This window comes from Sceloporus occidentalis, unplaced genomic scaffold (genome assembly GCF_023333645.1).
Source record: "Sceloporus occidentalis isolate IW3139 unplaced genomic scaffold, rSceOcc1.0.p SCAF_4, whole genome shotgun sequence".
NCBI lineage: Eukaryota > Metazoa > Chordata > Lepidosauria > Squamata > Phrynosomatidae > Sceloporus > Sceloporus occidentalis.
The window spans coordinates 189278115-189422293 of NW_028316984.1; the positions used below are offsets into that span (position 1 = coordinate 189278115).

Here is a 144179-nt window from a genome sequence, read left to right on the forward strand (position 1 = left end):
GTCTGGGAATTGTAGTCCCAAAGGTAGCTTTCTCAAGCCCTAACGCTCCACATAGAGCATTGTGGCCATTAGCAGTTGAAGGTGCTTCCAGTTAATATATCCAAAATCCCTTTATCATTTCCTCCCACAGGATCAAAAATAGTGTCATCACTACAAAGAGGTTTCCCATAGGAAATGAATGTGTCCTTTTTCTTTTCCTGTACATGCCAGTGACCCCACAAGCTAAGAATAGCTACAGCAGTGAGGCAGGCCTGGCTGAATTGTTTGTTTTGTGGGTCTTAGCTCAGATCATGCACATGCCAGATTATAAAAGCCATGTCCTTAAGCAAACTTCTGGCAAGAAGACTTTTTCAGGGCATTGCTTCTGTTGCTGGGGGGAAAATCTTTCTCTTTAGGGAATATTCCGATTTGCAGCTGGATGAGTGGGGAAAGGGGTAAATGCAAATGTACCTGCTCCTTGACGCATGGGAATCTTGTTAATCTGTAGCTGGCAAGGCAAATGCCACCCACTCTTCTCTGCAATAGTTAGTGAAAAGACTGAGTTTGATTAGAAAGGATTGCTAACTTATACATTCAGTAGAATTTTTTCCTGGATAAAATTATAGGGTTACCTTATGGTTGCCATAAGTTGTAAACAACTAGAAGGCACACAGCAGCAACAACAACAACAACAAAAAGAGGGGTAGTACATACATGCTTGGAAGCATTTGTTTTGGGACTTGTTGTTGTTGTTGTTGTTGTTGTTATGTACTTTCAAGTCATTTCCAACTTATGGTACCCCTAAGGCAACTCCGTCATGGGGTATTCTTGGCAAAGTTTGTTCAGAGGAGATTTGTCATTGCCTTCCCCTAAGGCTGAGAGCATGTGACTTGGCCAAAGTCACCCAGTGGGTGTCATGATCAAGTGGAGAATCAAACCCTGGTCTCCAGAGTTGTAGTCCAACACTCAAACCCCTATGCTATGGCTGTCTTCAGAATGCCCAGCTGCTGGGCAGGGATACTGGGAACGGTGGTCATAAAAGGCAACTTTTATGTGCACTAGTGCACATAGCATATAGCATGCACTGGCTCCCCTAACTGCCAGAGATCCTGAACTCAGATGTCTAAACTATTTTTGGCCCTCAATTATTTGTCTCTGGATAGCTGCTTAGCTTGCTTTTATTGCTGGCCCAAGCCTGCTCTGATTACAGACTTTATTAATGAGCCATCAAACATCCCAGTGCAAAGCTGATAGCTAGAAACAAGGACTTAGATTGTTTGGTCAAGTGTAAATCCAGAGTGCAAACAATGATGTGTCAGTGGTACCACCACAAGATTAGGGCCAGCGACGTCAGTGACTCACCAGATCCTTGAGTCATAGTTCCTCTTTGGTTTGGGGATAAGATGGGAATGGTTGCAATACAGCTTCCATGGAAATTCTCAGCAGAAGTGCTGCCTTTAATCAAGGGGCAGTTAAGTGACTGCAGAAATTTGACAACCCAATTATCTATATATTTACACAAAGGTAATCTCACATCAAACCCAGTATGGTGTGGTAGTTTGTTGGGATAGGCCTCAGGGAGACCAAGGTTCAAATCCTCACTCAGTCACAGAAACCCACTGGGTGACCTTTGCCAAGTCACACTCTCTCAGCCTCAGAGGAAAGTAGAAACCAACCGCCTCTGAAGAAATTTTGACATGTTGTAAATGACTTGGACAAACTTTCCATCTCATTGATGAGTAAATATTCATAAAAAATAACTCTTAAAAGTACAGTAGAGTCAGACAATGAGCCAACATGTGTAGTGTATGCTTTAGCGCAAAAATATTGGCCAATATCCTGCACAGTACTTGCACAGTGTAAACCTACACTCACGCAGTTATGAGATGGCTGTGCTACACCATCCTATTCATGAATGTCCAACCAACTGTGTATCTTCCAATGTACCTACTTATTGCCCCATTGTGAAGTAAGGGATTTGCAATGGCCTTTCTTCTCCCAGAGAATAAAGTGGTACCTTGAAGGCAATAACAAATTGTTATGCTTTGTCCAAGCAAGCACAATTAAATGTGCAAGAGTTACACTTGTGGAACTCTGCTTTGTTGTTATTGTATTCAAGTTATTTCTGACTTACATGACCCTAAAATGAACATATCGTGAGGTTTTCTTGCAATATTTGTTCAGAGAGGATTTGTGTTTGCCTTCCTCTGAAGCTGAGAGTGTGATTTGGCCAAGTTCACCCAGTGGGTTTCCATGGCTGAGCAGGTATCTGAAACCTGGTCTCCAAAATCATAGTGCAACACTGAAACTGCTACACTGTGCTGGCTGTCAGAACTCTGCTTACACAATGTTAAATGCTGATATGCAATGTTTTTGTGTTCTTCAAAAAGTTCTGCAAGAAAGTCCTGAAATGTAAAAATAGCATTGAAAAATGCACAATATTTCTCATAATCTCAGCCAGTGAAAAGATTTTTTTTCAAATTCCTACTGTGCATAAGATTATAATCATACAGTCACCTTTGGGTGCTCATCCTTGCAAATTAATATCTCAGTTTTGGACCCAAACTCATGTTTTGGATTCCTTAACCAAGATCCTGCATTGTGCTTGAGGAGAGTAAAATCTATGTTCATACAGCTGCGGAATTCTGCTTGCACAGCTACAAATGTAATAGAGTGAGCCCTTGGAATCCGTCAGGATTTGGTTCCAGGATCCCTATGGATACCAAAATCCATGGATGCTCAAGTTCTATTATATACAGTGGTGTAGTAAAATGTTGTCCCTTATATAAAATGGCAAAATAAAAGTTTTCTTTTTGGATTCAAAAGGAAAACCTTGATAAGGAATCTGTGGGCAGACTGTACAGACATTTCACCATGGCTGTGAAAGAACAGAGAATGTATCTGTGCATAAAACATCAACAGGATGCTAGCTTTTGTCAAATTATTTGAGTTGCCAGATGTGTCATTCATCATGAATCAGGTCTATCCCAGAGCTTTTAGAAACAGCAGCCAAAATCCTACATTGCTGGCTTAGTTACTAAGTATCATCTTCTGAACCAAGCTCTCCCAACCTACTTTAACAACCAACAGTCACAGTGAGTGATGGGGGTCTATTCCACTGGTGACTGGGGCACAGTAGGATGCTGTTTCTAGCCCCCTCCCATTGCAACAAGTGTGATAAGGAACTGCAACTCCTGCTTCCAATTGTTGCAGCCTCCCTTGCTGTCTGCAAGGAGCAGGAAACATCATCCTGTTGCCCCGGACCAACACCAAGAGAACAGACCTCCAACCCAATCCCTGGAGTGTAAAGAGGAACTCGGGGAGAATTTCTAATTGTGGCAACAGTGCCACGATCATAAATACATACTGTGACTGAATGCAGAGTAATTATAGATCTGTAACTGCAATATTGGATACCAGCCAATACTTCCAAATGGATGTGTGAATGTACCTTGTCTTTATTGCATATGCATATAAATATTTGCAGATTAAACACTGGCACCACACAGCACATATCTGTTTCCATACCTTGCAAATATTATTTGTGCCTCCTCCAAGTGATTTTTGACATATGGCGACCCTAAAGCATGTTTCTTCAGTGGGAATGTTCCATTGCTTTCCCCTGAGACTGAGACCGTGTGACTTGCCCAAGGTCACCCAGTGAGTTTCCACTGGCAAGCTGAGAATCAAACCCTGATCTCCAGAGTCACAGTCTAACACTCAAGCCACTACACCACACTGGCTCTGCAAAATATATTCTATTGAATGGCATTTCCCAGAATAACTCAGCCAGTATGGTCACCAACCATATTGGATGGTGATGTCCAAATAAAGCTAATTATTCCAAGTTCTATACATTTCATACATTGCAGAGACTCCCATGTGCATTGGATGTATGTGCAGACAAAAGAGTTCCTTCAACCAAAATAAATAAATAAATAACATGACAATCATTGTTTTGCTCTTAAATCATTGGAAGACCTGCCACTACAAGGTCCATGAATATATTGTGGAAAAATACAGTATAGCATAATGATTAGTGTTGGACTAGGACCTGAGAGATCCAAGTTCAAATTCCCACTGCTCTATCAAACCTAGTTGATGACTCTGTGTGTGTGTGTGCCTTTAAGTCCTCAGTTGACTTATGACAATCCCATAAATTTCATAGGGTTTCCCTAGAGAAGGAATACTCAGAGCTGGTTTTGCCAGCTCCTTCCTCTGAAATATAGTTACAGCATCTGGTATTCTATGGTTGGCAGTCTCCTATCCCATCCACCTGGTTGGCAGTATCCCATCCAAATACTAACCAGGACTGACCCTGTTTGGCTTCCAATCAAACATGATCTCATACTTTAGGGTATTTAGGACATTGGTGACTTTGTACCAGGAACTTTTTCTCATGGGAGGGAGGTGTATGGCAGAAAGAGTAGAGCCTGCAGTCGAGGATCTAATCTTTGGTATGAATATATGCTTGCTCTAAGCCTTTCTGATCTTATTTTTAAACACTAGACAGCATACAGTTGATAAATGAACCTTAAACATACTCATTTTTTTTTCCTTTTTAACAAGGCAATTCCGTTTCAGGTTTCTCTTCCATTTTGTACTGAATGACACAGCTACAGCATTCTGCTGCAATAACAGTCGTTTCTTTTTACCCCCCCCCCCCCAAATAGACGCATTTCCTTTGCTCATCTATGGAAATTGCCCTCTGTGCATCAGGCCGCATGTGCAGCCATGAGTCACAGGATTCTCGTACCCATGCCAACAGCAACTGAAGGCAGACTTGAAATTATTATTGCACAAGTCTTGCCTAAGCTAGTCCTGTGAGATCATAGTTTCCAGCTAAAATTCCACAAAGTATCAGTTTTCCTTCTCTCAAATTTTCTTATTCCTTCTCCCTCTCTGTTCCCCACCTCACCTGCCTTAAACCTCCAAGTGCCCTGATTAATCCTCTGCTTGCCACTTTTTCATCTGCTTCTAAAATGTTCCAGTTTCTCTTTCTTCTTTTCCCTTCACCCTTTGTCCTCAGCTGACTTCAGTTGTTGCAGACTGAATTCAAAGTGCAAATGTTGTATGCAGTCAGCGAGGAGAGGGCAAAACTTCATCCTTCCCAGTAGGTGCATGCAAAAGCAGACTGCTGCATCCTCTCTCTTAGCTTGTCTGTTCTTCCTCATTAATAACTTTTGCCATCTTGGCCACACTGTGATATTGCTTGGCCACATATTTTGAAATGTTGGAGGGTATAGCATAGGAGAACAGAAACCATTGTGTACTACTATGACAATGAACCACAACACACTGATTTTTCCAACGCTGGCTAAACATTCTTCCTGTTATTATTGTTTTTGTAACTTATCATTTTCAGATCTTGAATAGACTAAGTATCAAAATGCAGAAACATCCTCTTTTTCCAAGATACACCAATTGTCTCCTCCTTTTTCTCTTCATCGCCCAAGGTTTTGCGTCTTTGTTTACCATTAAGCATGACATCTCTCTTTCCAGAATGGGTATATTTACAACAAGCCTTCTGCCCTTTTGTTCACTCTCTCTCTCGATGACGAAAGGCAGCCCTTTGTAAAAACAATAACAACAAAGAAAAAACCTTGAAGGCCAAATGCATAAAATGTGTTGCTTTTTATGCAACAGAGGCCTGCTGCTGGCCTCTTGTTCCAGCTGAAAATCTGAGCCGCATCTGAGAGATGTTATTCATGACTTTCCCACTGCCCCCTCCCTGACTCTTGAGTCTCACTCACAAAGAGGATCTGTTTGATGCGCTCATACGAAACACTGACTGCATTTAGCAAACTCTGGCCTGGGACTGAAAAGACAGCAGTGGGCTGGCAGCTATAAAGTTCAGATCCCGTTGCTTCTGCCTTAAGCTTGGAGGGTTTATTCACACATTTTGTTTTACAAAGTGACTATGGAAATAATCTCACGTACACATTCCCGATTCCATATGAGAACCACATCTATGCTTATCTCTGCAAGTTCTGTTGTTCACACATGTTAGCACTGCAAATAAAGATAGAGTTGATCATGCAGATATATCCACATTGAGACATGCAAAGTTTGATCCTGGTTTATCCCAGATATATCTACATTGGTTATTGGATTAGCCGACAACGTGAATCTTTCAGGAAAACTAAAAACAACAACAGCCAAAACCAAGCCCAACATCAATTATCCCATGTTTTGAGGGGGTTTTGGCAGTCCCCCCAACTTAATCAGATGCATTCAAAATTCATATGAACAACACATTCAATCCACATTCTACCAGAATTGTTTACACCATCTGAATAACTCCTTAGAGATTGGAGAGAAAAGATAAAAGAAAATGAAAATAGCTTGCTCATTTGGGATGGGAAGTATCAGAAATGACCCAAACTGCTTTTTCAGAATCAATAAAATGCTCCAAAACTATGAAAGACTGTAGTGAAAATGGTCAAGATGGCCACGGTTATAAATGAGGAAGAACACACAAGCCAGGAAAGGCTGCGGCAGTTGGCTTTTGCCAAAGCCTGCCGAAAGGTGCAAGATTATGCTCCCTTTTCTGCCCCTTGCTGCATTCTTTGAACTTTGTTTGCAGCCATTTGAAGCAAAAAGAGGAAATGGGGTGGACAAAGAGAAACTGGGACATTTTAAACTGAACAATGGGACAACAGAGGACTAATCGGGGCTGTCCCTACCAAACTGAGACAGTTGGAATGTGAGACTTAAACCTGAATAAATCTTTTTGTTCCTACTGTTGTCGCAAAAAATTATTTACGGACCTCATGCATGACCAAAATCCACATTTTAGCAACTTCATTCCTGCCTCCAAGCCAGTTTACTGGCCTGTGGACAGTGGGGGAGCCAGCATGGCATAGTGGCTTGAACACTGGACTCAGGAGACCAGGGTTCAAATCCCAGCTTGGCCATGTAAACGCATTGGGTGACCTTAGGCAAATCATATGCTCTCAGTCTCAGAGGATGGCAATGAAGAAATGTGCCAAGAAAACTGTGTGATAGGTTCGCCTTAGGGTTGTCATATGTTGGAAACAACCAGAAGGCATGCAACAACAACAACCGGAGACCGGAGACTGGGGGATCACCATGGTTATCCAATTCTGAGAGACAGCAGCTGCTTCTGTACTGCAGAAATAATGCAGTTTGACACCATTTTTTAAATGCCACGACTCCACCCTGTGAAATCCTGGGATTTGTAGTTTATTGTGGCACCAGAGCTCTCTGACAGAGAAGGCTAAATATCTCACAAAAATCCCAGAATTTCATAGGATGGAGCCATGGCAGTTAAAGTGGTTTCAAACTGCATTACTTCTTCAGTGCAGATGCAGACAACATAGTGTAGTGATTTGTTTGTTGGACTGTGAATTTGGGAGACTGGAGTTTGAATCCCCATGAAAACCCATTGGGTGGCCTTAGGCAAGTCACACTTTCTCATCCTCAGAAGAAGCTAATGGCACCCCCTCCAAACAAATCTAGCCAAGAAAACTGTGTGATACAGTCGCCTTAGGATCACTATAAGTTGGTAACAATTTGAAGATATATAGTAACACCAACAACTCTAGGTTATTAATTTGCAACTGCAATCATGAATTCCAGCCAACAATCTTCATTCAGATGTTCCTGAAAATTATTTCAAGGGGTTCTCCTGGGTAAAAAGGTTGATAAAAAGAGTTCTAGGAATTGTTAGCTAAGCCTCAAAGTAACAGATTGCAAGTAATGGCTACCAAGTAGTAGTACTGTATTTTAGGATTCTGTTTAGACTGGTTTTAAAATGTTTAAAATATTTTATATTTTTAATATTTTAATTGCTTGTATTTGTGTATTGCTTCAAGAGCCCTTGTAGGCTGGAAGGTGATATAGAAATATCATAAATCAATTAATAAATAGTGTCCACACATTCCCTATGGGTTATGGGATTTGTGGCCCTTCAAATGTTGCTGAACTATGGCTCCCACTACCCTTGTCTATCCTGGTTGAGTCTAATGGAAGCCCCCCAAGTTCCCTATTCCTGGTTTATAACTAAAACCTACTGTTGCAAAAAATAATTTGTAATACACATTTGAAAAAAGCTTCATCACCATCACCTCCATTATAGAATGATTGTTGAAATGTTTAGACACTACTGATATGGATAAGGAATTTTGAATTATTGAGATGGATTATTTAGGAAATCCATCGGAATGATGGAAACTTTTATGTAGTTTCAACAGCCAACAAATGAGATCCCTTTATTAGATAAACAGATTAACTGTCTAACAAACTAAACAGAAGCTTCTTATTATGAATTCTGGTAGCTTTGTCTAAATATGTTATATGAGAATGTATTAGTAGTTTATCAGTTAGAATACACTCTAATGGAGCTGAACTGAACATACTTAGATGTATTGTTTCAGGAAAGCAAGAGGAAGATGCATATGCATATAAAAGCTACACACATTCTCAGTCTCTCTCTCTCTCACACACACACATGCCAATCTTGTGTATATTTGAGTGTGCATATCTTCTCAGATAATATTGACATGACTGACTGGCTACTGATATACCCACTTTGTCTTAATACATTATACTGAGGGTGTGTATCTTTTCAAATTATATTGATATGACTGACTGGCTACTGTAATTGCAAGCTTCTTCTTAAACACTATATTGAGTGTGTGTATCTTTTCAAATTATATTCACGCGACCAATTTACCTCTTGCTTTCCTAAAACAATTGAAATACCATTTTTGTCTTAATACACTATACTGAGTATGCATATTTTTTCAAATTATATTGATATAACTGGCAATTGAAATATCAACAGTCTTAGTATAGTTAGTATATTGATCTGTTGTAATATATTTGTATTATATTACATATTTTATGTATATTATTGTAATATATTAAAGCTGCAACGATACAGGATTGACCCTCAGCATGATTACTCAACAGCAAACCTCAGCAAATTCAGTGGGAAATTTTGAACAATCCATAACTAGGACTGCAGCCAAAATCTAATGCATGTTCACAGTTCACTTGGAAGGAGTGGGCCGAACATAGCTCAAGCTCTCCTGGTAGATCTCCATGTGGTTTTCATTTAATTTCTATCTCCTAATCTTTTATTTACAGCAATGAAGTAGAGGTAGAAATTTTAAAAAATTATAAATGTTTTATGCCATGGGATTTGTGTACTAATTGCTTATCACTTTCTCTGTGCATCCCCTGTAAAATATTATCATTAATTAGTTTGTCAATTCTTTATTTAATAGTGGACATTATGAAGATTAGGGCCATTAATGGCTATGGCTATATATTACGTCAGGAGCCAGCACAGCATAGTGGTTTGAACACTGGACTATAATTCTGGAAACCAGGGTTCAAATCCCTGCTTGACCATGGAAACCCACTACGTAACCTTGGGCAAGTCACACTCTCTGAGCTTCAGGAGATGGCCATGGAAAACCTTCTCTGAACAAATCTTACCAAGAAAACTCGGTGACAGGTTCACCTAAGGGTCACCATAATTCGAAAATGACTTGAAACGCACAACAACAATATATTTTGTCTCATATCAAAAGAAGTACATGTGTATATCAGTTGCTGGGGAAAGGAAGATGGAAGATGTAGTTGAGTTCAGGTTCTGCTACTGGGCTTCCCATAGACAACTCATTTGCTACTATGGGAACAAAATGTGGGACTAGATGCACATTTGGTCTGATCCAAAAGGATTCTTCTGAAGCTCTTAAGTTCTTCATTACATAGAATCATAGAATCATAGAGCTGAAAGAGTCCACAAAGGCCATCCAGCCCAACCACTGCCATGCAGGAATACACAATCAAAGCACCCCAACAGATGGCCGGCCAGCCTCCATTTAAAGACCTACAAAGAAGGAGACTCCACCACTTTCCAAGGCAACATATTTCACTATCAAACAGTTCTTACCATCAGGAAGTTCTTCCTAATGTTTAGGTGGAAACTCTTTTCCTGTAGCTTGAACCCACTGCTCTGTGTCCTAGTTTCTGGAACAGTCAAAAACAAGTTTGCTCTATCCTTAATATGACATTCCTGCAAACATTTGAACAGGTCTATCATGTCACCCCTTAACCTTCTCTTCTCCAGGCTAAACATAGTCAGCCCCCTAAGCTGCTCCTCATAGGGCATGGTTTCCAGACCTTTCCCCATTTTTGTTGCCCTTCTCTAGACATGATCCAGTTTGTCAATATCCCAGTTACAATATCCCATTACAGTTATATTCCATCTTCCCTTCAATAACCTCAGGTTGGTATGTGTGTCTGTCCTCCACACAACAACCCTGTTAGGTTGAGATAAAGTGAAAATTTGTCCTTTTGTTGGTTCTTTCTTTTTACACTAGACTTGGATTGAACAAGCCTCCAAAAAGGAGCACCTTCAAACAGAAGAGTAGTTGGTGGCAGCCCTTCAAATAGAGGAGTGTCCTCTATACAGTGCTTAGAAAAATTATATTTGTGGACTGCATGCAGTTCCCAGAATCTTCTGTGTCTAAGCAGGCTGGAAGATTCTGGGATTGTGGTCCGACAAAAGTATATTTTCCAAGTTCAGCCCTTGATGAAATAGGACAAAGTACTAAAGGAGGATGAAGATGTTCTTCTGGAAAGAAATCTCAGCAGATGATATCTGGATCTCTATTGCCTTTGGATTCTGTTTTCCAGGAAATGAAATCTTGGCAAGGACTTCACATCTCAAAGCAAAGAGGCATTTGCTCTGAGCTTTCTGACCTTCATGCTGACGAACATTTACAAGTGGATTATGCTCAAAACAAGCATTTTAGAAGCGTTATTGTAAAATTATTCGCCTCTTCACTTCAAAGGGGTCCGGGGGCTTGATGAATACTCCATAATGTTGTAATAGAAAACATGAAACATGAGTCATCGAGGGGACCTGGAGAGCACATTCCACAGTGTCAGGTGCTAAGTGGAGTGTCAGATCTTTGTCCAAATAGAAACTCATTAAGGAAGCCTAAAGTGTTCTAAGGCAAAGCCTTTGCAAGCTTGTGCTTCTGTTCTGAACTACCTTCAGGCCCGAGCTGCACAACCACATTATTTGTGGTTGTTGGCTGTGTCTGCACTGCAGAATTAATGCCATTTAATGCAACTTTAATTGCCGTGGCTCAATGCTGTGGAATTCTGAGTTTCATAGGTTCGTGAAGATATGTAGCCTTCTCTGTCAGAGAGCTCTGGTACCACAGCAGACTACAAATCCAAGGATTCCATAGCCATGAGAGTTAAAGTAATGTCAAACTTCATTAATTCTGCAGTGTGGCGGCTGCTATTGTGTGCCTTCAATTCATCTCCAACTTATGGTGACCCTAAGGTAAACATATCACAGGGTGTTCATGGCCAGATTTGTTCAGAGGGGACTTGCCACTATCTTTCTGTAAAGCTAAGATAGTATGACTTGACCAAGGTCACTTAATGGTTTCTGTGGTTGAGTGGCAATTCGAACCCTAGATTCCTAGAATCCTAGCCCAACACTCAAACCACTACACCACGCTGGCTTTAACTACATTTTCCAGAGGGCATTATTTTGAGGCTGGGATTCAACTCAATTTATATGTGCAGGAATATGACCAAATCACTCACTTCATAGTTTCGGATACCCACAGTATCCACGGATTCAACCATGCATGGCTTGAAAATATTTCAAAAAAACAGGCCAAAAAGCAAACCTTGATTTTGCCATTCTATATAAGGGACACATTTTACTACACCAGTCTATATAATAGGACTTGAGCATTCATGGATTTTGTTATCCTCAAGGGGTCCTGGAGCCAAACCACAGCAGATACCAAGGGCCTACTGTATTCAAGCCTTATTTAGGTATTTCTTTGAATGCACGAGGACAACAAGCAAGGAGAAAGCTGGAGTCATTGATGGCTTGTGACTCCCATGTCAATGGGGTAATGAGGGAAATATCAGCTGCCACTGGATTGAGCCATATATGCTTGCCTTGCCATTATGGGGTATAAGAACCTGGCTCTTTTTGGCTCTGTGTTAAAAGTGTTAGGAAAGTAACTTTTTCTGTTCCTTGCATCATGACTTGCTTGTTGCTTTTGCTGCTTTGTTAAAATTACCAGCTTGGTATATGAAGGGAATGCTGTGGATAGTATATTTTGATTTCAGTAAGTCTTTTGACAGGTTTCCTATGACATTCTTTCAAACAAGCTTAGTGAAATGTGGGCTAGACAACGGAACTGTTACAGAGATTTGTAACTGGTTGACTGGCCGAACCCAAAGGGTGCTCAACAATGGCTCCTTTTCATCCTGGAGAGAAATGACCAGTGGGGTCCCACAGGGCTCTGTCCTGGGCCCAGTGCTATTCAACATCTTTATTAATGACCTGGATGACAGAATTGGGAGCATACTTATCAAATTTGCAGATCACACCAAATTAGGAGGAATAGCTAATACTCCAGACGACAGGATCAAAATTCAAAATGACCTTAATAGATTAGAAAGCTGGGCCAAAGCTAACAAAATGAATTTCAACACAGAGAAAGGTAAGGTTCTGCACTTAGGGCAGAAAAATGAAATGCACAAATATAGGCTGGGCAACACCTGGTTGAACAAGACTACATGTGAAAGGGATATGGGAGTCCAAGCAGACCACAAATTGAACATGAGTCAACAGTGCGATGCGGCAGCTATAAAGACCAATGCAATTTTAGGCTGCATCAATAGAAATATAGTGTCTAGATCAAGGGAAGTAATAGTCCCACTCTATTCTGCACTGGTCAGGCCCCACCTGGAATATTGTGTCCAGTTCTGGGCACCACAATTTAAAAAGGATGTGGAGAAACTGGAGAGTGTCCAAAGGAGGGCGTCCAAAATCGTGAATGGTCTGGAAACCATGCCCTATGAGGAACGACTTTGGGAGCTGGGGATGTTTAGCCTGGAGAAGAGAAGGTTAAGGGGTGATATGATAGCCCTCTTTAAATACTTGAAGGGATGTCATATTGAGGAGGGAGCTAGCTTGTTTTCTGCTGCTCCAGAGACTAGGACCCGGAGCAATGGACCCGGAGCAATGGAGAGGGGTGGGCCAATCCCACCAGGCCTCCCCAAAGGAACTGAGCCCTTCCCAGAAGGCTTCTGGCTCCATCTTCCACTCCCTTCCCCTTTTGTGTCATGTCTTCTTAGATTGTAAGCCTGAGGGCAGGGAACCGTCTAATTAAAAGATTGTATGTACAGTGCTGTGTAAATTTTCAGCGCTATATAAATAAAGCTTAATAATAATAATGTAAGCTACAGGAAAAGGGATTCCACCTCAACATTAGGAGGAACTTTCTGACAATAAGGGCTGTTCTACAGTGGAACAAACTCCCTTGGAGTGTAGTGCAATCTCCTTCCTTGGAGCTTTTTAAACAGAGGCTGGATGACTTTCTGTCAAGGATGCTTTGATTTAGATTTCCTGCATGGCAGGGGGTTGGACTGGATGGCCCTTGCAGTTTCTTCCAACTCTATGATTCTATGATTCTGCTATTCTTTCCTCTGAAAATCTACTCTTTCTCTCTCATATAAAAGGTCAGGGGAGGAAAGGTATTTGTTCTGTTACTTGTCTCATTCCTTGCATGCTGGTTCTTTGTGATTTCCACTTATGTTGGTGATGGGGCAGGGTTTACAACTAATGAGGAAAATGGCATAAAACTGCCCCTAACAGGATACCAGCCTTGGGGTGTTTTCAGTCAGTTTTTAGTTCTGCATTTAATGTTTTAAATTTTTTTAGCCATTGTGCATTATCTTTGAGACCCTTGCAGTTTGAGAAGTGATAAACCAATGCCTTAAATAAAATTTTGAAATCATGGCCAAGATCTTGTATCAGAGGTTATGATGTGTAGCTTTATGATAATGTGGCTATATCATTAACATGGTATGCAACCATGTTAGTGAACTGTGAGGATACATAGGCGCACTTCACAAGATGTCTCACTGTACTACAGGGGCTCTCATGCACCACGTGTCCCAATGTGCAATGTGTCTCATTGTACATGCTTCAATGTAAGCGTTGAGACTGTTACACAACATTGGGATCATGTCAGTACCAATTAAAACCTGACTTGCTAATAAAATTTATTAAAGTTATGGTGACCCTAAGGTGAATCTATCATAGGGTTTTCTGGGGCTCAGAGAGTGTGACTCTGAGAGAATGAGTTTGGATGGCTGAGTGGGGAATCAAACCTTTCTCCAAGGATGTAGTCCCACACTCAAACCACTACGCAATACTAGCTCTCCACATTTTCTATACAGCAGGATTTATTGTCAATTTTTGGAATAAATGCAGGCCTACCAACCACAAAGTAGACTCTGACCCATTCTTAATGCCAGTTGTGTCAAAAGAATATAATCAGCTGCTGAGTACTTTGCAATCTTGTTATGCACTGTACTGAATAGAGTGCAACTTGTATTTGATATCCCTCATAAAGAGAATGGCATAAGGCTGATATGAGGTAAACACATCATGTTATTCAGGTGGAGCTACCAGTCTGAGAACCTCATTAAATGGAGGCAAAAGAGGGCACCACACCCTCTCAGTAATCAGAGGTGTGGAAAGAGATTTAAATTAAAACACAAGTCCTGCACATTTTGAGAAAGTAAATACAATGAAAAGATAAAGCGAAAAAGTGAAATTCAGAGGCTCAGGCATGGAACTGATTGTTCCAGTCCCTGTAGTGTATTTCAAAGTTCAGGTGACAACCTGGAAAAATTTCTTTTTAGGCAATAATACCCAGAATCACATGCTGGCATTGTGATTGATCAGGTTGGCTGGAGAATCCTGGGAGCTGTTGTTAATAATAATAATAACAACAACAACAACAACAGCAACAAAAAATAAATCCCCCAAGATCTGATTTCAATGGCTTTAGAAAAAAATTAAACAAGGTAATAATATTGAAAGTTTATACAGCACTCTTGAGTGCCCAAAGCATATTTATTTATTACAAACTAAAACTTGTCTCTTTTTTATTAAAACTTTTGAGGGCCTAATGTCCATATTCATGACATTAAACTCGTTTAACTAGCTAAATAATTTAGTATGGCTTTAGTCTGTTGAAATTATTTTTATTATTATTATTTGAAAGTCTGTATTGTTTTAAACTGTTAATATTGATTTTATCTGTATGTTACCCTGAGTTTCATGATAAAAGGGGCCCTTGGTATCTGCTGGGGTTTGGTTCCAGGATTCCTGGTGGATAACAAAATCTGTGGATGCTCAAGTCCCATTAAATACAATGGCATACTAAAATGGTGTCTCTTATATAAAACGGCAAAGCCAAGGTTTGTTTTTTTGGAATTTATGTATTTTTAATATATTTTCAAGCTGTGGATGCTTGGATCCGTGGATAAAGGATCAGCGGCTATGGAGGGTCGACAGTATAAGCCATCTTTGAAATAAATAAATGAATAAGGAAATAGCCATCATTCTAGATCAGATAGTTAGCTACATAACTACATTTCATAGCTCAGTAACATCTCTTGGCCTGACTCACAATCTGGATGTACTGTGCAGCAGCTGCTGCATGTAACAAGGTTCTGCTCTCTGAAGATGCCAGTCACAGATGCTGGCGAAATGTCAGGAAGAAAATCTTCTAGAACATGGCCACACAGCCCGAAAAACCCACAAAAACCTACAATCTGCTCTACTGTTGATTAGGATGCAGTTGACTGGTGTTTCCACCCTCGCTTCCCACAAGCGATTTCTGGTATAATAGTCAGAAGCAGGATCCCTCTCACAATTCATCCTCATACCAGAGATCATGTGTAGGAAGGGTTTGGAAGCACCCCTCTATGTCAACCCAGTCAACAGGAGAGCAGAATCCAGTCACTCACAGCAGTTGATGTCCAATAAGTCCAGACTGGGAGACTTTCACAATGCCTATTATACTTCCTACTGTATTGAATATGTAAGGATCATGTGTGTTCCTGCATGGCAGGGGGTTGGACTGGATAGTCCTTGGGGTCTCTTATAGCTTTATGCTACTATGATTCTATCTCCCAACTCTTGTCCAGGGAACTCGCATTGTTCTCCTTCTCACTTTAGTCTCATAGCAACGACACTGCAGTATTCAGCTGTAACTCTTAGAACAACCCGTAAGGTAAATCAGCATTATAATCTGCTGTATTTAGGATGCAGAGAGATTAGGCTGAGAGGAAACAGCTTGTCAAAAGCCACAAGGGGAGAAGTGACACTTGAAATAGGGAGTGCCTGGCTATCAGTTTAGTCTTTTCACTACAGTACTCTTCTACACCAAGGAAGATGGAATAATTAATGGTTATTAGCCATGATAGCCGTCTGCAGAATTCATTCTCCACTTAGGGACTACATGGAAACAAATTCCCCATGGAGCTTCATTGCTCTGATGTCAGTGGCACAGTGAATCTGCTCTGGGTTTTACTCCAAACATTAAAGGAGTCATCCAAGCTGCTGAAGCTATATTGGGGAGAGGGTTCAGCATCTTGGGGAAAAACCTGGATTATATTCATTGCTCCACTGACATGGTAGCCACTTGCCTCCACTGGTAGCCACCTTGTATTGGCAGAAACTAAACAAAAAAAATTGGAAAGTATATACAGTCACTCTTCCAAGTTTGCAGATTTGACATCTACGGACTTGGAAATCTGTGGAGGGGTGGCCGCCATTATCCTTAATGGGGCGTGTGCCCATGGCATGTTCCCACATGCACACACCCCATTCAAGCCTATGGCGCTTGAATATGCATGAGATTTGGAACTTGCAGGGGGGGTCTGGAACGGATCCCCTGCGAGTTCCAATGGACGACTGTATTCACAGTTAAGGGGTGAAAGGAGACAAAGTCCCACATGCTATGTGATGGTCAAAAATCTTTATTTTTAAAAAAAGCATAACACGTTTTGACTTTATCACCAGTTGGTCTCCTTCAGGGGCTATTTGATCCTCAGATATTTCTGGAGGTGCCATCTGCACAAGTGAACATTTGTTGGTGATAAGGCTTGAATGCATTAGGCTTTTTTAAAAATAAAAGTTTTTGACCATCACATAACACATGAGACTTTGTCTCTTCTTATTCTTCCACCTTCTACCAGCCCTAGAAGACGCTGAACTCTATAGAAGGACCTTTGATCGGATCCACCAGTGGAGAACTGAGCTTTCCTGATGATGTTGCATTAGCACAAGATTTGTTCAGAGAAGGTTTGCCCTGGAGGTGCTCCTAGATTCATCGCTTCATATGACAAAGCAGGTGAATGCAACAGTCAGGAGCGCCCATTATCAGCTTTGGCTGATACGCCAGCTACGCCCTTTCCTGGAAGTCAGGGACCTTGAGACTGTAGTACATGCACTGGTAACCTCACGCCTTGATTTCTGCAATGCACTCTACATGGGGCTACCCTCGTCCTTGCTCCAGAAACTTTAATTAGTTCAGAACATGGCAGCCAGATTGGTCTCCGGTACATCCAGAAGAGACCATATAACACCGATCTTAAGATCACTCCACTGGCGGCCCATCAGTTTCCGGGCCAAGAACAAGGTGTTGGTTATCACCTTTAAAGCCCTAAATGGTTTGGGTCCAACCTATCTTTGGGACTGCCTACTTCCATATAATCCTCCCCGCACACTTAGATCCTGAGGGAAAAATCTGTTACAACCTTGTAAAACAAGGCTGTCTATGACCTCCCAGAGGACCTTTTCAGCTGTAGCTCCCAGATTGTGGAATGGCCTGCCGGATGAGATCCATCATATTACCACTCTAAACAGGTTTAAAAAAAGCTATAAATACGGATCTCTTCTGGCAGGTCTTTCCTGAATAGTTCTCCGGCTATCAGGAGGAAAATCTAATTGCTGACCTCTGACTTCACCACAGTTATTGTATTGTTTTTAAGTATGTTTTATGTTTTAAATTCTACATTGTTTAATTGTATTTTAAGGGGGGTGGGTTGAGGGTTCGGATTGCATATTTGTAAGCCGCCCCAAGTGCATTTTGTAGAGAGGTGGGATATAAATTATTATTATTATTATTATTATTATTATTATTATTATTATTATGCCGTCCCCCGAGGCTGCGAGACTGTGACTTACCCAAGGTCACACAGTGGGTTTCATGGCCAAGCAAGGAATTGAACCCTGGTCTCCAGAGTCATAGTCCAACATTCAAAACACCATGCCATGCTGGCTTTCACTACTGCTTCCCCAAACTACAAATCCTATTATTCCACAGGATGCAGCCATGGAAGTTAAAGTGGAATCGTACTGCTATAATGGTGTAGTGTGAAAGGGCCCTCAAACTCATGATATCCGCCACATGATTCAAGGCCACAGAGATTAAATTACCTCACCGTAGCATTTTATGTCATTACAGAAGATGCAATCTTGCCCAGTTAAATTCAGATGGTGTGACCCACATCTCCTCTCCAAGGGCCTGGCTAACCACAGAGGACAGCAGTTGCGTTATGCAGAAATCTTGCAATAGCACTTTTTCACTTCAGCTTTTCTCCTTTCTCCCTGACTGCTCCTCCTTTGGGGTTGCCAAAATAGATGTGCATACATGGAGGAAATGTGATGATGATTTGTCAACCACAGAAACCTGATGACTCAAGTAGTGACTTTGGAAAGTCATCCAGCCGGCCTGGGAGAACACTGCATAGGAAAAAAAAAATACACAAAATCTTGTGGGTAGTTCATCTAAAGAGTGGAGGGAAACCCCTGAACAACAGAGTGAAGACTATGTGTTTTAGGGCCTCAGAATGCTGCCTGAGTGAATGTTGTGGAGGGCAGAAAACCAAGTAGGAGGTGAGTGGAATAGATTGGCCTAAGCATGACAGTTCAATGCTGCAACATTTTGTTGCAGGTCACAATTCAAATTCCAATTTGCAAAGTCACAACTATTACTGGTGCCATAAACTAGGCCAGAGTGAGAATTTGACTGTAGAAAAGAGAAAGCCAAATGAATGAGACACTGCCAAGGAAGCTGGAGATTTGCCAGTCCAGCGAGTTTTGTCAATAATAAATCCAAAATCCACATCCTTCCAAAACCTAGGAAATGCATGTTCAATTTCAAATGGTATGCATTTGTACATTAATTCTCACACGACACTTTTCTATCAAAGCATTTTCAATCTAAGCAGACAATGATAGCATTGGAATAACAGTCTCTGTAGCATTGGGCAGCTTCAGCCATTCATTTGGGTTTTTAGGGTGAAACTAGATGCTATGTTTAGCATGTGTTGAAAAGCAGTGCTTCCTTTGGGATGAAAAGTGTCTGTCAGAGCATGTGATTTCCCTCACCTGCATATCTTGCATGTAGCATGCTCTGCTTTGTGATTTGTTAATCTGAGTTAAAAGGGGGGTTTAATCTACACCTTTGATCATTGAGGGGCACAGCTCTGAGGAAACTGTTAGGAAAAATAAAATACCTTAACTCCAAGAAATTTGATCCTCAGAAATGTTAACCAGAATGGTGCATGAAATATAGACCTAAATACTATTGTTAGTCCTGATTAGATGTGACTCATAAAGTGAAAGATTACATTAGTGTTGATTTGTCAAATTCCCATTGATTTAGTGAATGTACCATAGCTTGGACTAACAAGATTTAGAGCCAAATTTCCTAGTAAGGTCCTACTGTGTTTGACCACTGAGCAGCAAAGCTGTCCATGACAGAGGCGAACTAGACAAGATGCCAATCATATAATTAGCAGTTGTAGGAATGGTGTTGTTTTTTTTAAGTAAACATACTCTAAATTACATGTATGAGAGTCTGATTCAGACTGGATCCTTGGCATGGTGGAAGGCAAGATGAACTCCTTGTCTCTCATTGTCATCTGAGGTTGTGCCTACAATGCAGAATTAAAAATATTTGCAAAACTGTTGGTGGTTGAATTCATGGATGAGAAATCTGTGGATATAAAGAGCTGACTATATTTAGCCTTTTCTGTGAGGGAGCACTAGTGGCACAACAAACTACAAATCCCAGGATTCCATAGGATCAATTGCCATGACCCCATCCTATGGAATCCTGGGATTTGTAGTTTGTTGTGGTCCCTGACAGAAAAGGCTACCGGTAAATACAGTCAGCCCTCCATATCCACAGATTTCTCATCCATGAATTCAACCATCAACAGTTTTGCAAATATTTTTAAAACATATAAATTCCAAACAGCAAACCTTGATTTTGCCATTTTATATAAGGGATGCTATATTATTATCTCATTGTTTTTAATGCGACTTGAGCACAGTTTTTGGTACCTGCAGGGGGTCCTGGAACCAAACCCCAGCAGATAGCAAGGGCCCACTGTATCTCACAAAACTACAACTCCCAGGATTCCATAGCATTGAGCCATGGCTGTTAAAGTGGTGTGAAACTGAAATAATTCTGCAGTGCAGATGCAACCTCAGTAAAAAGCAAATGGTGTCAGGAGTGTGTCTGATATTTTAACTGTAGGGCCAGAGTGCTTATTCACTCCAGTATTTCTGGACTTAAGTCTGAAGGCCAAGGTAGCAACATGACCTACTTTACAGAGGGCAGTTCTCCATTTGACTTGTCACATAATTGAAGGGCTGTCTGGCCAGAAGTTGTTGTTGTTGTTGTTGTTGTTGTTGTTGTTGTTTTAATCCTAAGAAATGAGCAGGGACCTTAAAGCGGAACATCAACCATGACACATATAATTGTATAGGCCTTCCTTCCCAAGCACCTTGTCTCCTAGATTCGCACTGGAAACTAGATCTTGGAGAAAGAGGCTACTCAAAGTTGGCAGACTTCGCCTGATAAAAAGCTTGATTTTTCCCCCTGTCTTCTTTCATAGCTGCTGCTACACTCAAATAAAAGTGCAGACATTTAAACTTATATAGCCCACGCACAGGATTCCAGCTGAAGTCACATCCATACATATAACTCAGCACTTGCCAATTTTGTGCCAATTTGTATCCTTATTTGTCTACCTTTTTGGCTGACATATTCTCTCCTTCTCGGCAAGGTGTCAGTGGACAACCGGCTAAATGTGAAGTGTCCTGACCTAGTGTCTCTCCGAATTCCAGTAGCTCATCCTGCAGCATGGGTCAAAACAGTCTTGGAAGTTGATATTGCATGGCAGGTGACAGTGCTAAAGAGAGTGCAGGAAGAGCTTTGCTGGAGGTGAAGAATATTGCTTCCTCCGCACAGTGTCCAAGCACAGACTTCTGAGAAATGCCCCATAAGTGGCAACTGGTAACTCCCACTCCAAACGTTAAATGCACTATTCAAGTTTGGTAAAGTTCTATTTTGGATTACCACTTATGGAGGTCAGCATTTTGGATAGCTCCTTTAAAATCCAACATAATATCCAGAGTAGATTCACAGTTCTGCTGATGTAGATGCCACCACCCGCCACTGCCATAAGTGTGTCAAGGGAACATCCCTAGCAACTGAGCATGCAGTGATATACCACCTCTACGTTCCAAGTACTTATTTGTTTATTGCATGTCTGTCCTTCCTTTCTTCCAAGAAACTCAAGAAGGTACACATAGCTCTCCCACTTGTTGCTTTATCCTCAAAACAACAGCACTATGAGTTAACAAAGGGATTTTGTAGCACCTTTGAGACTGAGCAAAATATGGTGTATCATAAGCTTTTGTAGACTTGGTCAACTTCCTCAGATGCATGGAATGAACTGGTCAGCAGTTCACTCCATTCATCTGTGGAAGTAGATGAAGTCTACAAAGGTGCACGCTACAATACCTTCCACTCAGTCCTAACCATGCTACAAGTTCTTTTTGTATACTAACATTCCAGACGGACATGGGTATCTCTCTGAATTCTAGCACTATGAGGTATATCGGGCTGAGAGAAAGTGACTAGCTGAAGGACACTCAGTGAATTTTGGGGCTATTGGGGACTAAAACCTAGTTCTAAATCTCAGTCCATCACTCAAACCACTATTCTGCATAGGCTCTAATTTGCCTTTTAAAGCCACCTAAGTATGTGCCCTTTTTCAGATGTTATGGCAGAGTGTTGCATAAGATCACATTTGGGAAGAAAATACAGAGAGAATTCTGGCTATACCAGAAGATAGGTATTACCATAGGAGATGGGAGGTGGGATCACTAGCAAGATGGTAATGATCACATCAGGTAAGCATGGGACACCCAGATCTTCATTGCACTCCCTACTGAGAACGTTTGGTCTGAGACAACTAAATGGTTCTCCCAAAACTTCCGTCTTCATGCTTAAGGGCTGCTTCAGGTTATTGAAGGGAAGAGAAAGGAATTCTGTGTGAGTTCTCAAATTCTTAGATCTTTCAAGACAGGGTTCCTCAGTGTGGGGCTCTCCAGATATGCTGGACTGTAACTGGCACTGCCCAGATCCTGTTTGCTATGTGTGATGAGAGCAGTACTCCAATACAGCTGGAACGTGCCAGATTGGGGGAGGCTGGCCCAAGCCAAGGCCTTGCTCTCTTTGAAACAAGCTCCAGGGCTAAATTCCAATGTAAATGAAAAACCTGAAATGGAAACCTACAGTGAGTCAGCCCAGATAGCTACTTGGACATCACAGAAGCTGTAAAACACTAATCCAAGCCAAATACAGTCACAGCGATAATATAAGGAACATGGCTCCCTTGCAAATACATTGTGTCTACAAGGCTTAAGCTCTGGAGTCAAAGAGGGGAACATATAGCCTCCCCAGCTGCTGTCAGACTCCCCCTTCTATCAGCCCCATCCAGCATGTTCAGGGGCGATGTACAACTTTCAGAGCTTGGAAATCTTCCCCTTTAACTACAACCCTCTGAATCCTCTAGACAGCATGGGCATAATAATTTCCAGAATCCTCCAGACAGCATGGTCAGTGGTTGAAAATTCTAATGTCTCAAACCTCTGCAACATCTTGAGGGCAATGTGCTCCTAACCTTATCTTTGGGCTGAAACTTTTTAGCTTTCGTTGGATGGCAAAGGATCCAGAGAGGTGTTGAAAAAGAAGAATGCACCTTATACCAAATTAGACTACGAATCCACTGTCAACATCAGGAGTGGGCAAAGGGCAATCCTGGGGCCCCAAGTCTATTTTGAGCTTTGATTTAAGTCTTCTGGGCAAGGTCCTCTTCTGCATTACACTACGGAGGTCAATAAGCCATGTGAAGATGTGGGAGAGGGCTTTCTCAGCTCTGGCACCCCAACCATACAATGCCCTCCCCTTGGGGGCCCATCTGGTACCAATACTAGTTTCATTTATGTATCAGGTAAAAACATGTCTATTTATTGAAGCCTTTAGAGCTCACTGGTTTATCTCAAAATACTAATGCACATGGCTTTAAAACTGTTTTAATCTGTTAAAATCTGATTTAATTTGTTAACTCTAGTTAATAAGTTTTTATCCTATTTAAATTATTTCTGTTATTTGAATCATTTTAACTTGTTTGCATTGATTTTACTCACATGGGATATAAGGTGGGATGGAAATATTTTAATAAACAACCTAAAAATACATTTTTTTATCAATATTTGAAAGGATATTGTGTTGAAGATGGAGCAAGCTTGTTTTCTGCTGCTCCAGAGAATAGGACATGGACCAATGGATTCAAACTACAGGAAAAGCAATTCCAGCTCAGTGTTAGGAAGAACCTCCTGACAAATGGACTTCATGTCACTACCAAAGAAGACAGGCGCATATGGCTATGCTCCCATCAATATTGCACAATAATGCTAAGATTTTCACACGTGTGCAAATCTTAGTGTTAAGCATGGTATTGATGGGAGCATAGCAATATGCTCCTGCCTTTGGGGGAATTATAATATAGTCCAATAAGAGCTGTTCAGCAGTGGAACACACTCCTTTGGAGAGTGGTGGAGTCTCCATCTTTGGAGGTCTTTAAACAGAGGCTGGATGGCCACCTGTTAGGTGTGCTTTGATGGTGAGTTCCTGCATGGCAGAATGGGGTTGGACTGGGTGGCCCTTGAGGTCTCTTCCCGCTCTAAGATTCCATGATCTTGTCCTCACTCTGATGTTGCTCTGTCACACTGGCCCAGTTTTCCTCTGTGCATCGTAGGGGAGTCTGGGCTTAGGACTCATACATATTCCTGGAACACCTGCCTTCTTCCTGCAAACACGCGTCTACCTACATTCTTCATCTGTGAAATGTTGAAAGGCAGGCAGCCGCATTCCCCAAGGTCTGAGGCAGATGACCTGGCTGTTTGGCAAGCAACACCTCCAAAGCCCCCTCTTCTCCAAAGGTACGTTTGTGTGCTCAGGTTTTCCATCTGGCAACCCTCCTGGAGAGACCGCCAGCATGATGTAGTGGTTTGATGAGGACTCTGGAGGACAGAGTTCCAGTTCCTGCTGGGATACAGGAACCCACTGGGTGACCTTGGGCAAGTCACACTCTCTCAGCCTCAGAGGAAGGCAAAGGCAAAGCCCTCTGAACAAATCTGGACAAGAGAACCGTGGGATAGGGTTGCCTTAGGGTTGCAATAAGTCAGAAATGACTTCAAGGCACAGAAGGACTTTCTGATTTGTTCTATGTTACATCAGAAGAAAGGGAAACATGATTATTTTTCTGAGGGGAGACTTGGGTCGGAGAGCCTTGGGAGCAAGAATTTTTAAAGAAGGGATTTAGAAAAGACAAGCGAGAGTTCTTCTTCTGCTGCTGCTGCTGCCGCCGTGTCTTCGGGGCTCCCCCCCAGAGGAGAGAGGCTTCTTCTCCAAAGGCCACCTTCCTTTCCAAGGGCTGCAAACCTTTCCTTTCACTCGGCCATGAAATTAACATTAACATTACATTACATTAAAATCAGGTCCTTCCTGGGGGGGGGGGCGAGGCAGAGGGCGGCTTCCCAAACCCTGCTCCAGGCCAAGAGCCGAGGGGCTTTGGAGCGTTGGGCTCATCGGTGACTCTGGAGACCAGGGTTCGAGTCCTGACTAGGGCCATGGAAACACTCTCTCAGCCTCGGAGGAGGGCCATGGCACCCCACCCTCACACACGCCCCACCAAAAAACCCCCTTTCCCGCGGCTTCCTTCCCTCTCCAAGCTCCGCCTGGCCCTCCGATCCCTCCCGGGCTGGGCTCCGCCCGTGGGGACCTCCTCCTCCTCCTCCTCCTGCCTCCCCTTCTCTTCTTCGGGGAGCCAGTGCGAGTTCTGCCGCCAGGAGAAAGAGAGGCGCAGAGACCCTGCCTTGGCTTCGGGCTCTTTCTGGGGCTGATCCGGGAGGATCCTGGGGAGAAGGAGGGAGCTGTGACCCGCCCTCGGAAGGAAGGCAGGCAGGGGAAGCCAGGTAAGCCGCTCTCTTGCATCCCCTCCGCAGGAAGCCTCCGCCGGGAGCCCTGCTGCTGCTGCTTCGGGGGAGGAGGGCTCCTCTCGCTGACAGCCCCGCAGCCTGGCCTGGCTCCGCAGCCTCCGCCGAAGGGCCCTGAGGAGGACTCCGGATGGTTGGGGGTTAGCGGGCATCGCTATTCGTCCTTAGCACCAGGAGGAAGAGGAGGAAGAGGAGGAAGAAGTTGGGCAAGTTTGGCACGGAGCCCACTTCATCAGGAATGTCCTTCTCCCTTTTCCTATCTCTCTCCTTCTCCTTCCTCTTCTTCATCTCCTCCTCCTCCCCTTCTTCCCTCTCCTTCTTCTCCGAAGGGATGTCAGATTGAGGAGGGAGCCAGCTTGTTTTCTGCTGCTCCAGAGACTAGGACCCAATGGAGCAATGGATGCAAGCTCCAGGAAAAGGGATTCCACCTCAACATTAGGAAGAACTTCCTGACAGTCAGGGCTGTTCGACTGTGGAACACTCTTTCTCGGAGTGTAGTGGAATCTCCTTCCTTGGAGGTCTTTAAGCAGAGGCTGGATGGCCATCTGTCAATGGGGATGCTTTGATTGTGACTTCCTGCATGGCAGAATGGGGTTGGACTGGATGGCCTTTGCGGTCTCTTCCAACTCTACGATTCTATGATTCGTCTCTTTCTTCTCCTTCTCCCGTTCCTCCCTCTCATTCTTATTCTTCTTTTCCTCTTCTTCTCTTCCTCCTGCTCTTCCCCTTCCCTCCCTTTCCTCTCCTCCCCTTCCTCTTCTTCTTTTTATCTTCCTCCTCTTCCTCCCTCTCCTCCTCCTTCCTTTCCTCCTCTTCTTCTTCTCCCCTTCCTCCTCCCCTTCCTTCCTTCCTCCCTCTCCTTCTTCTCTTTCTCTTCCTCCTCCTCCCCACCTCCCTTTTCCTATTTTTCTTCTCTTCCTCCTCCTCCTGCCCTTCCTCCCTCTTCCTCTCTTTCTTCTTCCTCTTCTTCATCATCATCTTCTTTCTTTCTTTCTTTCTTTCTTTCTTTCTTTTCCTTCTTCTTCCAAACATCAGTGGGTCTGTTGTTGTATGCCTTCAAATCATTTCGGACTTATGGCGACCCTGAGATGAACTGAGCAAAAGGTTTTCTTGCCAGGGTTTCTTCAGAGGGGCTTTGCCCTTGCTGTCCTCTGAGGCTGAGAGAGTGTGACTTGCCCAAGGTCACCCAGTGGGTTTCCAGGGCTGAGCCAGGATTCAAACCCTGGCCTCCAGAGCCATAATCTGACAATGCTCAAACCATTAGGCCACACTGGCTCCTCTTCAGTGGAGTAGCTTGGTTGTAAAACACTTTGGGTCTTGTTGAGAGAGAGAGAAAGACATCTAAGAAATTCTAAAAGTGGTGATAAGGAAGAGGAGAAGAAAAATCAGTTGAAGTTTTAGCCAGGTGGAGCCTGTCTCCTCAGTTGCATCCATCGCCTTTTGTGGCTGCTGTGTGTCTTCAAGTCATTTCCAACTGATTGAGACCCTAAGGCTCATGGGATTTTCTTGGCAAGATTTGTTCAGAGGGGGTTTGCCATGGCCATCCTCTGAAGCTGAGAGAGTGTGACTTGCCCAGGGTCCCCCAGTAGTTTACAACTCCTTCTCATCCCCTTATCTTCTTCATTTCCTTCTCCATAGTCCTCCACTTTCTCTTTAACTTGATCAGGACTCAGAAGAGTTTTTGTGAGTCCCACGGTGGGATGCAGTGACATATCAAATCAATCAATCAATCAGTCAATCAATCAATCAATAAAATAGTGAAAGGTCTGATTTCCTCTTGACAGGCAGAGTGACTCCCATTTCCCAAATGGGTTCAGAGGTGCCGCTGAAGTTCACTCCCTTTGGATTATAATGATGGCTCAACTAAAACCACCTCTGACACACCCTCGCAAGGGAGTGGAAAGGATGCGTTGCCGTCTCTCTCTTCCCTTGTATGTCTGTGAAAGGGGACTTGGCATTTGAAATAACAGTGAGTCTGTCTGTTAAGGGGCAGTGGGTGGTGTGGGCAGGCGCAGCAGTTATGTTTGTTACAGCGGGCACAAGCATGTAATGTTGTGGGCAAAGGACTATGCACAATGCACTCTCCATCCCCTCGACATGTACAAGCCGAATCTCTGCGTTGGTGTCATTATGTTGTGCTTTCCAGTCGTTTCTGACTTATGCCGACCCTAAGGTGAACCGGAGATCACAGGGTTTTCGTGGCACAGTTTGTTCAGAGGAGGTTTGCCATTGCTGTTCTCTGAGGCTGAAAGAGGAGCAAAATCGGAAGGCCCCTTGAGGGTTCCTTGGGGGTGAGGCATCTGAGGCTGCATCCACACTGCAGAAATAAACCAGTTTGACACCACTTTAAGCGATGGAATCTGGGAACTGTAGTTTGTTGTGGCACCAGAGCTCTCTGACAGAAAAGGCTCAGTGATTCACAAAACTACAGTGCCCAGAATTCTTTCACACTGATCCATGGCAGTTAAAGCAGTGTCAAACTGGATTACTGCATATAATCATGTTTAAGTCTAGAAATTTGGGTAAAAAAATTGATCCCAAAAACCCAAGTCGACTTATCCACAAAGTAAGTACTGCATCTGAACTCTTATTTAAAAGAAGGAACCATCCCCTGGTGAAAGGAAACAACAGAATTGGTCCTGGAAGCACCAACCCCCCTCCCCTGTACTCTCTCATCCATCCATCCATCCATCCATCCATCCATCCAGTCAGTCTTGAGAGTGATCACAAACATTGATGCCTGCTGGAATTTTTTAAGTTCCTTGATACTGTTTTGCTTTGCTTCATCCTTTAGATCCTTTGCTATATGCCCCTAAATTTTACTCTCAAATTATGGCCCCAAAACTTGCCCCCAACTTATATATGAGGTTGACTTATAGTCGAGTACAATGCCCCTGTACCTTACATGGGCGCCCTATACGCAGCTTCAAGTTTACGCTGAGAATAAATGATATGGTGTGTGTGCACCACTCGGTGCTGCAAACACACATCCCATTGTTTTCAGTGGGGCACAAGCATACATGGAATTCTACTTATGCGGGGGAGAGGGGGTCGGGAACGGATCCACTGTATAAGGGAAGGGCCCACTGTATATATGGTATTTTTGCAGTGTGGATGCAGCCTAAGAAAGATTTGTTAGGATGAGGAGGAGGATTTACCCAAGGTCACCCAATGCATTTTCCTGGCTGAGTGGGGATTTTTACCACTCCCTCTTGGAGTCCAAGAAATGGTGTCACTAATGTTGGTATCATCTTAGTGTGGTAACTCATGCAGTCAACCCGCTAGGCTGCCTGACAAACCCCGCATCTGTCCCCCTCCACCAACCAGACCAATTCTGTCATGGTGGCACCCCATCCTCACCAGCAGCCACAGCCAATGGGGGCAGTCAGGGGCAGTCAGGAGGGGTGTCTTGGGACCAGTGGGAGCAACCACCCCACGAAGTGTTCATCCCCCAATGAGGTGTCACCCAGTGCACTCCGTACTCCCCGCACCCCCCTAATGATGCCCCTGAATCCGAGCCTCAAACCACTACACCATGCTGGGTTTGTTTGTGTACTTAACTGGAAATAAGTTTCACTGAGATCACTGAGCCTACTGCTTCCTAGAATCGCAGCCTTCAAATTCTTTCCCACCCTTCCTCAAGGGCAGGTTGAGTAAATATGAAGATGAAGGTGGAGCAGAGAGTCATTATGTATATCCTTATGGGAGCGGTTTGATGCCAGACGCCATGCTTTGGTTGCTCCCAAACTGCTTCCATTGTTGACTACAAGCACTGCCCACTTGCTCAGGCCAAAATGTGCTATACCATACACGCCACCCTAGCGTGGTTCATATTCATGGTGGCATATAGCAAAAGATCTAAAGGATGTACCTCCATGGGAACCTCCCGAATCACATGGGCAGAAATTGCTGGCAGTAGCTGACTACCGTATATACTCAACTATACATTGACCTCATGTATAAGTCAAGGGATTTTGATATGACCTGTGGATAAGTCGAGGGTAAAACCTAGAGGCATGTAACAAAGGATATAAAGGATGATGCAAAGGAAAATGATGCCAAAGAACTTAGAAAATTCTGGCAGGCATAACTCATCTTAACGGCTGGATGCATGAGAAAGTAGAGGGGATTCATGCTTCTTTTTGGTGCTCCCAGGATGGACTAAGCTCTTGCCTTTTACTGCTCTGTTCAGAGAAAGGGGATGGCCCCTTTTTCATACATATAAGAGTTAAAGTGCAGTACAGTGGTCCCCCGGGTTACGAAATTAATTCGTTCCGCTGCCCTTTTCGTAACCCGGAAGACTTTCGCAAGCCGAATTGCCATAGGCGCTAATGGGGAAAGCCGCGATTTGGTGTGAAATCGCGCCGAAAAGCACCAAAAGTTTTTTCGCAACCCGAAAAAACTTTCGTAACGCGGAACAGTTTTTTTAAATTATTTTTTTTCGTAACCCGGGAATTTCGTAAGGCGGTGCTTTCGTATCCCGGGGTACCACTGTACTTACATTGACTCATGGATAAGTCAGCCCAGGTTTTCTGGGTCAATTTTTTGACTAAAATTTCTAGACTTATACATGAGTATATACAGTATTCACTTAACATATTCATCGCCTATATCCTAATCAAAATTGATTTGCAAAACAGCTAACAATTTTAAAAATCACAGTAGGGTAATAGAAACAATCGGCTGCTGAGTTATATTCATCAAGAGATTAAATTTGTGTCCTGTGGCTTTAACTCAAGTCAGGATAAAGGTGTTTTGTTTTTTTTAATTTAAAAAATCCTCAATATATGTTCACTGACTTATTGAATGGGGCCAGTCCTACTGTTAAGCAGAATGAAGTACAGTGCTCCCTCCACATTCACTGGCATTAGGGGTGAAAGACCCCCATGAATGCAGAAAAAAACATGAATAAAAAAACCACTATCCTTTTTACCTGAGAAAAAACCTGTCTAAGCATCTCCAGGTCCTCCAGTGCAACTCTGTGGTCAACCTCTGCCAGAGGTTGATCATAGAATCATGCTGGAGGACCTACAAATGCCTAGAAAAGTGTTTTCTTTGGGTTTTTCAGCACAATTCTATAGTCATCTTCTGGCAGAGTTGCATTGGAAGACTTAGAGATTCCTAGAGAGAACTTATTAATCAAAACCATAAATAATCAGATCCGCAAAAGTCAAAGCCATAGATGTGGCGGGCCAGCTGTACTTTAGACAACAGAGCCTGAAGGCCAGGGAGTGGCAGCAAAGTGTTAGAGGTGTCTGTACCATGCAAGCTGCCCTCTATGCCTTGACCAAGTCTGATGCCATCCAGTCTGGTAGAGGTCACTGTTCCATTTCTTTCATTACAGTGTGCTCTCACTGCCAATCCAGTTAGCTATTGTACAAAGAATGGAGAATGATACCATCTCCTTCTTTGCCTCGGGCAGAAGAATATCCTGATACTCAAGGCCAAGCTGTTTGAGTTGTCTGAGACAACTGGCCACTGCTCATAATGGGGTGGATACTGCCTTTTCTGTTTGTTTGTTTGTTTGTTTGTTTTTGACAGGTTGAGTCTCCCTTATTTGGAATACCAAAATCCAAAATATTCCAAAATAATTTATATTTGAATACAATTAAGAATCTATATTTAAAAGCAAATCTGTCTTTGCAATAAGAATAATGGGGATGAGTAAATTATTAGAGCAATTGATATACTGAAGTTATTAAAGATATAGTAGACTTATAGGGAAAGTATGTAATGTAACAAGAATAAGCAGACAAGATGAATGTTATACGAAGGAAGTAACTATTTTTTTTAAGAATAGCAATTGAAGAAAGGCTTGGAAAATGCAAATTATCTTAATTAGTTTAAGCTGTTGGGATATACTATAAAAATTTATATAACCAGATAAATGTAGACGGTTAACTGTCACATAGTACATGTTATGTTGACATCTACAATTGTTCTCTTTTTTAAAAAATTGCAATAAAATTGTTTATTTTTTAAATATTCCAAAATCCAAAATTGTCCACTTGGGGCATTGATAGTGACCCCTTTGCTTTCCGATGGTTCACAGTGTACACAAATCTTGTTTTGTGCACAAATTATTTTCAAATATTTTGTCTAAAATTACCTTCAAGCTGTGTGTATAAGGTGTATACGAAAGATAAATGAGATTCATGTTTAGATTTGGGTTCCATTGCCAAGATATTTCATTATGTATATGCAAACATTTCAAAATCTGAAAAACTCTGTAATTCAAAACGCTTCTGTTCCCAAGCATCCCAGATAAGGGAAACTTAACCTCTATACAGTTTCATAAGTCAGCATGGTGTAGTGGTTTGAATATTGGGCTATTAGACCAGGGTTCGTATCCATGTCCAGTCCTTGGACCTCATGGCTTATAATCTTTCCCCTGTCCCTACTCCACACCATCACGATTCAAGTAAAGTGGACCTTAGTCCATAGTCTTTAAGACAGCATAAGAGTCTTTTTTATTCTTTCTGTGCTCTGTCTAAATAAAAACAATGGCAGATAAATCTAACAGAATATGAAACCTAATTTTCTTTGCCTCCGCATCTCTTATGCTTAATGCTGTATTGCTGTGCTGCAGTGAATCTTTCTTTCAAAACAAAAAGCAATAATTCCACTCACTGCTTATTCGGTAGTAGATTATAGAATCATAAGGTCATTTTGAATTCGGATCCTGCCCTCTGGGGCATTCGCTACCCCTCTTAATTTGGTGTCATCTTCAAATTTGATAAGCATGCCTTCTATTCCATCTTGCAACAAACACTAACAAACATTAGCTTCAGGTAGTAGACACCCCGCTCTGGAATGTTGCCTGTCTCAAAGCATTGCTGCAATGTTGACAAAATGTTTTCTGAAGTTGCACAGATGTGATTAATAGTGCACCCTATCCAAAATAATGAGCAGCCTCAGCAGGTTTTCTCACCCCTGTCCTCTCTTCTTGATGGATGCAAATGTAATCTAAGAGTGTTATCTCTTCCTTCCAATTTTGGCTGACACATTTATTTTGTGCCCTAAATAAAAGCTCAGATCATCTTTCAGTTTGTTTCTCTATGAATCTGATCTGTGCTTACTACATGTCCCAAACTGCACTCATAACCTTTTAATTTAAGCCCAAAATATAATCCAAGATTTATCTCAGCGAGTGTAGGTTTTTCATGGTTGCTTTTTATTTCAGTTAGATAACTCCTTCTCCAAAAAATATACAACTGGAATCTTATGGGCTAAATCCTGTGTTAATCATTCCTAGAGTAGACCCATTGAATTCAGTGGCACTGCAGATAGCTGTGACCAACAAATTCTATTCATTTCAGCGGGACCTACACTAAGTAGGACAAACGTTGGAATTAGTCCATGGTGAGAGGTAGGAGCCAGGTGGTCCTCCAGGGGCTGGTGGTCCAGGGGCATTGCTAGGAGGGTGCGGGGTGGGGGGGCCTTCAGACCATACTAGGTGACACTCTAAGGGGGGGGAGGTGACACCATTGTTCTCCAGATACCTGCATGAAACAAACTGTGGCATTCTCCTGCATCCCTTTAAAACACTGAAGAGATTGTGTGAATGGGACAAGGCTCAGTGGCAGGAGAAAGGAGAGGCTCTATGGGTTTTATTTTTAAAAAATAATTTTAATGTTTTTTTAAAAGTAATTTTAAAAAATTAAAAATGATTCTTTTAAATTTTTCTTTAAAAGCATCACATCTTAGCAAACTTTCATCTTAACTACAGGAAACGTTTATATACTATAGGCACTTGGTATCCACTGGGGTTTGGTTCTAGGACCCCTGGGGATACCAAAATCTGTGGATGTGCAAGTCCCATGAAATGCAATGGAAGTAAAATGGTGTCTCTTATATAAAATGGCAAAATCAAACTTTGCTTCTTGGAATTGATATAATTTTTGAATATTTTCAAGCTGTCAATGCTTGAGTCAGTGGATTAAAAAAAACTGTGGATGAGTGTAAACTGTCATATGCATAGCCCAGATGTATTTACATGTAGCTAACCTTCTCTTCCTTACGTTAAACATATCTAGCTCCTTAAACTGCTCCTCATAGGGCATGGTTTCCAGAGCTTTTTTTTTTTTTTTTTTGGGTCACCCTCCTCTGAATATGTTCTAACTCGACAATATCCCTCTTGAACTGTGGGCCCAGAACTAGACAATGGCAGGTTATAAACCGCCATAAAGTACGCGCTCCGCGCATACTAGGGTTAAGAAGGGCCATATTAGGGTTAGGAAGGTTCTTACCTTCCTGACGGCCCTTCCTCCCAGTACGTGCAGAGCGCGGACTTTATAGTGGCGCCCATCCACATGGGCGCCGCCATTTTGACGTCTTGGACGCTGTGTGTCCAGACGTGTCGTGGCGGAAGTGACACCGCGAGGGCTCACTCCGCCCCTTGCAGCGCCACTTCCACGTTCCGAAAAGGAGCGCCATTTTGGCGCTCCTTTTTCGCTGCGTGGGGAAGCCTCACGGTCTGGCCGCTGGGGCTTCCCTACGCAGCGAATGGAAGAAAACTTTATTATAGCTTCTCTTTAAGGTCGCCATAATTTAGAAATGACTTGAAGGCACATAATAGCAACAAGCTATACTGCTGAGCATACAAGGACCAAAATTACCCTCCTCTACACAAATACATCTGAATCCCCCCCCCCAAGACTTTTAAATCCCATTTCTGCACTCGACTGCATAATTTGTGCACAGGATTTAAGCAATTTGCCTCCATGTGATAAATTCTTATATCATAAGGCTGGGGTCTCATCCACACTCCAGAATTACATGACACTCCTGTCATGGTTCTGTCCTATGAAATCCTACAGTTTAGGGATAGTTTATTCAGAATTCTCAGCCAGAGAGCTCCAGTTCCTCACCAAACTGCATATCCTAAGATTCCATAGGATGCAATCAATGCAGTTAAATTTATTCATCCATTTATTTATTTATTTAAAAGATTTATAAACTGGCTTTCTCCCACAATGGGATTCAAGGTGGGGTATAATATGCCTATAAAGAGGTAAAATGGTGCTATACCTGAGATGTGTGAAAGGGCCCATAGGTAAAGAGGCATAGGCTGAATCTACACTGTGTCCAGAGAACGGCAACTAAAATGCTGAAAGGTTTGGAAACCAAGCCTTATGAGGACCAGTTTAGGAAGCTGGGTATGTTTAACCTGGAGAAGAGAAATTTGAGTAGGGACATGATAGCCATGTTTAAATATTTGAAAGGGTGTCATGATGAAAAGAGCAAGCTTGTTTTCTGCTGCTCCAAAGAACAGGACACAGAACAGTGGATGCAAAATATAGGGAAAGAGAGTCCACCTCAACATTAGGAAGAATTTCCTGACAGTAAGAGGTGTTTGACAGTGAAATATGTTGCCTTGGAAAGTGGTGGAGTCTCCTTTGGAGGAGGTCTTTGAACAGAGGCTGGAGGACCATTTGTTGAGGATGCTTTGATTGTGTATTCCTGCATTGCAGGGGTTGGACTGGATGATCCTTATGGTCTCTTCCAACTCTATAATTCAGTGATTCTATACCAGTGGTTAAAGATTAGCTACAAATCAGGACTTGAAGTGGTTTACCAAAGATGGTAAAGCATTATAGCTGCTCCTAACAATTCTGGGCTTAAACAGTTCATCTCTCTAGCCTCTCTGTTTACCAAATGATAATCCAGTTTTATCTGTTTCTTCTCACACATGCCTTCCAGGGACACACCTCAGCTAGGCACATTAAACCATGGTTTAAATGTGTGTATATAATATTGCTCAGTTTAAGTCAACACATTATGGTTAATGGTAGGGTATATGGTCTGTTTATGGAAAGCCTCATATTCAGTTCTTTGCATTTCCAGTTGGATGAGGATCAGGTCACAGATGGTAAAACCCTTGCTGGGGCTCTAAAACAAGATTGAACTGCCGTGGCTCAGTGCTGTGAAATTCTGGGGGTAGTAGTTTATTGTAGAACCAGAGCTCTCTGACAAAGAAAGCTAAATGTCTCACAAAACACACAAATTCCCACAAGCCTATTAGCACTGAGCCATGGCAGTTCAAGTGGTGTCAAACTGGATTATTTTTGCAGTGTGGATGCAGCCTGGGTTTCCTAGGTGGCCATGTTCCTTCCCCTAATAATACTGCTGTTTGGTGGTTTCCAAGTTTTTGTAAGGGTTTCTCCCCATTTTAAAAGACTGAAATGCCTCTTTGAAGCCTTAGTTGCTTGGTTGCATTACAGGCTTTTAGTGAAAATGAAACCTTTGGAAACTTCCCTGAAATTGCACTCACTTTTGGGGTTAGAAGAGCTCTCCTCTCTAGCCCTGGAGAGATCTTGACATTCATAGAAGACATTTCTAGGCTAGGCGGACAAATAGTCTGCCCTAGTTTAAGAGAACTTCCCATACTATATCCTGAGAGCTAGTGTGCTATAGGCTGCTGTCATATTGCAAAAATCAAGCAGTTGGACGCCACTTCCATGGCTCAACACTATGGAAATCTGGGATTTTTAGTTTGGTGGAGCACCAGAACTGTCTGACAGGAAATGCTAAATATCTCACATATCTACAAATCCCAGAATTCCATAGCTTTGAGTCATGGCTGTTAAAGTGGTGTCAAACGATTGCATTGTGCAGAGGGGAGGGATAAAAATAATTTGTTGTTGTTGTTGTTGTTGTTGTTGTCCATTGAGCCATGAAACTCTCCCTGAGTGAATAAACAAACTGCTTGATAATGAAGTCTCCAAAATTATATCTCGATTCAACCAGTGATCATATACAGACAAAAGCTATTAACAAGCACTGCATAGTTAATATATTGTTGCTGTTGTTGTTGTTGTTGTTAACTGCCCTCAGGTTGACTTCGACTCATGGCAACCCTGCGAATGAGACATCTCCAATACTCCTGTCCTCAGGGGACTTGATCTATCCTAGGACCCACTTGTTTGTCTTTTTGGGTGTCCACGGTATACTCAGTACTTTTCTCCATCACCACATCTCAAATAAATTAATTTTCTTTCTGTCAGCCTTCTTTACTGTCCACCTCTCACATCCATACATGGTGATGGCTTGATCTGTCCCAAATTTAGTGTTCAGTTTTATGTCTTTGCACTTTCAGATCTTATCTAGTTTCTTCATAGCACCATCTTTTCTCCAGTGACCCAAAAGCCATATATATGGCTGTGCTTCACTGTTTATCCTCAAAATGACCTTATGAGGTAGGCCAGAGTGAAAGAAAATAATTGGTCTAGAGCACCTAATGCCTGTTATGACTAAGTGGAGAGCAGAAGATGGATATCTCAAACTCTCAACCAATACTTGAGACACCACTCTGTCTTACCCTTGATCTCAGAGCATTGGCTGGCTAGCATATGAGATATGTCCTTCTCAATAGTAGCAGCAATTTTGAAGAATGCTTTTTGTTAGAGATCCCAGTTAATCTATTCTCTTTTCATGGCAGAGCTTAGAGAAATTGTTTTGGACTACAATTCCCAAAATCCCTAGCCATCAAGGCCACTGGCCATGACAGCTAGAAGACTCTGGGTGTTGTAGTCTGGCCTTGCTGGCTGTGGGATTTGGGGTAGCTGTGGTCCAATTATGTAACTTTCCCAAGACGTGTTTGTGCCCTTCAGGTTGAGACATTTTAATTTTGCCTTTGAGTTGTTATAATTTTCTCCTTGCTGCTATGGGATGCTCAGGGTTTTTTTTTAGCACCGGTTAAATGCCAGTTGCTCTACATTTTTATGGCTGGATTTTAATTTCACGGCTTTGTATCTGTCTTCATTACCCTGCAAGCAGCCAGGGGGGAGGGTGCTGTCAATGAAAAATAGGCAATGAAATTGTAAATAGGTAAATAAAAAGAAGATTAGGAAGTGATGTACTTGCCATTGCTATGCTGCAGTTTACTAGCAGAACACCTGCATTGCAAGTAGAATGATTCCAGTGTCTCTGACACAGAAGAAATATCAAGTGGCAGGAGTGAGGAATGGTCTCTCTGCCTGAGACCCAGGAGAGCTCCTGTCAATCAGAACAGGCCACTGACCTGGAAGAAAGAATTATTTCACAGACTCAACTGGAATAAGCAATCTGATTTATAGTAAGGCACCCTCCTTTGTTAACAGCCTTGGCTCAATGCTGTCAAATTCTGGCAATTCTACAATAGCAATGGCATTTACATTTTTATACCACTTATCAGTGAACTCAGCACTCTGTAAGCGGTTTACAGTCTGTATGCCAATTGCCCCCAACAAGCTGTGTACTCATTTTACCGACCTACAAAAAAGATGGAAGGCTGAGTCAACGTTGGAGCCCTGGGATCCAACTTGCAACTTTTAGGCTGCAGTAAGGACATTTAACCACTGTGCCACCAGGGCTCCCTAACAAACAGAGTTTCCAGGATTCCATAGCACTGAGCTGTGGCAGTTAAAGTGGTGTCAAACTGGATTATTTCTGTAGTACAAATGCACCCTAAGTAACATCTCCTGACCTGACACCCCAAACCTGATGGAAACGTCATTCAACCATGCTCCATAACAGCAATGAAACAGTTATCTAGATTCATTCATCTGTAACTGTTTCTCAGAGTGCATCTAAACTGGAAAAAAATCTGCCTCATCTTGCATTTTTCTGATCTGCAAGAACTCTACAGGGACCCATTAAGTCCACACACACCAAGTACCTTGAAGTGACACTAACCACACACACACACACACACACACACACACACACACACACACCTGTGAACTTGCTTCTGTTCCCCTTCACAAGTCAAGACTGGTGTTGAATTGGCTCACTTGCAACTAAGGTAATCTTGGCCCAAGTCTTTAAAATTGAAGAGAGATTGTTGGTAATTTACTTCTTTTTTTAAAAAAATAATAATAATTAAATTTCCCCCATCCCTCCCTTTCCTATTCTACTTATCCGTTATCATATTTTCTAATACCTAAACATTAAACCAGCTCTTCTTGTTTACTTTTTAATCATTGTGCAGGGGGGAGTGAGTGGGAAAATGTACAGTAGTTGAAATTCTTTTCTCTTTGTATCTGCTAAAGGTGCATGGATCCTGTTCCCTTTTGCATCTGGCCACCCAAATATTTGGTCAGTTTAGATTTCCATGGATGTGAGGTGGCCTTTTCTAGTTTGTAAGCAAGAGGGCTTGCTGACATTCAATGGACTGAATCCAGTTTCTGCTCCCATCTACAGTATAATAGACCCAATAACTCAATAAGATTTATGTAAGTGTTTACTTACCTCTCAGTCCTTGATGTAATAGGTCTACTGTAGTTCAAACTACCATAATCTGTGCTGTCCATCAGAAGAGAAAAAAGACCAGATGGGCCATTTCATTCCCTTACAGGGCTAATTTTTGGCTGAATATTGCCCCCTGTGACCTCTGAATGTGTTCAGAGGAATTTGGGGGCTTATGAGAAAAAATCTGGGGACAATATAAGAGCCACAAAAAAGCTGCTAGGATCACATATATCCCATGGCATGAGATTTCATGGATTATAATCTATTTTTTTTCAGAAAAATTTAGGTGTAGCCATAAATGGTGTAATGGTTTGAGTGTTGGACCACAACTCGGGACATCAAGGTTCGATTCCCAGCTCAGCCATGAAACCCACTAGGTAACTTTGCACAAGTTGCATGCTGTCAGCCTCAGGGGAAGGCAATGGCAAATCTCCTCTGAATAAATCTTGCCAGAAAAACCCATAATAGGTTCACCTTAGGGTCGACTCAATGGCGCACAAGAATAACACAAGCATCTAAATATGCAATGTGTGAAGAAGCTTGGAAGGTTCCAAATAGCTTGTTTGCCGTGCTGGCTAGACTCCTTTTCGATTTGCTGCTGTTGCTGCTACTGCATGTAGAAGCTTATGAAACAGGATTAGAATTGCAAACATCTTTGAAATTGTTTGTAAATTCTCATGCAGTGCAATGCCAGAGGGCATGAAAGCATAGAGAGAAGATGGATGATTAGCTTAGAAGATAAAAGCTAGGTCAGAGCTAACCCGTCTCCCAAACTTTTAGCATTCTTTCTTTCCTTTCACTTAATTAATCTGGTCTGCTCCTTAGCCTTAATGCTGCAAATTTGGGTGTGTCTTTTTGACACCCCATTCTTGTTGTTCGAGTTTGGTGTTCAGATGTTAACACTGCAGGAATGTTAATGAAGAGCAGCAGTTTCAAGTTGTTTTGCAAGTGGAGGGCACAGTAGGACTTGGGTGATTGAACCTGCTGACGATGGACTAAAAACCATAAAGAACAACTTCCTGAGGAAGGGAAAGAACAATATAACACAACAGACTTTCTCAGTAATTGTTTCCAGATGCCAACTATGGCAGATGAGGACCAATTTGATGGTGCCAGCTATAGAAACAGGAATAAAAGAGGGTGTTGTTTGTCTCTCCTTTCGCCTACTGTTGAGTCATCCTAGCATACGCAAGTATAAGAGTTATTGCTGCTGAATGTAACTGCAAATCTGGTTGAGGTGCCTGTGCCTGTGCAGCAATTTCTCAGTCTCCCCCCCCCCCCCCACTTCTTCTGTAGAAAGATTTAAAGCAGGCAAGGTTCTTGGCTGATTGTGAGAACAGTAGATTGATTGTGAGATCCGCATTGTCAAACAGCTCCTACAACCTATTAAAATACTTTCTGAAGTATCAAAGACTCAAACAGCTAGAGAGTTAAATGCAAAAACAAAACAACAACCACCCTTGCCTCCTGAAAAGATCAGTAGTATCTGGAGCTGCATGTATTCTGCTCTAGAAAGGAAAAAAAAAAGAAAATCTGGATTTCTTAGCGAAGCAGTGGTGACTTGGTTTTTTTCCACATCACTGAGGTGGTAAATCCACTCTAGATTTTAGTTTGAACTTTAAGGTAACATGTCCAAGATACTGGACCTATTTTGAGGATAGCGTCAGCACCTTGAATAGTTCAAACCAAAACCTGGAGCTAATTGATTGCCCCACTAGCATGGAAGACACCAGCCCCCACAATGAAGAAATTCTGCACTTGATTTACAATGTAAAATGAAATTCTGTGCATTACAGATTGAGCATTATTTCCTCCAGAAGTCCTTCAGTGGTATAAGACATAAAATAAGGCTCTCTGCATGTGTGGCCAGGCTTTCCCAGCCATTTGGCAATACCATGTATATTTCTATACTGCTTATCAGTGAACTCAGCACTCTCTAAGTGGTTTACCATCTGTAAGTCAATTGCCCCCAAGCCCCAACAAGCTGGGTACTCATTTTACCGACCTACTAAAGGATGGAAGGCTGAGTCAACCTTGGAACCCTGGGATCGAACTCACAATCTTGTGACTGCAGTACTGGCATTTAATCACTGTGCCACCAGGGCTCCTGGTACATGTGCAAAACTCTTTAATGTTGACTCTTATTTTGGATGAAATTCCTGGATTGTTGAGAAAGATGTGACCAAACCACCCAAATAGTAGCCTTTTGGGGCATGGAGGGGTGAATACATTCTTAATTTAGTTCATTCCAAATGTATGTGGTTGTTCTCCCATCCAGATCTAAAGCAAAGATCTCATGTTTGTTGGCGAGCATGTTGGTTTCAGTTGTGGTAAGCAGTTAAATTTCCAAGTAATCCAGCCACAGCTGGTTCTCTGAACCACAATTCCTAGAAGAAAAGACACATGTGTGTAACATTGTTACTAGGGGAAGAGAAAAATCAGAAACAAATTCGCTTTTTTCAGGAAGTTCCTTAACCTTCAGAATACTAAGCAGATTTTGAATGAAATAGGAAAAATTGCATATCACCAATTCTGTATCAAGAAAGCCCAATTCTGCAACTGATATAAATTAAATAATCTATGGTGGGGGGGGGGGGGAGCTGTTGACACAAGCCAAAAAGAGCGGCAATGAATTCTAAAGTGGAACAATACTGATCCCCAGCTATATTTGCAATTTCCGTTTAAGGCTAGGTAAAGTTTTGCTTTTGGCCAGGGCTCTGGGAGGTCTCTCATTCATAGCATTGTCATAAGTCAAGTTCCAGTTGACAGCAAATAATAACATTTTAAATATTATTGAGAAATACCCATGAAGCTACTGAATGCAGCTAGAGAACCACTGGCTAACATATTTGAAGCCCATTTCCACATTTTGAAGAGCTAAGAAATGTTTTGTTTTGTTTTTTAAATTAAATAAATAAATAAACCCTTCTAAAAATGGTTGGGTTACTAAATTTTATCAAATTCTATGAATGCCTGATAATCTTGTGGATCTTTGCCATTTTAAAGCATCCTCAATTGATTTTCTAATTTTCTTACAATTTTCTTCTCAAACACATGGTTTGGTATTCATGTGATGCAGAATTTGTAATACTTAAGCACTGTGTTTCCTTTAGAGAGAGAGAAATGAGCATGCTTCTGCTGTCAGCCTTATGGTTTGTGTAGAGAATACATGGTGGATATTGGCATTATTCCAAACACTTGTCCAATTCAATCATTCAGATTTCTTACAAGGCTATATCTAGCTTTTCCATTTCTCTTTACATTCTCCCACACACTCCTCTTACATATAGGCTTGCAAGTGGGAGCCAGATATAACACAAACATTGCTCCTTGCTTATCCTTTCTATAAGCTGACATGTAGTGATCTGATGATCTTGCATGTAGATTGCTTTGCTATTTCACCTGGGCAGGGAGAGAGATTGGTGTAAATCTTAGCATGGCACAGCAGAACAAAATATTTCAAACAGGGTAGGGAAAACTCGCTACAATGTGATTTATTATTGAATGGTGAAATAGCAATCTGATCTTTGTTGCTGTTGTTGTGTGCCTTCAAGTCATTTCCAACTTATGGTGACCCTAAGGCAAACCTATCATAGTGTTTTCTTGGTAAGTTTTTTCAGAGCAGGTTTGCCATTGCCATGTCACTTGCCCATGGTCACCTACTGGGCTTCACAGCTGAGCAGGGAACCGAATCCTGGTCTCCAGAATCGTAGCCAAACCACTACGCCATGCTCATTCTCAGTTCTTTTACGCTAAACCTTTAATACAGTATGTGTTTCCAAGAACTGTCCTGTTTCTAATGCACATATATTTTAATGTCCCCTGGTGTACACAAATGCTAAAGACTGCTCACAATAAGTCAGCACACATTTTTTGTTGGCTCAGCTGGGTCTGTTTGTTATGATAGTCAGAAATAACCAGGTTGCTGTCAGTTACAATGAATTATTTTTAACAAGCAAGGCAACTCTCTTTCTTCCACTAAGGTTCTTGTTTGGAATCACATTGTAGTCTATTTCCTACAATGCTTATCTCTCTTCTGCTAAGTCATGCACAACCAACCCAGGAAAACATGTGTTCTTCTGTTCCCCCACCCCACCAGCCTAGCAATTTTTAACTCCTCTGATAGTTCACCCAATTGGAAGAAGTCTCTGCTCTATACAGTGGGCTGAGCAAATAATACATCTGCAGCTGGCACTGTTCCTAATCTAGTCCCAAGAGAAAGCATCTCAATTTGCCTTGCACTGTGCTCACCCCATCCCAGCCTGCTGCTGCTTTGTTCCTTGCCCCTGTCTGATCTTGGAAGCTAAGCAGAGTTAGCTCTGGTTAATACAGTTGGCCCACCCCATACGTGGGCTTCCCATACATGGATCTGAGGTCACTTGGACGGAAGCCCTATTTAGATGAATGGCACACATACCACGATGCACATGGGAGCATGCCCCATTCATTTAAATGGGGCTTGAGCATGCGTGGAATTCATTTTTACATGGGAGGAGGTCTGGAACAGATCCTCCATGTAAAGCAAGGGTCCACTGTACTTAGGGTTGCCATAATTCTGGACCTCCAAACTGGGACAAATGTAGGACAAAAGTAGGACAAAATTTTCAAATGTAGGACACATTTTTAAAAAACGGAGGACACGCAAAAAATTGATGATTTTTTTTAAAAATGTTAATATAAATGCATGTTTCTTAGGCATGATCAAAATGGAGGACATTTTGGCATTGTTCCTAGACAGATGGCAGAAATGGACTTCCCTTTCTGGCTAACCTCCCCCCCCCCCCCCCCATTCCAAACAGCATATTTGGGCATTGAAGAGGAGGAAGAGTGGAAAAGGCAGAGGAGGAGGAAGAGGAGGAGAAGAAGAGGAGGAGGAAGAAGGGGAGGAAGAGGAGGAGGAGAAGAAGAGATGGAGAAGAAGAGGAGGAGAAACAAGATGAAGAAGAGGAGGAAAGGGAGGAAGAAGGAAGAGGAAGAAGGGGAGGAAGAAGGGGAGGAAGAGGAGGAGGAGAAGGAGAGATGGAGAGGAAGAGGAGGAGGAAGAAGAAGATGAAGAAGAGGAGGAAAAGGAGGAAGAAGGAAGAGGAAGAAGGGGAGGAAGAAGAGGAGGAGGAGGAGAAGAAGAGATGGAGAAGAAGAGGAGGAGAAAGAAGATGAAGAAGAGGAGGAAAGGGAGGAAGAAGGAAGAGGAAGAAGGGGAGGAGGAGGAGGAGGAGGAGAAGAAGAGATGGAGAAGAAGAGGAGGAGGAAGAAGATGAAGAAGAGGAGGAAAAGGAGGAAGAAGGAAGAGGAAGAAGGGGAGGAAAAAGAGGAGGAGGAGGAGAGGAGGAAGAAGAAGAGGAGGAAAAAGATGAAGAAGAAGGGGAGGAAGAGGAGGAGAAAGAAGAAGAAGAGGAGGAGGAAGAAGGGGAGGAAGAAAAGGAGGCAGAAGAAGAGGAGGAGGAGAAAGAGGAAAGGCTCTTTCCCCTGCCTGGCTGCCTCCGTCGCCAACGGAGGAAGCCAGGCAAGGGAATGGGGCCTCGCTGAAGCCAAGCCCCAAACCCCTGCCTGGCTGCCTCCGTCGCCGTTTTGCCCCCACCCCCGGGATTCCCCCCCCCCCCAGAGATGGAGGCAGCCAGGCAGAGGTTTGGGGCTTGGCTTCAGCCATCCTCCAAGCCCCAGCCAAGCCTGGAGGACTCCGCGATCGCGGAGGAGCCCCCAGGGCATGGCTGGGGCTTGGAAGACAGCCGTCCTCCAAGCCCCAGCCAAGCCTGCAGGACTCGCTGGGGGGGGGGGGAGTCCCGGGGGCGAGGCCAAACCGGGGCGGGACCGTGTGGACCCGCCCCAAATCGGGAAAGTCCCGCCCCCAGGCGGGATATGAGAAGCCTAACTGTACTTCAATATTTCAGTGGCAGACCACCAACAAAAACCAGGCTATATTTCAGAGGAAGGAACTGGCAAAACCACCTCTGGGTGTTCCTTGCCTAAGAAAATAGCATTTTAGCAATAGCATTTACATTTCTATACTGTTTCATAGTAAGCTCAGCACTCTCTAAGCGGTTTACAATCAGTAAGCCAATTGCCCCCAACAAGCTGGTGCACACAATGCTGAACTACAGAGACCATTGGTTCAAATAGATATAAAGTAGTTTCCTGTGTTGGTAATAATTGTAATGGATCATCATTGTTAATATTATTTTTGTATGTAATGAAGGCTGCTAAATTATCTTGGACTAGATTGTATGTGTTATTTGTATCAATAATGTGCCACGTATATCCCCATCAAATGCAGCGATGAAAGGAAACCTGCTGGCTTCCAGTGATTCATCCCAGTTCTCTCTCATAATGGAGTTTGAAGTATCACCATTCTTTCCTGAGCATCCTTTTGTGCTGTTGCTCACAGATAGTGTACTGAATAGACTTTTTTTTTTTGTTCTAAGCATTTGCTCAGCAGCTCACTTTCTATGAGGATTTATGGATTACACCGGCAAAATAAGCCTAACATTAAAATGTGGTTACTGATGCGAAATCCATAATGTATTATTACACCTCCTGTGTAACAAAAATAGCTCCCCAGCCTCCATCTTCCTTTATTGATGGGCGGAGGAAGGGGGAAGAAGGGAAAGGAAAGGGGAGAAGTACTTTCTGCCAACTCATTTCCCAGAACAATGAACACAGCAGTCGGTCAAAATGAAGCTTTGACTTTTATTGAAAAAGTCCATGGGGAAAACTCTTTGCTCAAGTACTTTGCATGATACTTTATATATTTTTATTCCATATACCCTGCAGTTTAGTAGAAAAAATGGACTACAATATTCATCACCCTTCCAACTGGTATAGCCAGGTGTTACGGATAAACTATGTGCCTTCAATTTTTTTTCCAATTTATGATCATCATAAGGCAAATGTAGGGAGTAGGTATGGTATAGTGATTTGAATATTAGACTAGGGCTGCATCTGCACTGTAGAAATAATGCATTTTGACACTGCTTTACCTGCCATGGTTCAGTGCTGGGATTTGTAATTTTGTGTAATATTTTGCCTTCTGTCAGAGAGGTTGCGTGCCACAACAAACTAATCCCAGGATTCCATAGCATGGAGCCATGACAGTTAAAGTGGCGTCAAACTGCATTATTTCTGCAGTGCAGATACAGCCTAGGACTCGGGGTTCAAATCTCTCCTCAACCATGGAAATCCTCTGGGTGATCATGGGTAAGTCATACTCTCAGCCTCAGAGGAAGGCAATGGCAAACTTCCTCTGAAGAAATCTTGTCATGGTTAGGGTCACCCTGAATCAAAAGTGACTTGAAGGCACACAACAAGGCAAATGTATTGTGGAGTTTTCTTGGCAAGATTTATGCACAGGAGGTCTTAGGCTAAGAGAGTATGACTGGCCCAATTTCTCCCAGTGGGTTTCCATGGCTGAGCGGGGGTTTGATCCTTAGTCTCAATAATCATACCACTATACCACACTGACTTATAGTCTACTTCTAGGCTTCCAGGTTGGTGAAGGCTGATAAAACGGCAGAAAAATTATGCACATTGTCTGCTTTTCAGAACTAATATGATTAAGCTTTAGGGAGGTACCCCCCCCCCACCCGACACACATACACCTGTGAGGATATCATGCTTTGTATCCCTGCCTACTATGCTTGCCAGGTCAGAATTGTCCCAGGATCTGAGATTTCAGAGCCAGAACCTGAGATCTAGGGGTAGCCCCCTTGTCATATCCATGGAAGGTAGAGGTTGCTAATGTTACAAGGGTGATGTTACATGGAACATCTCCTTGTGGTGGCATTAAGCATGGAGCATCAAACATAGTTGCACAGAATGGGCAATGCAGATTTTAAAAATGCCAAGCCTAGCTACTGAATAGGGCAAAGGAGGAGGACATTGTGTTCCCCAAATAAGACTTATTTCCCCTTCCTCAATGAAATTTCCCTTCAGTCCACAAAGTGAAATTAAAACTTCAGTTGAACATTTAGAAATACAATTTAGGCTTTCAAAGAAAATGGGGAGGCCAAGGGAACAATCCAAACACAGCAAGTAGAAAAGTTGCAAGTGTGAATAATTTGAATAATTTCATTGGAGTGTCAGAAATCTTGTGGGGGGAGACAATGGCCTCATTCCCCCCCCCCCCCAAATATACTCCTGTCTGTAACACTTGGTACATTTTATTTGAATGTCCCACTCTGTGCATCTATGCTTGATGCATCATGCTTAATAACCGAGGCAAATTTATATACAGGAGCAGCCATGTGGTTATACATATGTACTGATCAGAGTTTGGAAATAATGACCTCTTTTCTGTAACTCAGCCATCATGGCCACATTATAGCGAATTCCTGGAATTGTAGTCCAAAAAAATCACTTTGCCAGTCTGTGTTACAGTTTACACTTAGAATTCTTGAATGTACGCTGCATAACACAGCCCCATTAAATCATTCCACTTTTGTAGCTTCTTTTAAAATGTCCCAATTTCTCTCTTTTTCCACTTTCCCCCTTATCTTCAGATTATTTTAGCTGCTTCAAATGGAAAAGTGCAAAAGTAGTTTTCACTAGAAACAATGCATAGGACAGGAGAAAAAAAGAAGAACCTTGCCCTTTCCTGTAGACACATGCAAAAGTAAACTTCTGCAGCCTCTCCTAGATTTTGTATTCTTCCTCATTAATAATTTTTGCCATCCTCAACACACTCTGCTGTTGCTAGACCATATTTACCCAGTTTTCATCTGTTACATGTTGGAGGGTATTCACATTGATGTGTAGATACATATGGCCACTGAATGCACGCTCAACAGAAGGAGTGGCCATCACACAGGGCTATAGAGGATGATCCTGTGATCTTTTCATATGTTCTTTTAATTATGAATATATCCTCTATTGTGAATATATCCTCTATTAAGCTGCTATGTAGCATAGGCAGCAGCTACAGACAGTGGCTGCCAATGCTATCTAAGCACATATATCTCCGTTTTACCATCTGAGAAGCAGAGGAGGGAAAGGAATGCAAAACCCACCAATTTTATAATAATAATAATAATAATAACATATTATTATTTGGAGAGAAACAGATGCTTATTAGTGCCCCAAAAGAAAAAGAAAAAAGGAAATGAGGAGAAATAGCATTATATGTCAGGAAAGTTTATACCAGTGAAGAGATCCAGGACATCAATCCTGGAAGCCAGGTGGAGAGCATCTGGATAAAAATTAAAGGGGAGGGAAACAACAGGGATATTATGGTGGGAGTCTACTACAGACCCCCAAGGCAGATGGAGGAATTGGACGATGTCTTTCCAGAACATATGACCACACAATCAGAAAGGAGAGATGTAGTAGTGATGGGTGACTTCAACTACCCTGATATTTGTTGGAAGTCAAACTCAGCAAAATCCTCAAGGTCTAGCAACTTCCTCACTTGCCTGGAAGACAATTTCATTGTCCAAAAGGTGGAAGAGGCAACAAGGGGGTCACCTATTTTGGATCTGATCCTAAGCAACAAGGATGACTTGGTTAATGGGGTGCAAGTGGTGGGATCATTAGGTGGAAGTGACCATGTTCTCCTGGAGTTTGTTATACAATGGAAAGGAGAAGCCAGACATAGTCAGACACGCATTCTAGAGCTGATTTCAATAAACTTAGAGAAATACTGGGGATGATCCCATGGTCAGGAATACTAAAAGAGAAGGGAGTTCAGGACAGATGGGAGCTTTTCAAAAGGGAGATGCTGAAGGCATAATTTAAAACAGTTCCAATGAGGAAAAAAAATGGCAGGTGTCTCAAGAACCCAGGATGGATGACTAAATAACTTTCAGTTGAGCTATGTTTTAAACGGAACATGTATAACACATGGATAAAGGAGAAATCACCAAAGAGGAATTCAAACAAATAGCAAGCACATGTAGGGGTAAAGTCAGAGAAGCTAAAGCGCAGAATGAATTTGGGCTTGCTAGAGAGGTTAAGAACAATAAAAAGGGCTTTTTGGGGTATGTCCGCAGCAAAAGGAAGAAGAAGGAAATGGTAAGTCCACTGCGTGGAGAAGATGGCAAAATGCTAACGGGGACAGAGAAAAGGCAAAATTACTCAACACTTTCTTTGCCCCAGTCTTCTCAGAAAAGGAAAATGGTGCTCAACCTGAGGATAATGGAGCAGAGGACCGAAAGGGGGAATTTCAGCACAGAATAAGTAAAGAGATAGTAGAGGAATATTTTGGTAATCCAAATGAATATAAATCTCCAGGACCAGATGAACTACATCCAAGGGTATTAAAAGAACTGGCAGGAGTAATATCGGAGCCATTGGCAATGATCTTTGAGAACTCCTGGAGAACAGGAGAAGTCCCAGCAGACTGGAGGAGGGCAAAGATTGTTACCTGTCTTCAGAAAGGGGAAAAAAGAGAATCCCAACAATTATTGTCCAGTTAGTCTGACATCAATACCAGGAACGATTCTGGAGGAGATCATTAAACAGAAAGTCTGTGAACATCTAGAAAGCAATGCCATAATCACAAAAAGTCAACACGGGTTTCAGAGAAAGAAGTCATACCAGACAAATCTTATCTCGTTCTTTGATAAAGTTACCTGCTTGTTAGATGAAGGGAATGCTGTGGATATAATATATCTTGATTTCAGTAAGGCCTTTGACAAAGTTCCCCATGACATTCTTGCAAACAAGCTTGCAAAATGTGGACTAGACAATGCAACTGTTAAATGGATTGAGCCATATATGCTTGCCTTGCCATTATGGGGTATAAGAAGCTGGCTCTTTTTGGCTCTGTGTTAAAAGTGTTAGGAAAGTAACTTTTTCTGTTCCTTGCATCATGACTTGCTTGTTGCTTTTGCTGCTTTGTTAAAATTACCAGCTTGGTATATGAAGGGAATGCTGTGGATAGTATATCTTGATTTCAGTAAGTCTTTTGACAGGTTTCCTATGACATTCTTGCAAACAAGCTTAGTGAAATGTGGACTAGACAACGTAACTGTTACAGAGATTTGTAACTGGTTGACTGGCCGAACCCAAAGGGTGCTCAACAATGGCTCCTTTTCATCCTGGAGAGAAGTGACCAGTGAGGTCCCACAGGGTTCTGTCCTGGGCCCAGTGCTATTCAACATCTTTATCAATTGCTTGGATGAAAGAATAGAGGGCATGCGTATCAAATATGCAGATGACACCAAATTAGGAGGAGTAGCTAATACCCCAGAGGAAAGGATTAAAATTCAACATGACCTCAATAGATTAGAAAGGTGAGCCAAAGGTAACAAAATGAATTTGAATACAGAGAATTGTAAGGTACTGCACTTAGGGTGGAAAAAATGAAATGCTTAGATATAGGATGGTGGATACTTGGCTTAAGGAGACTACATGTGAAAGGGATCTAGGAGTCCTAGCAGACCATATGTTGAACATGAGTCAACAGTGCGACGCAGCAGCTAAAAATGCAATGTGATTTTAGGCTGCATCAATGGAAGTATAGTCTCTAGCTCAAAAGAAGTAATAGTGCCACTATATTCTGTTTTGTCAGGCTTCATTTAGAATACTGTGTCCAGTTCTGGGCACCACAATTAAAAAAAGGATGTTGAGAAACTCAAGTGTGTCCAAAGGAGGGCAACTAAAATTGTGAGAAAGCCCTGGTGGCGCAGTGGTTAACTGCCTGTCCTGCAGCCACTCACTCACAAACCATAAGGTTGTGAGTTCAATACCAGCCCTGGGGCTCAAGATCGACTCAGGCTTGCATTCTTATGAAGTTGCTAAAATGAGTACCCAGATTGTTGGGGGCTTACACTTTGTAAACTGCTTAGGGAGTGCTTAAGTGCACTGATACACAGTATAGAAATGTACTTGCTATTGCTATTGAAGGGTCTGGAAACCATGCCCTATGAGGAATGAATTAGAGAACTGGGCATGTTTGGCCTGGAGAAGAGAAGGTTAAGAGGTGATATGATAGCCCTGTTTAAATATTTGAAGGGATGTCATATTGAGGAAGGAGCCAGCTTGTTTTCTGCTGCTCCAGAGACTAGGACCCAGAGCAATGGATGCAAGCTACCGGAAAGGAGATTCCACCTCAACATTAGGAGGAACTTCCTGACAGTAAGGGCTGTTCAACAGTGGATCAAACTCCCTTGGAGTGTAGTGGAGTCAACTTCCTTGGGGGGTCTTTAAACAGAGACTGGATATCCATCTGTAGGTGATGCTTTGACTGAGAGTTGCTGCATGGCAGGAGGTTGGACTGGATGGCCCTTGTGGTCTCTTCCAACTCTATGATTCTGTGATTGTATGATCTCAGGATGCTAAAAATATGGCCTTTATTTGAAAAAAAAAAAGCCTAACAAGTTTCACCTTGTAGATGCTTTAAAACCTTTTTCAGGGTCTATATAAAAATCACAATAGGACACCACATAAATGCATGGCAACCATTTACATAATACCATTAATGTATCTGTACATTGCTTATATCTTGTACATGCCCACTTCAAATTTAAGCTACAAATATTTCTGAACCAGGAAATCTAAAACCACTTACTGGCAGAAGAGACACATGTGTATAAAAGCCAGAGTTTTCTTTTATGTGTTGTGCCTTTGTGATGATATATATATGAAAAAGGCCTTTAGAGAATCTACAAGCTGAAGCACATTGGGGATTTATACATGCCCTCTTTATAGCATGCCTTCATTTTTTTCTAAGAGCTATCCTTGGATTCTCTCTAGTTTTTGTTTTCCTTTTTATTAGTATCTAAAGCTAATTAGTCATTTTAGTACAAAAGGCAGAATGGTTGCCTGTCTGCTCTCAATTTTTTTTTAATCTTTTATTTTGCACTATAATTTTTCAGCAATGTAAGCTTACACACCTCAAAACATTTTGCAGATGAAAACTGGGACATGTGTGACCAAGCAACATTAGAGTGTGGTCAAGATGGCAAAAGTTATGGATGAAGAAGAACAGACAAGCTAAAAGAAACTACAGCTATTTTGTAGCAACTGAAATATGTGGGGGACAAAGGGGGAAAGTGGAGAAGGAGAGCGAAACATTTTAAAAGCAACTGAAAAATTGGATGACAGAGGATTAATCCATAGTGCTCCTGACAATTCTGACAGTTGGAGGTAGATCTTAAGATAATAAGCAGTCTATTTGTTTATTATATATTTAATTGTAATATTTATATTACATCCATTACAAAAATGTCTAGATGATTTAAGAAACTACTGTATCAACATTGCAATTGTGATGTTTTACTACAATCATAGGCTACATTTTAAAACTCGAGCTGGGGACACTTAAGCCCTCTAAATGTTTTAGACTGCAATTCCTACAGTTCTTTAAGAAAGGGTATAGTGGGTCGAACTTCTGGGCATTTTAGGCTAAAACATCTGGATAGGAGGGGGGAAATTCATATCCTAGTTTTAAACATAGGTGTTTTCAGCAACTCTGTTCATAAAAGTAGCTGAAAAAAGATGGTCCAGCATTAATCACAAGAAAACTGAGGGTTTACTCAATATCAGCAAGGATTAACACCTCAGTCTCCAACGCAAAGGTCAACTACCCAAGAGTATCTAGAAATGCTTTTACAAAGCAATCAGAGCAATCCATTTACGGGGAAATATATATACTTCCTTAGAAGCAGCACAGTTATAAAAATTGTTCCTGCTGCATTATTTTGAAAAGAAGGCTGAAAGGGTACAGATGTTCACTGTCACTGAGTTTAACTGTGGTTTTATTAAGTGCATGATGTGCATCAGAAGGTAGAGCTGACTCCTTCCTGTAGACTATCTGACAAACACTTGTTTTCTCTCACCAAAGTCATTATAAAGCTAATGTTTGTATAATGTTAACATTGACATCCTGTTGGGTTCTCTGATATAGCACAATTTGCTGACAGGATAATGGATTAAAAGCTTTCTTCCCCCCCCCCCTTTCCTTTTGGCAAAAGATTCCTCTTTGCAAAGCAATAAAAATAAAATAATGGAAGTGAAAATTTACACTGCCCCTTAAAGTCAAGCTATTTTCCCCATTGGGGGAAGGAACACTCCCGAAAGAACAGAAGAAATTAAAGCTGGAATAAACAGATGAAATCCAGTCTTGTAAGATTTTGTATTCACTTCCCTTTCAAAATGTCCCATTGACCTCAGTCGGTCTTACTTCTGAATAAACATGTATTAATTGCATTTTTAAATTCACTGTTTGGAAGTAATTGATAAGTCTCTTAAAAGGCACATCTCCTTTTCAACAAGTTCAATAAATGTCCTGCCCTCTCCCCATAGCAGGACCCTGAACATACAAAGCAGCCTTCTCCTGAATTTCAGGAGTCAACAGATCTCATTAACCAGCTAAATTTTCTTCTTGCCATGGACATAGAGTGGGTCCTTGTTATCCGCTGGGGTTTGGTTCCAGGATCCCCTGTGGATAACAAAATCCATGGATGCTCAAGCCCCATTAAATATAATGGCATAGCAAAATGGTTTCCCCGATATAAAATGGAAAATCAAGGTTTGTTATTTGGAATTTCATGGCACCAAACTTAGGATACTCAGCATGTAGCACTGAATCTCTCCAATGACTGTGCCTGCATCTACACTGCAGAATTAATGCAGTTTGACACCACTTTAACCACCATGGCTCAATGTTGTGGAATTCTGGGATTTGTAGTTTTGTGAGCTATTAGCCATCTCTGTCAGAGAGCTTTGGTGCCCCAACAAAAAAACAATCCTGGGATTCCATACGATGGAGCCATGACAATTAAAGTGGAGTTGAACTGCATTAATTCTGCAGTGTGGCAACAGCCTCAGTGTAATGCAGCATGAGTGATAGTCCTTGTATTGGTGCTGTGTTTCTAAAGTTAGTATGGCATTACGTGCCCATGGGCACAGAGGAAGGACAGAGGCCATTCATAATTTTTCTGTTCACATCAGCTGAAAAGATGTACTCTCCTATAGCAACAAGTGCATTTGTGGATCCTTGCTGAGTCTGACCACTGCAGTGCTATTATGCCTGGCAGTGGCTTTCAGACAGAGGTCCTTTCCCATCACCTGCCACTTGATTCTTTTAGCAATCGGACATGGGACTTTCTCCAGGCAAAGCATTGCTTGGCTGCTGAGCAGTGCCTTCTCCATGAACTGACAAATGATTGCCAAGCCCATACGGTGTGTGCTTTCTCACTGTTCCCGGCTTCTTATTATTCAATTTGCAAATGACAAAAAAAAAAAAAAAAAAAACATGACGCCTTTGAATTTAGCAAATATACTGGGGCACACAACCTTCATGGACTAGAACAGCCAATGGTCCTGAAATGATGTGTGCCAGTTAAGCAAGCATAAATTTAGAACATTTGGGGGGGGGGGGGGTTCTGTTGAGGCAAGAGTGGAGATTCAGGAGTCTAATCTGGCTCTCCTAAGATCCCAGTTTGGCCCTCTTGGGTTGTGTGTGTGTGTGTTGTTGGCCTTCGTTTCCAAACTAAGGGGAACCCATCATGGGTTTCTTGGCAAGATTTGTTCAGAGAAGGTTTCCCTGAGGCTGAGAGTATGTGACTTGCCCAAGGTCACCCAGTGGGTTTCATGTCCAAGCTGGGAATCGAACCCTGGTCTCCAGAGTCATAGTCCCCCTCACAACATCTTTGTTTTCCAAGAATTTTTACTTTTTATCCTCATTGTAAAAGATTCAAATGCCTCTCTTAAGGAGGACGGCCGTAAATAGATCTCTATGTTGAAAATGGGAAGCAACAGGAGGAGTGGAACTGCTGTCTTATCTCAGTTTCACCATCTACCATATGACTGGAGTTTTGAACCATAATTTTTTTCAGATTCTTTCGAGGAATCTAAGAATCAATAAGGTATAGTTGGACAATACCTTGTAATTGTAATTGTAATCCTGTGTATGGCAATTTCATTTAGGTGTTTTGCCAATTAATTTTGGATTGCCTGCAGAGCACCTATCACTGCTGGAACCACCGTTGTTTTCTTTTCTCAGATATGCTGAATCTCAATTTCTGGGTCTCAGTATTTCATAATCTTTTCTCTTCTTTAAGGTCTTCAAATATTCTGTCCTCTGGATTTGCCATATCTAATCCAGCCTTTTTTTCTCAACCACACTTATGTTGGGCATATTACGTTCTAATATTTTTTTAGTTCGAATCTTCAAGTATAAGAATTTACTTCACCATTTTCAACAACTTCTTCAGGCCTATGTACCACCATGTTATATTGTTCACATAAGTTTCAGTGTATCATTACAACCACTTTATCCTGGCTTTTCTTATACTCATCCTGTGTGCTTGTGCTGCATGAGCTAATAAACGACAGTTTCATCTTATACTTTACACAAAGACCATTTACTATATATAGTTATTTTCCATTACTTGCCTTGATGCTGTTTGTCTGAAATGCCTTTCTTGAACTGCAATTGTACGTCCTTTGGTTTCTTTTTTCAGTGTCCTATTCTGTAACTATGTCCAGATGTTTCCCTCTTTAGCTTTTCCTGGTATGATTTTAATATACTGACCATGCAGTGGTTTGTAATGATAACACTTATGTAGTGGTTTGTTGTGGTGGTGGTGTTGTTGTTGTTGATGATGATGATGATGATGATACTGTAATGTGGTGACTATTGTCTGGGTTTTTGTTGCCTTGTTTGTTGTCTTTGCAGAAATTTTTCTCTGGTCACAATAGTAGAAAGGATCAAAGCCTGGAAAAGTTACTTTTTGTGACTATAACTCCCTAAATCCCCTAACCAGCATGACCAGTGAAATTGTACTCCTCCAAAACAGTAGTTTTTCCAAGCTCTGCAGAATGTGCTGGGCTAGATGTATCTTTGGCCTGACCTTATATATTTAGCTTTAAGCCTTGCAGCAAAACAGAAGGTCTCAGAAATGTTTCCTGAACCGGATGAATTCTGATATTAAACAAGACCAAAAAAGAAAAAGAGAAAAGGACAAGTGTACTGAGGACAGACTGTGCATATCTTCCTAGCGACGAAACAAACTAGGGATGTTGATTTCAGCTGGAGAGTGAATGTAAGCTTTCAGCTTGCTTTCAGAGCTTATATTATTGCCTTAAGGTTGTCATAAGTCAGAAATGATTTGAATTGCTGCAAAGGAGAAAAACACTCTACAAGGAGTCCAGAAGGTTGTGTAGGATAGCTGCACCATCTTTCCCTGTTCCTACCACCCTATGGCAAATAGAAGCAGAACAAAATCTGCACAACTGAAGTATGTGCTTGATTTGCATCATTTAGTCATATCACAGAATCCATCTATTCAGATAAAATCAATTAGATAAATAAAATCAGATAAAAATTAACATCAAATTCTAAAAAGTGGATATTATTTAGAAATCAGGTTTCTTCATCAAAATTTAAAATTGTAAAACTTTACACAATTTTAATACAAATTTTTACACAAACTTGCCCAGTGTACACAAACTTGTGTTTCATACACAAAAGTATTTAAAATATTACATATAAAATTATCTTCAGGCTATGTGCATAAGGTGCAGATGAAAAATAAATGAACTTTGTGTTGAGACTTGGGCCCCGTCTCCAAGATATTTCATTATGCATATGCAAATATTCCAAAATCCAAAAATACAAATAAAAATTTAAAAAAATTAAAACCCAAAATCAAAACATCTCTGGTCCAAAGCATTTTGAATAAGACAGGCTCAATCTTTTTTGCCCCATTTTCAATTTTTCCATTTTTGGAAGATGGGAAGACTTTGGAATTAAAATGCTAAAAACAAAACAAAACAACTATCAGTGAGATGTTTCCAAACTTTATCATTTTTGTTCTGGGCCTTCATATCTCTAGCCAAATACAAACCAACTACAAACTCTGACTTCACGAAATGGTTTGTTAGAGGAGAAACAAGGCAGGGTATGGATGTAAGGCTACATTTTTCCTCACCCTAACAAGATGAATGAAATGGGAGCAATTGGGTAGCATGTGCCAGCATACTGGCTCATTACTGATAAGCTAGAATTCTTTCAAATTCTGACTAAGCATTTTGCACAGGTGTGGTTTTCGTACCAGGCATGTTGACGGCATTACAGAAATATTCATTTCCTGTCTTCAGTAAGGGCTTTGCTGTGAACATGGCAATTGTGTGAATGGGCAGAACAGGGTGGAAAAGTTTGCAAATGAATGTTTCATTGTATATTAGCAGTAGAGGAGTAATATCCTTAGGACTGTTAAGGACTGGAAAAGAGAAATTTAATAGTTGCTTCTTGTCATGGTCAGGACCCCCCCCCCACACACACACACACACAACAAAATCCCCCTTTGAAGCTGCTATTTGCTTTTCAAGTTAAGCCTTTATTGATGCCAGAAGAACAATCCAGTACCCATTACCCTATCATATATCAGATCTGTATGATTATATCAGTGTGATATGGTCAGACTGGTTTTTTATTGGAGCATTGGGGTGTGAAAAAAGGTTTGTTTTTGTTTTTTTAGAAAAGGAGGTAGAGCAGGAGCTGTCGAAGGCTATTCCCACTATCAGAGCAAAAACCCCAACAGAATGTGCATGCTTGTGCATTCACAAAATTAACATCACATCACATTTGGACCATGATATGTGAAAATAAGGAATGGAAATGCTTATTATTTCAGTGATTTGGAAACAAAGATGAGCATGTACCTACTTAGCATCCACCCCTCATCCCTCTCCCATAAAGAATAAATATACCACCTATGAGTCACAGCTGTGTACTGAGACAAGTTTTATTAGATTGTAAAGGTCTGGAGAGGTTGTGAGAAAGAACTGTTGGTTGGCCATGGACATGTGGTGAAAACAGACTAAGAAAAGAAAGAAAGAAAGAAAGAAAGAAAGAAAGAAAGAAAGAAAGAGCACAACACCGTGCTGTGCACCTAGAATCATAGAATGATAGAGTTGGAAGAGACCACAAGGGCCATCCAGTCCAACCCCCTGCCATGCAGGAAATCCAAATCAAAGCATCCCTGACAGATGGCCATCCAGCCTCTGTTTGAAGAACTCCAAGTAGGGAGACTCCACTACACTCCAAGGGAGTTTGTTCCACTGTCGAACAGCCCTTACTGTCAGGAAGTTCTTCCTAATGTTGAGGTGGAATCTCTTTTCCTGCAGCTTGCATCCATTGCTCCGGGTCCTAGTCTTTGGAGCAGCAGAAAACAAGCTTGCTCCCTCCTCAATATGACATCCCTTCAAACATTTAAACAGGGCTATCATATCACCTCTTAACCTTCTCTTCTCCAGGCTAAACATCCCCAGCTTCCTAAGTCGTTCCTCATAGGGCATGGTTTCCAGACCCTTCACCATTTAGGTTGCCCTCCTTTGGACACGCTCCAGTTTCTCAATGTCCTTTTTGAATTGTGGAGCCCAGAACTGGACACAATATTCCAGGTGGGGCCTGACCAGAGTAGAACATAGTGGCACTATTACTTCCCTTGATCTAGACACTATACTTCTATTGATGCAGCCTAAAATCGCATTGGCCTTGTTACCTGCCGCATCACACTGTTGACTCATGTTCAACTTGTGGTCTACTTGGACCCCTGGATCCCTTTCACATGTTGTCTCCTTAAGCCAGGTGTTCCCCATCCTATATCTGTGCATTTCATTTTTCCGCCCTAAGTGCAGTACCTTACATTTCTCCGTGTTGAATTTCATTTTGTTAGCTGTGGCCCAGCTTTCTAGTCTATTCAGGTCATTTTGAATTTTGATCCTGTCTTCTGGAGCATTAGCTATTCATCCTAATTTGGTGTCATCTGCAAATTTGCTAAGTATGCTCCCAATTCTGTCATCCAAGTCATTAATAAAGATGTTGAACAGTATTGGCCCCAGGACAGAGCCCTGTGGAACCTCACTAGTCACTTCTCTCCAGGATGAAAAGGAGCCATTGTTGAGCACCCTTTGCGTTCGGTGGTCAACCAGTTACAAATCCATGTAACAGTTACTTTGTCTAGCCCACATTTTACAAGCTTGTTTGCAAGAATGTCATGGGGAACTTTGTCAAAGGCCTTACTGAAATCAAGATATATTATATCCACAGCATTCCCTTCATCTAACAAGCTGGTAACTTTATCAAAGAACGAGGTAAGATTTGTCTGGCATGACTTCTTTCTCTGAAACCCGTGTTGACTTTTTGTGATTTTGGCATTGCTTTCTAGATGTTCACAGACTCTCTTTTTAATGATCTGCTCCAGAATCTTTCCTGGTATTGATGTCAGACTAACTGGACGATAATTGTTTGGATCCTCTTTCTTCCCCTTTTTGAAGATGGGGACAACGTTTGCCCTCCGCCAGTCTTCTGGGACTTCTCCTGTTCTCCAGGAGTTTTCAAAGATTATTGCCAATGGCTCCGATATTACAATTGCCAGTTCTTTTAATATCCTTGGATGTAGTCCATCTGGTCCTGGAGACTTAAATTCATTTAGATTAACAAGGTGTTCCTCTACTATCTCTTTACTTATTCTGTGCTGAAATTCCCCTATTCTGTCCTCTGCTCCATTATCCTCAGGTTGAGCAACCTTTGCCTTTTCTGAGAAGACTGAGGCAAAGAAAGTGTTGAGTAATTCTGCCTTTTCTCTGTCTTCTGTTAGCATTTTGCCATCTTCTCCACGCAGTGGCCCTACTGTTTCCTTCTTCTTCCTTTTGCTGCAGACATATCCATAAAAGCCCTTTTTGTTGTTCTTAACCTCTTAAGCAAGCCTGAGTTCATTCTATGCTTTAGCTTTTCTGACCTTATCTCTACACATGCTAGCTATTTGTTTGAATTCCTCTTTGGTGATTTCCCCATTTTTCCATTTCTTATACATGTTCCATTTAAAATTTAGCTGAGTTGAAAGTTCCTTGGCCATCCATCCTGGTTTCTTGCGACACCTCCCATTTTTCTTTCTCACTGGAACTGTTTTAATTTGTGCCTTCAGTATCTCCCTTTTGAAAAACTCCCATCCGTCTTGAACTCCCTTCTCTTTTAGTATTCCTGACCATGGGATCACCCCCAGTATTTCTCTAAGTTTACTGAAATCCGCTCTCCTGAAGTCTAAAATGCGTGTCTGACTATGCCTGGCTTCTCCTTTCCACTGTATAACAAACTCCAGGAGAACATGGTCACTTCCACCTAAGGATCCCACCACTTGCACTTCATTAACCAAGTTATCCTTGTTGGTTAAGATCAGATCTAAAATAGCTGACCCCCTTGTTGCCTCTTCCACCTTTTGGACGATGAAATTGTCTTCGAGGCAAGTGAGGAATTTACTAGACCTTGAGGATTTGGCTGAGTTTGACTTCCAGCAAATATCAGAGTAGTTGAAGTCACCCATCACTACTACATCTCTCCTTTCTGAGTGTGTGGTCATCTGTTCTAAAAAGATATCATCCAATTCCTCAGTCTGACTTGGGGGTCTGTAGTAGACTCCCACCATAACATCCTTGTTGTATCCCTTCCCTTTAATTTTTATCCAGATGCTCTCCACCTGGCTTCCAGGATTGATGTCCTGGATCTCTTCACTGGTGTAAATGTCCCTGACATGTAGGGCTATTCCTCCTCCTTTCCTGTTTGGCCTGTTTCTCTTAAAAAGATTGTATCCCTTTATTTGTACATTCCAATCATGAGACTCATCCCACCAGGTTTCAGTGTGGCCAATTATATCATATTTGCTTTGTTGCACTAGGATTTCGAGTTCATCTTGCTTATTTCCCAGGTTGTGTTTCACTTCAAACTCATTAGAGCTTGCTTGTTTATTTATATATTTATTACATTTATGGCTGGCACCTTGTCAGTGACATCCGCAGGCAAATCCCTTATGCCCGCACACTAAATTTTTGCAGTGTTGCACCATGGAGGTATTCATGTTTGGGGCATGAAAATGAAATTCTACATGTAGCACTGTTGTGTATTGATATGCCTTGTGCATTGGTGTACAATGCACATAATTGTTCATATATGCACCTTTCACATTGAACATGGATATACATCACACATGCACAACACTGCACAGTGCATTTTGGGACATAGAAGCAGGGTCCTAGATGTAGTATTGTGGTATACTGATGCACATAATGCATTGGTATGGAATGTGCACAGTGGCAAATATATATGTGTTGCACATTGAGCATGGATGCACATCACATATGCATACTAATGTGCAATGCACATTTGATGTCAGAGTGTTACAGTGCACTAATGGGGGGAGCATTGCACAACCACCATATAACTTCATAAGCATATTCTGTCTTTTTGATACAGGATCTTGTCCTGATAACCCACCTTTCCTTCAGTAAACTCAAGGACCGTACATGAGTCCCCCCTCCCCACATACACACACTGTAACCATACAATCTTGTAGACCAGACTGAGTAAAAATGACTAATCCAAAATCTCCCAGTTGGCTTCCTGGCTCACTGTGTGTGTGAATGTACATTCAAGTTGCCTTTTGACTTATGGTGACCTCTAGGAACTAGAAACTGGATTTGTTAAATTTTGTGAGACTACCACATTTGGGTGCTTTTGTACTGTAATCAGACAATTTCATGTGATTACAGTGGTTGCAATAACGCTATTAATGCACTGCTTTCTGCATTACCTTTCAATAGCATAACAGTCCTTGTTTTGTGGTGAATGTTTCTCTGGTCTCTGTTTTCCACACAACGCACATGACCCCAGCCTCCACTCCCTTTTCTTCATGCTTTGTGCACATTTTAATATAAAATAAATATACTAATGAAGACTGAAAACCAAACAGATTGTTGCAATATGTTTGCATTCATATGCCAAAATAAAGTCTTGGATTAAAGTATAATTCACCAAGAAAACACAGAACAACAACAACAAGCTAAGTAGTTTTTTGTGGGTTTTTCGAACTATGTGGCCATGTTCTAGAAGATTTTCTTCCTGACATTTCGCCAGCATCTGTGGCTGGCATCTTCAGAGAATGCTTGCCTGGAAAAAGTGGGTGTATATATACTGTGTGAGCCTGGGAATGCAGGAGTGATTTGCATATGTATTGTTCTGTGCTGATTGCAGGCCTCAGGCTGGGAGGCTAATGCAAAAGAGGATTAATGTCTGCTAATTGGTGATCATTATCTGCTGGGAAAGCCCCTGACTCTGAGTGGTTTTTCCATTTGCATTTGCTGAGTCCTTATTTTGCTATTCCTCAGGACTGGTAGCTAAATTGTGGTCACTTTAAGGGTTTCTTGTTTCCGGTTGAAATTATCAAGATGTTTGTGGATTTCAATGGCTTCCCTGTGCATCCTGACATGCTAGTAGTTGGCCTGGTCCAGAATTTCAGTGTTTTCAAACAGTATTTTATGCCCAGGATGGTTTGTGGCATGTTCGGCTACTGCTGATTTTTCTGGCTAGCCCAGTTTGCAGTGTCTCTCATGTTCTTTGATTCTTGTTTGCATAGTGCGTTTGGTGGTCCCTATGTAGACTTGTCCGCAGCTGCATGACAAGCTAAGTAACAAATCCAGTTATTGCAACCCACACTCTATTTTACGGACTATGATAATTACCAGAAACATATACATAAGTAAATTAACACCTCAAGATGTTAGCAAAACTAGCCTTCTTCTTCACTAAACCACAAGGTCCATGACATAACAAAAGCAGGGGGAGGGATTGATGACACACTCACTAGTACCACATCAATCTCACAACAACACTACTGTAACACTAGAACAATCCACACCTGCACAATCATGTGAATGTAGCGATACTGGTGATTATTGATGGACATCTCTCATTGATGCAAAGTTGCACGATAATAACGGCATAATAATGGATCAGCAACAGATAAGTGACATTGTCATTCAAAAGGAGAGGAATCATAGGTTGTCATTCCACTTCAACTCTATCACTAGTGCCTTGTGTGGTAATCTCAGTCGAACAGTCTAACCCAGGGGTAGGAAACCTACGGCCTGTGGGCCAGACCCGGCCTGGCGAGGCCTTGGGACCGGCCCCAGCCCAGTCCTCCCGCCAATTGCCGGGGCCTTTGGCCTATCAGGAGGAGGCAGGCAAGGGAGGGGCAAGCAGCGGGCAAGGAGGAGCAAGCGGGGCAAGCAGCAGGCAAGGGGGGCAAGCAGCAGGCAAGGGGTGGCAAGGGGGGCAATTGTCTATAGAAGCCTCAGAAATATGCATTTATATTAACATTTTTTTAAAAATCAGCAAATTTTTCCGTGTGTCCTCCATTTTTTAAAAAAAGTATCCTCCATTTGGAAATTTTGTCCTACATTTGTCCCGGTTTATTTATTTATTTAAATTTTTAAAATTATTTAATTATTTATTTTTTGGCTTCGCCCCCCCAGTTGTCTGAGGGACAGCAACCCGGCCCCTGGCTCAAAAAGGTTGCCTACCCCTGGTCTAACCATTATATCCTATGATATTTGAGTGGCTGAAGTGTTGCTCAAAAGTGGGTTTATATCCCACAGCAGCCATGAATGTGTTGTATTTGGCCAGTCATACTTTGCAATCTCAGCAGTTCCACTGTAAAGTAAATGGAAATCAAATTGCCAATTTTAGAGGTGCTGTTTTGTCAACATGTTTTGAAGGCATTTTGGCAGCACTGCTAGTTTGGGAGGTGCTGTTTTGACAGAAAGAAATGAGGGCAGCGGGAGCTGTGCATGGCAAGTATTTCACATGAACGCAAAATGCCTTACTGCCTCTTGGTTTTGGGTGAGGAAATGAAGCTGCAAAAGTGGGATTCAGTTCTATATATAAATTCTTCAGGCTTTTTGCAAACAAAAGAACAGTTATCTACTGTATCACTGCTGTTTTTCCTCTTCTTCCATCAGCCCTGAAAGGTCCACCCACCCAATCTACTAATGGTCCATTATACACTATTCATCCACTTGGTCATTACCTGTTAATCTCTCTTTGTTGACTAGCTCTAAATTAGATTACTAGCATCCAGTTTAAAAAGAGAACAGAAAAAGAAAAAGGGGGTTAAATGGATTGCTATGTGTTGAGAAAAAAAATTCATTTTAAACAGTATCATGCCTTATGAATGTTCACAATTCCATGCACAATTCCATGCACTTGGGTTGGGGTTCTTAGTTTTAACTAACCAAACAACAGAAGCTTTCAGTTAGACTCTCCCCTCCTCTATGAACTCATGCTGTTCGGGGTACGTATGGTTTTGGACTTGCTATTAGCATATAGGATTAGTATACCTTTAAGAATTGGTTGTAATCATCACCGAGATAGTGCATATGAAAAAGCACTGAATAAGTCCATAGCTATTCAACAGAGCCATATGAAATAATCCAGGGATAGATTTCATTTGGATTTCTGCCAAAGAGCTGTCTCTGTTAAAATCTTTTACATACAGGTGGAGAGGAAACAAATTAACGTCATGTTTTTACTTCAGAAAGACTCACAAGCAGGAAACTGTCCCCAGAATTTCCTGACTGACTTTGACACTAACCAGCATATTCATGTTAAATGATCAAGAATAACAGTAGGGTGGAGGCAAATGTAGGCTATGGATGCTGGGTCAAGATTATCCCAGGCCCTGAGATTTCAGCACCCTTGAGCTCTAGGAATTACTCTTTATGATTACACAAGGCCATAGTGTTGTTGTTGTGTGCCTTCAAGTCATTTCCAACGTATGCTGGGGTTTTCTTGGTAAGATTTATTCAGAGGAGGTTTGTCATTGCCTTCCCAAGGCTGAGAGCATGTGGCTTGCCCAAGGCCTCTCAGTAGGTTTCATAGCCAAGCAGGGAATCGAACCTTGGTCTCCAAAGTTGTATTCCAACACTCAAAGCACTAAGCCACAGCAACTGCAATACCAACAAAAAAATAACTGCTCTCAACATACACAGTAATCCAACATTCAAAGCACTATGCCATGCTGGCTCTCTTCTGGTGTCATTACATAATGGTGCATTAAGCATCAATCACAGTTGCACAGAGTATGCCATTCAAATCGAAACCAAGTCTAACAAATGAGAAAATACAGATAGAGAGAGAGAGAGTCATGCTTTTCAAAATAATACTCTCATGATGAGATTCCTCCCTCTTCACTCCTGAGAACTGGAGAAGACGCTGAGATCTGGGAATCCTAATTTAAATATATGCAACTGTGCTATGGAAAGGGAATTCTTTGAGTGCCCACCCTCACCCCACCAAACTCTCCAGCTTCCTGAGATTACTAGGCAGAGGTTGGGCAATCCTGGTAAATAAGATGTGTTGTGGTGGTGCAGAGGGAAGGGGAACTTTACCCAAAACTAGGTAAATGTACCTTTTGTCAGCAGAGCCATTCTCTCAGTGGAAGACAGATCTATGATCCAATGCACTTCAGTTTATTTTGAGATTTTTTTTTCCTGGTGAACATATTTTGGCCTGCAGAGGAAAACAGATCATTGAAAGCAAGAAAAAAATAAGGAAGATGGGGATGTTTTTGTTCTGGGTGAAGCAAAGGAAAATTGAACTCCCACTTGAGTCTGCTCACCGGTTGCTTAAATCCCTCTTCATACTCCCTCATCATGTTCTCATGAAATTTCATATTTCTAAAGCCACATAAGGGCTTCATTTCTCATTTAGTATCACTTTTGTGTGCTGTATTATCCCTGGATGAGTGTTAATTAGTTTGGGACCCAAACAGCAAACATAACGGTCTGCATTCTTTTTTAAACTTAGTCTGTAAGATTCAAAATGCTGTTCCTCCTGCCCTACTTTCCTCATGAAGAATTTTCCCTCACTGCCAAATGAACACGAGTGGCGGCATCTGTTGAAGAGGCAAGTCTGCTGACATTTATGCTTTTAAAGCAGATGATTTCCACACCTTTTCTGCCTTTATGGAGCAGGTCATGGACTGACCTAGCTGCAGGGACATCCCTGGACATCTGCCACAGAAGAAAGTGTATTGCAATGAATTCTGGGCCACATTCAAGCATGTGTTGTGTATGTATTGTAGAGGGCATGTGTCAAACACATTGTGTCATCACATTGCTCCATACAATTTATCAAACTCATCATTTTTAAAATGTCTGTTAGCGTGTCATATGTTGGCAAGAGCAGCATCAGGGCTGAGTGAGGTAGTCACCTCAGGTGGCAGGTGCTAAGGAGAGGTGGGTGGCTGGTGGCAAAAATACGCAAGGCTGGAGAGACATTGAGGTTCTGTGAAATGGCAAGAATCCAAGCGTAGTGCTTGGCCTGAATCCACACCTCCCACCATGTCACAGATCCTCACGTCTCTCTCCAGCCTCAAAAATACAGGCACATATTATTCTATATGTGCATTCCAAAATTCGAAAAAAATCCCAGCTCCAAAATGCTTCTAGTCCCAAGCATTTCGGATAAGGAATATCCAACCTTTATTAATTTTGTTAATGTTAATAGGGTAACAGCTTAGTAAAGAAGTGAAACAAAATATATAAAATTGCTAGCAAACACATATAAAAATAGAAAGAAATCAGATAGCTGACTGCTTGGCGTCTCTTTCCATGGAAAACTGTAAAACTGCCTTGTAGCATTCTATCATTCAGGAAAGTGCAAAGCACAAAATAATAATTTTATATCCCAACAGCTCTGAGTTTGCCAGAAGAATGAAAAACATGTAATGGTTATTTTGAAATGATTGCATAACAGCGGTTTGCAGCCTTGGAGAAAGAAAAGCAATGTTTTTCCCTTCCCCACAAATTCCTCTTTTCTGCCAAGCCTAGTTTCTTTGGTGAGGCCTAGAAGGGATCTTTGAGACATCAGGTGAAGGGGGCAGTTCTCGGAATTCGACGGGAATTTTTCCCAAGTCAGGGCAAATGGAGGCCAAGACATTTTGCTAGAAATAGTTGCCTGTCAAAAGTTCCCTGCGGTTATTGCTTTGGTATGTGTATCATTCTTTTTTGCTACACAGTATCTGCATACGAAGTGTGTTCACTGTTTCACATTTCCTACCATGGAAATCCTACCAATTTCCTACCAATCTTCTTCCTTAGTGACTTGTCCAAGGTCACCCAGTTGGTTTCATGGCCAAGCTGGGAACTGAATTCTGGTCTCCAGAGTAGCAGTCCAACACTCAAACCACTACGCCATGTGCCCTCCCTAAATTGCCAATCTCAGGGTTCCATGGGATGGAACTATGGCAATTAAAATGGAATAATAACACTATAACTCTGTAATGTGAATGGTCCTCGAGTAAGTGAAGGCTGGTCAGTTGTTGTCTTCTAAACATTTTGCAGAAATTTCAAGGCCTTCCCTGCTCTCCCTTTTTATGCTTTATTAAACCAGGCTTGGACTTCATAGTCCCCCAAATTAGAGGACAACTTCTGTCAAGTAGGATGAATGGCTATCCCATACTTAGCTGAGATTGAGTCTTCCCTGTTTTAGAGGAGATTACTTCACACAGCTTTAAATCCACAATTATAGTCATAAAATAGCACCTTTGATGATACTGGTCACACAACATCGCCTCCGTACTGTATCTGCTGTGTATGCCAAGTGTGGTTAAGGTATCCTTTTTCACGATGGGGGAGACTGGTTGATAGCTTCCAATCACACTGCAGTCCCAGCACTCCTCAAGTGTGAAATTTCACTTGCAAGGCAGTTGCGATATTGGCCATCATGTGGTGTCACAGTCTACTCTTCTCCCCTTGTCCCCTTTCCTCCTCACTATTCCCCAACAACTCGATTCACTTTTTTTTTCCTTTTTGGTATTTCTTTTCTTTTCTTTAACCTAAATCACATTACCAAAATGGCAGAATTGTGTTTTAAAAAGCAAAAAAAAAAAAAAAAAAGGGATGCTGGGTAGGGCATAGGGCAGGGAAGCATGGTTAAGGGGGAGTCCAGAAGAGAGTGTGATGGGGTGGCAGACCCTGTTGCGCAATTATGAAGAAGTGCGACAGTGGGTGCTCCTACACCCATTGCATTTTCATTAATTTGCGTGATTGCAGCAAGAATGGGGCTCATGTGATAAAGCCTTCCCAGTGCACCATATCAACTGTACCGTACCAGCAAGCTTTAGTGGAAGCATCCTCAGGTGTATGGGGACAGTGTGATCCCTCTGCTACCATGCACAGTTCATTTACAGTTGGCCCTCCATATCCATGGATTTTTTTATCCATGGATTCAAGCATCCACAGCTTGGAAATATTTTTAACAAATATATAAATTACAAAAAGCAAATTTGGTTTTGCCATTTTGTATAAGAGACAATATTTTACTATCCATTGTATTTAATGGGACTTGAACTTCCATGGATTTTGATATTCACACAGAGTCCTGGAATCAAACCCCAGCAGATACCAAGGGCCCACTGTGTTATTCATTATTTATTTATTAAAATATTGTTATACAGTGCTTGATCTTCTTGCCTGAGAAAACATGTTGCTTTTGATCTGGTGGCAAAAAGGATGTTATGCTGTCTTCAGTCACGCCTCCATGGGGAAGGTGGGTGTTCTTTAACCAAAGAAATCTCTAAAGTGGTCCTTAAAGATAAGCCTCCCCTGGTCAGGCTTAAACTGTTGAATCTGTGGCCATCCAGATGTTGCTAGATTACAACTACCATCATCCCTCAGTATTGGCTCTGCTGGCTAGGGCTGACAGGAATTGCAGTCCAACATCATCTGGAGGACCAGAGGTTCACCAAACTATCTTAAAGCATAAGGAAATCGGGACACAAACCATTGCAGGCTGTAAAAGTGAATTATTCCATCACCTGAACTCATTTTTACATTATGAGAGAAACAAGGATGGGGATCCTATCCAGCCCTAGGCACATTTCAAGCCTTCGATGAAGTTATTTAGAAACCCGTGTAATCAATTTGATGTGTTTTGATTACAGTACAGTAATGTGATCACATGGATATCATACGGTTCAACAGAGGAAACTAGAAGTATAGCACATTCCTTTCTGGTGACACATTTCTATTGTGGGCGAGGATTTTTACTGTGAGAGCTGAGTTTGGCTGTAAAAACTGTCAAAAAATGAAAGACCCACGTTCTCAGAATATTGTTCATATAAATATGGGCAACAGTTGCCAGTGATCAGCCATGGTCCCAAAATGAAACATAGTCCTCCCACCTCATCCCCTTATCCATGGGTTTCAGTTACCCACAGTCAATCACAGTCCAAAAATGTTACAGGTATAGAGTTCAGTACTATCTGTGGTTTCAGGCATCCACTGGGGGTCTTGAAATGTATCCCTCGTGAATAAGGGGGGCAGGAACTATTGTAATGATAAAAGTAAACACTGGAAGATATTTATATCATCTTGAGGTCTTGGAAAAAAGAGAAGGATATAAATTGTACACTTCAAATCAGCCTTCCCAGCCTGATGCTCTCCAGATACATTGTACTATGATTCCCATCATCTCCAGCCGGCCAGTAAGCCCATCCATTACATCAATGCAGTCTTCCCTAGTCTAGTCCCTTTCTAGTTGTGCTTGACTACCAATCCCAACATTCCCAGCCAATATACTATAATGTATTGAACTATTGGGGTCCTGGCTATGGAAGAAGGGTGTTGTGATTGAACATTATTTGAAAGTTACCATATATACTCAACTATAAACTGCCCTTCCCAATCCTAATCTTCTTCTGATTCCTTGGCTTCAGTCTCCATTCTGATTAACGTTTGATCCTAAGTAAGGGAAATCTTTTAACTATTTCGATTTCCTCATTGTCTTAATTGAATTTATGTAGATCCTCTCTGATCATTATTTTTGTTTTCTTTATGTTCATCAGTAAGCCTGCCTTTGCACTTTCTTCTTTGGCCTTTCTTAATAACTGTTCCAAGTCTGTAATGTATTCTGCTGGTAGTATGGTGTCATCTGCATATCTTAGGTTGTTGATTTTCCTTCCTCCTGTTTTCCTTCCACCTTCTTCTGAGTCTAAACCTGTTCTTCATATGATACTTTCTGCATACAAGTTGAACAAGTAGGATGAAAGGATGCAGTCTTGCCCAAACCCCTTTGCCAATAGGGAACCATTGTGTTTCTCCATATTCTGTTCTAACAGTAACCTCTTGTTTTAAGTACAGATTTCTCATTAGGACTGTCAGATGTAGTCTCACTCCTATGTCTTTAAGAGCCATCCATAACTTTTCATGATCTATGCAGTCAAATGGTTTGCTATAGTCTATGAAGCACATTCTTTTCTTTCTTTTTTTCCCCCAGGAATTTCTTGGTAAACTCCATCGTGTGCTTGTAGTGTGGTCTCTTGTGTCTCTTTCTTTTCTGAACCATGCTTGCATCTCTAGGATTTCTCTCTCCATGTATGATTGGAGTCTATGCTATAGAGTTGATTCTGTCCGTTTGGATTGTAGTATGGGATTTCCTTTTACCAGGGTAAGGCTAAACGTTCTTCCCTTGGTTAATTTTGCAGGATGCCTCCAAGGTGCACCCAAGTAAGCTAGAGTCTGCTTTTGTAATTCTTTAATTATGGAAGCTATTACCCATTTTATTCTAGAGTGTAGTATTTATTCTGATATTAGGAAAAGATATCTCTTTCTGCTAGTGACTAGGTATGTGACTTCAAGTTACCAGTTGTCTTATGTTTACTCCATGAATTTCAAAGAGTTTTCATAGGCAAGGATTTTCTTAGACAAGGAATACTTGGAAATTGTTTTGCCACTGTCCTCTGAAATGTAGACTACCACAGCTGGTATCCATTGGCAGTCTCCCATCCAACTGCTAACCAGGACTGACCCTGCTTAGTTTCTAAGATCAGACAGGATCTAGTACCTTTAGGGTATTTAGGCCCTATGTAACTTTTAGAACTATTAATTTCCTGTTTTTGGCCTTATTCTATGTGCAAAGACATCTAATGTCTAATATATGTCTGTAATATATTTGTTTAATGGCTGATTGCAAATTGAAATATGTTTTGACTGACTGACTCAAAACATTTTGGCTTGTTCCCCAAACATTTTCATTTTGAGAAACAGAGATATCTTGATAGACAGCCAGAGTTTTCCCTGCCTTTGAGGTTTTGTAAAAGGTAGCCTATATTCATTGCCTAATGCCACTCAGCTGTTGATTTTGCAGTGCAAGATACTGAACTTTAGGCCTCTCAAAATAAACATGATTGAATGTCCAGATTAAATTAAATTCCATCACACTTCAACTGAAAAGGTATGCTATTTCTAGGCAGTCTTTGAAGGCTGGTGAAACAGGTGTGGTCCCCCCACCCCATTTCTTTAAACTGGGAAATTTAGGCCCGAGACAGACCACTGAGAAATGGTGGCCTGCCGGCAACCTAGTTTCCTCCACAGGGATGGCACAGTCCTCAAACGGCATGCCATCATTGCGGAGGAAAAAGAACCCAGAAAAAATGGGTTCTTTTTCCGGCACAGCAGTGATGTAAGTGCTGTGCAGCAATGTGTGGACACCACGTGGCACTTATGTAACAATGACGGTGCCCATGTACACAGGGTGCCGCCATTGTTATGCTACCATGCCAAGCTAGGGTTAGGGACTGTGTGGTTACCATGTGGTCCCTAACCCTAGAATTGGCACTAGTATGGCACAAAAGGCCAGTGTGTACTGCGTCTTAGTGTCCTTTGCCATTTGTCAGACCATCTGGATCCTCTCTATAGTTTCAGAAATACAATCTGACCACCAGGGGGTTGGACTGGATGGCCCTTGTGGTCTCTTCCAACTCTATGATTCTATGATTCTGTGTCAATGCCTAGGTGCTTTGCACTCAATACATTCCATTGCATGACATGATATATAATTCATTACATTACAGTATACAACACCCTCATGAGAAATGAAAATCTCTCTCTCTCTCTCTCTTTCCATCTCTCTAGCACGCTTTTCTGTTATGATCACATTGAAGATCATTATTATCATAAACAATATAATTCAGCAATATATCCGTTTAGTAATACAGTTGCCTTTCCGTTTTCACGGGGATCCGTTCCGGACGCCCCTCTGATGAAAACGGAGGCTCACGCATATTCCAGCCCAATAGGCTTGAAAGGGGTGCATGCGAGCACCCGTGCGTGTGCAGGGGAGTGTACCTCATCAAAAATAGCAGAGGTCGCCCCCCGCTGATTTCCAAGGTCACAGATCTGAGGTCCACATGTTAGGAGGGTTGACTGTACATTTTCCTCTGTTCATGAATTATAATAATGATAATAATAATAATAATAATAATAATTATTATTATTATTATTATTAACATTGATTTATAGAGCGCTGTAAAATTTACACAGTGCTTTACATGATACAAATCAAAATAAAATAGCAAAGTAACAATAATAAAATCTGCCATAAGGTGTACAATCTAGAACATCAATATTACAAAATAAAACAACTCTAAAATAATGCAGCAATGATAAAATGGGCACTAAGACATCATAACGATGGCTTAACAACCAGTAATACGGAATGGCTCCTTAAACAAAGTCATCTCCAATGCAGCCTTAAAACTAGACAGGGAAGCGATCGTTCTTAATCGGGTAGGGATGAGATTCCAGGCATAGGGAGCAGCAAGGGAGAAGAAGTGGATGCGAGCAGGGGAGGAGGAAAACCTTGGCTGAGTCAGGAGACCTGTGCCATGAGAGCTTAATGCAAGAGGAGGGTGAAAAGGATAAATGAACACTGATAAGTAAAGCACTGAAAAGTTGCTGAAGAGCTTTAAAAGTCAACAGAAAAAGTTTGTAACGGATTTCAAAAGGGATAGGAAGCCAATGGAGGAATAAGAATGTAGGGGTGATACAGTCAAAACAACGGGCAGTGGAAATAATTCCAGCCACGGAGCATTGTACAGAAATTAGGGGGTAAAAGTAATAAAATCTAAATAGGCATCTATGAATATATAAGCATCAAAAGATTAATGTTCTTGACCATTGCTGTTTCTATAAACCTCATTTTTATCTCTGGATGTGGTCTGTATAATAAATATATTACTCTTTCTTTAAGATGTCTTTTTCATTGATTCCAAGTACCAGCTTCCATGTATATCCAACATAAACCTTTTTGATATCTGGTATTGTCGTGGAGTGATCAGTGATGTTTCATTAATGGGTTTCACCTTGGGCATGATGACAAGGATGGGGAAAAGTAGTCTCACAAAAGAGCAGAACACAGTTTTCCTAGAAAGCCTTGATGGGGTTCTTTCCATGGAACTTGAACAGCAGGAATATAGGTGCAGATAACATAACACTGTAATCTGGATTTCCTCTGTGAAGTTAAGTGTTGGCCTTGGGTGGAGCGAAGGCCTTGATCTATCTGTCAATTGACTCTCCAGTCTTTGCGGGCAAGCCATCATCTCTAAAAAGTAGAACGGTGTTGTTGGCCTTCTATTTCATTTTTTTAAAATTATTATTATTATTTGTCTCTCACCTTTAGGAGCAAGCATCCAAAATGTCAGCCAAGAAAGAAGGTGCACACAAGAAATGGGCAGCCTTGAAGGGAAAGCTGGGGTCCCAAGAGTCTGATCAAACAGAGGCCAATTTGGAAAATGCTGAACCAGAACTCTGCATCCGCCTCTTGCAAATACCTTCTGTGGTGAACTACTCAGGGCTCAAGAAACGGTTGGAGAGCAGCGATGATGGCTGGATGGTCCAGTTTCTGGAACTCTGTGGGCTTGATCTTCTTCTGGAGGCCTTGGACCGACTCTCTGGGAGAGGTGTCTCCAGGATTTCTGATGCCCTGCTGCAGCTGACATGCATTAACTGTGTGCGAGCAGTAATGAACTCTCAGAAAGGCATTGAGTACATTGTGAGCAATGAAGGCTATGTCAGGAAACTCTCCCAAGGTAAGAGCGTGTTTTTAAATTCTTTTCACATGCTTTTGTGTGTGTGCACCATTGTTCTTTGGGCTGACTTCTGTGACACTTTAAACTTACATCCCACTTCCTAGGATATAATTTTAACTGGAGACAATGCATGCAGCTTCTGAACACACTTAGGATACAAGATAGGCAGTTCTAGCCTTTAGCATTCCCTAGTTCTGGTCAGCATTTTGAAAAGTTAGGTTTTTGGACTCTAGCGCCCAAATTCCCCTGACCAACAAGAATTCCTAGCTGTACTTGGAACAAAACTCACATTAAAATCAATGCCACTTACTTCTGAAATCAATGCTTGAATATCGTGGTAGTTGTAAATATGCACAATGCTGCACAATGTTATGCCTAATTAATTCTCTCACCCACAATAGCATAAAATAAGTTTGTGGAAAATGTGGCCTTCTAGACCTTGTTGGACTGCAGCTGCTATCATCTGTCAGCATTGGTTATGCTAGCTAGAGTTGGCAAGAATTGCTGTCCAACAGCATCTGGAGGGCTGCATCTTTCCCATCCCTGCCTTAGGGTATGCCAGTATTATTCCCATTTTATCCATGGAAAACCCATGTGAAGAAAGACTGAGTATTAAGTAAGTAAGAATATGGTTGATGGTTCAAGATCATCCCAGGCCCTGAAGTTTCCAGTCCAAAATCTGAGATCAGGAATCTTTCCTGGTAATACTATTAAGCATCATGCATTAAGCATCAACCATAGAATCATTGGCCTGGTACAGACAGGAAAAATGTGGCATGGTGTCGTCGTCACTAGGGTTAGGGAGTGTGTTCCATGCACACGCTCCCAAACCCTAGTACATACTGGCGGTGTCAAAATGGTGGCACCCTGTCTACACGGGCGCCGCCATTATGACATCACGGATGCATAGCGTCCGCATGTTGCATCACACTTGTCATGAGTGTGCCATTTGCGCACTTGGGCATTGCAAGCATAATGCAAAAAGAACCCCCTTTTTGCGGGGGGGTTTTCCGCCGACAGGAAGCCTCGCGGTTTGGTGGCTGATGCTTCCCTCCGACAGAAATCCAGGCACAGGCAGGCCGCCCTTTTTGGGCGGTCTGTATCCCGCCATTGACACCCAGAGTTAGAAAAGACCACAAAGGCCAGTCCACCCCCCTGCCATGCAGGAACACACAATTTCTCACAGGTTGTCATTCAAACGCTGACACCCCACATAGAGTGGTAATATGTTTTCCTGTTTGGAAATTAAAGACAGAAATCTTAAGTAATGGGGTTGTTTTCAAACAAAGGCAAAATGAGGAGATTATTCCTTTTCAGTTATTTAGGTTGATGCAGTAAGGAACATTTAGTTTAGCTTACTTGCTTCTAGCCAGAAGGTGGATGGAGAGCAGAGCTGAAGGGCAGCTCTAGTGACATGTGATTGGAAGGAAAGGAGGAAGCTATCTCGCACTCCATCTAAGATGTAGAATTAATGTAGTTTGACATCAGTTTAACTGCTTTTGAATTCTGGGATTTGTAGTTGTGAGAACTATTTAGCGCTCTCTGTCAGAGCACTCTGGTGCCACAACAAACTACAAATCCCAGAATTCCATAGGATGGAGCCATGACAGTTAAAGCCATGCCCAACTGCATTAATTCTATACAGTCAGCCCTCCACATCTGCAACCTTGACTTTTGTGGATTTGACTATTCACGGATATCACTACTGTGTTCTCTCTAGGAATCTCTAAGTTCTCCAGTGCGACCCATCTGCAATTTGACCATAGACTCATGCTGGAGGACCTAAAGGTTCCTAGTGAGAACACTTCTCTAAGCATTTGTAGGTCCTCCAGCACGAGTCTATGATCAAATTCCCACAGATGTTGATCACAGAATTGTGCCTAGGATTCCTAGAGAGGTGTCCTGTCAAGCTGAAAAACCTAGTGGTTTCTTATTTGTGGTTTTTCCACTTTCATGGGGGTTCTGAGCTCCTAACATCAGTGAATGTGGATGGCCCACTGTAGCATGGTAGCAACTTTAGTAAAGGCACAGACCTCCTGGAGAGTCTTTGTAATTTGCAGCAACATGTGTTTTAACTGTTGTAAAATCAGAGCAGAGCTTATCAAAACTAGAGAATTTATCCCCTTGCCTCCCACCTAGAGTTGACCAATGAAAACTGGAGACTCAGGGCCAGATCTGGCAACCCTACTAGACAGTCTTTTACTAAATCACTGGGATTTAGCAGGTAGCAGATTCTGGGTACTCACCCAAGTTTCGAGCCTCTATTATCAAATATTTTTGAGACCAATTTAACCAACATGTCCAACCCCAATCTTCTCTTGATTGTGAATGAATGAATGATTTATTACTGCACTTGGCCAGCATACTCTTGATTGTTATCATCAGGAAACTTAATCACTAAACTACACATGGAGAAGCTTTTTCTCTTTTTCCAGATTTTTAAGAATTGTTTTCATGCTTCTTCACTTTTATACTCTTTTACTGCTGGTGGTTTTAATTTCATAGAATTTTAGATTTAGAAGAGACCAAAAGGGCCATCTGATCCAACTCCCTGCCATGCATCCTAGTCCTGGTTGACTGGAGTAAGCCAACCTTGTCCTGGCTGACTGGAGTAAAACAGAGGCTGGATGGTCCTCTGTTGAGGATGCTTTGATTGTGAGTTCCAGCATGGCAGGGGGTTGGACTGAGTGGTCTCTTTCATCTCTCTGATTCTATGACCCCTTCTGATATTCAAAAATAGCTGTCATCTCCTCTTCTCCAAGTTAATCATACCCACCTCCCTAAGGGCAGGTCTGTACTGGCCAGAATACTCCATGCTGTTCTCCCAGAGTATTCTGGCCCTGATGCTGCCTCAATTTCCCCACTGATACTTGTGCATTGCAAAGTGATGCCAGGTTGTTGTCTAAACAATTGTTCCACTGTGCTGCCCAGTACTGCCATTACTAGCATGAGTCACTTCTTCTGAGGCCAAAATCAAAGGTAACCTCAGTGGAGCTACTCACTACAGCCACACTGAGTGATACATCAAGACGCTGTTTAAACAGCTGCCAAGTGTTGCTCTGGAGTGCTCCAGATTATCTGGAAAAATTCAGGGCACATGATGAGTCTTTTAAATTCAGTTTAAGGAAGAGATGGCCTAGAGTGACTATGATTCTCGAGACCAGGTCTGGAATCCTGGGTCAGCCATGTAAATTCACTGGGTGACCTTGGCAAGTCACATTTTCTCAGCCTCAGAGGATGGCAATGACATACCTCTTCTGAACAAATCTTGCCATGAAAATGCTGTGATAGGGTCACTTTAGGATTGCCATAAATCATAAACTACTGTACTTGAAAGCACACAACAACAATAACAGCAACAACAGCCTGGATACACTGCGGGACTTCCCTTCCCGGATCTAGGAGTCCAAGTAGACCACATGTTGAACATGAGTGAACAGTGTGATGCGGCAGCTAAAAAGGCCAATGCTATTTTAGGCTGCATCAATAGAAGTATAGTGTCTAGATCAAGAGAAGTAATAGTGCCACTGTATTCTGCTTTGGTCAGGCCCCACCTAGAATATTGTGTCCAGTTCTGGGCGCCACAATTCAAAAAGGACATTGAGAAACTGGAGCGTGTCCAAAGGAGGGCAACAAAAATGGTGAAGGGTCTGGAGACCATGCCCTATGAGGAACGACTTAGGGAGCTGGGGATGTTTAGCCTGGAGAAAAGAAGGTTAAGAGGTGATATGATAGCCCTGTTTAAATATTTGAAAGGATGTCATATTGAGGAGGGAGCAAGCTTGTTTTCTGCTGCTCCAGAGAACAGAACCTGGAACAATGGATGCAAGCTACAGGAAAAGAGATTCCACCTGAACATTAGGAGGAACTTCCTGACAGTAAGGGCTGTTCGGCAGTGGAATGCACTCCCTCGGAGGGTGATAGAGTCTCCTTCTTTGGAGGCCTTTAAACAGAGGCTGGATGGCCATCTGTCAGGGATGCTTTGATTTGGATTTCCTGCATGGCAGGGGGTTGGACTGGATGGCCCTAGTGGTCTCTTCCAACTCTACGATTCTATGATTCCCACATGAACACAGTCTGCAGTCAAATTAGGCCCTTGGACCATGTTGTTTAGACAGGGCAATGTGAGAGCGGGATGAAACGGATGTAAATGCCCTATGTAAACAAGCCCTAAGTCATTCCACCTCATTTGATTTTGAAGATTGTATATTAAAATACCAGTTGACTTCTTCTGATGTTGGACTTCTCTCTTTGCAGCACTTGATACCTCGAACATCATGGTCAAGAAGCAAGTTTTCGAACTCCTGGCTGCTCTCTGTATTTACTCAATGGATGGACATGCTTTGGCATTGGATGCTCTGGATCATTACAAGGCAAGCAGAAAATCAGATGCACAATAAAGGACATAATATGTATTTTGAAATAAAAGTTTGTGGAATTAGGGCAGAGATCTATTAGTGTAATCCAGTCCCTTGTTTTCCAAAATGGCAAACTGGACATCTAATAAGCTGTAGGTGAGAAGTCATATTTAAATGGTTGTATTAGCATTGTTTTTAGACTGTTTTTAAAAGAACATTTTAATGTGTTTTAAAAGTTTCTTTTTAAAAAACCCTGAACTGTTTTAAACACTCTTATTAGTTGTGCACTAGCCTGGGAGACCTTATGGGCTAGGAGGCAATACATATGTATGTGTGTGTGTGTATGTCGTTATTAAAAGTATTTATATATTGCTTCCAAGCAGTATAAATCTGGACAGCCAGCATGGCATAGTGGTTTGAACTACAACTCTGGAGACCAAGGTTCAATTCCCAGCTCAGCCACTGGTGACCTTTGGCAAGTCACATGCTCTCAGCCTCAGGGGAAAGTAATGACAAACCTCCTCTGAACAACTGCTGCCAAAAAATCGCCCTATGATAGGTTTGCATTTGGGTTGCCATAAGTCGGAAATGACTTGAAGACACACAACAACAATATATGAAGGCAATAATCATCTCCCCTTATTTCTCCCCAGCACTAGTTAATCCATTTAGCATACTACCTTTGAATGTGCACATTCACTTTAACAATTGTGGCCATTAGCCATTGATAGATTTCTCTTCTGTCAAGCTATCTAGTCCCTTTTTAAAGCTTTTTAAGATTAAAGCTATACAGCAGGAACCCAGCTTGGGCATGTTACTGTTTGGATTGCAACTCCCAGAATCCTCCAGCCAGCTAGCTGGTAGATGCTGCAAATTGTGGTTTTTAAAAAGTAACTTTTCAAAGCTCAGAGCAAAAGGACATGGCTAAGTAAAACATATCAATTTCTGATTGAAAAGGCAAGGTGCTATTTTTAACCACCTATTCGCCCACCTCCTAAAAATCCCTCTTTTGTTAAGTTACCAACTTGCAAAGATAATTTTTTCTCTTTAAGAAGCAATCTTAAAAAGTTGACACTTATCCCTCCATTTACATTCCATTCTCCCCACTCATTCTTGCCTCATTCTTCTGCATGCATCAACCCGACCCAAGTCTGTGTCCATTATTAACCCATCTTTTTGGCAGGGGATTCCATCTGTTTATGACGCACTATGTGAATAAATTCTTATCTCTCTCTCTTTCTCTTTTTTAATTCTGAATCTGCTGCCAAATGCCAATCGATTTCAGTGACACCCAACTGCTAGTGGTATAGAAGGTTCTGCCTACGCCGCAGCAGCAAGAAGGAAACTGATAGTATTGTAGGCGTTATTACAGAAGTTATAGCTTCCCATAGTGTGACCTGAGTTGCTTTTCATTTAACGGAGGGAGCAGTGCCAACTTTTGGAAATGTTAATTTGTGGACTATAATCTCCAGATTTTCACAGCCCATATGGCCTGTGTGTTCGAATCCCTGCTTGGTAATGAAAACCAATGGAATAACTTTGGGCAAATCACACTCTCTCAGCCCTTAGACCCCTTAGAGGGAGGCAAACCCCCTCTGAACAAATCTTGCCAAGAAAACCTCTGATAGGTTCACCTTAGGGTTGCCATAAGTCAAAAAAGAGTTGAAGGCAAATGGCACACACAACATGGCCTTTGTATATGCTAGCAAAGAGATTCTGGGAGCTGTTGGTCGGAAAAGTAACTTTACATGCTCTGGGTATAGCTTAGTAGTGCCAGCATGGTATAGTGGTTTGAGCCTTGGACAGTGACTCTGGAAATCAGGGTTCTGTTCTCCACTTGAGCATAAAAACCCACTTGGGCAAGTCACACACTCTCATCTTCAGAGGATGGTAATGGCAAACCACCTCTGAAGAAACTTGCAAAGAAACCCCCAGTTAGGTTCATCATAGGGTTGCTTAAGTTGGAAACAACTTGAAGGCGAATAATAATAGCAACAACATAGCTTCTTAGTAGTGCATATGCTGTGGACTGCAGAAGCTCTCAGATTCACTCCTTGGCATCTCTAGTTTAAAAGGATTGAGTAGTAACATGAAAAGATCTCTCCAGATCCTAGAGTGCTACTCCCAGTTGAGCAGACAATACTGGATAGGGTTAGATGGCCAAATAGTCTAATATGGTATAAGGCAATTTTCTTTGTTTTATCAAAGATCTGGGAACCAGGCCTTATGAGGAACAACTTAGGGAGCTAGAGTGGCGGAGAGAAGGCCAAAAGATGACATGATTATTGTGTGCCTTCAAGTCATTTGGGACGTATGGCAGCTCTAAGACAAAGCTGTCACAGAGTTTTCTTGGCAAGATTTCTTCAGAGGAGGTTTGCCATTGCCTTCCTCTGAGGCTGAGAGTGTGCCTTGCTCAAGGTCAACCAGTGGGTTTCCATGGCCATCCATCCTTAAATATCTGAAGGGATGTTAGGTAAAAGATGGAGCAAGTTAGTTTTCTGCAACTCTAGAGACTAGAACACAAACCAATGGTTTCAAATTAGAAGAAAAGAGATTCCACCTAAACATTAGGAAGAGCTTTTTTTTTTTAACCACAGAGCCATTCAGTGGTGGAATAAGCAGCCTTGGAGAATGATGGATTTTAACTTTTAATCAGAGGTTGGATTGCCATCTTGTAGGTATGCTATAATTGTGCATACCTGTATGGCAGGGGATGGGACTTCCAGCTCTAAGATTCTATGATTCAGTAATTCCAGTCTTGACTGGGAAATGTAGTCTTTTGAACCAACATATCAGTGATTTGCCTTTTGTGTCCTAGTCTGTGAAAAACCAACAGTACCGGTTCAGTGTCATCATGAATGAACTTTCAGCCACAGATAATGTGCCATATATGATAACTCTCCTGAGTGCCATCAATGCAGTCATATTGGGTACAGAAGAACTAAGGACAAGGACACAGCTCCGGAATGAGTTCATTGGTAAGAATGGTTGTCAGCTCAGCTGTTTCATGTACAATGAAAATAAGTCCTTTGGCACATTCATACACAGAATGACGGCAGTATTATTCCACTTTAACTGCCATGGTTCTTTCTTATGGAATCCTGGAATTGGCAATGTTTAAAATTCTCAGGCAGAGCATTCCAGTGCCTCATCAAACTACAGGCCCAGAAGTCCATGGGACAGAACTATAGCTGTTAAAGTGGAACAATAGTGCTATAATTCTGTAGTGTAAATGGACCACTAGTCTGTAGATTCCACAGAGTAGTTCACCTTAAGATAGTGGTTCCCAACCTTTGGTCCTCTAGATGTTTTGGACTTCATTTTCCTTCATTCCTGACTGATGGCCAAATTGGCTGGGCTTCTGGGATTTTACGTCCAAATAGATGACCAAAGGTTGGAAACCACTGGCATAGAAGGTCAATGCATAACATTTCTTCCTTGTATTACTTCAATTATTTTCTATTTACTGTAGTTTGAATTATCCTTGGGGATGTATCCAGTGGTGGCCTTGCACTAGCCCATTTACAAAAAGTGGGTAACTCCATCTTTGTAGGTCCTCATCCCTGAGGTTCCCCCATCTCCCCAAAAACTTATCTTGTGGATGATGAGACCCCTGGAAGGAGTACATGAAATAAATTGGAAAGATGCAGTAGATAGATGAGACTGTGGAAGATAAAACACTCAGTTTTCAGCATGCATCTACACTGTAGAAATAATGCAGTTTGATACCAGTTTAAGTGTCATAGCTCCATACTACAGAATCCTGGAATTTCTAGTTTTGTGAGGGACCAACACTCTGGCAGAGAAAGCTAAAGATCTTGTAAAACTACAGATCCCAGGATTCCATAGGATGGAGCTACAGCACTTAAACTGCATTATTTCAACGGTGTAGATTCACCTAGAAGCTGTTCCTGCTAGCACAAAGACATCATTCGCTGCATCCCAAAATAACAGCGATGATGACTGCTGATCATTCAAAAAAGAACTTATTTGCAATCCATATTAATTTTTGATTCCATTTTTGTATATCATTTGACAATTTCCAACACCTTGTGGTAGCTTTTGAATAATGTCAGTACTACTACAGAGAAGAACCTGCCATTTTTCCAGAAATTGCTACCATTGTTCTTCTCTGGAGATCTTTCCATTATTTCCTAGAGAGTGTGTTTCATTCTTTTAATGAATTCTAATACAGTTTTATGTCCAGCAAACCACATTATCAACCTTATTTTCCTTTCCTACTTCCAGGTCTCCAGCTGTTGGATATTTTAAACAAGCTGAGGTGAGTTCAAGATTATATTTTGTATGTATAACTGAGACTTATTTACAACAGTATAAAGACATCACATAATGTTGGGAGGCCATACTGTTATCAACCTTTCCATCATGTTTACTTCTTCATCCACATTGTATTGCTTATAGTATTTTTACATCAAGAACCATGGTAGAGGCAGATTTGGGCTTGAGCCACAATATTTCCTCATCTGGAACCAGATGTGACTGATCCCCATACTTAATGACACCTTCAAGCTCTACCCACTCTATCGCATTCTTAAATTCCTTCAGCGTTTTTATAAAAAAAATTAGACAAGACATCAATTGTTTTCTGCTACTGTGAGATGCAGAAACATACCAGTTTGGGAGTCTAATTTCTGTTGTTACCACCAGATTCTGCAGAGATTCCCTACAACATTTTCTCACTGTAAAGATAAACCTGGAACATGTCTACATGGGCCAAATAAACCACTGTCCGTGCACCCTTATGGTGTCCTGTCCACATGACTCAGGGCCAAAGCCTGGATTCAAGTGCGGATGTTCTTCATCATGTGAGGCCAGTTCTGCACTGAATTTGAGCCATCCATCCCTTTTGCTCTGGATTTTCCATGAAAACCTAGAACACTTCAGAATGATACCTGGTGACTGTTTACACATTCATCCTGTTGTGCCACCCAGCACCATCACAGCTGGCACAAGTGGCTCTCTCTGAGATCATTGGAGGTGCCCAGCCATGTGATCAAAACTACATGCCTCCTTTCTGACCTCAGAGAGAATGATTCGCACCAGTGGCAGCAGGCAGCACAGCAAGACACATGTGTAGATAGTTACTTGGCATCACCTTGGAGTGTGGAGTAACAAGGGGAATTCAGGTCAGCTTTGGGGTCAGATCTAGGCTTGCCCCCAGGTCCATGATGACAAAGTTGTAGCTTGAAGGATTCATAAGCAGGTCACTTCCATTCATTCCTTATCACAGTTAACATTTGCTTTAAAAGTGTATAGTGTGGAAGAAACCACACTTTATCCTGACATGCAAATATCTCTTCAAACACTTTTCTTGTTGAACTACAAAGAGGTTTCTTTACAAATGTGCACTCCGTCAGCCAAATATAGACACATACAAATTATAATAGGAATGGGAATTATGCAGATCTCAAAATGTCAAACTGCAACTCTTAGGATTTTTCATCATTGGCTGTACTGATGTGTATCACAATTCAACAACATCATTCCCAACTTAGTATGGTAGAGAGTATGGGTTAGCCAAGAATTTGAGGGTATCGATTTCTATCTGTATGTTAACTGGAATTAATTTTTTTATCATACTTATGCTAATATTATGAGTGTTGGCTCCATTCAGAGACATAGAAGATGTAGATCTACTTATCCAGTGTGAGGCATTTGAAGAGGCCAAGTCTGAAGATGACGAGGAGTTGTTGAAGATATGTGATGGGATTGACATGAGCAATCATCAAGAAGTTTTCTCTTCTCTCTTCAACAAAGTGAGTGTGATCATTTTTAATGACACTTTAATTCCCAAATAGCTCAAAATGGCTAACCACACCACTTCACTGAAAACTATCAAGACCACATATCAAACAATAAGCAGTGTGTGAGCAAGTACCTTCAATTCACCTGTTGACTTAGGCAACTCTATGAACTTCATAGGGTTTTCTTAGGCAAGGACTACTCAGAGGTGGTTTTGTCATTGCCTCCCTCTGAAATATAGCCTACAGCCGGAGACGTAGCCGGGGGGTGGGGGGGGCTCCGTCGGGTCCGAACCCCTCCCTTCCATTTGATACAGTGAATGGTGCCCGCGCCCAGGCCCCATTATAATGGTGGCAGTCTAGACCCCCCCCCCCTTTCCCAAAATCCTGGCTACATCCCTGCTACAGCACCTGATATTCACTGGAGGTCTCCCTTCCAAGCACCCAAAAGCAAACTGCACAACCAGATGAAACCAAACAAAGTAAAAGGCAAGGGTTCATCAGAGCAGGAACAACTGCAGCATCTAAGTTTTAGAAAGCATAGCAAATGCCAGTACCAGTCGTCTGCCAATATCAAAGGCTTTTCTGAAAAGTTATATTTAAACTAGATATCTGGACACTTAATATTGAGGCTGGGTAGGCCTCTCTGGAAAGGCATTGTATAAACTCAGTGCCACTATAGATAAGGATCTGCTCCTTTTACCTCTTTTGTTTTATTTTATTTTTACTATTGATAAGAGAGTGATACATTGCAGAAAGAAACCCCAATATTTCAAGAAGGGGTGTGCAACATTCAGGACTCCTGCACACCTTGCTTATAAGCAAGACCACACTCCTGAAAGTGTCCAGGCTGTCCAGTTTTCCATTAAAACAACATGTGTTCCCTTGGCACCTTATTTTGACCAAAAATAAGATTTTTAGTAAAAATAAAATGGACTCCCAGATACTTTCATTTTAGGGAATGATGTAGGCCCCAGTGGGTCTCAGCAAGGAGAATTAAACCCAGGCTCTATCAGTACTGTGTGTGTGTTGTGCGTTTCTTTCTTTCTTTCTTTTTTCATACTCAAAGGATGCACCCTAGTGGCAACTGTTTTCACTTTGTAACTGCAGGACTACAAAAACAAATAATATTCCTAGAAGTTGCAGATGACTCCTTCTTTCATGATTCTCTCATTGTTTTTAAATCACATTGTTTTAAAATCCTCATTGTTTTTAAATCTCAGCTGAAAACGTCATTGTTTTCTAAAGCTTTTGGGGTTTTAGTTTAATATTGTTTTATCATCCTGGCTATACTGACAATATGTATTTATTGCTTTACTTTACTTGTACTGGTTTTTTTATTATATCTGGATAATATGTTTTACAGTTGTATTGCATAGTTTTTTATTTGCATTACTCTGTCCTTCTCCAGTGTGTAAATATATGTGCATAAATCATAGACCTTTGGCAGGGCTGACTGTTTTTGTTTTACTTATAAAGTGCCATGTATATAAAATAAATGAATAAATAATAAGGATCCTAGCTACCCATACTCATATCAGGAAGAACCGCATGTTTGGTTTCTACAGACATTTCTGTCATGTATTTGAACAGTTCAAAGAACTGTGCAGCACAACACTGTGGGTACCTGTGGGCTGGAAGTGAAAGTATTATGAGAAAGTCCTGTACAGTTATAAAATGAACATGGTGTGGGTTAAGGCTTGCTAATACAAACTGCACAAAACTAGAATTTGAGTTGAAATTTGGGGTCTTTTTGTTTGGGAATAATAATTAATAGCTTCCGAAATCTGAATAGTTTCCATCTAATCCACCAAATTGCATCAGCTGTTCAAACATGTTGCATGAAATACAATTCTTATGTTTTTCTAGCACCATGGGGTTTGTATGGGGCACAAGGAAGTTTATCCTGGGAGTTTTACACAGCCTCCATGCAGATACATCAGTCCTATACACATGCTTGTTTTGTCTGCACATGTACGTGGTTGAACATTGTAATTTCTACATATCCTATGATTTCCACAATACAATTGACCATTATGACCAATATCAGTGGTAATTAACCTTGCAACTCTGTCTTAGCATTTGGTCTTATAATAGTTTTAATGTTACTGTCTTGCAAAGTGATGTGGAAAACAGTTCAATGGCCCTTGTAGTCTCTTCCAACTCTATGATTCTGTGATTTTATAATTTGTAAATGGCCTCTTTACCTTTCAGGTGAGCAGCTGCCCAGCTTCAGTCCAACTGCTGTCCATTCTCCAGAGTCTCTTACATCTCGAACCTTCCCACTGCTCCAGCCTACTGCTGTGGGAAGCATTAGAAATCTTAGTAAACAGAGCCATCTTGCTTGCTAATGACAGTAAGTTTTGGACATGCTGTAAGAAAAACGGCTTGAACTGGTGTTAAGTAGGGCCAGAGGTTAGGGGATGGAGTAGCCTCCCAAGAAAGCTTGGAAGACTGCACCCCCACTGCAAAAGACCTCTAGAGGACACGGGGGGGGGGGGGTTATCCCATTTTGGGACCCTACTGGGCCATTTTACACCCAGGAGAGGCCTTTTTTAGCAACAAGAATTAACCGGAAGTCACTTCCTATTGACTACCTGTTTTAGAAAATGGCCTCCCCTAGGGCTAAAATAGCCCAGGTGAGGGGAAACATGATGAAAATCCCACACAAACACCCTAGATTAGAAACCAGGGTGGAATTTGCATCTGGCTCATGGGTCACACTTGTTCACCCGTGGTTTGAAGTATGTTTTGGACTGCTTTCCCTGTGAATTGTTTCTGTGAATTGTTTTACAGTACAAGGCAACAGTGTGGAGGAAGTCATGGAGAGACTGTTGTCCATCAAGAAGCACCCAAAGAAAAGTAATTCTGAATCCAGGAGAGCAGTCAACAAGATGAATGAAAGCACTCAGACCAGTGAAGATTTGGGGGAACTTCCAAGGGTCATCGAGAGCTCCCCTGCTGTGACCTGCTCTTCTGGCATCCCATCAATTTCAAATGTGTCTGAGAAAGTGACACCATCCCAGCTATTGTCCTGCTCTGCTTCTCCAGGGCAAAAGTCAACTCCATCTAGTGATCTTCCATTGCCACCACCAATACCTCCTCCTCCACCAACACCACCTCCTCCACTCCCTGGAGCACAGCAGCCACCATCACCACCTCCACTCCCTGGCATGAAAGGGATGCCACCTCAGGTCCCACCACCACCTCCTATGGCAGGGATCCCTCCACCTCCACCTCCACCCCCTCTGCCTGGTATGGCAGGGATCCCTCCACCTCCACCGCTGCCAGGTATGCCACCTCCACCACCTCCTCTCCCGGGTGCAGTCGGGATTCCTCTACCCCCACCTCTCCCAGGCATGCCACCCCCACCTCCCCCATTGCCAGGAATGACAGGGATCCCTCCACCTCCCCCACTCCCAGGTATGCCACCTCCTCCTCCTCCTCCTCTACCTGGGATGGCAGGGGTACCACCCCCTCCCCCTTTGCCTGGTATGGGAGGCATCCCACCACCTCCACCTTTAGGAGGCAACATGGAAGAGATTGTCATTGCACGGGTTGACTATTCCCTTGGGTGTGCCAGACCTGTCCACAAGAGGGTGAAGCCTCCGACGCTACGGATGAAGAAGCTAAACTGGCAGAAGCTCCCTTCCAATGTAGCAAGAGGTAGGTAGCTTTGGATAACTTTCACCTCCATTTGAGCCTTCCCCACAAATTGAGATCTTCTTTGACAGTCCTCTTCCATATGTGTGCTCCAAATGAAATACAGTGGGTAGCAAGGCAAAGTAGTACCTTCTTGATAGTGGCATAAATACAGTGAAACTCTCTTTGATTTTAATGTTATTCATATTCCTATTTAAATAGAAAGACAGGGTATAAATACCATCTGTGGTGGGTTTGGTTCTACTTCCTCCACCCTACGGATAGGAAAAATGCATGGACATTCAAGCCCCATATTATCCAGTGGGCTGCAACATGCATACATCTGAATCAGCACATCTGTGAGTATGTGCACCACTGAATAATATGGGGGTGTGATGGAGGCTCCAATCCACAGATAGTTGACACAACAATACAGTAGGCCCCCTATATTTTGATAAATTAATATGGATGACTGAGTCAGATTTCTAAAAAAAAGTTCAGTTAATTGTGTTATCCCATGATTCACATAGCACATTCTAGATTCAAAACATTTGCATTTTTAATGACCAGTGAAAACCTTTTCAGCGTCTAGATTATACTTTCATATTTTACAACAGAGGAGAATTGCTTTTTGGAAAGTTGCTTAGGATTTTTGGGTCAAATGCATTACATAGAGCAGACCTGGGCATTAAAGGAATCAGCTTAGTCATAAAAGTAATCTTTCAGATATACCTTCCGATAGAGGATCATAGAGATCTTCTAGACGCTTCATAGTTTAACCTCCAGTAGACTAGATCCCAGCTTTCAACTCTGTAGTTCTACTTTGAACTGTGCTGTGAATAGGCCATTCTCCAGTTGGATAGGGTGAAGCTCAGAGAAGAGCAGGGATGCAAATATATGAACCTCTGGATATTGTTGGACTGCATCTCCCATTAGCCCTAACTACCATAACCAATGGTAGTAGCAGCAGCTGCCTTTTTGCAGTTAATAAACTATAAGGCAAAAAAAGCATTAAAATACTTTACATTGTAAAATATATTATACATTATACAGTAAAAACAAAATTGTATTGCTTTACAGATATTATCAGTTAGTACAAAAAAATTGCTACCTCCTCAATTCCCTTTTTTAATCAGAGTTATCTAATAAATATTTTTAAAAACCTATTCCACACTCTTCCTATGCAAATGCATGAATACAAATTTTCATTTCGGAGGAAAATACTTAACATCAGGTTTCCATGCCTTTTGTCTTCCAGAGGGTCACTCCATGTGGGCTTCCGTGACAAGCAGCAGTGAGGAAATCATTGAGCCAGACTATACAAGCATAGAGCAGTTGTTTTGCTTTCCACTAGCAAAGCCCAAGTCAAAAGAAGCTGCCCCAGTGAAGACAGAACCAAAAGAGGTAGGAGGATCCTTTTGTTCATTCCAATCCTGTATCATCTGGTGATTGATTAGTTCCTTCAACAGCACTAAATTACAGTATGTGTGTAAACAGCCATTTGCAGAGTCTAAAAAAGTTATGGTTTTGGATGGCCCATCCCAGAATGACCCAGTCAGAATGGCCAGTATCCATGTAACTGGCACAGTCTTTTCCTTGTGATGAAGGAGATTTTCTCTAGGTGACCAGGAAGGGGAGCTTTTGAAATTGGAATGAAATCCTTCCTTCCTTTTCCTTTTGGGATGTTAGTACTAGACTTCTTAGATTATTAATACTGGTCAATATGTCACTGTCATACATGTCCCAGCTGGAACTGCAAGCCAGCGTGTCCCAGTAGTTTGAGCGTTGGATTATGATTCTGAAGACCAGGGTTCGATTCCCAGCTTGGCCATGGAAACCCACTGGCTGACTTTGGCAAGCGAGTCACACTCTCTCAGCTTCAGGGGAAGGCAATGGCAAAGCCTCTCTGAACAAATCTTGCCAATAAAATCCCAGGATAGGGTAGCCATAAGTTGGAAATGACTTGAAGGCATACAACAAGAATATAACCTTATCAGGGTTCTTTCATTCTGGTCTAATGAAACATGAGTCTTTGTGATGCAAACTTGGATTGTGCGAGGTTTTGCCTGTTCATAGACTCATAAGAGTTTATCACATTAAAAAAAAGCAACCTACCCCTTCTGTTTTACAGTCACTTATGAGATGCAGCTGGGAATTATGACACAGAAAATGTCACTGATGCCACCACCTGACAGCATCCCACCTGAATCCCTGCTCCCAGCCGCACTCAGCTGGCTGATTTGCAAAGTTGGGAGCTTTCTGTTCTTGAAAGGCAATGGGCTAAGAACGGCTGGGATTGAGGTGGGGTGCTGTTGGGCGGCGGCATCAGCAGCATTTTCCTTGCGGTAATTCCCAGCTGCATCCCATAAGCAACTGTAAAACGGAAGGGGTAAGTCGCTTTTTTAAAAAATGTGATAAACTCCATAAAGTTGGAAGGAGCCTCATGAGCTATTGAGTTCACCTCCCCTCTCAGTTCAGGATCTCCAGCTAGAGCATTCACAGCAGGTAGCTGTCCAGCTTCTTTTTGAAGACATTCAGAGAAGAAGACCTTACCTCCTCTTTAGGCAGTTGGTTCTATTGGTTCAACAGATATTTTTTCACAGACTTGCTAATACAATGCAGCAGTCTTCCTGGGTCACAGAAACTATCTGGGAAACCAGTACACACCATCTTAACAAAACTAGAGCTAGCCCATTTAAGGTGTATCCAGGAGACCACTTGTTCTAGCTGCATCTATGAGGGTAAAGCCAGGAAAATTGTACTCTAGTAATTTTTGCATACTTATTTGAAATCTTGACCTAAAATGCTTTATTTCCTAAAACAGATCACATTTTTGGATTCCAAGAAAAGCCTCAATCTGAACATCTTCCTGAAGCAATTTAAGTGGTGAGACAGCTTTCTGTGCTTGAAAAAGTAGCTGCAAGATCAACCATTTATGAAAAATTGTTCCTGAAGCTTTCCTAGCTAATGACATCTGTCGTTCTGGGTATATTTTTTCTCTTGAAATTTTTATGGGAGCCTTTCACTCTACACAGTTATACCACTTTGATTCCACTTTCACTACCAAAGTTCCATACTATGGAATGCTGAGATCTCTAGCATAATGAGGCATTTAGAATTCTGTACCAGGGAGCTCTAGTCCTTCTCTAAACTACAAAACTCTTATAAGATGCAGCCATTGTAGTTAAAGTGGAATTGAACTGCTATTATTGTGTAGTATGGAGGGGGCCTCATAAATTTAAGTGGCATTAAGAAAACTATAGTTATGCATGAGATTACAATTTATGATTTTTTGAAGACTCTGTCAAAAAGGAGGCCCAGAAATCTAATGCTGAAGAAAAACACATTTTTATGTTTTGTTTTTTAAAATATATATATTATTGACTATTGTTTCCATCCTTGCTGCATATACATAGGGATTTGCATTTGTCAAGAACCAGTGTCAGTGTGTTCTTGTAGCATTTCCTTGGGATTGTCTCCATCCTGAACAGGACAGATTTTATTCACCTTTACATTATGCTAGTTACAAGTTTCATTTAATGCATAGCAGTTTTTCACTTGCAGCTATATAGAAGGGAACCAACCCTACTTTCTGTACCCTTACATCTGGTATACAAAGGTAAATAAATTCTGAAGATGACGATTAACCTCATGGGGATTATAGGAATTGTTTCATCTATCCTACTTGTGACTAATCCTTTATAAAAATTCCATCTTGGTGCAATAAACTCTGCAAAATGTATTAGGTATTGAATGAAGAAGTGGCTTCCTTCAACAACATTTACTGTAGCTTAGCTGCAGATCCATTTCATTGAGTGGTCTTGAATTCTGCTGTTAGTAGAAAGGAGTGAGAGAAGAGACCTCTGTCTCTACTTACTTTCTCTACTGATAATTGTATAAACCCACAGAGCAGTGGTTGCATGTACTCAACAACCTGTTTTCTCCATAGCTCAAATGAAGAAGTGGTTGACATGATTCAGAAAGGTGATCGTACTAAGTTTGATGTTGAGGTCCTCAAGCAGCTGCTGAAACTCCTTCCAGAAAAGCATGAAGTAAGAAACCTTTAACAAAATAGTTCTTCTTTGAGTTGTAAAAAATAGCTGTATTCAGACATCATAATAAATAGTTGGCCCTCCATATTTTCTGATGTTTTATCATGCATTTAACCATCCACAGCATGAAAATATTATACACACACACACACACACACACACCCCAAAAAAACAAATCTTGATTTTGCCATTTTATATAAAGAACATCATTGTACTACATCATTGTATTTAATGGGACTTAAGCATCCACATTTTGGTATACACAAGGATGTACCCCAGTGGATACCAAGGGGCCACTGTAGTTATTTAGTATAGTTAGGCTGTGGGACTTGACATTAAATGAAAAGTTAAATGAAAAGTCCAGGGGAAACTGGGACAGGTAGGTTTGTCAAGATACAGCAGTGATTCGTTGCAATGTTGTTGGAACGTGACATTTCTTCTTTCTTGTTAGATAGAAAACTTAAAATCCTTCAAAGAAGAAAAAGAAAAATTAGCAAATGCAGATCAGTTCTATCTTCTTCTCCTTGGAGTTCCAAGGTAAGGGAAACCTTTATAATTAGGCCTGTCTCCCAGTTAATGAAATTTATCTTGTTTTAGTCCATGTGTATATGCATAAAATCATTATTCATGCATGCAATGTAGTAGCCATACTCTTAGAAGAGGCATTCCCACTGTGTGGTGGAGAACTTGGAATCCACCCATCTTTCTCTCTCTCTCTATATATATATATATAGTATACCCCTCCTTTCTCCAAGTACTTTTACATTTCAAAGCTGAAAATATTTATACCCTGCCCTGTATGAAAGATCTCAGGACAGTTTACATAAATCATTGAAACAAGTTACACCGTTTAAAACAACGCAATAATTAAATTAACTAAAACATATAGTAATACATTAAAGACAAATTTTAAAGAATTAAAAAGTTTTTAACATTAATATTTGCAATATGTTAATGAGACCCAAAGTTTTTGATGTATTGTATGTTCCAGAGTGTTCTTGAGTGAAATCCCCAGAAAGAAGTTGGGGAGATAGCCTGTACTGCCAGATATCCAACTAACAGGGGTGAGCCAAGTATGGGCCATGGACTACATACGGCCTCCAGGTCTGGTTTTCCAGCACCCCCAAGCCACACACACACACACACAATAAAAGAAAGAAAGAAACATCATGCCCCCAAAATGGCAATTTCTGGCCCTTGAAGACTCCAAGTGGAGTGGGCATTTTCTGGTCACATTTGTCCTCTCCTAGGCCTAAAACATCTCACTGGGTAAAACATATAGCAAAGTTACCCACAAGCACAGTAGAGGGTGAGGTTGGGCAAGTCACATGCTCTCAGCCTCAGGGGAAGGCAATGGCAAACCTCCTCTGAACAAATCTTGCCAAGAAACCCCCATGATAGGTTTGCCTTAGGGTCACTATAAGTCGGAAATGACTTGAAGGCACACAACAACCCTAGAGGGGACAAGTGGCCTTTTTGAGTGAAAAAACATTTGAGGGGTGTCGGGTCATCATGGGAGGGTAGAGCATTTAAACTGGAAGGTATGCGCAGCCACCAGATGTCTGAGCTAAAAGGATGAGGTTGTAAGGATCAGACTCCTACCCAATATTTATTTCATTATTTCAGTCAGGAATGGGCAGGGTGACTAGATCTCATAACCACAAAGGAAGACAAGGCAAGACAAAATGTAGGGCATTCAAGAAAAATGTAGGAATTACAAAATAAAAGGTAAAAACCATAATATAACTATAAATTCTTAGTAATGTTCAAAATGAAATACGTTTTGGAATTCCTCCTGGACAGAAGGCTGAAATGTAAGGTCCTGAAAAAGGATGACATTACCCTGAGAATGGGGAACTGTAGCAGTCTAGGAGGGCACATTCGCACCCCCAACTGCACCCTCTGCAAATAAAAAATCCTAAAATACCCCCAAATACCCTCCATGTGAGGAACGTGGGGAATATTTTTGCCATGTTTGTAAGGCCCAGGAGAGTTCTTTTTTTAACAACAAGAAGAGACCAGAAGTTCCAGCAAACTTCCTGTTTTTAAAAAAGGACTCTCCTGAGACTGAGGAGGAAGTGTGGTAAAAATACATTCCCCCAGAGAACATTTACGGCCAGAGTTTGCCCATCCTAGATTTAGAAGGATTTAAATTCAAAATATAGCTTTAACCTCCCATACTCATTAACTGGATTTGCCAGAGTAAAAACTGGAGATGGCTCCTATACCTTTAGTAGTTGCGTAGGAGACCACTGCTGTTGCTTGTTACCTGTTTGCATTTCAAGAAAAACCTGCTGCAGTGTCCTCTTCTAAGCAACCATTAAAGGAAGAGGACCCCTCTCCAGATTTCAATTGGTAACCCTATCCATAACAGTGACTAACCAGAAAGGTCTTATATGTCGATCTCTTGAAGGCACAGCATGGTGTTTATATTGATTCTCTATTCTAGCTACCAGCTACGGATTGAGTGCATGCTGATGTGCGAAGAGACCACAGTTTTGCTGGATATGCTGCAGCCCAAAGCTGAAACAATCAGGAGGGCCTGTGAAGGTAAACAAGGGCTGAACCTTTCAGCATAGCTGTGGCATGCAGAGCAATCTGAGAAAGAGCAAATGCCTTCCCAACTCAAGACAGCAATATCACATCAAATTAAACTGCAGTCAGCCCTCTGTATCCACAGATTTTTTTATCCATGGATTCAACCATCTCTGGCTTGAAAATATTTTAAAAATATATAAATTCCAAAAAGCAAACTTTGGTTTTGCCATTTTATATAAGGAGAACCATTTTACTATGGAGGTTATCAAATTCGAATGAAAAGAAAGTGGGGCCAAAATGCATTCAGTTAAAGTTGCTAGTTTAGCACAATTACATGAATGCGCATTGTGTTCAAACTGGCTTCCCATTGCCCGAAAATAGCATGCCATTGCCTGAATTTGCGTATGGCAGTCTATCACGCAATAACATGAAACCACATGATTGTGTTCGGACTGACTTCCCATTGCCCGAATTTGCGTGTAGTGGGTTATTACGCAATAATGTTAAACCCCATGATTGCGTTCAGATTGCCATTGGATTATACTTCCAATTTCCCTTGTCTGATAAACTCCTATGTCATTGTATTTAATAGGACTTGAGAATCCATGGATTTTGGTATTCATGAAGGGTACTGGAACCAAAACTCAGCAGTTAAGAAAGGGCCCACTATATAGAATCTTCTGTGAAAGCCTGGTCTTGCACCATCTACACACCATGACCCCTACTTTTAGCCCTGACACGGACTTCTATGTTCTAATACCAATAATTCCCAAAGATGTTCACATTCCAGCATACTTGATGGAGTGATTTCCACCCTTCTGGGAAGGTATTATGCAAGGTGTGAGTAACATCTGAAGAACCAAGAAAATTTTTGGCCTATTCTGGGCACACCAATTCCCCCCCCCCCCCCCCGAAAAACACTGAGTCCCCAAAAAGGCGAAGTATATCCCTAGAAGCTTCTGGAGAGTATGATTAGCATTCTTAATGCTGGTCCTAAAAATGCCTGACAAAAGGGACTTCATTCTAAAAGTTATTTTGCCCCCCCTGCCAGGTTCCAGAGATGTGCCTAAATACAGTGGGCTTTTAGTATCCACTTGGTTTTGGTTCCATGACCCCAACCCCACGGATACCACAATCCATAGATGCTCAAATCCCATTATGTACAGTGGCTTACTAAAATGATGTCCCTAAAATAAAATGGGAAGTTGAGGTTTGCTTTTTGTTTTTTTAAAATATATATATTTTCAAGCCATGGATGGTTGACTCTATGGATGCAGAAAATGTGAATACGGAAAACAGACTGAACATTAAATGCACCAGATCCTGTCTGATCTTGGAAGCTAAGCAGGGCTAGTTCAGGTTAGTGCTTGGATGGGAGACTACCAAGGAATACTAGGTTATGTAGGCTATATTTCAGGGAAAGGAACTGGCAAAAACACCTCTTTGTACTTCTTGCCTAGGCCTATGCATACAGTTATTCACTGATTATCTTATGCTTAGATATACAAGTCTAGATTGTGAAGCATTGTCTATCTTAAGGCCGAAAGGAGCTGTCAACTAAGGAGAAGCTATATATCTAAAACTTCTTCCACCTTTATAATAGCTGTTAGAACGGAGGAGTCCACTTGTCCTGTAGAAATCTCTAATCAAAATCCATCACAAGCCCCATCCCTAGATGCTATCATAAAGAGAATCATTACCACCCATCATTATCACTGAGTGGAAATAGTAGGGATGCCTATCCTGATTTCATTCACCCCACCCTGCTTCCCCACATGCTAGAACATCCCAGGCTCTGATGTGACAATACTGAGTCTTTCCCCACACTTCGGCCAGGAGCAAAGCCAGGGAAGCACAAAACATTGTGATGTAGGTAACTTAAGAGAGACTGTTCCAACTAAACATTAGGAAGAATCTTCTGAAGAGATCATCTGTTTCATAGTGAAATACACTTATTTTGAAAGATGGTGGGCTCTCCCTTTCCTGTGTTTTGAACAGGCTAGATGGCCACCTATCAGGGTGACTTTACCAGTGGATTTCACCGGTAAGGGGTCAGATTAAATAGCCCTTGGAATCTCCTCCAACCCTTTGGTCCTGTGATTCTGAGTACAGTTGGCCCTTCTTATACACAGATTTTTTTAGACATGGATTCAAGCATCCACGGTTTTAAAATGTTCAAAAAAAGTATAAATTTCAAATATCAAACCTTGCATTTTCCATTTTTTTTATAAGGGACACCATTTTGCTATGTCATTATATTTAATGGGACTTGAGCATCCATGGGGGATCTTGGAACCAAACCCCAGCATATAACAAGGGTTCACTGTACTTTGGGGCATTTTGTTTTCAGACCCTGTTTGGGTGCTACCATCATTTGTAAACAGTACATATAGTTTGGCTCTTTGGTATGTATGTGTCCAATAGTATTTCCAATGCTCCATGGTTTGTTTAGTAGCAAATATGAAATAATCAATTTTAACTCTTTTACTTTTGTATCATGTCATTCGTGTTCAAGTTGCTCAGATTGCCTTTACTTAAAAAAAAAAATTCTTCCCCTCCAGATCTTCTCAGCAGCCACCGGTTGCCCATTTTCTGTCAGTTGATTCTCAAAGTTGGAAACTTTTTGAACTATGTAAGTAATCCAAACTTAACCATTTAACAATAATAAATAAAGAAACAAATGGTTTAATGTATTATAATTGAAGCAAGTATCATTCATGCTTTTTTAATTTGGTTGTGTGTTTTACTTTCATAGGGAAGTCATACAGGAGATGCAGATGGCTTTAAGATTGGCACTTTACTCAAATTAACAGAAACCAAAGCAAACCAAACCCGCATTACACTGCTCCATCATATTTTAGAGGTATTTTTCTTGTTTCTCATTGGGAAAATCATCATAAATTCTGTTCCATGTTTGTCATTATTCTCTTAGTTCATAATTTATTTGCATGTAATCTTGGACACTCTTAGATTCCAGGGCAGCTAGTCATAACATTATGTTCAAGATATTTTGAATGATTTAACTCTGTCTGGATTCTGGCCAAAATATTAGGCTTGGAAGCAGTAACGTGGGGTGGGCATTTTACCACTACTTTATTTATTTTAAAAAATGCTGGAAAATGTCTATTTTTAAAAAATGCACTCTTTTATAAGAAACATTGCTTGTAGACTTCCTACACTTGCAAAGATTTCCAAGGACACATTAATGGCCACAGAGGTGGAAAAATCACCCTGGGAGCAGAGCTTTTGTCAGAGATTCAGATTGCTCTTTTAGCCATCACTGGTTAACTGTTTAGCATGCAAATGTAGTGAAAACCACCATCACTATTGCAAACAAATAACTGGATTTTTTCTTTTCTTTTTAGGAAGTGGAAAAAAATCATACAGATTTACTGCAGCTGCCCAAAGATCTTGAATATGTTTCAAAGGCTGCTGGGTAAAGATGCATTATGTTTGTATTTCTCTGCGTGTGTTTGCAGTTTTTTCCCCATTAAAAGCTGTTGCCCTGGAAAACAAAAAACTAAAACCAAACAGATCACGGTAGTACAGTATGACCCCCCCCCCCATATCCATGGGATTGGTAACCATGGTTTCTGTTACCCATGTCCAGGCAAAAAAAGGACTCTATAAGCATCTGGAGGTCCTCCAACATGACTCTGTGGTGAACGTCTGGCAGAAATATAGCATTCACTATTATCCATGTTTTTCTCTATTCATGGTAAATCTGGTAATTTATCTCCTGCAGATACGCCAGCTGCACTGTACAGTGCACCCACATCATACGAAGGTTCCTTTTATGCATCTTTCATGCAGCTGAAAGCTGTGCGATGGAAGAGACAATGGTGCGTGCGCTCGTGACACGTGCGCCACGTCGCACATCATACACGAGTCCCATTATATCTAGTGGGACTTGAGTATACGCACTATTTGCCTTATGTGGGGGGGGGGTCCAGAACGGATCCCCCACATAAGGCAAGGACGCACTGTAGTTTGAAATAACAAATTCTTTTTCAAGTCATTGTTTTTAGACCATGAGTAGGCAACCACACTGGGGCCAGTTGCCAGTTTTCTCCTCTCCAATTCCCCATGGGCCACATGCCCCCATATCTTTCCAAATGCCTCTGTTTTCATCTGAGACCTTTTCAAAATGGTATTTGCAGTGGTTGTTGTGCCACTTCCTGTCACCATTTTGAGAAAATCTCTGGTGAAATTAGATGCATTTGGAAGTTCTAAGCAGTTCCTGAGGGGTCCCTGTCTGGTGCTGGAGTGCTTTTATACACGTTTTGCATAGTTTTTGAGCAAAATCACCTGCAAATCATACAGATCTCTCTTTTTTAAAAGGGGGATTTGGGAGGGTGGTGGAGGGGCTTCAGAAGACACAAAAAGTGGGGCTCAGGGACCTCATGTGGCCCATAGACCACACTTTGCCCACCTCTGATTTAGACTACATGTTTCCAGAAAAGGGTGACAAAAATGAGTTGGGGACCAGTACAACTCCATGATGAGGCAAGTTTAGAATGTCTCAGGCTTTTATAGCTTAGGGGGGAAATGCAGAGAGAGTGACATAATAGAGGGGGATACAAAGAAAGTGGTTAGGGGCATATTTTTTCTTTTCTCCTTAGATCCCAGGGTCATCCAATGAAAGTAAGTGATGGAAGATAAAGGAAATACAGTACTATTTTACACCACACATAATTCAACAAAAGATGATAGCTACCAACATGAAGAACTTTATGGGGGATTAGATACATTTATGGAGGGTACATAACAATAGCTGAAGTGTTTATATATATTGCTTCCAGCATCAGAAGCAGTCTCATCTTACAAGAAAAGACATTCAGAAGAGATTTACCAGTGGCTCCTTCTATGCTATACTAACCAGAGTTAGCTAAAGGTGCCACTGCTGTTGCCTGTTTGATTTGGGAGACCCTGCCAGTAGCTGTGCTACCAGTAGGATAGCCTCTTGGTAAAGTTGAAGGCAATTGGGGGGGGGGGGGGAGAAGGCTGTGTTACAGGTGAATTAACTCAACTAAACAAACCTTGGCCCTGAGTTTGTAAGACCTTACCAGGACTATTAGAAACAGAGTCTGGCAACCTGTTTAGCAGGAGGGTGCAGTTACACTCATGTTCTGTTTGTGGGCATCTATACTGGAAAAGATTGATCTCTGGTCTTTTTAGCACAGCTTTTCTTCTGTTTCTCATAGGAAAACTTTTACAGTATTTGCACCTCCACTCTTGTAAGATAAGAATTTGTTTTCTGTGAAATTAGGACATACTTCATTGGGAGTTGGGCTACAGAAGCTTTGCATAACTATTATTGCTTTGTATTATTTAGCAAATGCAGAAACCAGAATTTGTGGGGGTTTTTTCCAGAATCAACCTGGACGTCATCCGTTCTGAATCCAGTTCCAATATAAAGAAACTTCTGGAACTTGGGAGGAAGTTGTCATCATCGACAGAAGAGGTGAAAGTGCAATATGAAAAAGCAATTCAGGTTGGTTTGAGATGGGGAGCCTCCACATTATGCTATAAAGATCTCTTCCATTTTGTTAATAGTTAGCTGATTACAATTTTTTTTTTAACTTTCACTGCAATGTCTTTCAGGACAGTATAAATGCTAACAAAAAGTTAGAAGATGAATTTGAAATCATTGAAGCAAAGAAAGCGGGACTTGCCAATTACCTCTGTGAGGACCCCAACAAATTGTCTTTGGAAGATATATTTAGCACCATGAAAACTTTCAGGGATCTCTTCATCAAGGCATTAAAGGTTGGAATTTAAGATCATTAAATAGCAGGATCCCAATTATTGTGATGCCTCATTCTCATGTTGAACAAAGGGGGTGGTAAATATGTTTCTGGATTACACCCTAGCAGATTGCAGGTAACATATCACATGATGGGGATTCTCCCACACAGGTATGGGGAAACACTTTCCAAAATTAAAAGCTAGAATGGCAGGGACTAAGACAGAACCTCTGCTTGACCTATGCTTTTCTATTTACAAAGAAGAAAACAGAGAATAGTAAATAGGAACATCAGCTCCCCTCATTAAATGTCACTGTTCACAGATAAGCTTCCAAACTTTTTCATGAGAAGAACAAGTTCATTAATTTTCAGCAACAGCTACAAGTTTTGGAAAGGTAAAAATTCCTGTGAGTTTCATAAGAAAATAGTGGCAGGGTGACTCTCAGGGAATCATTCTTACAGGCAAGGAATGTGAATCTTTTAGCACCCAGTCCAACCACCCACCAAGCATGAATACACAATCAAAGCACTCTGACAGTTTAAAAACCTCCAAAGAAAGAGACTCTGCCACACTCTAAGTCAGTGTATTGTATTGTTGAACAGCTCTTACTGTCAGGAAATTCTTCCTAATGTTCAGGAAGAATCTCGTTTCCTGTAGCTGGAATCCATTATTCCATGTCCTAGTCTCTGGAGCAGCAGAAAACAAGCTTGCTCCATCCTCAGTATAAAATCCCTTCAAATATATGATTCTGTGATTCTAATACACCATGAAAATAAAATTTAAACATTTGATGTCATGTCACCGCTTAACCATCTCTTCCCCAAGCTAAACATACTTGGCTCCCTAAGCCAGTCCTCACAGGGCATGGCTTCCAGGTTATTGTTCCAGTTGTTGTTCATCCTATCTATTTTGTTAGTTGAGCATCTCCCATTGCCCTTTGAAACTGGTTGGGGGGGGGGGGCTTCATGTTGTCTCAGCTGTGGCTCTGTCACAGTACATAACTATAGTGTTCTGTTTCCACTTTAACTGCCATGGTATCATAATAATAATAATAATAATAATAATAATAATAATAATAAAATTTATTTATATCCCGCCTCTCTATAAAATGCAATCGAGGCAGCTTACAAGATTAAAATATACAGTCCGAACCCTCAACCCACCCACCCCCTTAAAATACAATTAAATAATGTAGAATTTAAAACATAAAACATACTTAAAAACAATATGATAACTGTGGTGAAGTCAGGTCAGCAGTTAGATTTTCTTTCTGAAAATCTGGGAGGTCGTAGACAGCCTTGTTTTACATCCTACTGAATCCTCTAGTTTAGTGCGGGACCACAGGTCTCTGGCTGAGAATCCTAATACTCTTCTCTAAATTTCCAGTCCGAGGATTCTATAAGATATTAACATGCCCTAACTGTGTAGTATCCCATGTTGTGTTTTCATTCATCACATACACAGTCCCTCCTGCTATGCTTTCTCCTTCTCTGTCTTTACTCTTTTATTACACATTGGGCCTTTTCCAAAATTACTTAAATTCTCTGGTTAGCTACCCTAGGTATTATGGTAACAGGAGAAAGATGAGCTATCAATTCACTCCAATGAATAAATATTTTGGTTTCATCTTGGTTTGCAAAGCAGGATTTATTGCTGTTAGACCTGTGCCAGCTTAAATGCTCCTTAGGGCTTGTCTAAACTAGAGGCAAAGATCTGAATAGGTTCCTGTCCCTGTTCTTGCCACGGAGCCACCACACAGAGCTTTTTCTCTTCAGGAACATCGGGTAAGTTGTCTACACTACCCAACTGTCCCTGCAAAGTTTCTTGTGTCCGCTGTCCCTGCCACTACCAGCGCTGTCATTTTGAAATCTTGGGCCAGTTACCAGCCCAAATGGCTTCCCTCCTCCTCCCTTTGGTAGTGTGGCTGTGAATTGGATGCCTCATGTAGCCAGTGACCACTACTGGCATTGCCAAGGAAGATTGGAGGAAAGCATTTGAAGGTGACAGCAGGGGCAGTGGAGATAAGGGCAGTGTTGGTGAGAGCAGCAGCAGCTGCAGGAGCAGCAGAGGTGTAGGTGCAAACTCTGGAGAAAACTTGGGAGTTTAAAAAAACCGTAATAAGGAAGTATACCCCAGATCTCGAGTGGACAGTACTATATGTTGTGTGGCCCTATCATACTAGATTCTATGATAATGCTGCACATCATGTAGCCTGAATCACCCCAGATTCACAGAGAGGGCAGGTTTTTAACAGATTTTTCAGCAGTATAGACTGGATCTTTGACATGTTGATATTTCTCACCTTCAGGAAAACAAGGACCGAAAGGAACAAGTGGCAAAGGCTGAGAAAAGGAAGAAGCAGCTGGAAGAGGAAGAAGCTAAGAGGCAAAAAGGAGAAAATGGACAGATCAGTGAGTGGCTCAAGGGTTTTCTTATCTTAGTCTAAACTCTTATACACATGTACCTGGTAATAACCTCTCCTGAATTCATCAGGATTTATTTCTAATTATTTATTATTTTTAAAAAAATATTTATTTGCTGTTGTTGTGTGCCTTCAAGTCATTTCTGACTTATGATGACCCTAAGGCATACCTACCATGGGGTTTTCAAGGGCTGAAAATGTGTGACTCACCCAAGGTTACCCAGTGGGTTTATAGCTTGCCCTATTTCATGGGATCTCTGGGTGTTGTGAAGGTAAAACAACATAAACAGTTTTCAACAATCTGATTTTTTAAGCAATAATAAAATAAACAAGTTAAAAACATATTAAACAATTAATAGGATAAAATAGTTTATCAGTTACAACATTTAACACCATGTAAATTAACATTTGAAAAATAAATTAGACCCCAAAGCTTTGATAAAAAGTTATGTTTTGACTTGACAGATGAAGGAAACCATCCTCAGTGCCAATTAACCTCCAAAGATAGAGCATTCTGCAAATGGGGCACCACAGCAGAGAAAAGTCTGTACATAGTGTATTGTTAATATGGCAGGTGTTAGTGTGAATTCTGTTGTTCATGCAGTTTGAAAGCCCAATAATCTTGGGCTTTCCAGATAATTTAGACTGCAATTCTATACGCACATACTTGGAAACCCACTGAATTTAATGAGCTTTGTTTCTGAACAGACATATATAGTATTGCACTGTTAAAAAAACAGAACTATATTTTACCTGTATGTGTAAATTTGATATACCATTTCTCATACAATATTTTGTTCCTTTGTAATATAATATAAAATTGGAGATTTTGGAAGACCTTGTGGTAAGGGAGGAATGATTATGAACCTGTTTGTAAGCTTTAGAGCCTCAAGGCACCACTAATGAAATAATAATAATAATAATAATAATAATAATAATAATAATAATGTTTATATTTCCCGCCTCTCCCAAGGATCAAGGCAGGACTACATCAATAAAATAATACAATATTACAAAAACGATTGATAAAACACTATTACTGAATTTACCACATTCCTATTAGTTCTCTAAAAACAGTTCCTCCACAAAAATGTTTCAAGTAAGTGTGAATAGCCTTGCTTTAAACCTGCTTCAACCACAGTATGTTTTCAATGCAGTTCACTTACCTGTACAAGTAGATCCAAGTGAAAAGGAGGCAGTAACTGAACAAAAATAAAATGCTGGTTCAAACATGCCCACCCCATCATCCTAAGTATTCAGCTAAGTCTTTTTTTGATTTCCAAATACAGTTAAGAAAGGAGTCGTGAAGCAAGATGAAGTGTGTGTTATCGATGCCTTACTGGCTGATATAAGGAAAGGGTTCCAGCTGCGGAAAACTGCCAGGAACAAAGGTGACCCAGACACTCCTGCCAAAGGCTCACCCAGTCAGCCTCAAAAAGGGAAAGACATTGGTAAGACTCAAAAACTGTTCATCTCCAGCTTCTCCTCATTTGGTATGCACAAAAAAGGCTTCCTAGCAGGCTTGCTTCCTTTTAAAACAGAGATGGACATTGTTGTGCATCTGGCTACGCTATCAAACAAACAAAGATACAATAGCAGCAGAATGTCTTTTGACTGCTAGCACCAGGAATTGTCCATCAGAAAGCACTCTGGGCAAGCATTATGCTCCCTGACATGTTCGTTTTCTGTGATCAAATTATTTTATTTGACTGTTATTTGGGACCTCATCAAAACCTAATGTGCAATCATGTAATGGTAAATTCATTGCTACCTTTCAGGGAGTTTTGCTTGTTTAATAGTAAACACAGGATGTTGATTTCTGTCAAGATAGCTATAAATCAGGAGAGGTTTTTTCTTTCCCTGCTCAACTGCAATTTGTGTTGTTACTGTGTGCCTTTAAGTCATTTCCAGTGTGTGGTGATTCTAAGACGCTCTCATGGGGTTTTCTTGGCAAGATTTGTTCAAAGGAGGTTTGCCATTGCCTTCCTCTGAGACTGGGAGCATGTGACCTGTTCAAGGTCACCAAATGGTTTCATGGCCAAGCGGGAAAGCAAATCCTGGTTTCCAGAACTGCAGTCCAATACTCAGACCACTACATCACAACAACTGCAATACCAATAAAAAATAACTCCTCCCAACATATACACAGCAGCCATCAATAACAGGGATAAATCTACCATAGGCATCAAATATTTTTTTTCTATTGCTAATTGCAATGCAGCAGGATTGTCTTCATGGATAATAAGTAAATGGGGAGAGAACAGTGAAACCTCATGTTCCCACATGCTGTGCTCTAAAAGTGTACTCTGTGCTCAGCAGCAAGCAAGCCCCATTGAACCATTGCACTGGCCACTAAATGGCATCACAGGGGGAAAAAGGTGGCTAACTCAGGGTGACCAGATATGCTAGTGCTATTGCTATTTAATAAAGGGATAGGAGAGATTTGGTGTTCAACTAGCCTTATGTCATGAGGACAGTCCACACTTGAATGGGGGATTTGGCCCTGCATCGCATAGACAGGCTGCGGCAAGGGTGGGGAGAAACCAGTTTAATTGGCTCATGTAGACATGCCCTAAGACAATTTGGTTTGATTGGAGGTAGGGATTCATACATGTACAGGACATAGCCTGTAATCAGTTGGGGGAAAAGCATTTAAATACAAACTATGATTGTACCCAAGATGAATTCTATTTTTTCTCCCCTTCTGTGGTGGGGAAAGACAAAACAAATGAGTAGCAACTGAACCCATCTGTGAATATTTATCAAGGAGCATCTCTTCATTTGTCATTCACAAAATGCTGACACCAGAAACAGAATTGAACCTCGTGCATTTTCTTGATTTTCAGACCCAAACTTTCAGGCTACAAAAGACTCAGTGAAGGAGGAAGATCGTGTGACCATGAAAAATAACCTGCAAGGGTTACCAGAAAAAACAGTTGTTTCTGAAGCAAATGCTACAAACAATAAGCAAAAGGATGTTGTTGACTCTCCAGCTTCCCACACATCTATCGATGATGTTGGAAATGGCAGGCATTCTCCAACCCAGCCTTGTCCTGAGAAGACCTCCTTAAATTCCTTTACCTTGGAAGGAGTTGTGGAGCCCAACAATGGAACAGATTTGCAAGAGAGGACTGCCTCTCTCAGCATCCAGGATGTGAATTATAATGATTTAGAATTATCTCAGTCATCTTCTTTTATAAAGTTTGGGAGCACTGATTCATCCAGCTTGAAAAGTGGAGGTGATCTAGTTGGCTCAGGAGACTCAGATGCCAGATCTGAAGTTGTTTGTTCACAGAACAACTTACATTCAAATGATCAAGTAAGCAGCCCTATCCAAAAAGACAATGAAATCAAGGAAATTTCTGGGAAACCCAAAGGGCTGCTGACTCCTGAAGTGATGGTCCCTCAGACTGTGACAGCAAAGGAATCAACGAAAGAAAATGATGAGCCTTCCATAGACTCCTTGCTTGATATCTCTCATGAAAAGTCCTTTTCAGATGAGCCACTGACTGATTCTACTTGTTCAGCTATGGTCCCTTCAGAACAAGCCCTTGTAGAAAAAGATAGCCAAAAAGGCTCAGCCAAGCGACGAAAGAAAAAGCGGCACAGCAAGGGTCATTCAAGTAAGTCATTTTTATTTCAGATGTTGAAGATTAGAGCTGAGCCAAAAAAAAACCTCACCAGCAAAACTTTGTTGCTGGCTTTGAAGTCTCAGGCTTTGAAGAGAATGAGGCCTACATTTAATTGTTAGTCCTAACCAATGTAGACCCATTTCACTGGTGGGAACTTAGTAAGTCAACACATATTAAATTCAGTTGATTCAATGATTCTATTCCAGATAGGATTAATAAGTAAATGTAGGCCCTATTCTGCCTTCTGGTGATTTGAGTCGGGTGGGAAGAGCAAAATGTTTTTTCACTGTGGCAGCCATAGTCCTTGCTTCTGCTGGGCACCATTTTTCCTTTAAAAAATAATAATAAAGCAACACAAGACATAAGTATGGGTAGGAAGCCATTACTCTGAATTGACTTTGTGATGAAACCATTATGTTTGTTGTTTGAAATCAATTCAGTCCAAAGGGAATCCTTTCTGCTCCCCTTCTTATCAGGAAGGAATGGTCTGCAGCGGGAGCAATGAACACATTCACTACCCTTATTAGGTAGTGAAGAAGGAGTGAAAAAAACTGAATGAAAGGGGAAGTGTGATGAAATATTCCCCTCCTTTTCACAGGCCACTTTCAAACTGGCAAATGTTGAGAACTGTTACATCAGCGCTATTAAAAAATAATTCCAGGGATGGAAGGCTGGAACCTGGGTTCATTTTTTTAAAGAGGATTAATTATCAGTGTGCAGAACAGTGTACTGTATTTTAGTAAAATGCTATCTTGGAATTAAATATTCTTACGCACAGTGGAAGCTACTGTTTTTATCTCTGCACTGCACCACAATGAGTCTCTTTCTGGGAGAAAGGCTGCATAGAAATGAAATGAAGTAAATACTGTTTTGAAACAAGGTACAGCAAAGTATTTCAAAACTTCCAGTACTAATTTAAGCATGATAGAAAAGACCAAGCATTTTTCCTCCATTGGAAAATTTGCCAAGTTTGCCCATTTTTGTCTTCTAATGGGATCTCAGTCCAGAATAACAAAAGTTAATCTGAGGTAGGCTGCTTTATCCTCCCAAATCTGCTGCAATCATTAATCTGGCTTTCCCCCTAATAATTTAAGTCTGGGTTGCACATTGTTAAATGCATAGGTGCATTATTTCCTCAAAATGAGCAACTATGGGAAAACGGCAGATGCAGAAAGATTTCATACTATGATTCTAATTAAAATATTCACTCTTCACCAACCCAGCCCAACACCACATATCTAGACGCTCCCTTTACTTCCAATAGCAGCTTCTCTCCCAATAGAAATAGCAGCTTCAGGAGGGACAGTTTTCTTCAGAGACACAGGGATTTTTTTAAAAAAAAAACTATCCTAATAAGTAGGCAGTAGATTATTATATAAACAGTTGTGGATTATGGATATACAGATTGAGTATCCCTTATATGGAATTTCCCAAATGTTGCAAGAACCAAAACTTTTGAGCTATGTATTTGTACTGTATTTGCAAGGCTGGAGAGAGACACAGGGATCTGTGAAATGGTGAGAGGTATGAATTTGTGCCAAACACTGCATTTGGATCCCTTCATTTCACATATCCTCAGTATCTTCACAGCCTCATTATGGCGCGTTACAGACCTCCCCTTTGGGGTGGCCTGTAGGCGCGCCTTTCCCCAGTGTATTGGGGTCTCAGTGGCCAGAACGGCAGCCGCTGAGACCCCGATCCACCGCTTTCTGGGCTGCGGGGAAGCGGCAAAAGGCCGCTTCCCCGCAACCTGGAAAGGGCTGTCCTTGGGGCTTCAAGCCCCAAGGACACCCTGCGACGGTGGGGAGGAGGAGAAAGGGGCTGCTTGGCCCCTTTCTCCCTTGTGTTGCTGGGTGCAGCCGTCTGAAGGCTGCGCCCAGCGACGCAAACCAGTGATGCAAACCAGGAAGGAGCTCCGTTTCGGAGCTCCTTCCTGCTCCACGCAAAGGGCGCATTAAGCAGAGCAATGGCGTCATGTCCGCGCCGCCTCGTTTTGAGGCGGCGTGTTCGTCACGCCATCATGGCGGTGGCCGTGTGGAACGGCTGTCGCCATTTTGTGCGCGCAGAGCGCGTGCTAGCATTAAAGGGGTGCGGAAGCACCGCCCCTTCCTAATCCTAGTACGCGCTCTGTGCGTACTTAAATGGCAGTGTGTAACCCCGCCTATGACTCATTATGTACAGTTGCCTCTTCATATCCATGGGGGATCCATTCCAGACTCCCTTCAGCCCCCATGGACAGCAAAAAACAGGGACCTCAAGTCCCATTCTTTCCTATGGCCATATGATGTGCATGTGGCTGCTGGCACGGCCACAGGCATGCACATCCGTTTAAAACAACAGGGCTTGCCTTCAGTGGAAGCTCAAATCCTCTGATAGCAAGGCCATGGATAAGAAGAGCCCACTGTATATGCAAATACAGGTACTCCAAAATCCAAAAAGAAATCAGAAATACAGGACACTTCTGGTCTCAAGCATTTTGGATAAGGGATACTCAACCTGTACCATTTCTAATGCAACTACTGCAAAAACTGATGTGTGAGTGGGTGTGCCTACGGGTCAGCTATTGATTTGTGATGACCCCATGAATTTCAAAGGGCTTTGTTAGGCAAGGAAAGTGTTTTTGCCAGTTCCTTCCTCAAACTGCAAGAATGGCAAGCACTATTTCAAAAGAGGCATTCCTCCCTTTGGCTCCTGTCTCCACTTACAATGGAACCCCATTTCTAAGGCATTGGCCCAAGACCTGGCACTTGACTGTAGAATCTTCTTCCTTTCCCTTCCACTCTGGAATGTTATGCCACCCAAAAACAGCATTAGTGGTTTTCCCCACACACCTCACAGGTTTTGGAGGTGCACAAGGATATCTGGGGAAGAGGGAATTACCCACCTCCCAATTCTGCTAACCAAAGGAAATCTATCACTAGCAACTTCAACCACCATTTAGCTAGCACTTTCTGTGTAAAAAAAAACACTAATAATAAAGTTTGCATTCCACTTCAAAACAGTTTTACTTATGTTCAACTATAGTCGATCGATTAATTGACTGCATCTGTGTAATTAATTGGCTCCAAGGTCTTTGATTAACAGACATCCCTGTTTCCTTGCCCACTGACTTCAACTCCATGGACATGTTGTTACAGTTGATATTGATAATATTGTCTGGCTACATTCAGTGTCTTCTCTTTTATTTGAAAGCAGTGGTTGACACTGATTTAAAAGCGATGGTTGATACTGGAGATAATAAAACAAAAAGAGGTTGTGAGATACAGTGAGGTATGTAAATCATCAGAGGCGCTTCTCTGTGTAAACTAACTGTCATGTTGAGACTGACATACACCTAATGATACTGTTGATCATCACCACGTAAAGCTGTGCTTCTGCCTCTGTAGCTAATTATATGCGCTGTTTTTATTATTTCTTCTTTTTTGGTGATTTTTGCTATCTGGGCTCAATTCCTGCAGCTACTGGAGTTGCAAGCAAGACTTTACCTTGCTCAGTATTGGGTCCAGGATCAAGTCTTCTGTGTCAGCCAATCATCATTTCCTTGCAGGAAAAATGTTGTCTTTTGTTAAAACTGTTTAATGTTGTCAGATATGTTGGGATAACAGCAAATGTCCTACTTTTTATATAATTCTTGTTTTCTGTTTCCTAAAATCTTGTAAAAATGTCACTTCAGTTACGTTCATCTTCTTTGGCTAAACAGTATTCTGAACAAAACTTTTCACTCCAAATCTCCAAGACCAAGGCAAAATGTTACATACAGATTGTGTGTAAAGGGCACAATCCTTTGATTCCCACCAGGTTGTAGCAGGGAAGAGAATTTGTTCCATAGGTTATGTCTGTGGGTGGACAGACACAGTTTGATAAAAATCCATAATACCAATGAGGGATGTTCCAATTTCAAACACCCTCTGAGATGTTAGGGACATATAGAAGAGAACATCAGCATTGCACAAAAAGAAATGCCACTGATGGAATGAGGGCCCCAAGGCCCTGCTAACTGTTGTTAGAATAGTTTTCATACTAATAATCTTATTATGGGACTTTTAGCTATTTGGTGCCCAAAGAAATTCCTTTCTCCTCCAATGATGAATGAGACTATTCAGATTTCATCTGTCTTGAGACAAGAAGATGAACCTCTCTGCAGTTACATAGTTGCTCTTTTTCCTTTCCGTTTTGTTTACAAGCAGCCATAATATAATCAAATGAATCAACATCTTATATGATCAATGTGTCTGTTTCACCAAACGTTTCAGATGTTTTTCCACTTACTGTCTGTTAGCAGGAGAAACACTATGGAATGTAATTCCAGCAATCACCCATTACTTTTAGCAAGAGCTGGACTAAGACCACTAGCCCACCCACCCTTGCTTAGCTAAGATGACATTCAAATTTCTTTATCTTCCCAATCATCCCTCAGGCTAAAGCAGTGGTTCCCAAACTGTGGTTCTCTGGGAGTTTTGGACGTCAGCTCCCAAAATTCCTGACTGTTGGCCAAGGTAGCATTGGGTTCTGAGAGCTGAATTCCAAAACACTTGGAAGACCAACATTTGGGAATCATTGGAGCTGCACAGGGGGACTTAAGCCTCTTTCATCCACCCCTCCCAAGAAGACCCAAATAGATAGAGGAATCCTTGCCTGTCTTCAGCAGATGCTATGACAGCCACATATTCTAATCAGCCCTTTGAGTGCAGCAGGTCAACTTATCACCTAGTTATCAGATACTTCAGAGGTTTTGCTTGGAGGACTGACAACAAAGAGCAGAGCTACTAGAGTGGTTATAGTCAGGCTTAGTTAGATAGGAGCAAGATAGGGCACTCAAAGGCCAGTTATGCCAGGATTGTGTGGCACCCATGTTTATTCTAGATCACGAGTGATTGAGAGTTCCTGCATAGCAGGGGGTTGGACTGGATGGCCCTTGTGGTCTCTTCCAACTCTACAATTCTATAAGCTAAATGAGTGATAATCATGTGATTTCTGAGATGTTTTGGATTGCAAGTCCCAGCAGCCCCCAGCCAGCATAGCTAATCATGGGGAACTGAGAGCTGCAGTCCAGAAACATCTGGAGAGTCACACTTGCTCTAGATGGGGGGGGGGGTCTAGAAGATGGGGCTAAAAAAGAAGCAATCCTCTTTTAAAATGTTCATCTTAATAATAAGGTGATTAATGAAGTCTTATCATAGAATTATAGCATCATAGAGTTGGAAGAGACCACAAGGGCCATCCAGTCCCACCCCCTGCCATGCAGGAACACAGAATCAAAGCACTTCTGATGGCCATCCAGCCTTTGTTTAAATACCTCAAAAGAAGGAGACTCCACCACCCACCAAGGCAGTGCATACATACCTGAAGACTGAATATACTGTAAAAGCAATTTTCTTGCATTGAAACTTTTCAGTGAAGACCCTTTTGGTTTTTTAGATGGAGAGCCCCAAAATGTACAGTACATTCCTGTCCCTGCAGATAGTCCCTTTCCTGTGGAACGGAACTCAAAGTTAAACCTACACTCATCCCTCCACATTTGCTGGGGTTAGGGGCACAGGACCCCCATGAATGTGGAAAAACTGCAAATAACAAAAACACTATGTTTTTACCTGAGAGAACATCTCTCTAGGAATCTCTGGGTCCTCCAATACAAGTTTGTGGTCAATATCTGCCAGACATTAACCATAGAATTACCCTGGAGGAGCTACAAATGCCTAGTGGAGTGTTCTCTCTGGGAATCTCTAGGTCCTTCAGTGCGACTTTTGGTTAATGTTGACCATAGAATTGTGTTGGAGGACCTTCAAAGCCACAAATGTGGAAGGATGAGCATACTGCCCTTTCCTCACCACTTTCAGTTTGGAAGGTGTCCAGACTGAAATGATTCTCAGCTATGGTCACACAAAATGGTCCAAGGATATACTGTTAAAGCTAAGCAGATTGCAGATACCAAGTACAAGCCCTGGGTTAAGGAACCTCATTCTTTAAAATGGCACTAAGGACAATGGTTTCTGCTTTTCTTCTTCAGGTGGCACAGCAAGACAGAAAAAATAACAAAACCCCAAGCTTGAACAAAACATGAAGCATGTACTGCAACAGCCAACATCTGCTATGGAAAACAGCCATGGTAATGAGGTGGTGGTTTAAATATGTCTGGGGAAAGCTTTGGATATATAGCAGATTACACCCACATGTAAAAAAAAAAGTTCTAAGCATCAAAGCACTTTTGAGATGTGCCTTAGGCAAAGGTCCAGTTCTGTACAAATTCCCTTCTGGTTAATGCCTTAGAGAAAGGGCTTTGGTCAAGCTCACATTGGATGAAACTCTTATGAGTTATCAGTGAACAAATTCCTGCAGGAGAAAAGGGAAGTATGAGTTAATTGGTGCCTCTGAAACCAAATGGCAGGGAAATTAAAGCACGCCAGCACTGTTGTCTTCTGAATGGAGGTTCTCCTGTTAACTTGCCACTTAACAGGTCACTGACTATTGAACACTATGTGGGACCAAGGTACAGACTTTTGTATTTAAGTAAGGCTGCGCTATAGTAAGGCTGCGCTATAGGAAATGTAAATCCTCTGCTTCATGACCAGTAGCCAACTGTTCTTGCAAAGACATCTTAGGATGGCCACTTCTGTATCAGCAGGAAAAGGGATGCAGGTTAGGCTAGCATTTGCCCAATTTATGTAGATAAATATAGACTCAGAAAAAAAAATCTTTAAATAGGAATACAAAACAACTCTGGTCATGTGAGAGGGACTAAACAGGTGATCTATTTTCCTCTTCTTCATCCTCTATCCAGATGCTAAATGCTGACAGGTAACTTTGAAGTTGGCCTCTGCCCATCTTTTTTGTGGTTCTTTCTCTTCAGGCTTGGTCTGGATGATCTTTCAAACAGAAGGCTTCCTTTTGTGAAGGACTATTCACCCTTGAATAAAGGACTATTATATAGGATGTATGCTCACCATAATTACTATTGTGAGTGTAGATGCACATTAGATGATACCATAGGCCAAAGAATGAAGATATACTGCAAATTGCAAGAGGAAAGATATCCTGATTCTCCTATTCATTCAGCTCACTCGCTCACATCCTAAAAAACACCAAATAATATGGAGGTCCCATTTTTAAATAGATCTTGTCATCTAAAAACTTGCAGGACACACCAGTCAGGAAGCTAGGTGAGATGTTTAATTATTTCTCTTAAGAACCGAAAAGGAACAAATAGCAATAGCAAGTACATTTCTATACGGCTTATCAGTGCACTTAAGCACCCCCTAAGCGGTTTACAAAGTGTAAGCTAATTGCTCCAACAAGCTGGGTACTCATTTTAGCGACCTGCAGAAAGATGCAAGGCTGAGTCGACCCGGAGCCACTGGCTGGTATTGAGTTCACAGCCTCGTGGTTTGTGAGTGAGTGGCTGCATAACAAAAATAAAACTTTCCCACTTCCATCCAGCTACAGCTAAGTCCAATGCCAACCAGTGGCATCACTAGGGAGGTGTGAGAGTGCAGGCTGCACCAGGTGACACCCTAAGGGGAGGTGACACCACTGTTTCTCAGACACCTGCCTTTCAGTAGAAAGGGGCTGTGGCATTCACTTGATTTCCTTTAAGACGCTTTAAGAGATGGTGGGAGTGGGGTGAAACTCAATAGGAGGAGAAAAGAGAGGCCCCAGAATTTTTTAAAATAAAAATTTCAAAATTCAAAATTTTAATTTTTAATATTTAAATTAGTTTGAATGTTTTTATTTTTATTTTATTTTTTTAAAAAGGCATCACATTTAACCAAATCTTCACTGATACTGTAATTTGATGGTATAATTTTAATTTTGCTAATTGTTTTATGTCATAACTATTAGCATTACATTCAGTGTTATATGGAGTTACGATTAATGAGTAACAGTAGTGCAAAAAAGCGTTCCTAAGGATTCTGCATGGTGTGAAATAGGAGGTGGTCAAAGTAACACTATGAGTTACTGCATTGGGTAACACCAACCCTAGTGATGCCACTGATGCCACCTAAACTATAAATTATACAATGACATTGTCCACATAAGCTTAACATGCATCTGTATAGTCTTTTAGCCACATCATCTGGTAGATCAAGGACAAGTTGTAGACAGCTGTCAGAACTAAGCAATGGGGCAGTCCAGAGAATAAGAACCAACCAACAGCTATAAACACAGAACCCCCGCTACCATGCTTCCTATCAAGACTCGGTGGTTTGGGCCAGTCCAGAACCTGCTAAAATTTCTCTGTTGGGAAGATGTTCCAAGTGGCAGTCCCTCAGTATTGAGGGCAGTCAAACAGCGGCTTCATTCTAGCCCTGGCATTCCCTGACACTAATCGTTCCACCTCCATTTACTCCAGCAACGGTAACAAAAGGCCTCAGAATGAAGTGGCCAGTTTCCAAGGAAATAGAATGGACTATACTAGTAAAGTGTGGGTGACATTTTTGAATGCTGCCTTGTATTTAAAAGAAACAACAACATATTGCAAAACTTTTTTAAAAAATAACAGACCGACAGGCAGGCCTTAAACACTTTCCCCAGTTGTTTTACACAAGGGGGTTAAAAAACCACTATCCCTTTTCTGTAACCTGAACTTGACTCTTAAAGGCATTCATGATTCATGATTAGTCATGTTGATATCTTGTCTTTACTCCAATTAGTTTAAAGGGCTGTACATAGCCTCATCTCTCCTACCCCACTACTTTATTCTCTCAACCACCCTCTAAGGGAAGCCAGTCTGAAGGAAAGAGAACTTAGCCCAAAGTCACCCTATTAGCCAAGTTTCATGGCGAGTAGGAATAGATTTCCCAAATCCTCATCTTAACTACTACACCACACTGGCCTTCTAAATTATTTTCCTACCTTCTTCTTTGATACATGGGATTTCCTGATTTTACCTTTGATTAAATCTATTATTAATGGTATTTTCTCATCACAATTCAGCATCACGTTCTCAAAATTCACCATCAGTTTGCAAGAACAGCTACTGCCAGAGTACTGTAATATACCAACAGTCTTACTCAAAACCTTTTTCAGCAGCAATTCTCTTAAGTTAAATGTGTTTTTGATTTGTATTGGGGGGGGGGGGGGGGGTTCTGCCTAAACTGAATAAAAGCTATACAGGCTATAGCATTAATGGAAGTAAACAGTTTGGGCATTAATGATGGGAACCTGGTGTACTCTTATAATAACTAAGATATTTTTGTCAATGTTAATAATGTTGGGAATCACAGATACTTGTACATAGTTGCTATCTTGTATATATTTATTCAGATAATGTTGATATATTGTTAAATAATTTCATAAGCTAAGCTTAGTAACAATATTAATCAGACAAATTCCTGGCCAAGGGAAGGTATGTGTTCTTCAAAAATGAGATGAATGTTGTGTTGTGGTTTCTTCTGCTTAGAACTGACTTTAACAGCAGGCTGGTGCTCTCCAGATACATATGACAATAGCTTCCACCAGGATAAACCTTTTTTTAAAAGGTCCAAAGAATCCTATACAGCTCAGTGTAGCATTACAGGTAAAATAGGAGGGCTAGCTGCGGGCCTATACTAGGCTGAGCCATACCTCAAGTTACTGAAGCCATCCCTCCAGCACAGCCATTCCCTGCTTCATGGGAGCAGGCAGGAGCAGAGAAGTGTCTGGCTATGTCCACAAAACAGATGCAGAATGATTACAGCAGCTCTGACACATGGACCCCAGTGAACCTGGTGGATCTCAGCACTGATGCCATCATTTTGTCTCTGGCTACAGGAAGACACTTCTATGATCCTGCCTGCACCCCATAAAAGAGGGAATGGCTGGGGCAGGGGATGGCAGCCAAGGCTGTTCATTAAGTTGCAGGGGGCTTTGGGCACTGCAGAGAGAAGACGGAAACACCAACCCCTGCAGCATCCAAAAAATGGACATATAAAAGAATAAGGGAAACTGAGACTGTCATACTTTGGATATATCATAAGAAGACGCGAGTCTTTAGAAAAGACAATGATACTTGGTAAGCTAGACTGCAATAGAATGCCAGCCAATGTGTGTTAAAATTGTCAGTCATGTAACCTGCATGGGTGGTTTTGTGAGCCAAATCTTAGTATCTGTTCCTGATCATAGTTTTTCCCTTGGGGATGCCATGTCCACAGGGTCAGCTACAGCCACATAAGTGGAACACCAAAGTCAGGGGAGGGCTTGCCCCTCTGCAGGGTATAGTAAGCTTGAATAAAAAGAGGCAATTTGGGGAAAACAATAGCACACTACTGTTGAAGCTGAGAAACAAATAAATGCCAGGTAGGCAAGAATCAATAGGCAAAAACAAAAAACAAAAGTTCTCCAAAAAAAAAAAAAAGGAAAACACCCCAAGGAAGAGGATCAGGAAAGGAAGACACCTCAAACTATATTCATACCCAAATTATAAATGTAATAAATACATAATACTGTAAAGTACAAGACACATGTAAGCAGTTAATAATGCTGAATGGCAACCACCTATCTACACTACAGTAATGTTTTGTTATATTTATTGCTTTGGTGGGAGGTGTGTGTTGTCTTCCTTCTTTAGTTCTCATCTTCACAGTAAGAATCAGTGACAGAGGTGAAAGCTATGAGGTTGGAATCTGTTCTAGTAGATGTTTTTAAAAAAATAATACATTTAAGAACCATGCAGAAGAGAGTGTAGCTACAACTTTTTATTCTTGTATGTCAAGCTGCAGCTACTGCATTTCCCATTTCTGAATATTTCGCCACCCATCCTTGCCAGAAGCAGCTGGAATTCATGGTCATCTTGTTTAAAAATATATTTTGAGAATCCTGGTTCTTAAAGGTAACAACAACCATTGGTAGCTCTGAATGGGCTGATGATAATTTCACAACAATGTCTTTTAACTTTGTTCATATGTATACTAGCTGAGTGCAATAAACTTGCTTATATTTAATAAACTTTCCAGTTTGACCTTTTTTTTATTATAAAAAAATGCACAAGAATTTCATGAAACTGAAATGTGAAGTACTGAAATATTCCACACACCGGATACCCCGGCTCCTTCCCAATGCCGGTGTCATACCGCTCACCCAATCAGATGGTGGGTGGTGTCACACCCCTTCTTCGGCACAGCATTTAGACGCGCTGCACTGAAGAATCGGTGAAAAGCACCTGCCACGGTGGCAATTATGGCTTTTTGCTGCTTTAAGAAAGAACAGCATTTTGTGGACCCATGGTGTGTTGTTGCCAGGGGCAGCGCAGAGCCGCTCTATCAGGGTTTTTTTGTTTTGTTTTGTTTTTCCTTGAAATGGGATTGTGTTTTGTTAGAGATTTCACTTTAAGGTAATTAAAAGACATTCTGAGGCATTTAAGATCTACCTTTCAACCACTCAAACAAAGCTCCCAGATCCCTTTCACATGTACTGTTGTCAAGCTATCTGAACTTTAAAAGAATCTTCCAAGGTGCTGAGCCTCTTTAGGGGATAGCTTTCACCCCTTGGATAGTTCTTTAAAAGTCTGCAGTGAAACTCAGACCAAATGGACCAGCATACTGATGTGGAAGGCACCGGCTGCTTGCAGTAACTGTTGTTTTGCACCCTATGCCTATTGCTTCCACAAATGCCTTAGTAGTTTCTACTGGGTAACATTTCTGTTCCTCTTTTCATATTTTTCAAATATGTTTACTAGATCACAGCATTAAAAAAATCACAAAACACAATAAGATCATATGTTGAGAGTAATAAAACCATATAAATAGCAAAATCCATTAGAAGTTGTTGCTTTCCCCGGAAGCACTAAACTTTTGACTGGGATAAAATCATTGTGGGCATAATTAATGGCTTGCAGGGCCTCTAAATGGGCTCCAGTCTCCCTCAATCAATCTGCTGTTTGGCTCAATGGGGTTAAAAAGTCCTGTCAAGTCATCACTTGAAGATCAATGTGTTCCCTCAGCCAATCGAGTCTGGGCATTAAGCCCTGCATGCACATTGTATCCATGAAATCCTGACAGTTCAATTGTCACTGATTATTCACAAGAGGGCCAGTTTTCGATACAATAGTAAGCAGCTTTTTCCTACACTTTGGGATCTTCCAGAGATCTTTTGAGTTTCTAGGAGGGAAAAACATGCTCTTTGCAAATCTTGACAAGTGATGCAGCTACATTGTGGAAATAATGGTTTAACATCACTTTAACTGTCATGGCTCCATCCTCCAGAATCCTGGGTACTGGCATGCTTTGGCAAAGAAGATTAAAGACCATTATAAAACTACAAAACTCAGGATTCCACAGGATGGCGTTACAGCACTTAAAGTGGTGTCAAACTGTTTTATTTCTTCAGTGTAAATGCATCCCAGAATAAAAAAAGTTCTACTATGCTTCTGCACCCATACTTACATCTGTGCACATAGAATAAGTGAGAAACTATGCCAGCCCAGAGGTGTACAGAGACCAGAACACATCCAGAGGAGGGAGACCACAATGGTGAAGGGTCTGGAAACCATGCCCTATAAGGAGAGACTTGGGGATCTGGGTATGTTTAGCTTGGAGTAAAGATGGTTAAGAGGTAATATGATAGCCCTGTTTAAATATTTGAAGGGATGTCATATTGAGGCTGCAGCCAGCTTGTTTTCTCCTGCTCCAGAGAACAGGACCTGTAGCAATGGATGCAAACTATAGGAAAAGAGAAAAGTGGATTCAAACCTGTGGACTTTTTTCTGGCACAGGTGACAGCCCTCCAGTTGTTCACCACCAGTAGATCTGTGCAACTGGTAGGGGCCACCACTGAGGAACTGAGGACTGGCTGGACAGGTAAATACTTCCAGTCTAGATTTTGGGGCAAGCAGAAGAAGTGTTTCAGGTGTGCAGCAACTGGAGGAATCAAAAGAAGGGGCTCTTCTCTTGTTTCCTTTCCTCTCTGCCTACTTTCCTGCAAGCAAAGAAAAGATCCTGGAGATCTACTACCCTGGGGCCTTCCTGCAATTTTCCCAGTGATAAAGAAGGTGAGTAGGTCGATGGATGGGAAGACGACCTGAGCGGGGAGAGTGAGGTGGCCCCTAGTACAGCAGTGCAGGGGGAGAAATCTGGGGAGATTCTCTGATGCCTGGAGCAGTCTGGATCGTGGTTCAACTGGGCCACTATGCACCTACAGTCAGGCCATTTTCCTTAGCAGGTGTGGGGGAAACTCCTAAGGAGTCCAGCTTCCTTTCCTAGCCCTCCCAAATCAGGGTGACCAGATGTCATAACTGCAAACGAAGACATTCAAGAAAATTTGGGGCATGACAAAATAAAAGCTAAGAACGCTCAAATAAATATAAATTCATGCTTCTTAGTCCTGCTTGAAACAGAGGACATTTGGGAATTCTTCCTGGACACAAGGCTGAAATGTAGACCAAGTCCTGGAAAATGAGGACGCATGGTCACCCTGAGCCAAATGCAATTTTGACCCCGCTGATAGCCTGTCTGAAAAGCTTTATGTAGGATGTAAAATTTTGTACTTTGTTATTATATCATTTGAAATTTGTTACTTTTACAATGAGTATAAAACAACAATCAAGAAATAATGATACTGCTAGGAAAGACATAAGCAACATAATTGGGGGGGCATGACTACTCGTCCCCACTCATTTGTGCTGGCTTTTCACTCACTCCCATTAGCCCTGTATCTACTGGAAAGCTCTAGTGCCCTGAAGCTATCTAATAATCCTAAATATACAGTTGGCCCTCCATATCCATGGATTCTGCATCCACAGATTCCACCATCCACATCTAGAAAGTAATCAAATAAAAATCCAAAAAAGCAAATCTTAATTTTGCCACTTTACAGAAGGAACACCATTTCACTATGCCATATATAATGTATATAATGGGACTTGGGCATCCACAGATTTTGGGATCCATCAGAGGATCTTGGAACCAAACCTTAGCAGATTCTAAGGGCCCATTGTGTCACGAAATTACAGTTCCCAGAATTTTTTAGGATGGAGCCATGAACAGTTAAAGTCTTATCAGACCAATAAAACACTATGGAGTAGATGCGTTCCACAGCCTCATACTTTTTTTCTTTTAAAAGAAGTTTTTTAAAAAAACCTATCTTCAACTAGGAATGGTGAAAAATTTCTCTCTGTTTGCATATTATAAATATTTACTAAAATGTATATTTTTCTACATATTCAGGATGGAAAGAGCTTACGATTTCTAGAAAAAAATGAATGTGAGAAAAACGGAAACAAACACCCAGGTTTGATTTTCACTGGTTGATCTTTAAGTGTCTGAGTTTGAAAACCTGTGTATGGAACCATGTTAGTGCAAAATTAATGTTGCTTCATCTTTAACATAGCAGGCAGGAACAATATGGACTTCTCCATCTGGGGAAAGTATTGAATATAGACAGTGCAAAAGAGGAAAAATGTTAGCCTTCCTAGATAACTTCCTATTTAAGGCAGAAAAGAATTGATATTTTAAATAACCAAATGCAGGGGGGTGGAGGGGTGGGTAATGAAAGTGAAAGATTTTCCCAACCTTGTCCTCCACCTGTCACAATCCCAACAGGATTTAGGAAATGTTGCTTCCTCCACCAATGACTTGCCCCCTCTGACCCCCAAAGCATTGCTGTGTGACCTGATTTCCTGACATTTTTGATATAAAGCAATAAACAGCACAATAAATCACTTTCTAACATGGAGCAGGAAGGAAAATCCACAAAGCCCCTCTTAATGACAGACCAAATTATTACAATTATCCTTGGGGTTGGGCAGGGAATTTAGACAATGCAAGATGTGATTTCTGGCTGTTTGGTAGTGGATTAATGCTTCCCTTTCCCATTTCTCTTGTACAGAGGCGACTATAACAATTCTGGTACATTATGATATCGCATCATATCATTGTAACCACAGTTTCTTTTAGAGCACAGCCAAAATGTCTTTGAATACATATTTTTTTCTGACAATGTTTCTGAGAACATTTTTCCCACACCCTCTTTGCCTCACCCCTGGGTAAAAAAAGAGGACCATTTTCCCCAGAATCATAGCATCTTAGGCTGTGTCTGCACTGCAGAAATAGTGCGGTTTGACACCACTTTAACTGCCATGGCTCAAGGCTATGGAATCCTGGGATTTGTAGTTTGTTGTGGCACCAGATCTCTCTGACAGAAAAGACTAAACATCTCACAAAGCTACAAATCACAGAATTCCAAAGCTTTGGGTAGAATCTGTTTTAATTTTTATAAGCTGCCTTGATTCCCAAATTGGGAAAAGGGCAGGATAGAAATCATGATTATCATTGTGGGTTTCACAGTCCACCAGTAATGTGGCCTCTTCCAAGTTGTGAGATTTTTAAAATATTTTTAAATTTTTAAATTTAATTTTATTTTATTTTTGGTAAGTGTGTCACTGTGATGCTATTTATGATTTCATACTGATATTTTCTCAGACCATTTGGAATTGCTCCCCAGATACCTATCACTACAGGAACCACAGTTATTGTTTTCCCAGAGCCATTAAATTTCAGTTTGTTGTTGTTGTTGTTGTTGTGTGCCTCCAAATCATCTTTGACTTATGGCGACCCTAAGGTGAAACTATCATAGCGTTTTCTTGGCAAGTTTCTTCAGAGCGGGGTTGCCACTGCCATTCTATGAAGCTGAGAAAATGTGACTTGCCCAAGGTCACCCAGTGGGTTTTTATACTCTAGCGGGGATTTGAACCCTGATCTCCAGCATCGTAGTCCAATGCTCAAACCACTACATCATGCAGGCTCTTGATATTTCACAGTCTTTTCCCGCTTTTTGCCTGCTGCCACAGTCAGAATTAATACAGTTGGACACTGTTTTAACTGTCATGGCTCCATCCTATGTAATCCAGGGATTTATAGTTTGTTGTGGCACCAGAACTCTCTGATAGAGTCACATATGTCACAAAACTACAAACCTAGAATTCCATAGCATTGAGCTATGCCTGTAGCAATGTCAATTGGTAAGTACCGATGATGTGGACAAGATCCTCGGAAGTGTTCGGAAGACAACCTGCTCTCTCGATCCCTGTCCCTCGTGGCTAGCAGCCCAGGGGGGACCGGCAGTAACTCTGTTGCTGCAACGGATTATTAATACATCTCTGAGGGAAGGGCAATTTCCATCTCTCCTCAAATTGGCCATTGTAAAACCTCTACTAAAAAAGCCCTCCCTCGACCCCCTGGTGTATAATAATTACCGGCCAGTTTCACTGCTGCCATTTTTGGGGAAGGTGATCGAGAGGGCGGTTGCACTCCAGCTTCAGGCGGTCTTGGATGAAACGGATTATCTGGACCCATTTCAAACTGGCTTTCGGGCGGGTTACGGGGTTGAGACGGCCATGGTCGCCTTGGTCGATGATCTCCGTCTGGGCATCGACAGGGGAAGCGTGTCCCTGCTGGTGCTCTTGGACATCTCAGCGGCTTTCAATACCATAGACCATGGTATCCTTCTGGGGCGCCTGGCAGAGGTGGGTATCGGGGGCACTGCGCTTCAGTGGTTCCGGTCCTACCTCTCTGGGAGGTCCCAGATGGTGCAGCTGGGAGACGTGTGCTCCGATGAGAGGGCCCTTAAAACTGGGGTCCCTCAAGGAGCCATTCTGTCTCCCATGCTATTTAACATTTACATGAAACCGCTGGGAGAGATCATCCGGAGACATGGGGCGCGGGGTTATCAGTACGCTGATGACACCCAAATAATCTTCTCTATGTCTCCGACTGATGCAGTGACTGAGGATGGCGTCTCTCCTCTCGTGGCTTGTCTGGAGTCAGTAATGGGCTGGATGAGGGAAAACCGACTCAAGCTGAATCCAGAGAAAACGGAGGTACTCGTGATAGGTTCCCCTGGTCCAGGAATGGCGGTGGTTCCACCTGTCCTGAACGGGGTCACGCTCCCTGTGAAGGACTCTGTGCGCAGTCTGGGGGTGCTTCTTGACTCGTCCCTTCACCTGACTGCTCAGGTGAATGCGACGGTCAAGAGCACCTGCCATCAGCTTCGGCTGATTCGCCAGCTGCGCCCATACCTGGCCCAGAGGGACCTTGAAACTGTGGTACATGCTCTGGTAACCTCGAGACTGGATTTCTGCAATGCACTCTACATGGGGCAACCCTTATACCAAACCCGGAAGCTACAAATGGTCCAAAATATGGCAGCCAGGCTGGTCACTGGTACTTCCAGGACCAGCCACATTACACCGGTGCTTAAAAATCTGCACTGGCTGCCCATTCGCTTCCGGGCGCAATATAAGGTGTTGGTAATGACCTATAAAGCCCTAAATGGCTTGGGCCCAGGATACCTGAAGGACCGCCTCTCCCCATATATTCCGCCCCGCACCCTCAGAACATCTGGGCAGCAACTACATAGGGTTCCCGGGGCTAGGCTGGTCTCCACGAGTAGGAAGACTTTTTCCACCGCCGCCCCGGCCCTTTGGACCACGCTGCCCACAGAGCTCCGCTCGGCCACCTCCCTGGCCCAATTCAAAAAGAATTTGAAGACCTTCCTTTTTGGCAATGCATTCCCCGATTAAGTTGTCCTACGGACCTCCTCCCGCCGCACTGACAAGAGGATCCGCTAACTCGGGGCTTTTTTGTTTTTATTGTACTGTTTTTAATTGTTGTTTGTATGATGTTTTTTTAAATGATGTAAACCGCCCTGATCTGAGGAAGGGCGGTATATAAATAAAAATTTTATTATTTATTATTTAAACTGCATTGATTCTGCAGTTGTAGATGCAGCCTTTGTTTCCAATTCTTCTATACTGTAGGACAGAATCCAAGTTTTCTTTTTCACACCCAGTTACATCTGGCATATTATGTCCAAATAATTTAGTGGTGTTGGCAGCAGTGGTGATAGTACTGGTGGATTATTATTATTATTATTATTATTTAATATATCTTTATTTTACAAAGCTTGCATTTTTACAAGATAAATTTTTACAAGACATTTTTACAACAGGATAAATAAAAACATATATCAACCTATATTAACAAGCTATAAATCTGTTATATATTAGGCTTACACCTGATAACTTTCCACAAGAAACTGTATAATTTTATCTTTTAATACAAAATCTTATTCCCCATCTCTATGTATGAATACAAAAGTTTTGTTTCTTGTTATTAATTTTCTGCCAATAAATGATCCCTACACATTCATGTGTATCTATCCAATCTGCCGCATCAGTTACACAGCAAAACAAGATGAAATAGGTTGTCAATTGATATTTCTGTCAGCTTTCTTGTTGCTCTCCCAATGAACAAACTGGACAATCACCAATACACATTTCAAATAAAACCTGGCAATATGGTACAAGTGTCTAAATGTATAGGCGTGCAGTAATTCAATGCACCCAGTAGATGTCTCCATTTTCTTTACAGTGAAACCCTCAATTTTTATCAGATGTGTCAAGACAAGAAACCAGTGGTTGGATCTAGAGCAGGGGTTTTCAACCTTCAGGCGATGCACTAGTTACAAAACCTGATTCCTGCCCCCTGCCAATGTATTTCCTATTACTTGGAATGTTTCCTCTCTCAGGCTGCATCTGCAGAAATAACACAGTTTGACACCGCTTTAAGTGCTATGACTTAATGCTATGGAATTCTGGGGTTTGTAGTTTTGTGAGATAGTTGGCCTTCCCTATCAGAGAGCTCTGGTGCCACAACAAACTACAAAGCCCCAGGATTCCATAGCACTGAGCCATGGCAGTTAAAGTGCTGTCAAACTACATTATTTCTGCAGTGCAGATGCATCCTCAGTTAAATTTATCACAAAAAATTAGTCTTTTCAATGTTCCTTGTATTTTGTTTCCTTCCCAGGCTAGTCTATGTGAAGGTAATCAGTTTCCAATGGAATAAAATAAATTGTATGCCAAAAACATTGTGTAAATTTTTATGTGTATTGTTCTGGCAAAAGGTTCCATAGCATTCATCATCACATTGTCCAAGTGGTTTGTTACACACACAACCCCCACAAACAGGTTAAGAACCACTAACCCAGTGGTGCAAAAACAGTGGTAACCATTCTGACAAATTCCGTAAAATAATTTCTAAAGTCAATATTGTGATGATCCCTTTCTTCAGCCAACTCAAAAGACAAAAAAAAAAATCATGCTAGCATCTGAAGCTCACAAACTTCTTCATCAAGCAAATACAGTTTTAAAAGGCATGGAGGGGAAAGGAACTAAGGAAGGGACAAGGTTGGAATCACAGAGTGTACCTAGACTGCAGAATTAAAGCAGTTTGACACCACCTTAACTGCTGTGGCTATGTTATACAATTGGCTCTTCTTATACACAGATTTTTTATACACAGATTCCAGAATCCACGGTTTGAAAATGTTCAAAAAAAGTATAAATTTCAAATATCAAACCTTGATTTTCCATTTTTTATAAGGGACACCATTTTGCCCTGTCATTATATTTAATGGGACTTGAACATCCATGGATTTTGTTATCCATGGGGGTTCTTGGAACCAAACCCCAGCATACAACAAGAGTCCACTGTAGAATCCTGGGATTTGTAGTTTTGTGAGGTATTCCACCTGGTCTGTCATAGGTGCCTTACCTGTAAGTCTATAAGCAGGACTTCTCAAACTTTGGTCCTTCAGATACATTGGATCTTAACTCCCAGAAGCTCCAGCTGGCATGACTCATGATAAGGAATCCTGGGAAGTACAAACCATTGCGGGAAGGGAAGAAATGTTGAGAACCAAATCCCAACATTTCTTCCCAGAATTTTGTAAAATGGGGTCATGACGATTAAATTGATATCAAAGAGCTATAATTAGGTAGTATTGGTACACCCTGTGAGCAAGCATGGTGTAGTGGTTTGAGTATTGGACTATGATTCTGGATATCAGGGTTTGAATCCCGGCTCAGCCATACTAACCCATTGGGTAACCTTGGGCAAGCCACATTCTCTCATCCTCAGATGATGGCAATGGCAAATCCCCTCTGAAGAAACTTACCAATAAAGCCCCATGATAGGTTCGCCTTAGGGGCCTCATAAATTGGAAGTGACTTGATTTTGACAGCTTGATGAAATCGAGTAAACTGTTGATTATCAAATATGGAATTGCTTAACCTTTCTGCTGTGAAATGTTAAGAGCACTGAAAAACAATGCATCAGTCACATTTAGCATTATCAAATCCTGCCACACTCCAGCTGTCAAATGTTGGATGTCACTCATTATCTGCAAGCAAATGTTATCAGGTATCAAATTGGTAGGGTATAGAAAAATTACTTTTCAAAAATTCTTACTGGGATATGCCTTCAGGTTGACAGTGACTTATAGAAGGTCTATCCTAGGATTTTCTTGGTAAGATGTTTTCAGAAGACATTTGCTCTCAGGCTGAGAGAATGTGACCTGCCCAAAATCACCTAGAGGTTTTTCCATGGCTGAGTCCAACACTCTCCTTCATTGAAGGTCTTTTAACAGAGGCTAGATGGACATTTCTCAGGAGTGCTTTGGCTATGTATTCTTGCATAGCAAGACTAGATGGCCCTTGAAGTACCTTCACACTCAATGATTCTACGATGCATTACGGTTCATATTACAAACCACAGCAAATTCATATTACAACCTATTGCAAACCCCACTGATATGGGGGCCACTCATTACAAATGAGTAAAATTTAAAGGGTTCAAAGCTTCCAAGTCAGAAGATTGCTGTCATTTCATCACTAGGATGGATTGGATATTGCATGAAGATCTTTGTTCTGGACCAAAGCAAGCAAGCTGTTTACATAAAGAAAGTATTGATGTTCAAACAATACTGGACATTGTTTGGCAAAAACAAGAAAGCCAGCTTTTTTGACACTAAGTAAAAAGAGATGTTACTTGCCCATACAAGTAAAGAGCATACCCACATGTCTGGATTGTGTGTGTTCACTGTTGTCTGTTTCCAGCAGAGAAATGAAAATGAGTGTATGTCATGGGACTGAATTTGTAAATTAAAATATATTGAATACATCACGGCAGGGCTAATTTCATTCTTGTGTAGTCTCCTTGTTGTTGTTTATGGGAATCCTAACCATCCACTGGGGGTCTTTAAAATGGGAAATATGAGAGTGGATAAACATAGAAATGGAATTTACTTCCGATGAGTTAAGGTAAAGGACTGCACTGTAAGGTTAGTCATGCTTTAATTCCAGTGTAGTTATACAATCAGTGCAGTCCAATGTCAATGAGATAAGCAATTTGCACCCTTCCAGATGTGGTTGGACTACAACTCCCATAATCCCTCAGCACTGATTGTGCTGTCCAGGGCGGATGAGGCTTTCAGTCCAAGAACACCCAAGTGTGCTTATATAGAATCATAGAATCATAGAATCATAGAATTGCAGAGTTGGAAGAGACCACTAGGGCCATCCAGTCCAACCCCCTGACATGCAGGAAATCCAAATCAAAGCATCCCTGACAGATGGCCATCCAGCCTCTGTTTAAAGACCTCCAAGGAAGGAGACTCCACTACACTCCGAGGGAGTGTGTTCCACTGTCGGAAAGCCCTTACTGTCAGGGAGTTCTTCCTAATGCTGAGGTGGAATCTCTTTTCCTGTAGCTTGCATCCATTGTTCTGGGTTCTGTTCTCTGGAGCAGAAGAAAACAAGCTTGTTCCCTCCTCAATATGACATCCCTTCAAATATTTAAACAGGGCTATCATATCACCTCTTAACCTTCTTTTCTCCAGGCTAAACATCCCCAGCTCCCTGAGTCGTTCCTCATAGGGCATGGTTTCCAGACCCTTCACCATTTTTGTCGCCCTCCTTTGGACACACTCCAGTTTCTCAATGTCCTTTCTGAATTGTGGTGCCCAGAACTGGACACAATATTCTAAGTGGGGCCTGACCAAAGCAGAATACAGTGGCACTATTACTTCTCTTGATCTAGACACTATACTTTTATTGATGCACCCTAAAATTGCATTGGCCTTTTTAGCTGCCGCATCACACTGTTCACTCATGTTCAACTTGTGGTCTACTTGGACTCCTAGATCCCTTTCACACGTAGTTTCATTCAGCCAGGTGTCACCCATCCTATATCTGTGCACTTTATTTTTCTGCCCTAAGGGCAATACCTTACATTTCTCCGTGTTGAATTTCATTTTGTTAGCTTTGGCCCAGCTTTCTAGTCTATTCAGGTCATTTTGAATCTTGATCCTGTCCTCTGGGGTATTAGCTATATACTACTTATTGGTCTTTACCACACAATAGTGCCAAAGTGGAATCACCCTTTTTGGCAGTCTGTATCCTGCCTAATTTGGAGGCAACTCCTTCTTTACCTGCACCACAGATCACCCCATTTAGTATGGTCTCTAGTCCTCTTTGTAGCATTTTCAGAGGGCTGAAGAAGTTGCTATGGGGAGCAAGAGAAGGGAAACTCCCCTTCTGCCCTACCTATATCTGGATCCAACTCAGTATTACTTGTTTTAAATGTTGCATCTGAAATCGTTTGCCTCACCTTTACTTTCTTCCTTCCTATGCAATCTGGAAATTGATAAGAAATCTTTCCCCCTATTTGGACAGAGCCATAAAGGTTCCCTCTTTACAGAATTAACCACCCTGGCCCTAACAAACAGAAATGACTTCCCAGGGTAAACTTGGACTGGTTTATAGTGACCAGAAGTACACCTTCCTTTCTAATTGTTTAGTCTTTGTTCGGAGATATAAAAATCAAGCTTTAAATCTTGTGTTATGATCTTACTGGCCTGTTGGGCCTTCTTTGAGTAGACACTGTATCTGTTTTAATTGGGTGATTGGATCTAGAGATGCATGTTTATTCAGGATTCAGCAAGAGCACGTTTTCCTGAGACAGGTTGACATTGCCATTACGGCTCTGCGGTTGCTCACTGTTTAGCCATAAAACACAGCACTATAAATAATGGATGTGAACATCTGACATCTTCCAGTAAACCATGCTGCACTGCCTTGTATTTTCATCATGGAATTATGCTGAGATCAGACATTCTGCAGCAGTTAATATAGGAAAGGAGGGAGCAAGGTGTACGCTCAAGCCTTTTGTATTTCGCTTTCTACAAGGATGAGGGACTTTCACAATCACAGAGAAATAGCCCATTCCCATTTTTAAAAGAAGAAACTGGCACAAGATGGGGGATGAGTTTGCATTTCATGCTCATTTTCATAAGCATCTAAAACATCTCTCCTTTTCAGTGATCTGTAAGCCCTTGTTAGATACCCTTCAACTGTCCTGATTTGGCCAAAACATTCCCATGTAATCCTCTGGCATCCCATTTTTTTCAGCTCCTTTAAAAATGTCTCCATTTCTCACTTTCCCCCTTGTCCTCAGCTTACTTCAGTTGCTGTAAACTGAATTTAAAGTGCAAAAGTAGGCCCCATTCACATTCATCTATTTGCACTGGATGGAACTGGGCAAAATCAGGTCCCCCCGCCTGAATCTGTCCGGAAGCAAGTGCCCACTATCAATTACCTTAATCGCGGTTATTTACCCCTGAATGCCCTTGCAGCTCTTTGCGGAGAGTTCACATTTGTGGTACCAGTTTAAATGAAGGCTCCTTTGCTGTCAATCAAATTCTCTTCCGCTTTCATCAAAGGTGACGTTTCCTACAGCAATTGGCCAGCAGAATGGGTGCTTCCCCCCCTTCTTTTTTTAAAAGAACTGGCGGCAGAGTACACATATTCTGTCAAATTTAAAAACCTCCAGGGGTGAGTGTGTGTGCGTTGTGTGTAGCAAAAGCATTCACTCTTGTATCAGTTTGCCAAATTGAAAGGAAACATTTGTAACATTCGCTTTGTAACATTCGCATATTAAAAATGATAATAAAAAAAAGCCTCTTAAAGTGCCGTTCCAGGAGCAAGAGGAAATGAAAGGGAAATGTAGCACAAGCACACACACATTCTATCTATATGTATCACCCAAAAATAATTCTCATAGTCTATCAAAAATAATAAAAAATAAATAAAAAGAGAGAGAGAAAGCTGCCTGCAAGAGAGGAGGCTTGTTCAGTTCTCTGTCCTCCCTTTGACCTACCCTGAACTTGACCCTTTCTCTGGTTCCTTCCTTCTCCTCCTCCTGCTCCCCTGTTACCCTGATTCTGCCCTTGGCACCCCCGGCTCCATCCTTCTCCTCCTCCTGCTCCCGTGTTATCCCCATTTTGCCTTTGTCACTTCCGGCTCCATCTGTCACCCCGTTTCTCTTGGCATCCTTCCTCCGGCTCCTTCCTTCTCCTCCTCTTCCTCCATCACCCTGATGAAGGGGAGGCATGTTCCTCTCTCTGACCTAAATTCCTCTCCTGAACTTGACCCGATCATGATTGGGGACAAGTTCATATTCGCCAGACCTGATTTTTTTTTTAATAAAAATACAGCTTAAAGTCCACTTTCAAAAAACCTGCGCCAAGGGGCATTTGCCCTTGAACAGGTGTGGAAGCCTCGGATTCGATAGTGAAAGGATCAGGGCCAATATGAACTTCCCGTGGTTAATCCAGGTTCTGATCCGGGGTAAAAGGTAGTCTGAATGGCCCCGTAGTTTGCATTCAATTAACCACCTGAGACCTTCTACATCTAGTCCACTGTTGTACACTCCACTTGAAAGGTGGACTCAGGTAGAGGTCTTTCCCATAAATTGGCAACTATCTGAAAACACTCTACCTGGAGATGTTGGAATCTGAACCTGAGACCTTGTACAAGCACAAAGCATGTGCTCTGCTAATGAATGACAGACTCTATTTACAGTCTTCAATAGTACTGCTTAATCCCATGTGATTCTGATGATGATATCCCAACGTTACATCTACTGTGATGATGTAAACATATTGTGAAGAACACATGGGTCCTCACAACAACCACAGCCCAGCAAAACTAAACACAGAAGATTATCACACCGGGGTTAAAACGTTCCCTGGTGCGTTCTAACAGGGGCACGCATGGATTGTGATGGGAACCCGATGGGGCCCAGAATGCTAGTTTACTGCACAGCGGAACGTCACCGCCGCCGCTGAACATTCCCACCGGGTTCCCATCGGATTCCAGGGGACGCCATTTCTGGGGACAGTTTCAAAGTGTCCCCAGAAATGGTGTCCCCTGGAGCCTGATGGAAACCAGATGGGAACACGCAGCGGCGGCGGCAGCGGTGGTGTTCCACTGTGCAGTAAACTAGCGTTCTGGGCCCCATCAGGTTCCCGTCACGCTCCATGCTCACCCCCATTAGAACGCACCGGGGAACTTTTAACCCCAGTGCGATAATCTTCGCAGTGTGGGTAAGACAATTGATGGGGAGGGAGGAAGAAGAAGAAAAGCAATGAAATAGTGCCCAAGTCCAATGAAATAAATGTGATTTTTAAAGCATTTTGGGAACAATAAAGGTGCTCCTGAAACTAATCAGCATTCAATGTAGTCCTGCATAAAAGGCAAAGGCTTAAATCCAATTGTTGGTACCACATGAAGTAAATAGGCAGAGTCAATGAAGCTTACAAAACTGTTGATTTGACAAGTTTCCATTGATTCAATAGTACTAGTCTATTTTGGTCTAGCAATGGGATTTAGGCCATGACTTTATGTCACTTTATTTAAATAAATGATGTTAAAACTGGAACAGCACTAATTCAATGCAACTACCATATTTTTAAATTTTTTTACTGGCTGCAATCCTGTGCCTTTAACATCAGCCTGCTATGGCTTAGGTTGCCAGACTGAAAACAGAAGAGTGCTCATGTACTTTCAATGGTTGCATAGATGAGTAACAAGTAACACCTGCTGGAATTCCCTCTTCTACTCATTGAAACTTTATACCATTAAAGGTATAGGAGCCCTATCCAGTTTTCACTCTGGCAACCCTACTTCTAATCAAAGAACCTTTTTCTGATACAAAGAACCTGTTGCATGATACCCTACAGACAAGAAGAAGTTGTGTGGTCCAGACAACTGTACAAACATAGAATTTGTTACTGCATGGAACAAAAAGTGTCTTTCTTCACAAGAAGGACATGCTTCAGTATTAATGTGGTGCTTTTCTTCCATGTTCTCCATGTATTACTATTTCATTTGCTCTTATGTCTCACACTTTCATTGAGGAGTTCAGGATATCCTGCAACAATACTGTGACATAGGATATATTGTGAATGTGTGCCCAAGGTCATATCTGCGGGGACGGCCCTACAATTAGAAAAAGAACAGATTTGGGGTGTTGCAGAAAGACAGAACATTTAATTTGTGATACTTTATTTTCACAAGCCGGGATGAGAAATGAATATTTGTGAGATCTTCTCCCTTATGTGGCAAAATAGATTTTCTGGCTTTGGATGATCTCCAGCTTGACTTTGATATGTACAGTGTATTCGCGAGTCTGCTAAATTTTAGGGGCAGCCTGGCCACATGGTCATGAGGAATGAGGAATGAAAATCAGGCCTCCCTAATGCAAAGTCATCATGCTATTCATTACATGATATTATCCCTCCCCCCCTCCAAATAACCTTTGTTTGGGGTTTTTTGTGTGCATGTGTGCGCCTTCAAATCTATTCTGGTTTATTTTGACCCTGTCATAGATTTTCATAGCAAATATTTCTTCTAAGGAGGTTTGCCATTGCTCTCCTCTAAGGCTGAGAGCAACTTGCCCATGAGTCTATGGCTTTTCACCAGAAGCCTCTACTAAGGCAGGATGACCCTTAGTGTCTCTTCCAGATCTATGTTTCTATTATTTTAAATTAGTTGTGTAGCAGAAGTGCTAAAAGATGGATATCAGGGCACTGATAAGAATATCCCAATGCTCACAGGGCTTGAACATCCATTGGCACTCCCTTGGCCACTGGTGCCTGTTGTGCATCGGTCAAAATGTGTACTAGTCCCATTGTGCATCAGTCCTGTTCTACACTGGTCGCAATGAACAATGATCACTGCACTGGCTCTCCCTATGTAGTAACATCATAGCATCCCTTTGCTTCAGGGCTGGATGTTGTGAACCTGCTCCGTTCTATTTCCCACAGACGATAGTCCATTGATGATGACGATGATGATGATGATGATGATGATTATGCTTTATTTATATAGCACTGTAGATCTGCACAGCGCTGTACACACAAACAATAAAATAGATACTAGTAAACCTGCCCATGTCGTACAATCTAAGAAATATTTGATGTTCTTTTGTTGTCTGTTTTATTCAATCATTTCCTGTATTGCTATGTATTTTATATGTATTATCTTACTAGACAGGCCCCTTCCCCACCACCTCTCCCTTCTCTTTCTGTGTCGTGTCTTTTTAGATTGTAAGCCTGAGGGCAGGGAACCGTCCAATTAAAAAGATTGTATGTACAGCACTGTGTAAATTTACAGCGCTTTATAAATAAAGGTTAATAATAATAATAATAAAATATCTTAAGAAATAATGACGTAAGTCCCTTACTGAATTCTGGCCTGTACTCCTACACTCCTCGTTTTCAAGATCCCTACATCAGCCATGAACTTGGTGCACAGCTTTGCATATCTTTTTTTAAAAGTACTTAAGTATTTATGGGTGGGAAAAAATATTTATGACAGGAAAAAGTGGAAAGAATATGAGATGGAAAAGCTGCTGAATTACAGGCTTCCTTAAGTATCAAGCAAAAACTGTACTACCTGTATATTGATTAAAAATACAAGTCTGCTGATAGTACTTGTATTTTTATGAGTTCACATTTGCCTTTCTCCTCCTGTATATATTCCCTCTCAGAATTAGTAATGGAGTCTCCAATTTCCTGGCACAGTTACCTTGTGGAATTACATATTCCTTGGGCCAAGATGCTGAGAACTAATCATTAACCATCAAATTATACTTGGTCAATACTTCAAAGGCACTTTGGTCTGACATGCAGGAACCATTGACTTTTATAATGCTGCAAAACCAGGGTGAATGGGAGAGAGAAGATTGTGCCTGTACTTTATTTGCTGTAGCAGGGGAAGCGATGTCCTGTCTTCAGTGGCCAGCTCAAGTCATAGAATCATAGAATCATAGAGTTGGAAGAGACTGCACAGGCCATCCAGTCCAACCCCCTGCCATGCAGGAAATCCAAATCAAAGCATCCCCAACAGATGGCCATCCAGCCTCTGCTTAAAGACCTCCAAGGAAGGAGACTCCACTACACTCCGAGGGAGTTTGTTCCACTGTCGAACAGCCCTGACTGTCATGAAGTTCTTCCTAATGTTGAGGTGGAATCTGTTTTCCTGCAGTCTGCATCCATTGCTCTGGAGCAGCAGAAAACAAGCTTGCTCCCTCCTCAATATGACATCCCTTCAAATATTTAAACAGGGCTATCATATCACCTCTTAACCTTCTCTTCTCCAGGCTAAACATCCCCAGCTCCCTGAGTCGTTCCTCATAGGGCAAGGTTTCCAGACCTTTCACCATTTTAGTCGCCCTCCTTTGGACACGCTCCAGTTTCTCAATGTCCTTTCTGAATTGTGGTGCCTGAGCTCTCCCATCTGCTGGTTAGTTAAAAAGTGACCAAAACACGCAAAAATAACATCTCTGGAAGCCCCCAAGGTGTGCAATTCTCCTATAAAATAAGATATACCTTACCTTATTATGTCACAAAATTGCCTGATTGGAAAAAAACAGAAATAGCAAAAAATGATACCCTCCAACATTTCACAGATGAAAACTGGAACATGTGTGGCCAAGCAACACCAGAGTGTTGTTAAGATGGCAGATGTTATTAATGAGGAAGAAGACACAAGCTAGGAGAGGCTGCTGCATCAATTGAGTACAAACTCCTTTTGCACTTTGAGATCAGTTTGCAGCAACTGAAGTAAGCTGAGGATGAAGGGAGAAAGTGAGAAATTGAAAGGGAACCTGCAATATATTAAAATCAGCTAAAAAGTGAAAGATCAGAGGATTAATCAAGGCTGTTGCTGCTAAATCAGGAGAGTTGGAGAGTATATGACAGATATGGCTCACAGGTATCTAAGAGTGTGGCAGGTGTGTTCCCTGTCCCACCACATTTGTCCACCATTGTTATATATAGATATTGGTGGCATACATTCTGTTAATCTATATTATTATTATTTGTTGTTGTTGTTCTGTGCCTTCGAGTTATTTTCAATTAATGGCAACCCTAAGGTGAACCGATCATGGGTTTTCTGGGACTGAGAGTGTGTGATTTGCCTAAGGTCATCCAGTGGATTTCCATGGCCAAGCAGGGAAGTGAACCCTAAGTTCCAGAGACGAAGCCCCCTGTTCACCACACCACATTGGTTCCCAGCTGCTGCCACTACTTAAATAAAGAAAAGGGGGAAAGGATCTTTAATACCCAGTCCAGTCCTTATCACATGATGTCTTGGCTCTCCCAGTGTTATTGTTCAGTAGAGTCATTGTGAATTTGTCCTTCCCCCTCTGCCCAATGCTGGATATATTCTGTTAATGACCCACCTTTCCCTCATTGGTTCAGTTACCAGTCTGAATGCAGATGTCTCATTTCACTTCATTGTGAGAGTGATTGAATAGTGAGCACAAAGTGAATGTACTCTGGTTGCCCTTTCTTTAGGGATTCCCAAAGAAATCTCTGGCAGAGACTCCGCAGATTGTTTCTGGTGCTTGAGCCTGGAGGACAAGACCTTTCAGAATAATATCTGTGTTTCCTGACCTGTTTTGTATGCTATACCTTTATTTATTTTCTTTTAATTTTTAAATTGATTTTGGTAATATTTTTTTATGATATGGTTTGCTGTTAGGATGAAATAATGGTGTGATCCTAACCTGTTAACCTTTGGTCATCACTATTAAGGTAACTTTACTGTGTGAGGGTATTTTCCTTCCTTTACTGTGGTACCATGTGACACAGTGTTAACTGTTTTAAAAATTACTTTCAATTGTTATAACTTTTTAAAGGCAGTAGTGCAATACCACTGTGATGTTATGCCATAATTGTGTTATTACAGCTTTTTTTAAAAAAAAAAGTATGAAAAGGGAACCAATCATGATGCAGGAGACAGAGAAAATAGAACAATGTAAATGGCACTGTTGGAATTGAGAAACTTATAGAGTGAAAGACAAAATAGTGGAAGTCACACTATTAAAGTGCAAATGTGGAGTGATACAATAGACACAGCATCTTCTCAAGTACAGGTGAAGCACTTTTTGAACAGGACAACCAGAAACAACTGACTAAGGATAAGCTCCTTCAAGAGCAGAATCAGATGTTCATCAGATGATTGGTGAACCTAGGGGCATCACTTGAGCAGGGAATTAAGACCACACCAAATGATACCCTAAGTCAGAGTGAGACCACTCATCCCCAAACATCTGCCGTTGGGCAGAAACAAGCTGTGATATTCACCTGTGTTCTTTTAAAATGCTTAAGAGATGGTATGGGTGGGGCAAGGCTCAGTGAGAAGAGAAATGAGACTTCCCTGGATAAATCTTCCCTAGATAAGTCTTCCCTGGATAAGTCTTAGCTGAATTTTTAAAAAATGTACTTTTTTATAAAAATATTTATTAAATATTTTTTAAAAAAATCTTAATAAACATCACATCTTGCCAAATTTTCACTTTACCAACATGAAACTGTGTACATGTAAATATATTTAGGCTATGATATTTTAATTTAAAGGTATAGTGTGCCCTTTCCTTACATGGGGGATCCATTCCAGACACCACAGGGCACACACCACAGACACACACCCCATGACTTCTTCCATGTGCGCCAAGGCTTTTTCCGGCACAGGCTTCCAGCATATGCTGGAAGCTGCATATGGCATGCCCATGTATAACATGGGTGCACTGTATAATTTAATTTTGCTAATTGTTTATGTCACAGTTATTGCTATTGCATTTAGTGATATATACAGGAATTACGATTTATGAGTAACGTTATTACAAAAAAAATTACTAAGAACTCTGTATGGTGGGGTATGGGAGGAGGTCAATGGGAGTGGTAGTGATACCATAGGTTACCACCACCAGGAGACGTCAACCCTAGTGAAGCCACTGGGTGATCCTACAGTGTTCATTAGCTATGCAAAGTATTCTGCCCTGCAATTAGTCAGACTGGCTAACTATTGGATTCATCTGTTAGTATGAGTCTCAAACTAGCAGCTGCAGATAATTACATCTTCTGCTGGAACAGAGGACTGGGAAACCTTTTATCCTGTAGACATTGTTAGATACTGTCTCCTATCAACTTCAGCCAACATGGCCAATGGTCAGGAATTATGGAAACTGGAGTCCAGCAATACTTCAAGGGCCCACCTCACTTACTGTGTAGCAAAACCACACTAACAGCGTCCACTAACGGCTTCCATGTGGTCGTGAATCAGCTCCATGTTTCACTCCAAATTTTAAAAAAGAGATTCAAAGTGTTAAGTCCTCTCCCCAAAATAAGTTCAGCATTTTGGTCATCTCCTTTTAAATGTGAGCTAAAATTCTGAGCAGATTCACTGTCCCACTGACACGAGAGCACCAGCTGCCACTGCATGGTGAACAAAAGTGTGAACCCAATGGAATCCAGCAGGTTCAAATGGCATTCTGGATGGATCTTGTATCACCTTTGAGACTAATTGAGAGGAAGAAGTTGGTAGCATGAACTTTTGTAGACTAAGGGCTGAAATAGACGTCCAGAAGGGGCATCTTGAAGCTGGATTGGATTGTGGAAACCACATGCTGCAGCCCCAATACGGCGTTGAAGCTGCCTGAAAAAGGAGTGGCTTCCCGTTTCCAGCTTGGCGGCATGCAGCATCTAAATACCATGCCCCCAAGCCACCATGAAGTCAGCACAAAGTGGTAGTTCATTTCACCCCTAAGTCTGTTTCATTCAGATAAGACTAAGTAGAATTAAAAAAAACAAAACAGGGGCATTTGACATAATGGAACATCCTTTTCAATTTGCATGATGGAGATAACAATAGTCCCATTTTAGAACAGTGTACTTTCCAAAGACACTTTATTGAACCTTTCTTTTTATTAGTTTTTTGTGGGTTTTTCAGGCTATGTGTCCATGTTCTAGAAGAGTTTATTCCTGACGTTTCGCCAGCATCTGTGACTGGCATCTTCATCTTCTCTGAAGATGCTAGCCACAGATGTTGGCGAAACTTCAGGAATAAACTCTTCTAGAACATGGCCACATAACCCGAAAAACCCACAAAAAACTATGGATGCCAGCCATAAAAGCCTTCAACTTCATATTTCTTCTTATTACTTGCTGCACTGTTTTTGCTCCTGCCTCTAGCTTTATTTTGTTATTTGTACTGTGCTAATTTTATTATCATTCTGGTAAATCTTCAATTTATGTTTTTAATTTATCTGTACAGCATCCAGTGAACTTTGGTTACTGGACAATCTATAAATATAAGAAAAATAGAATAAATGAATAACTAAAATAAATAAGACACAGGAGAATTTCACACAGGAGGCTTACTGTGTGTAAATCGTTAGGAAATTGTGGGAAATCCCATTACTGCCAAATGGCGGCTCCAAGAATGCTATACTGATGGGATGAGCAAGCACCCATGATTTACTCACAGGAGAAGCACACGGGGATGTGAACACAGATCACAGATTCCCCACGATTTCTGACAATTTCCAGACAATTTACACATGGTAAGCCTCCCACGTGAAAGTGTCAACAATTCTAATTAAACTGCCAGGCACTTATTTATCTCAGCACCTTTCTACTGTTACTGTATATGGCTGTCTCCCTTTTAATATCAAGAAATAGGGTGAAATTTACCTTCCATGGCCCTAAATGTGGATTGCATGAACTTCAAGCATAAGGATCATATTGGCTAGCTTAGGAGTCACCAGCGAGATGTGACTCACTTTCACCTATTAAGGGAGGTAAGAAAAAGCCTATCAAGAAACAATACACCATTCCAGAATAATATTTGTTCTTGTCTATCAGGTCCTGCAAGAATCTGTCTATGTGCATCCCTGAGGGTTATACAGTTTGGACTATTGATCATGGGACACCTGGATCTTGCTCCAGGTTGAAATTCCCTTATAAAAACCCCAAATTTCTGTTGTCCAGTGGATTAGTTGGTTTGTAGGCAGCCACTCTGCCACCCATTTCTCCACTAGACTCAACTCATCGCTCTCCACTCCAAACAGTCCAGGAGCGACTGAGTGCCACTACCCATTCATTAAGCAGCATCAACAGGAGCAGCATCGTTACTGGTAAATATCTCCCTTAGTGAAGCCTCACCCTATTCCATTCTATACTCTTTGATTCTTAGTTCTTGTGTGCTTGTATAAATGCCTGTGAGTTCCATGTGAATGTTAATTCCTTTAATAAAATATAATTCTTGAAAAATCCTGTCTCTGTAATTCCTTGCTTATGACCTCCGTAAACACAGAGATTGGATCCCAAGGCTGAGTAACCCAGCTGTAACTGAGCTGTTTAGAATCATAGAATCATAGAATCATAGAGTTGGAAGAAACCTCAAGGGCCATCTAGTCCAACCCCATTCTGCCATGCAGGAACTCTCAATCAAAGCACCCCCAACAGATGGCCATCCGGCCTCTGTTTAGAGACCTCCAAGGAAGGAGACTCCACTACATTCCAAGGGAGTGTGTTCCACTGTCGGACAGCCCTTACTGTCAGGGAGTTCTTCCTAATGCTGAGGTGGAATCTCTTTTCCTGTAGCTTGCATCCATTGTTCCGGGTCCTGTTCTCTGGAGCAGCAGAAAACAAGCTTGTTTCCTCCTCAATATGACATCCCTTCAAATATTTAAACAGGGCTATCATATCACCTTTAAATTCCCCTAGAGTTCTTGGTTACACTACCCTACTCCAATAACAGTCTGTTTCCAAATATTTTGAATGCACGCAGATGGATGCATAGTTTCTCAGGCTTAGAGGAGACCTACAGTATCAACAGGACTTAAGTCAGTAAATTCATCCACATTGCAAAGGGATCTTGTAACATCTTTGAGACTGAGTGAAAGATGTTGTAATGTACATTTTTGTAGATTTGGTCTACTTCCTCCAATGCAGTGATTGGAAGTAGACTAAGGGGTCAAACAGATAGGCCAAAAGAAGCAGTTTCAGGCCACTTTGGGGACATGGCATTTAGATGACACACACTCCCAAAGTGGCTGGAAATTGCACTGTAGTTGTGCTCAGAGGGGAAAAGCAGAAATAAACCACTCTAGCCCAGAAAGTGCACACTTTCAACCCTGCATATAAACACCCAATGGGAGACTGGTTCCAAAGGAGCGCTCCATTCTAAACCTAACCCTAAAGCTGTATATAAATGCACCAATGCATGTGTGCGTTTAAAAAGGATGGAGCCAGCAGTCAGGGTGACAATGCAAAAAAGGGAAAGTGTGACACCTCCAATGGCTTTAAGTACAACACACACAAACCAGACAATCCAAGACAGGGCATGCAGTGAAGGGGGTGTGAAGAGAGCATATGGGGGCATGATTGTGCATTGCCAGTGTTTTACTGGGCACACCTCTGTTCTGATGCCCTGTCCTGGTGGAGAGTCACGGTGCTACTGTGTGCACGATCAAACGGGGAGACCATCCAATGGAATTGCATCTAGGTAGCAAACAACAGCCAGTTTATTGATTAGTCAGCTGACCATATCAATGGAATCCAAAATACAGTTACAAAATACAATATAAAATACAAGATAAAAAAATATCAAAATATCTGCATACATACAGAGATAGAACTGGATCACACTTAAAACTCATATAGAGGGTTAAAACAAATACAGACTAAATAAAAGCAAATTTAATAAAATGGGATACAAAATAAAATAGTCTAAAATAAAACTGGCTAAAACAGAGTGGGGGGTAACAATAAAAATGTTTAAATGAACTCACCACCATGACACGAAACCCTGTTTTTATAATAAACTGATCAAGAGAGCAGCATTAACTACGAATTTAGCTACACATTGCAATGTATGTATGTTCTCTCCAGAGAAAAGATAAGACAGTTTTGTGGTAAGATCCCAGTAGGTCATTCTAGGTAGCAGACAGTCACCATGGATGGTGGGAGAAAAAATGGAAAAATATTACCTAGCAGCGCAGCTTAATGCCATGCCATGCAGTCATGGCATGTACATGCAGGTAGCGGGTGATGCAGTCAGCAGAGTTTTGGGCTGCTTTTGGAAGTAGCAGCTTCAGGCCACTCTTTCCTGCCAGGCTGCTTTGCCCCTAAGTCTATGAAAACGTATGCTACACCTTCTTTCACTCAGTTAGCCTTAAAGGTATTACAAGATCCCTTTGCATACTGATATCCCAGACTAGCACAGCTATGTCTCTGAATTCTTCATCCACATTGATTTCAGTGGGTCTATTGTTTGATGTTATGTACCTTCAAATTGACTCCAATTTATGGTACTCTGTTATGGTTTACTTGGTAAGATTTATTCAGAAAAGGCTTGCTATTTGAATTCCTCTGAGACTGAGAAGGCGTAACTAGCCCAAGGTGGGTTCCAGTGGGTTTCCATGGCTGAGTAAAACCCTGGTTTCCCAGACTCTTAGTCCAAGATTGAAACCACTACATCACGCTGACTCTTGAGTCTCCTATAAATATGACCAAATCTGGATCCAACCCTTTGATCTCTTTATCCAGTGGAAAAGTAACATCTGTCTTCATTTCTTAGGTTATTCAATGTTCTCAGAAGCATCATTATATTATGCTGATGACTGCCTCTGACCTGATGGTTCTGTCAAAGAATATGTCATGCTCCATTGGATTGTTTCTCAGTGTTAATCAGATTTTAATCACAGATGAAAAATGAGCATATGCAGTAGACAGGATTATTCAAAGCAGACCCAGAATCATTTCTCAGTGTTTGTCTTAAGAGAACTTCTCTTTTCATATAACAACAAGAAGGCAATGCCACCTCAACTGCCTCCTCTGACAATTAATATTTGAGACAAACCATAGCTTGGTAGTACAGCGTACATCCCCCAGATCCCAGTATTAATCTCTGACATCCCCAGTTATGTATGTATTCATTTAATGTATATTTACTCGGGGGGAGCAAACTGAGATGCTCATTCTAAAAGTAAAATATTATGTCTTATAATAACCAGCTGGAAACATTTCAAGAGGAAGATTAATGGAGTTGGTCTTTGAGCAAAGCTGATGGAATGCCTCTGCTTCATATCTGACTCTGAGACAGTCTAAAGGAATAGGTGCTGCCTGGCAACAGTTGAAGGAACAGCCTGATGGATCTGTTCTTTCAATGGTTGCTACTTGATGGAAAAGATCATTGCTTGAGACTGACAGCCAGTGTCAGTCTAAAGACATGGTGGTAGTATGAATGCCTCACCTGCCCAAGACAATTTCCCATATTCCTAGCATACCCGCCAAGACAAAGAGCCATTGAGAAGTATGTCCTCCACAATATGTCTAGCCTGCTTGCAAGCTATCCAAGTTAGTAAGTATTGCTACCTCTTTTGGTAACAAATACCAGTAATTAATTACATATTATGTAGCATGGTGTAGTGGTTTCAGTATAGGATTATGACTGAAAACCAAAGACTTTGGACTGTATCACATGTGGCTTTTAAAGCATGATTAAAGCTCTAAATATGCAACTTTGGTAAACTTATCACACGATGATGCTTCCAATCCTTTTCGTTTTTTCACTTTCTTTTCTTTTCTTTCATTTTTGTGTCACTAAATCACATTGCTATAACTCTGAAATTGCATTACAAACACAAATAAAAATAACAAAAGGCATGCTGGGTAAGGCATAAGGCAGGAAGGCAGGGTTAAGGGGGAATGCATAAGAGAGCCCAAGGGACTGTTAATGTTAGAAACAACCCCCATTGCACTAGTGAAGGGACATGAGGTAAGGAAAGATCCCAAATTGGTTAGTATCCATTTCCTTTTATTTACACAATGATGGCAAGAACAAGTCTTGTGGGATAGCCCAGGGCTTGAATTTCCACTCAGCCATAGAAATTTACCAGGTAACTTTTGGCAAGTCATACTCTCTCAGCCTCAGAAAGAGGCAAAGGCAACACTCAGAATGAACAAATCTTGCCATGAAAACTCCTTAGGATCATCATAAATTGGAGACAACATGAAGGCACACAACAGCTATATAAAGAAGTTCCAATCTTTCTCTGGTCCTGGGTCAGCTATGTATCCAGTTTAGTGAATTACTTCAGATTTTAGTATTACAAAAGAGAAGACTTGGAAAAGTAACTTCTGTGAACTACAACTCCTGGATATCCCATCTGAGATGCCCATTCTAGATGGGGGGTTCTGGGAATTGTAGCTCAAAATAATTCTTCTGCGAGCACACCTCTACAGCTCATTTTTCCTCTTTCTTCTATTTCCTCTCCTGCACTTAATCTGCTTCCCCTAGTGAAGAATGATGGCTTAGGGAGAAAAGGTGGATGATGTGGGCCACCTCATCTGACATCTCCCCCCTTCCCGCCGCCCCATTCTTAATAAAACCAACCCAAATCTCAATTTTAAGAGGTAGGTCTTTAAAATTCATAGACCGTGATTCCCTTAAGAAAAGACACATGGGACTCAGACCAATGGCCTATCCAATTTAGCATTCTGTTCAATGATCACCAGTCATTTGTTTGTAGGATTTAGATCTAAAAACCATGACATCCTGCTAGTATTCCACACATACATAGGTTTCCTTATGCATGCGGTTGCATCTTTTCTTTTTTCTTTTCTTTTCTTTTTAGCCATAGCATAACATCCATATTCAGCTCACTGCATGCATAACTGTTCACTGGACTTGTGCATTTTTGGACAGTGCATACGTACTCACAAGTGCTTTCAGTGTGCCCCTTGATTCACTGGGACTGCAAGCGCATTTCCAGTTGGTTGCACAAAATTCAGTAGAAGGGTGTTGTGAATGTAGATTTACACTACACAATGTAGAATCTCAGGTCATATTTAGGGGAAATGTGGTACTGAATGCTAGAAAAGTGGGGATATTCCCTAGGACAGGTCAGGCACTGGTTCAAGAAATCCAGTATTAAGCTTTGAATTTTGTGATCCCCATAGCCTTCACTTCACGCAGCTCAAAGCTAAACTATGGAATTCACTGCAACAAGAGGTAGTTGTAGCTGCTAACTTGGATGGCTTTAAAAGGAACTTGGATAAAATCATAGAGGATGGGGCTACCATTGGCTATTGGACAGGATAGAAATGTGCCACCTCTAGTATCCAAAGCAATATGCCTCTGTACAATAGATGCCTTGGAGAACATGCTGGAGGGCACACCTGAATTCAGGTCCTGCCAGTAGTTTTCCTATGGACAACTGAGTGGCCACTGTGTGAACAGAATGCTGGACTAGATAGGTCTTTAAAAAAACTGATGAAGTGCTGATTCAGAGCAGCTAAGTACCAGTTCAAAATACCAGGCTACATTAATATGCTTTCATTAAATGCCAGTTGGGCATTATTAAAGGCTGCCATTATTACACAGAATGCTAATGTTATTGGCTTTAATGAAACATGATCAAAGGAACCCAGACATTTCCCAGGGAATTGTCTCTTACCCTTCTCTCCATCAACCTGAGTCACCACCAATATTCTTCCATTTCTAACAAGCTCTTCCCATATCTTTTGTGAGTTGAGAATCACAGAAGTCATATTTACTACACAAATTATTTTATAGCTACTTCAGCACCTGGCATGCAACCACTGAGAGGAACTTCCAAGCCACAGTGAAGGTGTGACACTAAGCCTGACATGTTTGGCTCTGTCAAAGGAGGAGGAGACAACACAGTGGTACAAAAAAGGGATTAGTAACCATGTAAACTTGACAACAAGGTACATGGTGTGATAGAAGAATCTTTCAGAGGCCTCTCCTTAGCTTACTCACAAAACCCACCATTATCCAAAGCATCACTGTTCTGTATTGGCTGGAGACAGTTGCATGGCATCTTACAACTGGCAGCTTAGCAAATGTTGAGGGGATGGTATCCTTTTGCCTCTTTCATTGGCAATCTTTGCTGGTGAGTCATTCAAGTGACTGCAAATATAGTTTCTACAACAGATAGTGTGCCAATTACTCAATTAGT

General features: G+C 41.5%; 1 protein-coding gene across 2 annotated transcripts; it reads left to right on the forward strand.

The window, feature by feature from the left end:
* The first annotated feature begins 25046 nt into the window (after nt 1-25046).
* On the forward strand, nt 25047-116153 carry INF2 (inverted formin 2). 2 transcript variants are annotated; one of them, XM_089522657.1, is made up of 23 exons: nt 25047-25204; nt 72690-73098; nt 77356-77471; nt 80275-80434; nt 81705-81738; nt 83092-83233; nt 85433-85574; nt 86015-86884; nt 88119-88264; nt 89685-89746; nt 90810-90912; nt 91364-91449; nt 93362-93462; nt 96012-96082; nt 96206-96313; nt 96816-96886; nt 98824-98944; nt 99055-99219; nt 101507-101609; nt 102910-103071; nt 104467-105243; nt 108448-108522; nt 111260-116153. In XM_089522657.1, exons 2-22 carry the CDS (start codon nt 72705-72707, stop codon nt 108519-108521), a joined length of 4008 nt encoding a protein of 1335 aa, XP_089378783.1. In that variant the 5' UTR covers nt 25047-25204; nt 72690-72704; the 3' UTR covers nt 108522; nt 111260-116153. The 2 variants fall into 2 exon arrangements, with proteins under 2 accessions (XP_089378783.1, XP_089378784.1); XM_089522658.1 differs by lacking the exon at nt 108448-108522.
* Nucleotides 116154-144179: the final 28026 nt, after the last annotated feature.

Bases quoted from the DNA above. Each gene is read 5' to 3' on its own strand.
- INF2 (XM_089522657.1), top strand. From the start codon at position 72,705: ATGTCAGCCAAGAAAGAAGGTGCACACAAGAAATGGGCAGCCTTGAAG. The intron at 80,435-81,704 runs GTAAGAATGGTT...TCCTACTTCCAG, and splicing joins GCTCCGGAATGAGTTCATTG to GTCTCCAGCTGTTGGATATT. The intron at 96,887-98,823 runs GTAAAGATGCAT...GGTTTTTTCCAG, and splicing joins TATGTTTCAAAGGCTGCTGG to AATCAACCTGGACGTCATCC.